At 42.5% G+C, this 144,179-nt stretch overlaps 1 long non-coding RNA gene across 1 annotated transcript; it reads left to right on the top strand.

Moving 5' to 3' along the window:
* The first annotated feature begins 25,893 nt into the window (after positions 1–25,893).
* On the top strand, positions 25,894–142,764 carry LOC139366003 (uncharacterized). The gene is made up of 3 exons (XR_011626712.1): positions 25,894–26,152; positions 92,654–92,725; positions 142,678–142,764. It is a non-coding gene; the product is annotated as an uncharacterized lncRNA (long non-coding RNA).
* The last annotated feature ends 1,415 nt before the right edge of the window (positions 142,765–144,179 follow it).

The following is a 144,179-nucleotide window of genomic DNA, read 5'->3' as shown; positions in this document are numbered from 1 at the left end:
CACAGACATGAACTAGCGTCACAGAAAATCATTTTCTATTGTTCCGAATAAAACCCCCTCCTGAGGAAATCCTCCTCAGGCCACGCGTACCTCGATGGACACCGAGGGGGCACAGGTTTGAGTTATAGACAGAATAATAACAAATCTTAGATACTAATTACTAGTCTGCAGCCAGAAATTATGCCAACCTGGGATGTGAAGACCGACAACCTCCGAAACATCTATCTATGAGAACATTTCTGAACGGTACTCTGAAGTATCCATTCTAACCACGTAAGTCTTTGATCTTCAGATGGGCAGAGAGAGAGACGGTGATGAACTGACTCTCCGCAGACTGACGATTCCAACAGAGATCACCACAACACACTGGGCATGAATATATATTGATTGTAATTATTCCCGAATGAGTGAGTGTTCATGTGCGAAGGATTAGCTTTTCAATTAATATAATTATCAACTGTGTTGTTGTAATACCATTTTGTCTTTCCCGCCTGTTCTCAGTCCACACCCACTTCCCTTTCTCCACCAAGCCGTCATATCGGCTTAGCCCACTAGGGAACCTCCCCTATCATTTCCTTGTAACCATATCTACTGTGTTGTTTGTTTATGCATTTCTGTGATTATTTAGTTAGATAGTAAATAAATTATTAAGACAATTGGTGTATGGATGATTCATAGTAAAGGCTGGGTTTGTGAGGATAACCAACAATTTACAACGTTTGGAATGAGACGTGAGGTAAAGAATAATTCATTAATTAGAAGACTAATTGATCAGATATCAAAATATCTGAAGAGTTATATTAGGAAAATTATAACTTTGCAATCTGACGATTTTCCTTGGTGCCCCGAATTCCTTGTAAATAACATTTACATGATTAGTTTAATCACGTAATAATAATTACAGAAAATTGATTTGATAAAATAATAGTCTTCACTTTTAACAATGCCTAAGACACGATGATGTCTACAGATTCTACCTATATTTATTTGCTTGGAAATGTTGATACTGGAGATGTGTAATCAAGCATTTATAGAGGCTAGAAAATGCATTGCCATTAATTGGAAAGTTGGTTATCCTCACGTAATGTCACAATGGATGGCAGAAATGTTGAGTTATGTATCACTAGGTCTGATTTATTAGACGGTTATGTTTATACTGTGAAAATTTCGTAAGGTCTGGATGCCTTATATGGAATACTGTACGACAAAAGGAGTCTGTATTGAAAACATGCCCACGTCATTTAGGCAATGCCTAGCTGCTGGGCTGCTCATCCTGGCCCTGGGGGTCACTCTGGCCTTGGCCTAACACCCAAAACCAATAATGTTTCACTAAGATCCTAAAGCTAAGTGGGGTTGGGGCGTTGCAGGGTGGTGGACCCCTAGGGGCAGGATGGGGGTGACCCAGCTAAATTGTGCACAAGTAAAAATAACTCTACAGTACTATTAGTCCTATGAGATTAATTACAGTGCATCCTGAAAGTATTCAGACGCCTTGATTTTTTTGTTCACCATACAGACTTCTTCTCAAATGAATTAAATTGTTTTTTCCACTCATCAATCTCTTCAACAGATTCAACAGTTTTCAGTTTTTTTGCAAATGTATTAAAAATAAAAAACAGAAATATAACATTTACCTAAGTATTCAGACCCTTTACTCAGTACTTTGTTGAAGCACCATTTACAGAGATTGCAGTCTTGAGTCTTCTTGGGTATGACTCTACAAGCTTGGCACACCTGTATTTGGGGAGTTTCTCCCATTCTTCTCTGCATATCCTCTCAAGCTCTGTCAGGTTGGATTGGGAGTGTCGCTGCACACCTATTTTCAGGTCTCTCCAGAGATGTTAGATTGGGTTCAAGTCCAGGCTCTAGCGGGGCCACTCAAGGACATTCAGAGACTTGTCCCTGTCTTGGCTGTGTGCTTAGGGTCGTTGTCCTGTTGGAAGGTAAACCTTCGCCCCAGACTGAGATCCTGAGCGCTCTGGAGCAGGTTTTAATCAAGGATCTCTCTGTACTTTGCTCTGTTCATCTTTCTCTAGATTCTGACTAGTATTCCAGTCCCTGCCGCTGGAAAACATTCCAACAGCATGATGCTGCCACCACTATGCTTCCCTGTAGGGATGGTGCTAGGTTTCCTTCAGATGTGACGCTTGTCATTCAGGCCAAAGAGTTAAATCTTGGTTTCATCAGACCAGAGAATCTTGTTTTTCACGGTCTGAGAGTCTACGGACAATTCCTTTTGCCTCATAGCTTGATTTTTGCTCTGACATGCACTGTCAACTGTGGGACCTTATATAGACAGGTGTGTGCCTTTCCAAATCATGTCCAATCAACTGAATTTACCACAGGTGGACTCCAATCAAGTTGTAGAAACATCTCAAGGATGATCAATGGAAACAGGATGCACCTGACCTCAATTTCGAGTCTCATAACAAAGGGTTTGAAAACTTATGTAAATATGTTTTTTCTGTTTTTTTTTTTTAATAAATTGGCAAAAATTCTTAAAAACTTGTGTTCAGTTTATCATCATGGGGTATTGTGTGTAGATTGCTGAGGAAAAATACATATTTAATCCATTTTAAAATAAGGCTGCAATTTGAAAACTTTCCGAAAGCGCTGCAAATGGAGGATGTGCTGTTTCTGTGTGTTACTGTACATGTGTAGTTGTATGTTTTTTTTGTTGTTGTTTTTTTACAAACCTTTCCCTTGGGAATTATCAAAAAGAAGGTGGGAAGGAAATTGTGTCAGGAGAGAGTTGAGTTTTACCACAGGTATGTATGGCGTGCGCCAAGTTTGTAGATCTCATTATTTTTGTAGACTTTTCAGAAATGGCGCATGCAGAAATGTAGTGTGAAATGTACGCAATGTTTATAAATGAGGCCCCCTGGTCCAAAGTAGTGCACTATAAAGGGAAGAGTCTATAATCATACAATATAGGCTCTGTTTCACACGAAAGTGGTCCATCTGACTTGATCATTATAGTCAATACAATACAATACAATACAATACAATACCAATACAGATTAAGGTTAAACTAGTGCTGTGAAGGTGAACCTGATTCAATTGCAATTCCTCTTACTTTACAGCATGGTCAGCCCGTATCAGTATTCAACAAACATTAACAGTATTAATATGAAGTGCTTTCTACAACAGTTTATTTTATTGATCCCTTTCCAACTTGGCTGGCGTGCGGGTTAATAAGTCAGAATAAATAATGCCAAGCTTCGCCTGTAGGCTGTCCTATGCCACCAACTGACGGTAATACAGTGAAAATGAGAATGCAGGAGGGTTTTAATGAAACATTACACCTGACAGAATACAGGTTGTCTCTTTCCGGGTTTTGGCATCCCCCTTTTTTTCAGGATGACTAGCATAACATTGGAACGAAACAAGTGTAGAGACACAGCACACTGTAACAACAGCCCCGCAGGCATCGCAAGTAAATTATACAATATTTCAATCTAACTTCAGTTTGACAGAATAATCGGCCAGTAAAGCTGATCGATCTGTGCATTGCAATTGATCATCATTTTCATCAGAGGGACGTACATACATGAAAATGTTGATTTATTCATTGACGCAGAGAAAGTATTTGACATGGTGTTTAATGTCTTTTAGACCTTAATCTTCATTATTCACTTGTTTAGCAGACAACACTATCCCTGTCGACTCTTTAGCCCTTTTTCACAAACTAAGCAATGACTCACGGCAGTATTAGGTGGTCTCTCATTCATTTTAGTATTTTGACAGAACACTAGAAATGGTATTATATGAAAGCATGGCGCAAACCGGTAAAACTTTCTTCAATAAGTTCTGTCACAAGACTTTATACGTTTCTATATTAATAAACATCTTGTATGAAGAGTATGTTTGTCAGTTAAAGATTGAGGCATTTTTCTGATCCACCATTGAATCAATCACCACAGCTTTTTGTTGTCTGTTTTTTCAAACCCAAAGAGAATCCACTGAGAGGTTAGGGGGTCCTTGATGACTTCTGAAATGCCACCACATCTGTATTGTTGCCTGGATATTGTGGTTATCTGTAATTCTCATTATTTCACAACCTTGGGTGCATGGGTCTTAAGGTTATTATGAGATGTATTGTATTATGGAAGTGTAATACCAATATGTTATTCTGGAGCTGCACTGAGGATTGGAATAATATTCCACTGGGGATTGGAATAATAACTATGTGTGGGGAGATGAGCAATGCAAACCCAACTGCCTTGTTTAAATTCTAGAGCATTACAAAATGTTTAAAATCTACAGCATTACAAAATGAATTGAAATGCTGGGGCTAGATTAGGTTTAACTGGGCATGCTGTAGTCAAGTCAACTTCTATGACAGCTGAGCCAAAGTCTCAGAAGCCTTTGCAGCGTCTGATAATTGTAATATGACTAAGCTGGTTAATGTGACTTAAACTTCACTCACTAAATATGCCTCTTATTTTCATTACTTCATTCATTACAATGCAGTAAAATATAAAACAATGTCAAATGTAAGGAAAACAATTATCCCAAAGAGTTAAACAAATTCTTTGCCACCCTTTGCCTTGATGACAGCTTTGCACACTCTTGGCATTCTCTCAACCAGATTCATGAGGTAGTCACCTGGAATGCATTTCATTTGACAGGTTTGTCTTGTGGAATTTCTTTCCTTAATGCGTTTGAGCCAATCAGTTGTGTTGTGACAAGGTCAGGGTGGTATACAGCAGATAGCCCTATTTGGTAAAAGACCAAGTACATATTATGTCAAGAAAAGCTCAAATAAGCAAAGAGAAATGACGGTCCATCATTGCTTTAAGACATGAAAGTCAATCAATACGGAACATTTTAAGAACTTTGAAAGTCTCTTGAAAGTGCAGTCGCAAAAACCATCAAGCTCAATGATGAAACTGGCTTTCATGAAGACCGCCACAGGAAAGGAAGACCCAGAGTTATCTATGCTGCAGAAGATAAGTTCATTAGAGTTACTAGCCTCAGAAATTGCAGCCCAAATAAATGCTTCACAGAGTTCAAATGTTCAGAGGAGACTACGTGAATCAGGCCTCAAATTGCTACAAAGAAACCACTACTAAAGGACACCAAGAAGAGACTTGCTTGGGCAAAGAAACACGAGCAATGGACTTTAGACCGGTGGAAATCTGGTCTGATGAGTACAAATTTGACCAACCACTGTGTCTTTGTGAGACGCAGAGTACGCGAACGAATGATCTCTGCATGTGTGGTTCCCACCGTGAAGCATTGAGGAGGAGGTGTGAAGGTGTGGGAGTGCCATGCTGGTGACACTGTCTGTGATTTATTTAGAATTCAAAGCATGCTTAACAAACATGGCTACCACAGCATTCTGCAGTGATACGCCATCCCATCTGGTTTGCGCTTAGTGTGACTATTGTTTGTTTTTCAACAGGCTGTTTAAGGGCTATTTGACCAAGAAGGAGAGTGATGGAGTGCTGCATCAGATGACTTGGCCTCCACAATCCCCCGACCTCAAACCAGTTGAGATGGTTTAGGATGAGTTGGACCACAGAGTGAAGGAAAAGCAGCCAACAAGTGCTCCTTTAAGACTGTTGGAAATTCCAGGTGAAGCTGGTTGAGATAATGCCAAGAGTGTGCAAAGCTGTCTTCAAGGCAAAGGTTGGCTACTTTAAAAAATATAAAATATTTGTTAATTTGTTTAACACTTTTTTGGTTACTACATGATTCAAATATGTGTTATTTCATAGTTGTGATGTCTTTACTATTATTCTACAATGTAGAACATAGTAAAAATAAAGAAAAACCCTTGAATGAGAAGGTGTGTCCAAGCTTTTGATTGGTGCTGTATATGTACATAAGGAAAACCAATTTACACAAGATCAGCTAAGAATGATATGTACAGCAGTAGATATTTTAGTAAACTATATCAAGAATCCAGTGTATGTGATGTGTGTATACACATTGTAACTAAAATGCAATGTACAGTAGTAATAAATCCAAGATCAATAGCTCTGCTTATGGTCCATTATGTTAGATGTGAGCGCTTTTTCTCTTTCAACAATAACACTGTTGATTACATACCAAATCCAATGTGCCACTCAGGTATGCAATATGGAAATTTTGCTCAAGAGGTTTCCAGTGTGTTGTGATCTGTCATTGTTGGAGCCAGGTCCGGGTCAGTGTAACACAATGACATTTAGATAACAGTAATTTAACCATCCTTTGCCCTAGTGTGGGAAAATTGCAATGTCATTGATGAGCTTTGAGTTCATTGACTTTGGTCTTATGCTGCTATTAGAACGCTGTAGAAAACATTTACTGTTTCTTTTTCAAAAGGACATTTGAGATTGGATTTTCACTGTCTGAATGAGCATCCAATTAATTTTTCATACAAAATGTCTAGTAATTCAGTATAACATGGACACAGCCAGACTTTAGACATTAATCAAGGTTGAAAATTAACGAAATATCCCTTTAGAAACAAGTATCTTTTCATGCTGTGTAAGTAATAGCCCTGGCATGCTTTGGTCCCCCGTGTGAGGATGATTATGAAAGACAATTTTTGAAAGCAGTTAGCCACTGCTTAGATTAAATATGACATTCTGAGTTCCCTCTATAGGCGAAATACATTATCAAAGGTGAAAGACATTCATTTTTGGCCACTGTATAACACATCAATGTAACACTCGTCGTCGTAAGGAAGAGTGGACCAAAGCGCAGCGTGAAAAGTGTTCATGATCTTTATTGTTAAGTATCACTCAAACAAAAAATAACAAATACAAAAACGAAAGCGAACAGTTCCGTCAGGCACAGATACTAAACGGAAAACAACACCCCACAAAACCCAACTGGAAAATGACAACTGTTATATGATCCCCAATCAGAGACAACGATAGACAGCTGCCTCTGATTGGGAACCACACTAGGCCAAAACAACAAAGAAATAGATAAATTCTAAAATTTCTGAAATTCATAAATTCTCCCACCCGAGTCACACCCTGACCTAACCAAACATAGAGAATAAATAAGGATCTCTAAGGTCAGGGCATGACAGTCAATGTGATAAGTTGCTGCTGCAAATGATCAGAAAATTGTTTGCAAATGATCAATTATAAATTAAATCATGTTAACTTTGATACAAATTAACATTTTGATGAAATTTGTGGGCTGAATTTGTTGTTTGACTGGCTTAAAATAGCCAGTTTAGCACTAGTTGAATTCAAGACATAACATGTGAAAATACCAGTATAATGGACTTAATATGTGATAGGATAACACCAGGGTTTAGTATTCTTGGTCCTCCAATTACTTGGATCTGTAGGATATTCCATGTCAGGCAGGATTGATATTTCATTTCTTAGGAGCATGTATTTATTCCTATTCTGCAATGTTTTACAAATCACTGTTCCGCTGTATGTTCAATTTACCTGATCAAATGATGTGAAAAGTCTGTTGGCAGATTGAGGACTTCAAACTCTGTTAGAATAAACCCTCACAGCTGACATTCAGTCAACCTAATCCAGTGCCAGTAGCTAGTGAGCAAAATAGCTTGTATGTTAGAAACCGAACCCAAAACATAGGGACATATCTTGTGATAAACTACACCAAAAGCATGACCGCATCAATAGTGAGACAAATGTTCATCTGACTACTTAGTCGCCCCCGCCTCCTTATGAATTCATAAGAATCTGAATGTCAAGCCAATTACAGGAGCACCATATTATATTATTTGTCTGTTTTGGTTGCTTCGTTATATTAGTGGAAGGGTAAAATGAGAACGGAGGCCACAAACATACCATAACGCAAATGAGACCTATTTTCTCTGTTGCTCTTCTTAAACCAAATACGATTCGCTTCAGCTAATAGGGTCTCCTGGATGAATAAATGGTATTAGCATAACTGTCGGGCACCCTCCCATCAACGATGGATTTCAGAGCTTTCCTCAAAGCCTGATGCTGCTGCAGTCGTTTTTCTAGGCAACGTGTAGAGGTCCCCAGTTTGTTAGCACCTGATTTCAAAATCTGTTAGAGTTAAATGCTAGTAGGCCATTGTTCTCGATGAATGCCAACCGTCATTGGAGCCACTGGAGAGAAATATATCTCAACCAGTTAATTCACAAACAAAATAGTATCTCAGAGAATAGATGTTGGTGCACTCAACTATTTAATGGAGGTTTTGTCTGCTATGCAACATTATTAATCCAACATTATAGTGATACTACCGGTCAAATGTTTTAGAACACCTACGCATTCAAGGGTTTTTATTTATTTGGACTATTTTCTACATTGTAGAATAATAGTGAAGACATCAAAACTATGAAATAACACATATGGAATAATGTAGAAACCAAAAAAAGTGTTAAACAAATCAAAATATATGTTATATTTGAGATTCTTCAAATAGACACCCTTTGCCTTAATGACAGCTGTAACGGTTCTCCTCTTGTGAAGTAAAGGCGGACCAAAGCGCAGCGTGGTGGTTGTTCATTATATTTATTGACGACACTATACATGAACAAACTAACGAAAACAAAACAAGAAACGTGAGAACTCAAAACAGCCCTGTCTGGTGCAAACACAAAAACAGGAACAATCACCCACAAACAAACAGTGAAACCCAGGCTACCTAAGTATGATTCTCAATCAGAGACAACTAATGACACCTGCCTCTGATTGAGAACCATACTAGGCCGAAAACATAGAACTGACCCAAAACATAGAAAAACAAACATAGACTGCCCACCCAACTCACGCCCTGACCATACTAAATAAATACAAAAACAAAGGAAATAGAGGTCAGAACGTGACAGTACCCCCCCCCAAAGGTGCGGACTCCGGCCGCAAAACCTTGACCTATAGGGGAGGGTCTGGGTGGGCGTCTGTCCGCGGTGGCGGCTCTGGCGCGGGACGCGGACCCCACTTCGCCATTGTCTTAGTCCGCCGTATTGTCCACCTCCGTGGCTTACTCCCCATGCCCACCCCTCTCAATGACCCCACTGGACAGAGGGGCTGCTCGGGACAGAGGTGAAGCAGCAGCTCGGGACAGAGGGGCAGCTGCTTGGGACAGAGGGGCTCTAGCGGCCCCTGGCTGACTGGCGGCACTGGCGGCCCCTGGCTGACTGGCGGCCCCTGGCTGACTTGCGGCACTGGCGGCCCCTGGTTGACTGGCGGCGCTGGCGCTGGGCTGACTGGCGGCACTGGCGGCCCCTGGTTGACTGGCGGCACTGGCGGCCCCTGGCTGACTGGCGGCACTGGCGGCCCCTGGCTGACGGGCGGCACTGGCGGCCCCTGGCTGACGGGCGGCATTGGCGGCTCCTGGCAGACGGGCGGCACTGGCGGCGCTGGGCAGACGGGCGGCGCTGGCGGCGCTGGGCAGACGGGCGGCGCTGGCGGCGCTGGGCAGACGGGCGGCGCTGGCGGCGTTGGGCAGACGGGCGGCGCTGGCGGCGCTGGGCAGACGGGCGGCGCAGGCGGAGGCGCCAGACAGGCGGGAGGCTCCGGCAGAGGCGCCGGACAGGCGGGAGGCTCCGGCAGAGGCGCCGGACAGGCGGGAGGCTCCGGCAGAGGCGCCGGACAGGCGGGAGGCTCCGGCAGAGGCGCCGGACAGGCGGGAGGCTCCGGCAGAGGCGCCGGACAGGCGGGAGGCTCCGGCAGAGGCGCCGGACAGGCGGGAGGCTCCGGCAGAGGCGCCGGACAGGCGGGAGGCTCCGGCAGAGGCGCCGGACAGGCTGGAGGCTCCGGCAGAGGCGCCGGACAGGCGGGAGGCTCCGGCAGCGGCGCCGGACAGACGGGAGACTCCGGCAGAGGCGCCGGACAGACGGGAGACTCCGGCAGCGCTGGAGAGGAGGAAGGCTCTGGTAGCGCCGGAGAGGCGGGAGACTCCGGCAGCGCTGGAGAGGAGGAAGGCTCTGGACGGATGGGCCGGAGAGACAGCCTGGTACGGGGAGCTGCCACCGGAGGGCTGGGGTGTGGAGGTGGTGACGGATAGACCGGGCCGTGCAGGCGCACTGGAGCTCTTGAGCACCGAGCCTGCCCAACCTTACCCGGTTGAATGGTCCCGGTCGCCCTGCCAGTGCGGCGAGGTGGAATAGCCCGCACTGGGCTATGCAGGCGAACCGGGGACACCGTGCGCAAGGCTGGTGCCATGTAAGCCGGCCCAAGGAGACGCACTGGAGACCAGATGCGTAGAGCCGGCTTCATGGCACTTGGCTCGATGCCCACTCTAGCCCGGCCGATACGCGGAGCTGGAATGTACCGCACCGGGCTGTGCACCCGCACTGGGGACACCGTGCGCTCCACAGCATAACACGGTGCCTGCCCGGTCTCTCTAGCCCCCCGGTAACCACAGGAAGTTGGCTCAGGTCTCCTACCTGGCGTAGCCATACTCCCTGTTAGCCCCCCCCCAAGAAATTTTTGGGGCTGACTCCCGGGCTTCCATCCACGACGCCGCGCTGCCTCCTCATACCAGCGCCTCTCCGCTTTCGCCGCCTCCCGTTCTTCCTTGGGGCGGCGATACTCTCCTGGCTGAGCCCAAGGTCCTTTACCATCTAGTTCGTCCTCCCATGTCCATACCTCCTCGCGCTGCTCCTGCTGCTGCTTTTTCCTTTGCCCATTACCACACCGCTTGGTCCTGTTGTGGTGGGTGATTCTGTAAAGGCGTTCGTCTGTAGGAGGAAGAGAAGCGGACCAAAGCGCAGCGTGGTGGTTGTTAATTATATTTATTGACGACACTATACATGAACAAACTAACGAAAACAAAACAAGAAACGTGAGAACTCAAAACAGCCCTGTCTGGTGCAAACACAAAAACAGGAACAATCACCCACAAACAAACAGTGAAACCCAGGCTACCTAAGTATGATTCTCAATCAGAGACAACTAATGACACCTGCCTCTGATTGAGAACCATACTAGGCCGAAAACATAGAACTGACCCAAAACATAGAAAAACAAACATAGACTGCCCACCCAACTCACGCCCTGACCATACTAAATAAATACAAAAACAAAGGAAATAGAGGTCAGAACGTGACAACAGCTTTGCACACTCTTGGAATTATCTCAACCAGCTTCATGAGGTAGTCACCTGGAATGCGTTTCAATTAACAGGTGTGCCTTCTTAAAAGTCAATTTGTGGAATTTCTTTCCTTCTTGATGTATTTGAGCCAATCAGTTGTGTTGTGACAAGGTAGGGAGTATACAGAAGATAGCCCTATTTGGTGCAAGAACAGCTCAAATAAGCAAAGAGAAACAGCAGTCCATCATTACTTTAAGACATGAAGGTCAGTTAATGCGGAATATTTCAAGAACTTTGAACATTTCTTCAAGTGCAGTCGCAAAAACCATCTAGCGCTGTGATGAAATTGCTACCATGAGGACTGCCATAGGAATGGAAGACCCAGAGTTACCTCTGCTGCCGAGGATACGTTCATTACAGTTAACAGCCTCAGAAATTGCTGACCAAATAAATGCTTCACAGAGTTCAAGTAACATGCACATCTCAACTGTCGTATTGCTGCAAAATAACCACTATTAAAGGACACCAATAATAAGAAGTGACTTGCTTGGGCCAAGAAACACAACCAATGGACATTAGACCGGTGGACATTTGTCCTTTGGTCTGGAGTCCAAATTTCAGATTTCTGGTTCCCACCGCCATGTCCTTGTGAGATGCAATGTGGGTGAACGGATGATCTCCGCTTGTGTATTTCCCACCGTAAAGCATGGAGGAGGAGGTGTAGGGGTGCTTTGTTGGTGACACTGTCTGTGATTTATTTAGAATTCTATGCACACATAACCAGCACAGCTACCACAGCATTCTGCAGCAATACACCATCCCATCTGGTTTGTGCTTAGTAGGACAATTATTTGTTTTTCAACAGGACAATAACTAATAGCTTGAAGGAAAAGCAGCCAAAAAGTACTCAGCATATGTGGGAACTCCATCAAGACTGGTGGAAAGGCATTCCAGGTGAAGCTGGTTGAGAGAATGCCAAGAGTGTGCAAAGCTGTCATCAAGGCATATGGTGACTATTTGAAGATTCTCAAATATAAAATATATTTTGATTTATTTAAAACTTTTATAAGGTTACTACATGATTCCATATGTGTTATTTCATAGTTTCGATGTCTTCATTATTATTCCACAATCTAGAAAACAGTACAAAATTTAGAAAAACCCTTGAAAAACTTTTGACCGGTTGTGTTACTAATCCATCGTTATAGTGATGTAACTAATCCATCACCATAGTGGTATACAGTAACTAATCCAAAACTATAGTGATATAACTAATCCATCATTATAATTATATAACTAATCCATAATTATTGTGACATAACTAATCCATCATTATAGTGATATAACTAATCCATCATTATAGTGATATAACCAATCCATCATTATAGTGATGTAACTAATCCATCACCATAGTGGTATACAGTAACTAATCCAAAACTATAGTGATATAACTAATCCATCATTATAATGATATAACTAATCCATCATTATTGTGACATAACTAATCCATCATTATAGTGATATAACTAATCCATCATTATAGTGATGTAACTAATCCATCACCATAGTGGTATACAGTAACTAATCCAAAACTATAGTGATATAACTAATCCATCATTATAATGATATAACTAATCCATCATTATTGTGACATAACTAATCCATCATTATAGTGATATAACTAATCCATCATTATAGTGATATAACCAATCCATCATTATAGTGATGTAACTAATCCATCACCATAGTGGTATACAGTAACTAATCCAAAACTATAGTGATATAACTAATCCATCATTATAATGATATAACTAATCCATCATTATAGTGATATAACTAATCCATCATTATAGTGATATAACCAATCCATCATTATAGTGATATAACTAATCCACCATTATAGTGATATAACTAATCCATCACTATAATGATATACAGTAGCTAATCCATCACTATAGCGATATAACTAATCCATCACTATAATTATATACAGTAGATAATCCATCACTATAGTGATATAACTAATCCACCACTATATTGATATAACTAATCCATCACTATAATGATATACAGTAACTAATCCATAACTATAGTGATCTAACTAATCCATCATTATATTGATATACTGTAACTAATCCATCACTATAGTGATATAACTAATCTGTCATTATAGTGATATAACTAATCCATCATTATAGTGATATAACTAATCCGTCATTATAGTGACATAACTAATCCATCATTATAGTGATATAACTAATCCATCATTATAGTGATTTAACTAATCCATCATTATAGTGATATAACTAATCCATCATTATAGTGATATAACTAATCCATCATTATAGTGATATAACTAATCCGTCATTATAGTGATACAACTAACTCATCATTATGGTGATATAACTAAACCATCATTGGTGTGATTTAACTAATCCATCATTATAGTGATTTAACTAACCCATCATTATTGTGATTTAACTAATCCATCATTATAGATATTTAACTAATCCATTATTATATTGATATAACTATCCCATCATTATAGTTATATAACTAATTCATCATTATAGATATATAACTAATCCATCATAATATATTTATAACTAACCCATCATTATAGTGATATACAGTGCCTTGCGAAAGTATTCGGCCCCCTTGAACTTTGCGACCTTTTGCCACATTTCAGGCTTCAAACATAAAGGTATAAAACTGTATTTTTTTGTGAAGAATCAACAACAAGTGGGACACAATCATGAAGTGGAACGACATTTATTGGATATTTCAAACTTTTTTAACAAATCAAAAACTGAAAAATTGGGCGTGCAAAATTATTCAGCCCCCTTAAGTTAATACTTTGTAGCGCCACCTTTTGCTGCGATTACAGCTGTAAGTCGCTTGGGGTATGTCTCTATCAGTTTTGCACATCGAGAGACTGACATTTTTTCCCATTCCTCCTTGCAAAACAGCTCGAGCTCAGTGAGGTTGGATGGAGAGCATTTGTGAACAGCAGTTTTCAGTTCTTTCCACAGATTCTCGATTAGATTCAGGTCTGGACTTTGACTTGGCCATTCTAACACCTGGATATGTTTATTTTTGAACCATTCCATTGTAGATTTTGCTTTATGTTTTGGATCATTGTCTTGTTGGAAGACAAATCTCTGTCCCAGTCTCAGGTCTTTTGCAGACTCCATCAGGTTTTCTTCCAGAATGGTCCTGTATTTGGCTCCATCCATCTTCCCATCAATTTTAACCATCTTCCCTGTCCCTGCTGAAGAAAAGCAGGCCCAAACCATGATGCTGCCACCACCATGTTTGACAGTGGGGATGGTGTGTTCAGCTGTGTTGCTTTTACGCCAAACATAACGTTTTGCATTGTTGCCAAAAAGTTCAATTTTGGTTTCATCTGACCAGAGCACCTTCTTCCACATGTTTGGTGTGTCTCCCAGGTGGCTTGTGGCAAACTTTAAACAACACTTTTTATGGATATCTTTAAGAAATGGCTTTCTTTTTGCCACTCTTCCATAAAGGCCAGATTTGTGCAATATACGACTGATTGTTGTCCTATGGACATAGTCTCCCACCTCAGCTGTAGATCTCTGCAGTTCATCCAGAGTGATCATGGGCCTCTTGGCTGCATCTCTGATCAGTCTTCTCCTTGTATGAGCTGAAAGTTTAGAGGGACGGCCAGGTCTTGGTAGATTTGCAGTGGTCTGATACTCCTTCCATTTCATTATTATCGCTTGCACAGTGCTCCTTGGGATGTTTAAAGCTTGGGAAATCTTTTTGCATCCAAATCCGGCTTTAAACTTCTTCACAACAGTATCTCGGACCTGCCTGGTGTGTTCCTTGTTCTTCATGATGCTCTCTGCGCTTTTGACAGACCTCTGAGACTATCACAGTGCAGGTGCATTTATACGGAGACTTGATTACACACAGGTGGATTGTATTTATCATCATTAGTCATTTAGGTCAACATTGGATCATTCAGAGATCCTCACTGAACTTCTGGAGAGAGTTTGCTGCACTGAAAGTAAAGGGGTTGAATAATTTTGCACGCCCAATTTTTCAGTTTTTGATTTGTTAAAAAAGTTTGAAATATCCAATAAATGTCGTTCCACTTCATGATATTTCAAATATTTCATCATTTAAGTGATTTAACTAATACATCATCACAGTTTTAACTAATTCATCATCACAGTGATTAAACTAATTCGTCATCACAGAGATTTAACTACTCCGTCATTATAGTGACAAAACTAATTCATCAGCACATGATAACTACATTGTTAAATGTCACTAAATGTCATGTTTTTGATGCACATTTTTCTTCCTTTAGAAACTTCAGAATCAATTCACAAACTTTGTTTTATGTAGCTGAAAAGTTCAAATCTGCAAATGGATTTGTGGATGTGTTCCCAGTCAATGGATGCAAATTGTGTTTGCATGTAGATTTAATTCCAAATTGAATTATTTAAAATACTGAGGAAACTGCAGGACTTGATTCTCCCAGGATATGATTGGGTTTGACCTGAGTGTGTTTAACTTTTCATATAGTAGGTAATCCTATGGAAGATATTTTGGTGAATTTATATAATTAAATAGTTATCTATTTGTTTCCTTGGTTTGTTTGGTACATTGTTTTCTTTTTGTGGTTTTTGCTTAAGATAATATTCATAATAATGAGACACCTGAGTACATTTCATTTAAAAAAATCCCATTTCGCTATTTAAAAATCTTTGACTTGAGTAAATATGTCCTGGTTGTAAAACTGGTAATTTAACCAAATCACTTAATAACAGATGTCCTCGTTGCAATAGAGCTGAATGGAGCAATCTGTTCAGTGACTTCAGACTTTTGCGTGACACACTCACACAGTTATTACAAACGTTTACGCCTATGTCAAGCCACAAGAGAAGATGGAGGATAATAGGTGCCATTATTGATTTCCAATGTACGATATTCGTTTCAAGTGTAATTATACTTATTATAGTTTTTATTTGAGTGTTATTACTCAGATCTCTCACATCGCCTACCTTTAGTATCTAAACATCTTAACATTAACACTGCAACGGAATATGTTACGATCAGTATCCAGTCCTTCACCTTGTAAGGAAGGAGAGGGAAAAAAATGATAAAGGAGTGGTTGTCATTTTATGCAAATATCTGCCACCCATAAAAGCACCATTTAGCCAGAAAAAAATTATATTTAAAATGGTTCTTACAAGCATGTGACTCACATTCCCTACTGAGATTCTGTGTGCAACAAGGCATTACAACTTGGTACCTATGCAATTCCTAACAACAGTATGAAGATAATAACATCTTAATCTTTCCCTAGCTCGCTTCTAACTCATTACCGCATGCAAATGAATGCAAACTGTGCATATTTCTAAATCAGATAATCTGGCAGGTAGGAAAGCTTTATATTTTCATCCATCATATCTGTTAATTACCATTAAATGGGGGTAATTGTCCTTCCTGTCGACAGTAAATTGTGGCTACTTGGTCCCTCCCCTGTAGACAGGGAGACAACGAGCAGACTGACCTTACAAGCATTCTGCTTCAGAATATTAATGGACATCATCATCACTAGACGTCGCAGCCTCATGAAAAAGGTAATAAGTCACCCAGACTGTCAAGACTGTTTCTTGAAATGTTAGTGCAACACAACCAACAACTTTCAATGACTATCACTTATCTAGAGGGACATAGATGGTGACATGTTGTTGATAAGGGTCCTTTACTTTCTTACTTTCCTTTAAAAGTACAAATGAAATGGTCATTACATTTTCCTATAATGTATTTCACAGTCCTTATCACTGTATTAATGGTGGCAACACTTGGCACAATATCTAAATAGCCTACTAATTATATATTACACTTGACTCTACCCTGAACCTCTTGATTTTTCCGTTAGACTACTAAAGGGAAAGTATGGTTATTCTGTGTATACTGTACCCCAAATGGCTCAAAGCCATGAAGAAGTATTGCAGTTCAAATATGTTCCTTTTAAGTAGACAAGTCATTTTGGAATGTGTGTTCTGGGCTGTCTAGGCTATTCAATTACATCTCGTAGATAATAATTCATTTTTAATGACCGGCAATTTATTTATTGTGTATTATTTATAAATCATTACCTACTCAGTTTAGACCTGATTACGTATATTTACATTATATTTACATTAAGAGCTCATAGACTTGTATTGACTACAGGAAAATGTGTGTTCAATGGCTCTGTCAATAGCGTCACACAACAGCCGATATAAGAAATCCCGCTATGCCATCAGACGAACCATCAAACAAGCAAAGCGTCAATAAAGGATTAAGACTGAATTCTACTACACCGGATCTGATGCTCGTCGGATGTGGCAGGGCTTGAAAACTACTACGGACTACAAAGGGAAACCCAGACGCGAGCTGCCCAGTGACGCGAGCCTACCAGATGAGCTAAATGCCTTTTATGCTCGCTTCGAGGCAAGCAACACTGAAGCATGCACGAGAGCACCAGCTGTTCTGGATGACTATGTGATAACGCTCTCGGAAGCCGATGTGAACAAAACCTTTAAACAGGTCAACGTTCACAAAGCCTCTGGGCCAGACATATTGCCAGGACGTGTACTCAAAGCATGCGCGGACCAACTGGCAAGTGTCTTCACGGATATTTTCAACCTCTCCCTGACCGAGTCTGTAATACCTACATGTTTCAAGCAGACCCCCATAGACCCTGTGCCCAAGGAAGCAAAGGTAACCTGCCTAAATGATTACCGTCCAGTGGCACTGAAGTCGGTAGCTATGAAGTGCTTTGAAAAGCTGGTCATGGCTCACATCAACAGCATCCTCCCGGACACCCTAGACCCACTCCAATTCGCATACCGCCCCAACAGATCCACAGATGATGCAATCTCACTCACACTCCACATGACCTTTTACACCCATGTAAGAATGCTGTCCATTGACTACAGCTCAGTGTTCAACACCATAGTGCCCACAAAGCTCATCACTAAGCTAAGGACTCTGGGACTTAACACCTCCCTCTGCAACTGGATCTTGGATTTCCTGACGGGCCGCCCCCAGTTGGTAAGAGTAGGCAACAACACATCTGCCATGCTGATCCTTAACACTGGGGCCCTTCAGGAGTGTCTACTTAGTCCCCTCCTGTATTCCCTGTTCACCCACGACTGGGTGAACAGACACGACTACAACACCATCATTAAGTTTGCTGACAACACAACAGTGGTAGGCCTGATCACCGATAATGATGGGAGGACTATAGGGAGGAGGTCAGAGAACTGACAGTGTGGTGCCAGGACAACAACCTCTCCCTCAATGTGAGCAGGACTAAGATGCCGATCATGGACTACAGGAAAAGGCGGGCCAAACAGGTGGGGCTGTAGTGGAGTGGGTCGAGAGTTTCAAGTTCCTTGGTGTCCACATCATCAATGAACTCTCATACTAAGATAGTCGTGAAGAGGGCACGACACAACCTTTTCCCCCTCAGGAGACTGAAAAGATTTGGCATGGGTCGCCAGATCCTCAAAAGGTTCTACAGCTGCACCATCGAGAGCGTCCTGACCACACCTGGTATGGTAACTGCTCGGCATCTGGCCGTAAGGCGCTAGAGAGGGTAATGCGAATGGCCCAGTACATCACTCGGGCCAAGCTTCCTGCCATCCAGGACCCATGTCAGTGGAAAGCCCATAAAATTGTCAGAGATTCCAGTCAACCACATTATAGATTGTTTTCTCTGCTACCGCATGGCAAGAGTTAACGGAACACCAAATCTAGTATCAAAAGGCTCCTAAACAGCTTCTACCCCCAAACCATAAGACTGATGAAAAATTCATCAAATTACCACCAGACAATTTACATTGACCCCTCCCCCCTTTTGTACACTGCTGCTACTCGCTGGTATGTTTGTTACCTATGCATAGTCAACTTCGCCCCCACCTACATGTGCAGATTACCTCAACTAGCCTGTACCTCCGCACACTGGCTCGGTACCATTGTTATTCTTATTGTGTTACTTTTTATTCTTATTTTTTATTTTAGTCTATTTGGTAAATATATTCTTCTTCTTGAACTGCACCGTTGGTTAAGGGCTTGTAAGTAAGCATTTCACGGTAAAGTCTGCACTTGTATTCGGCGCATGTGACAAATTAAGTTTGATTTGATTTGAAATGAACTCTGACTCAAAGCACTATAAGTACTTCTGTAAATACTTGTATTAAGTACTTCTGTAAATACTTGAAGGTTAGACACCACTGAAATTGAAATGTTGTCAACAGAGTTGGGCAATATCCTAGCTTGAGCCTGTTAGCCATTGTTGGAGTTACAACCGGGCACGTACTAACTGACAGACCAATGTAATGTCAGAAAGATTTACTTGAAAGTACCCCACTTAAGAAATAGTCATAGTTTATTTGTTTTCATCCAACACTTGGAATATACAGTACATTACATACAGTACCAGTTAAACATTTGGACACCTACTCATTCAAGGGTTTTTCTTTAGTTTTTACTATTTTCTATGTTGTAAAATAATAGTGAAGACATCAGAACTATGAAATAACATATGGAATGATTTTTAACAAATCAAAATCTATGTTATATTTGAGATTCTTCAAAGTAGCCACCCTTTGCCTTGATGACAGCTTTGCACACTCTTGGCATTCTCTCAACCATCTTCATGAGGTAGTCACCTGGAACACATTTAAATTAACAGGTGTGCCTTGTTAAAAGTTCATTTAAAGGAGTTTATTTCCTTCTTCATGCGCCAATCAGTTGTGTTGGTAGGGGTGGTGTCCAGAAAAAAGCAATATTTGGTAAAAGACCATGTCCATATTATGGCAAGAACAGCTCAAATAAGCAAAGAGAAATGACAGTCCATCCTTACTTTAAGACATGAAGGTCAGTCCATGTGGAAAATGTCAAGAACTTTGAAAGTTTCTTCAAGTGCAGTCGCAAAAACCATCCAGCGTTACGATGAAACTGGCTCTCATGAGGACCGCCACAGGAAAGGAAGACCCAGAGTTACCTCTGCTGCAGAGGAAAAGTTCATTATACTTATCAGCCTCAGAAATTGCAGCCCAAATAAATGCTTTACCATGCTTTACCACAAATCTCAACATCAACTGTTCAGAGGAGACTGTGTGAATCAGGCCTTCATGGGCAAATTGCTGTAAAGAAACCACTACTAAAGGACACCAATAAGGAGAAGAGACTTGCTTGGGCCAAGGAACGAGCAATGGACATTAGACCGGTGGAAATCTGTCCTTTGGTCTGATGAGTCCAAATGTGCGATTTTTTGGTTCCAACTGGTGTTTCTTTGTGATATGCAACGTAGGTGAATGGATGATCTCTGGATGATGATGTTGTGGTGGTGCTTTGTTGGTGACACTGTCAGTGATATATCTAGAATTCAAGGCACAGTTAACCAGCACGGCTACCACAGCATTCTGCAGCCATACGCCATCCCATCTGGTTTGCGCTTAGTGGTACTATCATTTGTTTTTCAATAGGACAATAACCCAACACACCTCCAGGCTGTTTAAGGGCTTTTTGGCCAAGAAGGAGATTGATGGAGTGCTGCATCAGATGACCTGGCCTCCACAATCACCTGACCCCAACCCAATTGAGATGGTTTGGGATGTGTTGGACCACAGATTGAAGGAAAAGCAGCCAACAAGTGCTCAACATGTGTTGGAACTCCTTCAAGACTGTTGGAAAAGCATTCCAGGTGAAGCTGGTTGAGAGAATGCCAAGAGTGTGCAAAGCTGCAATCAAGGCAAAGGTTGGCTACATTGAAGAATCTAAAATCTCAAGTAGATTGTGATTTGTTTAACACTTTTGGTTAGTACATGATTCCATATGTGTTATTTCATATTTGTAATGTCTTCACTATTATTCTACAATGTAGAAAATTGTACAAATAAAGAAAAACCCTTGAATGAGTAGGTGTGTCCAAACTTTTGACTGGTACTCTACATGTACGCAAATATTGGTGATATACTTATTACTTATTAAAATATGTATTGTGTTTTGGTCAAGCACAAATGCAGCAGATCTTTAACTTGCTTTTCTTTGAAGCTGCCTTGGGGGTACACCATTGGAAGAATTTGCTTAATATCCCATTTACATTGTACAGTAGGCCTACATTCCACTAGTCTTTCAGCAAAACAAGAGTATAAAAGAATAGAGTCTTTGCCCTCGCAAGAGCTGTCAAAGGAAAGAACATGATTATCTCTGAGAAACAACTTCTTTCATAAGCCTGCATTTATCACCTCTCGTTTAGTCCATGTTAATTAATTGGCAGACTTATTTCTTCTCCAGCACAATGGTGAAACTCCACTCATCATGTGAAAAGTCCTTGGCACATCATTCAACAAGGAAGGCACATGACAGGAAAGGATGTGCTTTTTTGAACATTAATGGGCTGGTTTCATGGACACATCTTAAGTGTAGTTCTGGACTAAAAAGCTCTTTCAATTGAGATTCTCCATTGAGCATGCTTTTTATTCCAAGACTAGACTTAATATGTCTCCCGGAAACCAGCCATAAATGTATTACGATTCACCCAGATGGAAATTGGGGTAGTATGCTGTGTATTTTAAATTATTTATTTAACTAGGCAAGTCAGTTAAGAACAACCGGCCAAACCCAGACAGTTGTGTGCAGCCCAATGGGACTCCCAATCATGGCAGGTTGTGATACAGCCCGGATTCGAACCAGAGTGTCTGTAGTGACACCTCTAGCACTGAGATGCTAAGCCACTGTGACACTTGGGGGACCGGCCTCAATTTTGAAACTTAGAAAGACCAGCAGGGTATAATCTGGGGAATCTTTTCTGCCATGTAAAGAGTCTGGTGTTCAAAAGTTCCCTGAGTTCATAAATTAAACTTCATGAAGCTTGGCATACATTTACTAATTCATAGATCTGTTTCTGTCTGCTAATCCCCTCTCTCTTTGTCTGAAACAGAGGTTCATAGCTGTATATTAAAGTAACTGTTCCCAGATTTGACCTATAATTAATTACAATATGAGTGAAATAGTTTTCCTTTCAAAAAAGGAAAAAGGTAATTTACAGTAAGTAGGTTAAGGATTGGACCCTTTTTTTCAATTTTCGCCTAAAATGACATACCTAAATCTCAGAACTTGAAGCAAGGATATGCATATTATTGATACCACTTGAAAGGAAACACTTTGAAGTGTGTGTAAATGTAAAATTAACACAGGAGAATATAACACATTAGATCTGTTAAAAGATAATACAAAGAAAACATTTGTTTTTAAAAATATTTTTATCTGATTTCAAATGCAAGAGAGAAAGGCCAGAATGCATTATTGCAATTTTAGCGCAATTTAGATTTTGGCCACTAGATGACAGCAGTGTATGTGCTAAGGATTCACTGATCCAATGAACCATTGCATTAATGTTCAAAGTGTTGTGTCAAGTCTGTCCCCCCAAATGTGCCTAACTGATTTATTGTTACATTTTCAGGTACATAACTGTGCACTCTCCTCAGACAATAGCATGGTATTATTTCAATGTAATAGCTACTGTAAATTGGACAGTGCAGTTAGATGAACAAGAATTTAAGCTTTCTGCCCATATCAGATATGTCTATGTCTTGGGAAATGTTCTTGTTACTTACAATGTCATGCTAATCACATTAGCGCACGTTAGCTCAACCGTCCCGCGGGGGGTTTAAAAAAGCAAATTTTTTGTGTTGAAATGGTGTGGGCGTATAACGATCATAAAAAATATGCATGCCAGTAGACATCCTCTATGAGGAAATAGCAATCATTTTTTAAACAGTCTGTTTGAGATACAAGTTTGAGATGGGGTGATTTAAGTGTTTGTATTTTTCTTCCAATGTATGCTTTGGTCACATACGTGTATAGGACAAGTCAACAACATTATTTGGGTATGAGTTAACAGAATATGAACTTTTAAAAGTGAGATTTTTTTTATTCTTCATGAGGCTTAATGAGCCATGCTTCCTTAATTAGCTATGCCTTAACATGTGTCAGTATCAATTCCACTGTTGATCAATGGGGTGGAGGCAAGCCATTTCATGTTCCTTGAGGCAAAAGTGTCAGACAAGCACTTAGTGGAAATCCCTAGGTATAATCAGTGAGACCCTTAGGGCTGACAACACAGACAAGACAAACAGACCCATAGCGTGAATGGTTAACAAAGGAGGCAACGCAGCGATTGTGGATAAGGTCCAGAACAGGTGCCTACATGTGACTGACAAAACCTATTCCTTGGTTGCCAACGAGCAAACCCAATACAATGTCCTTCTTGTGGCCAATTGGCCACACTTTTATCCTGCTGTTCCCATTAGTATCTGCCTGTTATTTACCATGTCTGTATGATATGTAAAATACTGGAAGATGTAATTGTGAAGCAGTATTACGAGTACACACCAATGTTCCTGTGAAGAAAGCCTTACAGGGTAAGTGTTGCCCGATTCCAGTAAAGCTATCACTTACAATTCCAGGAAAATTGTACAGGCAAGGTTGGAATTCATCTGCAGTATGTCATCAAGGCTCTATGTAATAATGTGGCTTGCAGTACTTCTTATTTTCTACATACTTAATAGTTTTTGCCAGATACTTGATTTTTTAAAGTGAAACAGACAAATTACTGCATGTATAACGATCATGTAATTGGATGCCCTGGATATAGGTAATTAGCGAAGCAACTTGACTATGCGTGCATGCCGCTGCTGTTTTGAATGTAGGTTTGGACCGTGGAGAGTTGTTTTGGAAATGGCACCACCTGGATAATGAGATGCGGAGAGGCATGTGCTGGTATCTAAGCCCGAAGGCTTATCTGCGAGCTGTACCGCATCAGGAGGACACTGTAGAGCGGCCACTGTAGTCCACACGGAGCACTGTCTTAGGTCTGACTGTTCTCCTTTTTAACTTGGACTCCAATGTCAAAGTATAGCCTACGTCTAGCCATTTCCCTGCTGGGTTGTTATGCATATCAATTAGACAAAAGGGGGTTAGGTTTGCACTTTGATTGCTTTGACATCCCATTCTATAACGCTGTAGAACATTGCTATTTATCATTGGTGCAATGTAACACAGCTCTAACATAGTCATTGCTATCAGAGTAGATGGTTCAACAGGGACGAAAGGAGCCGTCATTGTGAACAACAGAAGTGTAGTGGTGATGATGGAAAGGAAGCAAAGACCTGTGGGCAGGCTAAAGGTCCTTCATCCTTCAGCTTCATAGTTAGATGACCAGACGCAGGTGTGAGGTTTAGCATTTTCTTTGGATATCCCATTAGCTGTTGAAGAAGCAGCAGCTATTTTTCCCGGGGTCTTGTAGAGATCAAGGTCATGCTACTCCCTGTTATCACAATCTACATAAAACATGATCTAATGTCCGTAACGGTAACACTTTACATGAAGATGCTTGTGTACCGGTGTAATTATTTCCGTAACAACATTATCTTAACTGTCAACATGTTGTTACTAGAGTGATTACTCCATTACTACACAGGTATAAGAGCACCAGTCACTGGAGTGTTTTGGGACAAATGTTAGGCAAGCAAGACTGTGTGATAAGGACACTGAAAGTAGTAAAACAAAGTGATATTACTCACATTGGCACAATTACCAGCAATTCATTCCTGAGGTGATAATCATCAGTCATTATTCATGCTTGGTTTGTTAAAAATATCCCTCATACACTGTCACTATGCCTGGCACATGACAAACTGATAATGCCTGAACGTTCCTTTAGTCATTTAAAGTCTAAAGACAGGTTACTTGCAGCTGCTCCATTTCTTTTGTTTCTATATATTGTGCATATTGTCTCTAAATTTGTTTCTAAATGTTGTGCATTATTGTCTCTAAATCAGCTTCCGCGTCCAGGGTAATATTCTGTGTGTATGAGGGAACTGCTGGAAATTTTGTTTTGGCTGTTAATTGTATAATTCCACAGTTTGCTATAGCGCTTGGATTGTCCTTGCCTCGATGCAGAAGACTGGTCTGTTGCTGCTGCTATTTTCATCTCCATCTTCAATCCATCTTGACAGTTGACCAACATCAACTACTGACCCGATCCACTATAAGGAGTATGCAATAAAAGATAGATGGAAATGCCCCATGCTGAAGGGATGCTGGCTATTTATCAGTTAATAAATAAACAAATATGATGTAATCAGAGGTTTACACTTCCTCGTTCCTCATTCCTTCATTCGCTGTCATGTTGTTTCTTTACTCATTCTATTTTCTTATCCATATTTATCTGACCATTATTTGTATCCCTAAGGATTCCTAAGGAGTGCAGGCAGCCAACCTTTGTATCTGACATGACTGTGAATGCCAAAGCTGTAATTGTCAGACAACAGACCTGGGAGTGAGCGAGAGAGGGAGGAAAGAGAGAGGAGATAAAACAAGGGGATGGGAGATGCAGTGTGAGGCAGGAAGGGGAGTGTGTGAGTGAGTGAGAGAGAGACGGAGGGAAAGAGAGCGAGGGAGGGGAGAGAGAAAGAGGGAGAGGAGCTTTTATTCCAGCGCTTCTCAGCATCCAGTCTCTGAGACAGCGTTCTAGAGAGTAGAGCTACAAAATAAGGTACATTGGAGAGGGAAAACATTTAAGGAGGAAATCGAGGGAAATAAATTACAAGAATAGTTTGCTATCCACTACTAACTCCTATCGGGTGGTGAGAGGTGTCGAAGTTTGCACTCTGGGGGACCCCCCCCTCCCCCCCATGCTGGGCTGAACAGAGGACAGCTCACGTTTTCTAGGTGTGGAGAGCACAGACTGCCTGTAGTCACTTTCGGGGGAGCCAGTGCGCACTAGGAGTGTTCTCCATCTGTGGATCTCGCACTTCATCGCTGCCTGCCTGCAACGCGGGAGGAGAAGATCCAATCAATGTTTGGGTTTAATAAGGTGGAATACCAGGGGGGACACAACAGAAAAGATACAGCACAACTTGGGAAATAAAGGAAGTAGGAGCACACAGCAGTGAAGGACATCCTTCAGAGGAGGAAAAATAACATTTTACGGAATTTTTAATTCAGAGGCTCCTGTTCCAGGGGGACTTGGGCAGCATAATTTCCTTTTTGGGAGGAGCAGCTCTCAGCTTCAGTCAGCTAATCTTGTGGACTATAGGATCCTGGATGGCATGTCAAGGTAAGGACCTATCTTCAACTCTCCCGGTGTATCATCCAGCCAGCTACTGCTCAGATTAGGTAACGGCAACACTCAGCAGCAGATGAAAAGAGAGAGAAGAAGCAGACGGAAAGGTATGTGTTTCACTAACCTCCAGACTGTTTAGTGGCACTAACAGGATGTGAAAAGTTGCGATAACGCCTTTCTGCGATTCATTCTCTTCAAGCCGTATCCTGATGCACGGGGGGAAGATGATTGCTTTTTTTCTAGGAGGGATATTTTGATCTATGGATGAGAGGGTAGAGGGCTGTTGAGGGGTGGTATGGGGGGTGTTGAGGGGGTGGTATGGGGGTTATTGAGGGGGTGGTATGGGGGGGAATGTTGGAAAGGAAAAGATGCCGGTGTGGAAAGCAGTTTATCTCTGGGGTCTCTGTCTTTGCATGGTGGCTTCCAGCAGGAATGCTGGATGGAAGGGCATAATTACCACTGGTGTTTGTCTTCGTCTTTGTAGGGGCCATATCTTTGGGACATGGGATTACGTTTGTATGTTCACCACCTGCCTCTGAGTCGCGACTGCACAGATACTCCGCATATTAACGGTTGTGTTTCCCTTTATCGCAGCAGACGGCAAACAAGATGTCTTAGTTGTTTCGAATGCTGCCCAAATGTCTTACATGCCCCACATAACAGTTCTGCATCTTTCCTGTCTTACTGTCATGCTCATCTTTGGTCAAGCTAAGCTGATAAGGTGATGGAACATGTAGATGATAGGGATGTGCTTTCTCTCCTCAAGGTCCTTGTATGTAAATGAGGATAAAAATGATTAATAGGATGATGGAGGGATATAAAATAGGGGTTTATAAATATAACTTCAGCATTGTTGTAGTGAATCTACAGCACCTCCCTGTCAACACCGGACAAGTGCCCCTTTGTAGGAACAGGCTGAAGTATTTATGATTGCATGTGCATCCTGTCTGCCCTGAAATATTTAAAATAATTGAATAATAAATAGCCTGTGCCTGTCAAGCCCTGCACCTGCCGTGGAGGATGAATATGACGCAGCCTCCTCATGTAATATGCAAAGCGGTGTCCAATAAATCCCTTCGCCTCTAGAAATGAAAATATAAAAAGTGTCTCCTCTTGCGAGACATCGACAGGGGGGGGTAGAGGGGGTGGAATGGGCAGAAAGGGTGAAATTAAGTTGATGACCGTTTCCTAGGTACAATCGCTAAATTTCCACCAATAGGACCGGCTAATTCTTATCTGTAATTTATAGCTAGCTGGTGGATGTATATAGGATGGTACCTGTCCTAATGGTTCAGAGATTAAAGTGACAAAACTCTGGTATTGGAATTACTCATGAAAGAGAATGTTGGCTTTTCATCTTATCATTTGTCCGGTCCAGATATAGGTGTAATCTAATGAGCATTATGGCGGACGTGCATTTAATGTATGTGTGTGTGTGTGTGTGTGTGTGTGTGTATGTGTGTGTGTGTGTGTGTGTGTGTGTGTGTGTGTGTGTGTGTGTGTGTGTGTGTGTGTGTGTGTGTGTGTGTGTGTATTCAGTGTGTAGTTGTATGTGTCCAGAGCTGTGAGCTTCATCCTCTTTGATGTTTTATTGAGTGTTAACCGTGTCCGCACTGACGCACAGACTCTGATCCGGGGTTACATGGTGAAGGGAATATCTGATTTGGACATCATTCAGCCTTCTACTGCTTTTCACTGTGGATTAGCAACACCGATGTTGCTTTCACAGCATTTTGAATCTGCTAAACGATTTAGTCCAGATATATGTGCGTCTGAGTGTGTGTGTACACGTCTGTGTGTACATGTCTGTGTGTGTATGTTTGTGTGTATGCTTGTTTGAGTGTGCTTGTTTGAGTGTGTGTGTGTGTGTGTGTGTGTGTGTGTGTGTGTGTGTGTGTGTGTGTGTGTGTGTGTGTGTGTGTGTGTGTGTGTGTGTGTGTGTGTGTGTGTGTGCGTGTGTGTGTGTGCATGCTTATTTGAGTGTGTGTATGCTTGTTTGAGTGTGTGTGTATGCTTGTTTGAGTGTATGTATGCTTGTTTGAGTGTGTGTGTGTCTGTGTGTGTGTGTGTGTGTGTGTGTGTGTGTGTGTGTGTGTGTTTCTGTGTATGCTTGTTTGAGTGTGTTTGCCCAACCCTTGTAAAAGGAATATGTGCTGTCTGATGGTGGCTGAGGGAGGAGTCAGAGACTTGGTCTACCATTTCACTTGGATTATGCATCCACTGAATTACAGTATGATCTACTGAATCACAGTATGGAAGGCAAATAGAAGGCATTTTTATTTTCCCAGTGATTACTCTGAATTGTAGACAGCACATTCACTGGGGGTAGACATTAGAGAAGAAAACAACTTTGATGGCAAAAATGCTGTGCTTTTGATTTATTGCCTACAGCTACGGTTTGAATCAGTATGCATGCACGTAACTAGGCGGCTGAAATATGATTGACATACCTGCTTCTAACTATAATAAATCATTTTCAATCATCTCATGCCTTTTGGACCCACACAGATTACACATTTTCTGCTTAGTTGTGAATTATGCCTAATATTTCTATTAGGAATTTGTTTAGTCTAGTTTATAGCCAATATTACTTCACAATTTATCCAACATGTGTATGCAGACAGAAGCAGAGGGTTATTTTGAAAGGTTTTGTCATTATCCAAACATATTGAATAACAAAATTTGACAATATATTGTATTTTTACCCCTTAAGATTAATATTTTATACCCCAGCTAATACAGGACGTGTGAGATGTGCTTATACGGATCGGAGTATCATGGGTAGAGTAGCTATGGACAACTCATACATCAAGGAGACTTGTCAGACCTTCAGTGATGAATAAGAAGGCCCACTTCCGCTCTAGAGATTGTCATATTCAATGTTGGCTAGCCATTAGAAGCTAACTATGCATTGATGTAGAGGAGAAATTTAAATTTAAATTGAATTAGTCTCAGAAATTCTACCAGAACATGCTCTATGCAGGCCTCTAAGATGCATAGGGTTCTCAGCCTTTAAGTGGACATTACACAATCTTCTTTCAGTCCAGGGTAATTAACAGTAGTATTCTAAAATGCCACTATCTTAAAATGTCAATAGCATCGTCATGTTATTATCCAGACTGTAGAAGCAAAAATTTCGCCATTAAAGGAGGTTAAGCACATAATTTCTCTGTCGGAAGTAGTGCGGTTGAACTGTATGAAAGGGAAGACGTGGCCTGAGCACAGCGGCATATTTTTAGACAGTCCATTAAGGAATAGGAAAATCAATGCTCGCAGTTCTGTCAACATTGGGTTTCAGTTTTTTTTAACACGATGACCTTTGTCGGGTACAGTGAGAAACCTGAATGGCATTGTCATACTGTGGCTGGACGAAAGAATAAAACAGGTCATTATGAAAATAGACAAAGGCTGTGTCTTGTTGGCATGTCTAGCACAAACATGAATGACCATCTTCCATCTGCTTTCAAAAATGAATTTGATTTGGGCTTGAACACGCTTTCTCCTCTACTGTTTCTTGTTAAAAGGACTCCTTGGGTGAATATTCAATATCTGACAGGCTGATAGATGCACCGCTGATAAATCAATTTCAGGCTGATTATAAATACATTTCAGGCTTTACTTAGCCACATGCTTCCACATATCAAAATAAAATAAAATAAAACGTGTAGACTTTATCGTGACGTGTTTAATTAACCAATGTTTAAGCGCTTAACCAACAGTGCAGTTCAAGAAAGCGTTAAGAACATATTCACCAAACAAACAAAATCAAAAAATTATAAAAAGTAACATAATAAAATAACAGTAACGAGGCAATATACAGGGGGTACCTGTCACAGGTGTCGTTGGAAGAGGACCAAAGTGCAGCGTGGCAAGCGTACATTTCTCTTTTTATTTAAAATGACGCCAACAAAACTAGAAACGCAAAACAACCGTGAAGCTTACAGGGCTAAGTGCCACTAACAAAGATAACTACCCACACTGAAGGAGGGAAAAAGGGCTACCTAAGTATGATTCCCAATCAGATACAACGATAGACAGCTGTCCCTGATTGAGAACAATACCCGGCCAAAACATAGAAATAAAGAAACATAGAAAACAAAACATAGAATGTCCACCCAAATCACACCCTGACCAAACCAAAATAGACACATAAAAATAATCTCCTAGGTCTGGGCGTGACAGTACCTCCCCCCCAAAGGTGCGGACTCCGGCCGCAAAACCTGAACCAACAGGGCAGTGTCCGGGGGGGCATCTATTCGCGGTGGCGGCTCTGGTGCGGGACATAGACCCTACTCCAACTCTGCCTCATCCCACTTTGGTAGGACCTCTGGTGTGGGCACCCTCGCCGCGGGCCCCGGACTGGAGACCGTCGCTGGGTTCCCAGACTGGAGACCGTCGCTGGAGGCTCCGGACTGGAGGCCGACGCTGGCCTCCTCGTTGGAGGCTTTGTGCCATGGATCATCACTGGAGGCTTCTTGCCATGGATCATCACTTGAGGCTTCGTGCCATGGATCATCACTGGAGGCTTCGTGCCATGGATCATCACTGGAGGCTTCGTGCCATGGATCATCACTGGAGGCTTTGTGCCATGGATCATCACTGGAGGCTCCGTGCCATGGATCATCACTGGAGGCTCCGTGCCATGGATCATCACTGGAGGCTCCGTGCCATGGACATGGATCATCAATGGAGGCTTCGTGCCATGGACATGGATCATCACTGGAGGCTTCGTGCCATGGATCATCACTGGAGGATTCGTGCCATGGATCATCACTGGAGGCTTCATGCCATGGATCATTACTGCTGGCTTTGTGCCATGGATCATCACTGGAGGCTTCTTGCCATGGATCATGACTGGAGGTTTCTTGCCAAGGATCATCACTGGAGTCTTCGTTCTGGGCGCAGGCACAGGACTCACCAGGCTGGGGAGACACACAGGAGGCCTGGTCCTTAAAGCAGGCACAGGACTCACCGGGCTGGAGAGACATACAGGAAGCTTGGTGCGTGGGGCGGGCATCGGATACACTGGGCCGTGAAGGCGCACTGGCGGTCTCGAGCGCAGAGCTGGCACAACCTGTTCTGGCTGGATGCCCACTTCCACCCGGCAAATGCAGGACGGTGGACGCTCACTCGGGACACTGTGCGCATCACCCCATAACACGGTGCCCGACCAACCACATGCTCCCCACGGTAAGCACGGGGAGTTGGCTCAGGTCTAAACTCCGACAATCTTCCAGTGTGCCCCCACCCAAAACATTTTTTTGGAGCTGCTTCTCGGGCTTCCGTGACCGGGTGTTGTCCCCTGCCATTCTCTCCTCCCTGGTCCAGCTCGTCCTTCAGGTTGGCGCACGCTGCTTGGTCTTTTGGTGGTGGGTAGTTCTGTCACGGTTGTCGTTGGAAGAGGACCAAAGTGCAGCGTGGTGAGCGTACATTTCTCTTTTTTTTATGTAGCCAACAAACAAGAAACGCAAAACAACCGTGAAGCTTACAGGGCTAAGTATCACTAACAAAGATAACTACCCACACTGAACGAGGGAAAAAGGGCTACCTAAGTATGATTCCCAATCAGAGACAACAATAGACAGCTGTCCCTGATTGAGAACCATACCCGGCCAGAACATATACATAAAGAAACAGAAAACAAAACATAGAATGCCCACCCAAATCACACCCTGACCAAAACAAAATAGAGACATAAAAGGCTCTCTCAGGTCAGGGCATGACAGTACCGGTACTGAGTCAATGAACGGGGGTACAGTTTAGTCAAGGTAATTTGTACATGTAGATAGGGGTGAAGTGACTATGAATAGATAACAGGGAGTGAGTAGCAGCAGTGTAAAAAAACAAATGATTGTACATGTAAACAATCTGTTGGCCATTTGATTAATTGTTCAGCAGTCTTATGGCTTTGGGGTAGAAGCTGTTAAGGCCCCCCCCCCCTCCCTATTTTCCTGATAAAACGAAACACCATACACTACAACAGCTGGGCCATTTATGGAATATGTTTACTCATCAGCATTGTAAAACTCCCATCATCATGGACACCGCTCCTCCCAATTACCCTCCGACTCATTGAATCCCATCAAAGTCAGCCAAACATTGGTTTGTGAAATGGAGCATCTCTAGTTCTCTTAAATGTGGCCCGCTTGTAGCACCAGTGCTGCTAAAGGTAGTGGGGGTTTGCAGTTCTTCCACCAAAAATAACAATCAAAAGGAAACTTTTTACTATTCAGTGCATGAACCCAGCACAGTGCCCTTGTCGCACTGCACAATGTCGCCAGTGAGGGCATGGCGTGGCCGCATCCTCTGTTCCCTGCTTCTGTGGTGGGTGGCAGAGTGACCGCTGGTGGCAGCGCAAATCCATCTTGGAAGAGCACACAGGGAGAGGTTGAGGTTTGAGGACAGATCACGGACGACTTCCATTGACACTGACCTTGCCACCTATGTCACTTTCGAGCGTGACCTTTGAGTGAGCTGTGGGGACTAGAGTCTGAGGGCCACCTCCAGCAAAATCCCCTTTGCTTCTCCTGCTTGTGTCGACATGAAGCTTTAGTAAGAGTCAGAGGGGTGAGAGCAGGGTGAGAGGACTTTGTGCCAAATGGCAGTTGTGATGGAAAGGGGGAGAATAGACATCTGTTGGCCTCAATCCATGAAAAACAGAAGATCCAATTACCTCAGGTTGTCTGTCTGACTTAAGTGAAGGCACCCCAGGTTTGACCTTGAACTGAGGTTTGATGCCTTTAATATCTGTCCAGGTCTTCTCAGGCTCCACACAAGCCCAGCATGCCATCACAAGGCGTGGGAGGCCACAGTAAGGTGTTGTGACACTATCAGTCTGCCACAGCTTGGCTTCTCACACATATTGAATTCCAACAATAGCACTGAAATGCCATCCTGACAGCACGTTTACTTAAGCACTATTATGTTTGCAGAAGGAGAACAGAGAGAGGGTAACATTTGGCTTTGAAAACATCAAAGATTATTATAATATGCCATCAGCTGCAGTTATGTTGGAGGGGATTGACTGGTGCAACAAATATGTGAATTTAGAACAAATTTGAGATTCAATGTGCTTTTTTGTTGTAGAATAGAATTTCAAACATAGAGGAATTGAAAGTTATGAGACCTTCCACTTATAGACCTTTTTAACATATTTTTTAGGAGGAGCGAAAGTGAACTCTGGAACTCCAAAGAACTTCCGGTGCATTTATACACAACAACTGTTCCGTCATGGCTGTAAACAGCTAGCTAGCTAAGCTAACTAAGTCTAGTTGTTTTCTCAAGGTCAAAATGAACATTTTTGACCTTAGTATTCATGGATGGGATAGTCTTTACGTCCTGGGAATATTTTAAATGGAGGTGAAAGAGGATGATGTGTAGCAGAAGGGGTACGTTTTTTATCAAGTTAACCATCTACTCTAGGTAATGTCAGGTAGCTGGCTAGCTATATTTAAATAGGATCGACAGCCATCAAATGTTAGTTTTTTGAATTACACAAACGTTAGCTTGGTCAGCTAAAAGCATGTCAGCTACCTAGCAAGTTGCTAAGCTAACTAGCTAATTAACAGATGTCCCGTACCAAAGAGAGAACTATGACAATGACAAAACTCAATTGCAACGAAATATAAAATGTTATATCACTTGAGAATAATGAAGAAAGTCCTGGTCTAATTTCTGTTTACACTCATCTCAGATACAGAGACCTGTGAAGGTCCCAAAGAAAGTCCCTAGTCCTGGAGAGACTGCAGTTCATATTGCCAACGGGTTATATATGGTACTGGTTTACTGTTAGAATTGGTAGTAGGACCACAAAAATTATGTTAAAAGTAACCATGCATATACCCAGAACATGTATGGCCAATCTTGCTCCTAGAGATTGAGCTACTTGGCTTGCAGGTTTCTGTTCCAGCCCAACACTGACATTCTGTTTATTTTTTGTATTAGACACATCATTTAACTATTCAATCATCTCATGTGTGTCTGTTTTATTTGGTTATCACTCACTCTCTGGTGTCTTTGATCATTGGTGTGGGTGTAACAATCCCTGTATGGCCGACCTAGGATCCCCTGTCCACAACAGCACTTCATACCCACAAAGCACCATTCATTATCATTCCAAAACATGATCTTAGTTGGGCTATGATAACAGTTCTTTAGGTCTCAGCTCTCAAGAGAATAGCACTCACCTGTGAACTAGCTCACATGTGCTACCCAGTCATCCCACTGCTACACTCACTGACCTCCTCCTTCTCCACATCAACCACAACACACTCACCCCTCTGCTACACTCACTCACTGATCTCCTCCTTCTCCACATCAACCTCAACACACTCACCCCTCTGCTACACTCACTGACCTCCTCATTAATATCAGCAGCCAGCAAAGCAGATTGTGTCAACTGAATCAATCTTGCACCCACATTATTAATTTTGTGGGTATTTAATTCTGCTACATTGACTCTGATCACAGTCGGTGGCTGAGTTATACTGTCGGGGGCATAGGAAGAGGTGAAAACGGTGTGACTGTAGCAGAGGTGAGCTGCAGTTGAGTTCTACTAGCCCTGTGATGTGATGTCGTTCCCCCTAGTGTCTCCACCTGTCTATCATGAATGTATATATTTTTTTATACTGTAAGCATCTCGGCTCTGGAGGATCTCCTCCTGCGATTTTGCTTAATTCTGCTACACTCACTGTCCTCCTCCAGTTGTTGGCATGCTAGCTACACGTGTAATTTGATTAGGGTTTGTGTCCTGGCCTGGTCAGCCATACAGGGATGGAACTCATACATTACATAGCCACTTTGCAGCCAATGTAAAAATTACCCTTCACTGTGGTCAATCTCCAGGGGATTTTTCTCTTGCCACCACTATACGTGGTCTACTCTTTTGGTTACAGTGGATGTGAGATTATTTTTTGGCATGCATTCCCAATGCAGAAATATCATGGGATTAGTGTTTGCCTCGTGGGCACGTCCAATGCAGACATATGATGGGATTAGTATTGGCCTCATGGGCACGTCAAATGCAGACATATGATGGGATTAGTATTGGCCTCGTGGGCACGTCCAATGCAGACATATGATGGGATTAGTATTGGCCTCATGGGCAAGTCCAATGCAGACATATGATGGGCAAGTCCAATGCAGACATATGATGGGTTAGTGTTTGCCTCGTGGGCACGTCCAATGCAGACAAATTATGGGATTAGTATTGGCTTCTTGGGCACGTCCAATGCAGACAAATGATGGGATTAGTATTGGCCTCATGTGCACGTCCAATGCAGACATATGATGGGATTAGTGTTTGCCTCGTGGGCACGTCCAATGCAGACATATGATGGGATTAGTATTTGCGTCGTGGGCACGTCCAATGCAGACAAATGATGGGATTAGTATTGGCCTCGTGGGCACGCCCAATGCAGACATATGATGGGATTAGTATTGGCCTTATGGGCACGTCCAATGCCGACATATGATGGAATTAGTATTGACCTCGTGGGCACGTCCAATGCAGACATATGATGGGATTAGTATTGGCCTCATGGGCACGTCCAATGCAGACAAATGATGGGATTAGTATTGGCACTTGTACACGTACGTGGCTTGTCATTTGTATGCTGAAACAGGATTCTCAAATCCTCACACATTGTTTACATTTTACAGAGACGTTTTCTGCATTTGAAATGACACTATTAGAAGTAGGAAAAGCACTCACACATCTGAGAAGTTGTCTGTGTTAATAATTTGCTCATAAAAATAAATGTCTGGATTGATATGGGCAAGATCAGTGTGTGTGTGTTTTTTTTCATTAGACAATTAATGAGGGTAACCAAATTAAAGGCTACCAGATTTGACTTCTACAGCTACTGGACATGCCATCATGAAATGGATTAGAGCAAGCCCTACCCTTGTAATGAAAGTAGGTCTTAAAGATGACATGTTCAGGAGAGAGACATTATTAGCAAATATCACTGTGAAGAGGGTGTAGAAAGTAATATTAAGGTTAATTTGATTTCATTTCAAAATACATGTTGCTTGAAATAGTTGCAATTTGTTTGCTTCATGTGATGTATCATCCTGGTGTATTTAATATGCAGTTCAACATTATCACCACATGGTGTCAGCGCTAGTATTTGTTTTACTACATGCAAACAAACCACTGGCTTAGTCTCATAATGTGAGAACGATTATACATGCCTAGCACAAGCAACAAGTTTATTAAAACTACGGTATGTGTCTTAATAGAAAATAAGTGAGCAAAAAAGTGAGGGGGGAGAGAGTGGTTGATAGTGGGGTAATTACTGCTGCTAGCTAACTTTGATGTATGAAATGTGGCCGTCAAACACTGCACTCGTATGCTAGAAAAATGTAGTTTATTTATATTGTTGGCTGTCGTGAGAGAAATGTATCTTGTCTGATGATTTTGTTGAGTGGATCTGGTAGCAAACATGTCAATGTGTGTATATAATTAATGTTACATTTTTGTGTCGGATCAAGAAGTACGAATTTATAATTTTGTGTTAGCTAGCCAACTAACTAGATAGTTAGCAATTATGGCGTGCTGCAGCACCGGATGTTTACTGGGGAACATCCATTGCTGCAGAACATGTTATTGTTTTGACAGTTTAAAAGGTCTATAAAAGGCACAGTTTGTATCCTAAATGTCATTAAGACATTTTAGCACCAAACATCCCAGCATGGATCCCATTTCTACTGCATGGTTTGACTACTGAAATTTCACTTCCATCTAATTAAATTCAGTTCAAGTCGGAAGTTTACATACACCTTAGCCAAATACATTTAAACTCAATTTGTCACAAAACCTGACATTAAATCGCAGTAAAAATTCCCTGTCTTAGGTCAGTTAGGATCACCACTTTATTTTAAGAACGTGAAATGTCAGAAAAATAGTAGAGAATTATTTATTTCAGCTATTATTTAATTCATCACATTCCCAGTGGGTCAGAAGTTTACATACACTCAATTAGTATTTGGTAGCATTGCCTTTAAATTGTATAACTTGGGTCAAACATTTCAGGTAGCCTTCCACAAGCTTCCCACAGTAAGTTGGGTGCATTTTGGTCCATTCCTCCTGACAGAGCTGGTGTAACTGAGTCAGGTTTGTAGGCCTCCTTGCTCGCACAAACACCTTTTCAGTTCTGCCCACAAATTTTCTATGGGATTGAGGTCAGGGCTTTGTAATGGCCACTCCAATACCTTGACTTGTTGTCCTTAAGCCATTTTGCCAGAACTTTGGAAGTATGCTTGGGGTCATTGTCCATTTGGAAGACCCATTTGCAACCAAGTTTTAACTTCCTGATGTCTTGAGATGTTGCTTCAATATATCCACATTATTTTCCTCATGCCTCATGATGCCATCCATTTTGTGAAGTGCACAAGTCCCTCCTGCAGAAAAGCACCCCCACAACATGATGCTGCAACCCCCGTGCTTCACGGTTGGGATGGTGTTCTTCGGCTTGCAAGCATCACCCTTTTTACTCCAACTTAGCGATGGTCATTATGGCCAAACAGTTCTATTTTTGTTTCATCAGACCAGAGGACATTTCTAGAAAAAGTACGATCTTTGTCCCCATGGGCAGTTGCAACCGTAGTCTGGCTTTTTTTTTAGCAGTTTTGTGTAGTGGTTTCTTCTTTGCTGAGTGGCCTTTAAGGTTATGTTGATATAGGACTCGTTTTACTGTGGATATAGATACTTTGTACCAGTTTCCTCCAGCATCTTCACATCCTTTGCTGTTGTTCTGGGATTGATTTGCACTTTTCGCACCAAAGTACGTTAATCTCTAGGAGAAAGAACGTGTCTCCTTCCTGAGAGTTATGACGGCTGCGTGGTCCTGTGGTGTTTATACTTGCGTACTATTGTTTGTAGAGATGAACGTGGTACCTTCAGGTGTTTGGAAATTGCTCCCAATGATGTCCCAGACTTGTGGAGGTCTACAATTTTTTTTCAGAGGTCTTGGCTGATTTCTTTTGATTTTCCCATGATGTCAAGCAAAGAGGCACTGAGTTTGAAGGGAGGCCTTAAAATACATCCACAGGTACACCTCAAATTGACTCAAATAATGTCAATTAGCCTATCAGAAGCTTCCAAAGCCATGACATCATTTTTGGGAATTTTCCAAGCTGTTTAAAGGCACAGTCAACTGTATGTAAACTTCTGACCCACTGGAATTGTGATACACTGAATTATAAGTGAAATAATCTGTCTGTAAACAATTGTTGGAAAAATGACTTGTGTCATGCACAAAGCAGATGTCCTAACCGACTTGCCAAAACTATAGTTTGTTAACAAGACATTTATGGAGTGGTTGAAAAATGAGTTTTAATGACTTCAACCTAATTGTATGTACACTTCCGACTTCAGCTGTATTTCTAAACTGAAATAACCTGCCTATATTGTAAAACCTGATAAGAATGATAAGGGAGCAATGGCAGGGCCATCGATTGTGTGTTTTGCCTTCATCAGCCACTTTGAGGTGTCCTCACGACGACTTTGCCACCTCCCCCTTCTTTCTCTCTGCCCCAGTTATTCAGCAATGAAGCCAGGTCGGTATTTAGAGTATTGACCACTTTGCTCTTTAGACGGTTACAAAAGTGCTGTGTGTGGGGAGCCAGTGTAATATCAGTCCTTGCAGCATTTGTTGTCCTAATAAGCCATGTTGTGCTGGTTAGCAATGTTGTCCTGGTAAGCCTGTTATGGAGTAATTTGTGTCCTGGTAAAGGATGTTGACTTAGTCAGCATAGTGGATTAGAGTTGAGTGGGTGAGTATTAGCAAAGGTCTAATCCTGACTTGTAAACTTGATTCTAGAGTCCAATGTTTCCCTTTTGTTAAACGAAGAAAGGCTTTTCAAATTTGCACAGACATTTTGCATGATCATTTTGACTATTCAGACACAAATCCAATTATTGGACATGGACAAATAAGAAAAGACCAACTCGAAAGAATAACAGAACATTAGGACATTGGGTCTGGTCTTATTAGTTCAAGCCATTGATCCTCAGTCCCTTCAGGCCTGTACTGTCAGAGCAGTAGACCAAGTCGTGCATTTGTGTCTGCTTTAACAATGAGTTGTGGAAACGGAATGTGGGGTTTCTGCATGCCTTGAAGACTCTCTACACGTAGATGCTGACGCTGACGCTTGGGTTGCAAAATGACTGTATCCTTATGTCTTGGCTCATGAAATAAAGTAAAATGCTATTTGTCACGTGCTTCGTAAACAACAGGTGTAGATTAACAGTGAAATACTTACTTACGGGTCCTTTTCCAACAATTCAGAGTTAAGGATAAAAAAGATAAAGTCGAAATTGTGACATGAGTAAAAAATACACAGTGAATAATGAATAATACCATGGCTACTGAGTGGACAGGGGGAGTACCCAGTACTGAGTGGATGTGGTTATACACAGGCAGGTACTATGTGAAGGGTTACAAGGTAATACCATGGTTATATACAGGGAGTACCATTACTGAGTTGATGTGCAGGGGTACGAGGTAATTGAGGTAGCTATGTACATCTAGATAGGGGTAAAGTGACTAGGCAACAGGATAGATAATAGACTCAGCTGTGGCAGCAGCAGTGTGTGTGTGTGTGAGTGTGTGTTGTGCCACTATGCATGTGTGCATGTTATGTGTGTGTGGGCCTAAGTAGTGTGTATACGTGTGTTGGGGTGTCAGTTTGTGTGTGTGTGTGTGTGTGTGCGTGCGTGTGCGTGTGCGTGTGGGTGCATATATAGAGTCAGAGCAAGGGAGTTAGTGAAAAAAAGGGTAAATGCAGGTAGTCCGTGTAGGCATTTGATTAGCTATTTAGCAGTTTTGGTAAGCAGTTTTATGACTTGGGGGTAGAAGCTGTTCAGGGTCCTGTTGGTTCCAGACTTGGTGCTCCGGTACCGCTTGCCATGCGTTAGCAGAGAGAACAGTCTATGACTTGGGTGGCTGGTGGCTGACATTTTTTAGGGCCTTCCTTTGACATCGCCTGGAATAAAGGTCTTGGATGGCAAGGAGCTCTGACCCAGTGATGTACTGGGCCGTACTCACTGCCTTGTGGTTGGGTGCCTTGCAGTGCCTTGCAGTAGGAGGTGCAGCCAATCAAGATGCTCTCAATGGTGCAGCTGTATAACTTGTTGAGTATCTGAGGGCCCATGCCAAATCTTTTCAACCTCCTGAGGGGGAAAGGCGCTGTCATGCTCACTTCACAACTGTGTGCATGTGTGTGGAGCACATTAATTCCTTAGTGATGTGGACACAGAGGAACTTGAAACTCTCCACCAGCTCCACTACAGCTGCTAGGTTATGTCCCATTCAAGGGTTTTATCCACCATGTGGAAATTACTCCTTGAAGAGCCACATGCTTTCTTTCTGTGAGAGAGGGAAGAGTGAGAGAGAGAGAGAGAGCCCGTGAGAAGAGGGACGAGGAGAGAGAGAGAGACCATAGAGAGAGGGGCGAGGAGAGAGAGAGAGACCATAGAGAGGGAAGAGGAGAGAGAGACCCTAGAGAGAGGGAAGAGGAGAGAGAGAGTCCTTAGAGAGAGAGAATAGGAGAGAGAGAACCCTTAGAGAGAGGTGCGAGGAGAGAGAGAGAGCCCCTAGAGAGAGCGAAGAGGAGAGAGAGAGCCCTTAGAGAGAGAAACAAGGAGAGCTAGAGCCCTTAGAGAGAGGGACGAGGAGAGAGAGAGAGAGAGAGAGACCCTAGAGAGAGTGACAAGAGAGAGAGAGAGAGAGAGAGAGAGAGAGAGAGAAAGACCATAGAGAGAGTGACGAGGAGAGAGAGAGAATCCTTAGAGAGAGGTACGAGGAGAGCGAGAGCCCTTAGAGAGAAGGAAGAGGAGAGAGAGAGCCCCTAGAGAGAGGGACGAGGAGAGCGAGAGCCCATAGAGAGAGGGAAGAGGAGAGAGAGAGCACCTAGAGAGAGGGAAGAGAAGAGAGAGAGCCCCCAGGTCTTTGAGGAGTTTATAGATAAGATCCTGCCTCAAAGCTCTAGGGGGCATTAGGTTGTTGTATCGCTGGTTCACCATAGAAATGATGATTGGTAGTCATGTAACTTTCATGCACATTACACACAGACACACAACTTACCCCACCTTCTTTCTACGGTGCATAAACAAAGAGGGGACTTTCTTCAGGTCAGACTTGGATTGTATACAATTTTGCCTGTCTTAATATGTACACCGAAAATGCACTACAAGGCCAAAAGTATGTGGACACCTGCTTGTCGAACATCATGGGCATTAATATGGAATTGGTCCCCTCTTTGCTGCTACAACAGCCTCCACTCTTCTGGGAAGCCTTTCCACTAGATATTGGAATATTGCTGTGGGTACTTGCTTCCATTCAGGTAGAGTTCTCCTGCACTGACTGCCAGATGGTGAAGTGTGATTCATCACTCCAGATAACGCATTTCCACTGCTCCAAAGTCCCATGGCGGCGAGATTTATTCCACTCCATCCGATGCTTGGCATTGTGCATGGTGATCTTAGGCTTGTGTGCTGCTGCTTTGCCATGGAAACCCATTTTATTAAGGTTTTCGGACTAACAGTTGCTGACGTTGCTTCCAAAGGCGGTTTGGAACTCGGTAGTGAGTGTTTCAGACTATTTTTACTCGCTACTCTCTTCAGCACTCGGCAGTCCCGTCCTGCGGTCCCCAAACCATCACACTATCACCATCATGCTTGACTGCTGGTTTGCGGTTCTTACTGTGCAATGCAGTGTTTGGTTTTTGGCAGGCATAATGGGACCCATGTCATCCAAAAAGTTGACTCAAGTTTTCCAAAAAAAAGCATCTGGATGATCATCAACATGCTTGGAATTGTGTTCTATGTACAGATGATTCAAAGTGTAACTTTTTGGATAAAATGGGTCCCGTTATGCCTGGTGAAAACAAAACACTGCATTGCACAGTAAGAACCTCATACCAGCAGTCAAGAATGAGAGAGCACCGAGAGAGCACTTAGAGAGAAGGAAGAGGAGAGAGCCCATAGAGAGAGGGAAGAGGAGAGAGAGAGAGAGACCCCTTTGAGGAGTTTGAGATAAGATCCTGCCTCAAAGTTCTAGGGGGCATTAGGTTGTTGTATCGCTGGTTCACCATAGAAATTATGATTGGTACTCATGTAACTTTCAGGCTCGCATACACACAGACACCCAACTTACACCACCTTCTTTCTACGGTGCATAAATAAAGACAGAGCTTTCTTCAGGTCAGACTTGGATTGTATACATTTTAGCCTGCCCTAACATGCACACCGAAAATACACACCTAATCCCGAATAAACATGTTGTGGCAGGACTTGAAAAGAGCAGTTCATGCTTTAGATCCCACATATTTCGCTGAGTTACAATAGTTCTGCAGGGAACAGTAGGCCAGAATTACTCCACAGTGACATGAGAGACTGATCAACAACTACAGGTCATGTTTGTTTGCAGTCATTGCAGCTAAAGGTGGCACAACCAGTTAGAGTGTAACGGGGCATTTATTTTTTTCACACAGGGTCATTGGGTGTTGCATAACTTTGTTTATGAAATAAGTATGTAATTGTTATTATTTGTTTACTCAGGTTCCATTTAGTTAATATTAGGTTTGGGTTGAAGAACATTCAGTATTCAAAATATGCAAAAGTAGAGAAAATTAGAAAGGGGCAAATACTTTTTGTCGGCACTATGCATTCAATTCATGTAAATGTTTCCATACCTACAGTATGTTATGAAATCAAAACGTTTCACCTCTGGTACTACATAGTTTCCCGTGCAGTTTGTTAATGAGTCAGTAAATAATGAAGACATATAGTATATTTGCACCCCAAATTACCTCGACATTGACATTAAATACTTGTTTTATTTGCATTCATTTTAGTTTCTTGATATGCAGCATGGCACTGTCTTCTCCCACCTCCACTCTAATTTTCAGTCTGTAGCGTGAACTGAGGATGAAAATGGAAAGGGAGTGCTGTGTCACTTGCTCTTTTAAGCTCTTGCAGATTTCCCTTCTTTTTTTTTCATTTAATCTGAGTCTAGCTGTCAGTGGGGTGAGGGAATCATTAGCCCCGTGCCACTGTGATACTGCTGTACCGAGAAACATGCTTAACCAAGAAAGCTCCCCATCTCTCCTATTCAGACAGATGCTGGAGGTTTTATTGTCAAGTGGTAGCTCTCTCAAGAGGTGTTTTCGTCGTTCAAAGAGATGGGTGTTCTGCTGGAAGAAGTAATCCTGTGCTATAGCAGCAGCCGGTTCGCTGGTGGGTTGTTATATGACAAGTCAGCCACATATCAAGAGTCTCACAATGAATGCTTAGTGTGTGTGTGTGTGTGTGTGGTTGGGGGGTTCAGGGATCTTGATGGACAGATCCAATCCCTATTCTTGAACAACTGAAACACCCAACAGGCTTGTGAGAATAAGATAAACAATATAATATATATATATATAATACATATGGTGTACAGGAAATGTGTTGTCAGAGTACATACATATAGTACATACTGTACATATACACACTGCTGTGCTAAATGGGGATAGAACAGTATGCTGAATCAAATTAACAAACAGACACTTCCTTACAGTTGACAAAGATTAAACGAACATGTCTACAACACAATGGATGCACCTTTCCTCTAGTGGAATTGGATGCACACAAGACACTAATGTCCCCCTCTTGTCACGGCATCTAAATGATGACCTTTACTTCCTCTAGTACAATCATGGCGGCTATTGTCAACATGTGTAATTCCTACCCTTGGTTGCCAGCACAGCTGTGAATTATAAATCATTGAGCTTGCAATACTGTAAAATCCCCGGGCCCTGGGCTTTGCTGATGATCGAATAATGGATGACAGGGGACCTTCATGGGGAGACTTTATGCCCAGCTCTGTCCACTGGCCACATGATGGCTCCCATCCATACTGAAAGGAAAAAATAGGGCTTATATATCACACTGGCTCAGACAGTGAGCTCTGTGTGTGGTGGGGCGGGTGGATTGGTGGAGGGAGGAGTTGTGTGTGTGTGATTGCGAGAAACATCTTGCCCTGTCAAAAACCTGTCAGCATGGAAACAAAGCTCTTTTGGTGTGTTTTGGATCAGATCGGTGGTCTTGGTGGACACCATAAGGTGTCGGTCTGTCAGTTCTGTCAGCGCTTGTTTAATACACACCCCTTAATCTCTGCCAGGAGGTCTGGAGTGAAACCATGAAGACAGAGAAAGAGGAAGTGAGTGGGAGACACTGAATGAGAACAGTCGGCGAGTCAAGTAGTTCAATTATTCAACAGGAGCTTGTCTGTGATTGTCTGAGGCTTAGGAGGAACTCTCCTGGAATTTCAATAGGGGGTGTAATACCTCTGCTTAACCATCGTTACTATCCAGCGCATCTGTGCTCTGCAGTGAACATGTATAGCTTACTTGATCTTTAACGTTTACAGTGGCTTGCGAAAGTATTCACCCCCCTTGGCATCTTCCCTATTTCGTTGCCTTACAACCTGGAAATATAATAGATTTGTTTGGGGTGTGTATCATTTGATTTACACAACATGCCTACCACTTTGATGATATATGTTTTATTGTGAAGCAAACAATAAATAAGACAAAAAAACTGAAAACTTGAGTGTGCATAACTATTCACCCCTAACAAAGTCAATACTTTGTAGAGCCACCTTTTGCAGCAATTACAGCTGCAAGTCTCTTAGCGCATGTCTATAAGCTTGGATGAACTTGAAGCTCTAGCCACTGGGATTTTTGCCCATTCTTCAAGGCAAAACTGCTCCAGATCCTTCAAGTTGGATGGGTTCCGCTGGTGTACAGCAATCTTTAAGTCATACCACAGATTCTCAATTGGATTGCGGTCTGGGCTTTGACTAGGCCATTCCAAGACATTTAAATGTTTCCCCTAAACCACTCAAGTGTTGCTTTAGCAGTATGCTTAGGGTCATGGTCCTGCTGGAAGGTTAACCTCCTTTCCAGTCTCAAATCTTTGGACGACTGAAACAGGTTTCCCTCAAGAATTTCCCGGTATTTAGTGCCATATATCATTCCTTCAATTCTGACCAGTTTCAAAGTCCCTGCCGATGAAAAACATCCCCACAGCATGATGCTGCAACCGCCATGGTTCACTGTGGGGATGGTGTTCTTGGGGTGATGGAAGTGTTGGGTTTGCGCCAGACATAGCTTTTTCCTTGATGGCCAAAAAGCTAAATCAGACCAGAGTACCTTCTTCCATATGTTTGGGGAGTCTCCCACATGCCTTTGGCCGAACACAAAACGTGTTTGCTTATTTTTTTCTTTAAGTAATGGATTGTTTCTGGCCACTCTTCCGTAAAGCCCAGCTGTGTAGAGTGTTGCAGCTCCTTCAGGGTTATCTTTGGTCTCTTTGTTGCCTCTCTGATTAATACCCTCCTTGCCTGGTGTGTGAATTTTGGTGGGCGGCCCTCTTTTGGCAGATTTATTGTGGTGGCATAGCTTTCCATTTTTTAATAATCCATTTAATGATGCTCCGTGGGATGTTCAAAGTTTCGGATATTTCTTTTATAACCCAACACTGATCTGTCCTTCTCCACAATTTTGTCCCTGACCTGTTTGGAGAGCTCCTTGGTCTTCATGGTACTGTTTGCTTGGTGGTGCCCCTTTCTTAGTGGTGTTGCAGACTCTGGGTCCTTTCAGAACAGGTGTATATATACGGAGATCATGTGACAGATCATGTGACACTTAAATTGTACACAGGTGGACGTTATTGAACTAATTATTTGACTTCTGAAGGTAATTGGTTGCACCAGATCTTATTTAGGGGCTCCATAGCAAAGGGGGTGAATACACATGCATGCAACCACTTTTTTGATTTTGTAGAATTTTGAAACAAGTGCAAGGCTCTGTATTTGAATTAATGTAAAGGGTTGAATTCATACGCTCTATGATTCTGCACGCAACATGTTTTTGAATAGATGTCCAGTAGCTTTCGTGAAACGGGACATGTAAGGCACCCACAACTACCAGCTCCCACAGCCTCACATCAGAATTAGCCATTTCAAATCAAATCAAATCAAATCAAATTTATTTATATAGCCCTTCATACATCAGCTGATATCTCAAAGTGCTGTACAGAAACCCAGCCTAAAACCCCAAACAGCAAGCAATGCAGGTGTAGAAGCACGGTGGCTAGGAAAAACTCCCCAGAAAGGCCAAAACCTAGGAAGAAACCTAGAGAGGAACCAGGCTATGTGGGGTGGCCAGTCCTCTTCTGGCTGTGCCGGGTGGAGATTATAACAGAACATGGCCAAGATGTTCAAATGTTCATAAATGACCAGCATGGTCGAATAATAGTAAGGCAGAACAGTTGAAACTGGAGCAGCAGCACGGTCAGGTGGACTGAGGACAGCAAGGAGTCATCATGTCAGGTAGTCCTGGGGCATGGTCCTAGGGCTCAGGTCCTCCGAGAGAGAGAAAGAAAGAGAGAAGGAGAGAATTAGAGAACGCACACTTAGATTCACACAGGACATCGAATAGGACAGGAGAAGTACTCCAGATAAAACAAACTGACCCTAGCCCCCCCAACACATAAACTACTGCAGCATAAATACTGGAGGCTGAGACAGGAGGGGTCAGGAGACACTGTGGCCCCATCCGAGGACTCCCCCGGAAAGGGCCAAACAGGAAGGATATAACCCCACCCACTTTGCCAAAGCACAGCCCCCACACCACTAGAGGGATATCTTCAACCACCAACTTACCATCCTGAGACAAGGCTGAGCATAGCCCACAAAGACCTGCCACGGCACAACCCAGACAGGATGACCACATCAGTGAATCAACCCACTCAGGTGACGCACCCCCTCCAGGGACGGCATGAGAGAGCCCCAGTAAGCCAGTGACTCAGCCCCTGTAATAGGGTTAGAGGCAGATAATCCCAGTGGAAAGAGGGGAACCGGCCAGGCAGAGACAGCAAGGGCGGTTCGTTGCTCCAGAGCCTTTCCGTTCACCTTCCCACTCCTGGGCCAGACTACACTCAATCATATGACCCACTGAAGAGATGAGTCTTCAGTAAAGACTTAAAGATTGAGACCGAGTTTGCGTCTCTGACATGGGTAGGCAGACCGTTCCATAAAAATGGAGCTCTATAGGAGAAAGCCCTGCCTCCAGCTGTTTGCTTGGAAATTCTAGGGACAATTAGGAGGCCTGCGTCTTGTGACCGTAGCGTACGTGTAGGTATGTACGGCAGGACCAAATCAGAGAGATAGGTAGGAGCAAGCCCATGTAATGCTTTGTAGGTTAGCAGTAAAACCTTGAAATCAGCCCTTGCTTTGACAGGAAGCCAGTGTAGAGAGGCTAGCACTGGAGTAATATGATAATTTTTTTTGGTTCTAGTCAGGATTCTAGCAGCCGTATTTAGCACTAACTGAAGTTTATTTAGTGCTTTATCCGAATAGCCGGAAAGTAGAGCATTGCAGTAGTCTAACCTAGAAGTGACAAAAGCATGGATTTTGCTGCATCATTTTTGGACAGAAAGTTTCTGATTTTTGCAATGTTACGTAGATGGAAAAAAGCTGTCCTTGAAATGGTCTTGATATGTTCTTCAAAAGAGAGATCAGGGTCCAGAGTAACGCCGAGGTCCTTCACAGTTTTATTTGAGACGACTGTACAACCATTAAGATTAATTGTCAGATTCAACAGAAGATATCTTTTTTTTTTGGGACCTAGAACAAGCATCTCTGTTTTGTCCGAGTTTAAAAGTAGAACGTTTGCAGCCATCCACTTCCTTATGTCTGAAACACATGCTTCTAGCAAGGGCAATTTTGGGGCTTCACCATGTTTCATTGAAATGTACAGCTGTGTGTCATCTGCATAGCAGTGAAAGTTAACATTATGTTTTCGAATAACATCCCCAAGAGGTAAAATATATAGTGAAAACAATAGTGGTCCTAAAACGGAACCTTGAGGAACACCGAAATGTACAGTTGATTTGTCAGAGGACAGACCATTCACAGAGACAAACTGATATCTTTCCGACAGATAAGATCTAAACCAGGCCAGAACTTGTCCGTGTAGACCAATTTGGGTTTCCAATCTCTCCAAAAGAATGTGGTGATCGATGGTATCAAAAGCAGCACTAAGGTCTAGGAGCACGAGGACAGATGCAGAGCCTCGGTCCGATGCCATTAAAATGTAATTTACCACCTTCACAAGTGCCGTCTCAGTGCTATGATAGGGTCTAAAACCAGACTGAAGCATTTCGTATACATTGTTTGTCTTCAGGAAGGCAGCCTTTTCTAAAATTTTTGAGAGGAATGGAAGATTCGATATAGGCCGATAGATTTGTATATTTTCTGGGTCAAGGTTTGGCTTTTTCAAGAGAGGTTTTATTACTGCCACTTTTAGTGAGTTTGATACACATCCGGTGGATAGAGAGCCGTTTATTATGTTCAACATAGGAGGGCCAAGCACAGGAAGCAGCTCTTTCAGTAGTTTAGTTGGAATAGGGTCCAGTATGCAGCTTGAAGGTTTAGAGGCCATGATTATTTTCATCATTGTGTCAAGAGATATAGTACTAAAACACTTGAGCGTCTCTCTTGATCCTAGGTCCTGGCAGAGTTGTGCAGACTCAGGACAACTGAGCTTTGAAGGAATACGCAGATTTAAAGAGGAGTCCGTAATTTGCTTTCTAATAAATATAATCTTTTCCTCAAAGAAGTTCATGAATTTATCACTGCTAAAGTGAAAGTCATCCTCTCTTGGGGAATGCTGCTTTTTAGTTAGCTTTGCTACAGTATCAAAAAGGAATTTCGGATTGGGATGATCGAGCAGCAGTAAGGGCTCTTCGGTACTGCACAGTACTGTATTTCCAAGCTAGTCGGAAGACTTCCAGTTTGGTGTGGCGCCATTTCCGTTCCAATTTTCTGGAAGCTTGCTTCAGAGCTCGGGTATTTTCTGTGTACCAGGGAGCTAGTTTCTTATGAGAAATGTTTTTAATTTTTAGGGGTGCAACTGCATCTAGGGTATTGCGCAAGGTTAAATTGAGTTCCTCAGTTAGGTGGTTAACTGATTTTTGTCCTCTGGCGTCCTTGGGTAGACAGAGGGAATCTGGAAGGACATCAAGGAATCTTTGTGTTGTCTGTGAATTTATAGCACGACTTTTGATGTTCCTTGGTTGGGGTCTGAGCAGATTATTTGTTGCAATTGCAAACGTAATAAAATTGTGGTCCGATAGTCCAGGATTATGAGGAAAAACATTAAGATCCACAACATTTATTCCATGGGACAAAACTAGGTCCAGCGTATGACTGTGACAGTGAGTGGGTCCAGAGACATGTTGGACAAAATCCACTGAGTCGATGATGGCTCCGAAAGCCTTTTGGAGTGGGTCTGTGGACTTTTCCATGTGAATATTAAAGTCACCAAAGATTAGAATATTAACTGCTATGACTACAAGGTCCGATAGGAATTCAGGGAACTCAGTGAGGAACGCTGTATATGGCCCAGGAGGCCTGTAAACAGTAGCTATAAAAAGTGATTGAGTAGGCTGCATAGATTTCATGACTAGAAGCTCAAAAGACGAAAACGTCATTTTTTTTTTTGTAAATTGAAATTTGCTATCGTAAATGTTAGCAACACCATTTCATACATGTTTCTAAAACGTGAAATTGAGGTTGTTCCAAATGTCAAATTTAAGGTTAAGGTTAAGTTCAGGCATTAACTCCAAGTTCTTAAGGTTAGGCATAAACTCCAAAATGTTCAGGTTTAGGTAAATGTTGGGGATATGCTTAAAACTATCTCAAAAACAACTCACTATTATTTGAACTCGCACCTTCAGAATCAGAGGCCGACGCTTATGCCCATCTGCCATCCCCGTCCATAATGTTCATCCCCGTCCACAATGTTCATCCCCGTCCATAATGTTCATCCCCGTCCATAATGTTCATCCCCGTGCACAATGTTCATCCCCGTCCATAATGTTCATCCCCGTCCATAATGTTCATCCCCGTCCATAATGTTCATCCCCGTCCACAATGTTCATCCCCGTCCATAATGTTCATCCCCGTCCACAATGTTCTTGGAAAACCCAAAGGTAACAGCACTCATTGTTACCCCCTAGTGGCCGGTTTCCACGTCATCTCCTGACGTCCGTAGACATGGATGGACGTCGAATACTGACATGTATCACGGGTGACCTGGCACACCTAAAACATGAGTAAGGCTACAAAGAGTGAAAATCTATAGTGAGCTACATTATGTGAAATGAGTTTCAACCACAGGTTGGATAATGGGGAGGAGAAGAGGATATGATTTGAGCATACAAAACATTGGGGGAGCAACTCAATATTAGGAAGGTGTTCCTAATGTTAAGTATACTCAGTGTATATTTTGCTGGGATATTTGCACTACTGGGAGTCATCACATACTTAACAAAATGCCTCTATAGTACAGTCTTGTGTAGTGACTTCCTACGTAGCTCACTGCTCCAAAGGACATAATCACACACTCAAGCACACACACTTTACCTGTGGTAGAAATTGTGCCCATTCACAACACTTGACTAAGTTGAATTATTTAAAAGATGTGAACATGGTAAGATGCATTATTTCTAAAAACCCATCAAGATAAATTAATTTGATAGAATAATAAATATATGCCATTTAGCAGATGCTTTATTCCAAAGCGACTTAGTCGTGTGTGCATACATTTTACATAGGGGTGGTCCCGGTAGTCAAACACACTATCCTGGTGGTGCATTGCATGATGCTCTACCAACTGAGCTAAACAGGACCACTATTTCTGCATGAATGTACTTCAAACCCATTCAAACTCATTTTCTACATGTTTGTGTTGCATACAGTGGGGGAAACATATTCCCTTTTCAGCAGCGGATTCAGGTGACAATGTCAAGACAAACCACAAGAGTGAAGGAGAAGAAGAGATTGAAAAAAAATAGATGGTTCCCTTCATGCACTGCTATAGCAATGCATGGATTTTTATTCTGCTGCATAACATGTGGAATGATTGCCTCTGCCACACCACACATAGAGTACTGTTCACCCCTCCTAAACCCACTCATGGCACATGATAACAGACAGTGACCCAAAATGTTATTCTGTGCACAACCTATTTTCTGTGCCAACCCTGACGCCATCTTCAGTCAGCAGCTACCAGAGATGGGGAAACCAACCACTCTCAGGTTTTGCATTTTTGGATGAGGAGAGGAATGCAGAATTTGGCTGAAATTAGGGACCAGGCTGTTGCGTTGTATTCAAAAGGGAGCCAACATCTTGAAAGTTGTCTATGGAGATGATCTGGTATTATAATGAGCATCAATTGATAAGTACAATTGATAAGTACAGCTATCTCTGAAGTTCTTCCATTGATATGCCCCGTCCGTCCATTCGTGTGCAAACTGACGACAGAGGCTCGGCTAGGTTGAGGTGTACATTATCTCACCAATTACTGCACAGTACACAGTCAGAGATGGAAGCCTCTACTAGACTTAACCCTTATGTAGTCTTAACATTCTGTATACTCCCCTTGTCCTAAGTGTCAAAAATGACCCGCCTTCACTAAACCCCTAAAATGAAGCAGCTGAATTGAATGTTAAACCCCAAATCTATTTTGCATGAAGAAACAACCTGTCATTCATCACAAACTTTGTGAATATCTGGGTTTTCCCTTTTCACAATGCAGAAAGACTGCATTTTGTTACGCCAGTTGTCAGAATGAGACCAAAGTGCAGCGTGGAAAGTATACATCTTTCTTTATTTTTTAGATGACCGCCAACAAACTAATACACAACCGTAACTGTGCAAAAACAAGATCCCACAAACTCAGGTGGAAAACAGGCTGCCTAAGTATGATTCCCAATCAGAGACAACGATAGCTGCCTCTGATTGGGAACCATACCCGGCCAACAAAGAAATAGAAAACTAGAATGCCCACCCAAATCACACCCTGACCTAACCAAATAGAGAAATAAACAGGCTCTCTAAGGTCAGGGCGTGACACATTTAATCAGTGGACACCACTTGTTTTTATTACAACACACCTGTCTTAATTGTTTTCTTTACTAAAGTAGATGTTTATTATTATTATTATTATTGGTGATCTTCCTCTCTTACACATAGGTGTTGTCACGTTCTGACCTTTATTTCTTTTTTTTTGTCTTTATTTAGTATGGTCAGGGCGTGAGTTGGGGTGGGCAGTCTATGTGTGTTTTTCTATGTTGGGGTTTTGTGTTCAGCCTAGTATGGTTCTCAATCAGAGGCAGGTGTCGTTAGTTGTCTCTGATTGAGAATCATACTTAGGTAGCCTGGGTTTCACTGTTGGTTTGTGGGTGTTTGTTTTCCGAGTCAGTGTTTTGCCACCACACGGAACTGTTTCGTTGATGCACGTTATTTTTGTTTTGTCCGAGTGTTCAGGTGTTTTCGTAATAAATCATTATGGACACTTCCCACGCTGCGTTTTGGTCCGATCCCTGCTACACCTCCTCAGAAGAGGAGGAAGAATGTTGTTACAGGTGTAAACATAATTGTTTTAGCAAAAGAGCAAAAGCACTTGTATAGCCTAAGAAAGTAACTGACATGTGCAGAAAGTAGTTTTGAATGCATTTTATTGAAGGGAAACAACAGTCAGTGATATATTCTTATATACTGTACAATGAGGAGTTCAACTACAAAATACTAGTCTTCTCCCATTTTTTAACCATTGCTCCCACCCACAAGGTGTATAAACAATACATAAGAATCAAATAAGATAATAGATGCAAAACAAAACGTGAAGAACATAAATCAACCAACTCTAATTAGCACATGTAGGACAGTATGCAAGTGTGTGTGCAAGGACTTTGTAGATGTATTTCTCACATGTGCAGCACATAGTATTTGTTTTACAGTCTTTCTTTGGGGGACAAAATTGGTATCTCCTCCTCTTGCCTGCCCCAGCTGCAGCCTCAGGTGGATCAAGACAAGATTCAGCCCTCTGAACAGCTTTCACAAGCGCTGCAGAGGCTGCTGTGTGGGGAAGGCGCTCCCTACTTTGAATGTGTGGGGTTACAAGTGCCTTTCCCAGCTGCTCCAGGAACACCCTCTTGTTTCGCTTATCAGGCATCTAGGTAGGGTTGATCTTGTTCAATATCACAAAGGCATTGTATGAGGACACATCAATGATGTTATGGAAGATGACCAGGGGCCAGCGGGCAGTCATCCTCCTGCAGCTGTAAGTTTCAATCACCTTGTCCAGGTTGTCCACACCTCCTTTGTTGTGGTTGTAGTCCAGGATGATGGCTGGCTTCATGTCCTCACGATCACTGATCTCAGCCGTTTTGTGCAGTCAGGAGGACCACATTCTTGTTCCTCTTTGGGAGGTAACAAACTAGAGTGGCGGTGGGGGTGAAGGCAAACTTTGATGAGAAGGCCACTCTCCCCCTTGTTGTGAGGAGTGCAGGGGGGAGCTCAGGCTTGTTCTTTCTAACTCTGTGTGTGTGTGTGTGTGTGTGTGTGTGTGTGTGTGTGTGTGTGTGTGTGTGTGTGTGTGTGTGTGTGTGTGTGTGTTTTGTGGTGTGCAAATTATATTATAACTGCCGGGTCAAAAATGACTCTAAGACAGTCTTTGTACCTTGGTGGTTTTACATGGAAATATGAACAAAGGCGATTTTTCACTTTTTCTGATGTTGGGGTCATTCTAGGAAAAGTCATCAAATTTCACATTGAAAAAATACAATTTAGGGGGTTTTCTATGCTGTTAAACATAGTGGCGGATAATTTTTAACCCTTAAGACAACACAAGGCATAAGCCTGAGGCACTCCATAGACCCCCCCCCCCCCCTCACCCCCTCCTAGGTCTGGCTCCGGCTCCTCCGGTGGTGGTGGTGTGACTCTAGTCCTACCCCATTATTGCCTGTGACTTGCTTCCTTTCAGCAGTTTAAAAACATGCATAAATTATCTATTCCTTCGGGTGTTTCCACCCCGGATCAATGGCAACACAAAAAACATCTACAAAGGCGCTTGGCTCAAGGCCATATTTGATCACTTCCTCCTTTATGTCAGCCCACTGAGACTTCATTATTTCCAAGTGGTTCTAAGCTATTGTTGAAATAACAAGAAGTGAAATATTTAAGGTTGGTTGGGGGGGGGGGATCTTTGACACATGAACAGGAGATGGATGGTTATACCAAACTGTTAAACAGTGATGGTGGGAGAGAGAGAGGAAAAAACATTTGATTCAGCATCCCATTCCTTGATAGATCGTAGGGAAAAAGTTATTGGATGACAATAGGGTGAACTTTGCATGTTCATGTATCATGACTGTAGAAAAAAGCACCAAATTACAGAGTACTTCAAATCAAATTCACTGAATACAACAGTGCACTGCTTACTTACGAGCCCCTAACCAACAATGCAGTTTAAAACAAATAAAAGTAAGAATAAGAAATAAAAGTAACAAGTAATTAAAGAGCAGCACTAAAATAACAATAGCGAGACTACACACAGGGGGGTATCCGTGCAGAGTCAATTTGCGGGGGCACCTGTTGAGGTAATATGTACATGTAGGTAGAGTTATTATGACTATGCATAGATGACTATGCATAGACTATGCATAGATGATAACAACAGAGGGTAGCAGCGATGTAAACGAGGGGGAAGGGGGGACAATGCAAATAGTCTGGGTAGCCATTTGATTCGATACTCAGGAGTCTTATGGCTTGGGGGTAGAAGCTGTTTAGAAGCCTCTTGGACCTAGACTTGGCGCTCCGGTACGGCTTGCAGTGGTGTAGCAGAAAGAACAGTCTATGACTAGGGTGGCTGGAGTCTTTGACAATTTTTAGGGCCTTCATCTGATACCGCCTGGTGTAGAGGCCCTGGATGGCAGGAAGCTTGGCCCCAGTGGTGTACTGGGCCGTACTCACTACCCGCTGTAGTGCCTTGCGGTTGGAGGCCAAGCAGTTACCATACCAAGCAGTGATACCATCAATCAGGATGCTCTCGATGGTGCAGCTGTAGAACCTTTTGAGGATCTGAGGACCCATGCCAAATCTTTTCAGTCTCTTGAGGGGAATAGGTTTTGTCGTGACCTCTTCACGACTGTCTTGGTGTGCTTGGACCATGTTAGTTTGTTGGTGATGTGGACACCAAGGAACTTGAAGCTCTCAATCTGCTCCACTACAGCCCCGTCGTTGAGATTGGGGGCATGCTCGGTCCTCTTTTTCTTGTAGTCCACAGTCATCTCCTTTGTCTTGATCACGTTGAGGGAGAGGTTGTTGTCCTGGCACCACACGGCCAGGTCTCTGACCTCCTCACTATAGGCTGTCTCGTCGTTGTCGGTGATCAGGACTACCACTGTTGTGTCATCGGCAAACTTAATGGTGTTGGAGTCGTGCCTGGTGTGCAGTCATGAGTGAACAGGGAGTATAGGAGGGAACTGAGCATGCATCCCTGAGGGGCCGCTGTTTTGACGATCAGCATGGCGGATGTGTTGTTACCTAGGCGGATGTGTTGTTACCTACTTGATCATTGCTTAGCAGTTGATAGAGCATTGTGCCCCATGTTGCTGTCACAGCTCATTGGAATGCTAAGAAAAGAGATAAACATTGATGCACTTTCCCCTGATGAGATGTATAATTTCAACTTTTTGATTTAGCCTCCAGTAGTAGATGACTATGTTCAAGTACGTGGATCTGGTTTTCATGCCTTTGTATCTTTAAAGCGGCAAACTTTGTTATTGTTAAAACATGCACTATGCCACTCAAGCCAGTCCTATTTTCTGGGTGAAAATCTTTTAATGGTCTTCATTGTGGAGAAATTGGGACTTTAAAAGGTATCAGAGGTCATTAAAGAATACACTTAAGAGGTTGACGATAGCCTCGAGACGTGAGCAGCCCGAGCACCAGACAGCAGACGCTCTTACAACAGAGGAATAGATTTATTTTTCCTCTCACACCCCTCTGTAGTTCTCTTCATTAAACCCAGATGTTTGGGCTTGTGACCTGAGATTTCCTTTTTTGAGAAAATATTTTTTGTGCCTTTTTTCTCACCCTGACTGCAAAGTGAACTCTTCAATCTATCAGCACAGAGTAACGGAGCATCCAATTGGCACCGTACTGCAAGCCAACTGTGCCTAAGATAATTAGAGGAGTGTGAGTGAGGGAATGTGAGTGTGTGAAGGGCAAGACACACTAAATATAGATCAAAAGGTCCTTCAGCACTATAGGCATCAAACAGGGACAGAAGTTATCCTCCATCTCATGGAGCGTCCTCCAAACTCTGTTATTTATGACTCGTACAATTTGTCTCTCCATAAGGACCTGTCACTCCCTGAACTTAGAGAGCCTTTTTATGTCTCTATTTGTTTTGGTCAGGGTGTGATTTGGGTGGGCATTCTATGTTCTGTTTTCTATGTTTTTGTATTTCTATGTTTTGGCCGGGTATGGTTCTCAATCAGGGACAGCTGTCTATCGTTGTCTCTGATTGGGAATCATACTTAGGCAGCCTTTTTCCCTTTTGTGACTGTGGGAAGTTGTCTTGGTTAGGGGCACTATAGCCCTTGTAAGCGTCATGGTCGTTTTTGTTATTTCTTGTTTTGTTGGTGACATTTTACTAAATAAAACAAAATGCATGCTCACCACGCTGCACCTTGGTCTTCCTTGAACGACGGCCGTGACAGGACCATTGACATTGGGAAACCAAATTGCTCAACATTTTGGTTTGTTACTTCCGGTATAATACTAATGACAGTTTCTCGGTCTCTGGTGAATACCTTCTCTGACATGCTTCATCTTTTAGATCAGAAAGTATTGGCAAAGACACTTATAGTACAAACCCAACGGCTAATTATATACTGAGTTCATGTACAGTAGATACATTATACCTTTTGGGCCATAATGACGTGTCTTATTACAGAGGAACAATATTAGTGTATTATTTAACATTGTGCTGGGTGTCTACCCATACTGTATGTACAGCAACAACAAGCTTACTGATAATACACACCTTTTTGTTTGACTTCCTGAGGAGCTGTCTGGATCCTTTAATTATAGCTATAAGACATATTCCAGGCGGATTATTGCATTTAAACTGACCACGTAGATGCACCATAATTGTCTTCAGTCACAGTTATTGCCCCCTTGTTATTGCTCAACTATATTTATGGGTGAATAGTCACATGTTGGTGTTGAGATTGAGACCTTTTAACTGTAATGTAGCCATTCAACACTGTTGAATTAGGTAAATAAACCCATCAGGTAAATGGAAGAATATGTCGTTGTAGATGTATTCACATCATTACCTAACGTAACCAGTCTTCACAATGCATAAGATTTTCTCAGGCAACAGTGGTTCATCCAGAATACCCTGAAGCAGCTGGTTACAAGGAGTGTTCATATGACTGGCTAGTTTGTAAATGAAAACACTATTGCTTCTTGACTATTGAAATAGCATACCTGGAAAAACTGATTGAGTTAGGAGAAGACCATTTGGTTAAGTACAGTAATTACAACTGGACCATGCATTTACACTGCATTAACTTGGTGACAAATGCAATACCTGTGCATAGTAAATATGGCAAAGAATATTCTTGCTCCAGATTGATTGCAATCACTATTATGTAATCTATGGTCAATTTCGTAGTTGTAATGACGTTTGATTAAGCCACATTCTCATGTGTTGTCAATGAATGAACACTAGTAATCTTAATTTTGTTTCACCTGTCAGGATCTATTCAAGGCCTGTTCAGATAGCAGTTTGCGGCAGCCAACCTCCAAATCAATTGCATTCTGTAAATTGGCACTTAACTTGATAGAGAGCATAGCAAGATGTCACAGAGGATGTTGGAGATGACCATCAGACAAGCTCTTTTCATCTGATGGTTAATTATAAAGTGAAGAAACCTTGTTGGGAAAACAGCCATGACTAATTGAGACGTGTGCAGTTGGCAGCAGTCAGTCCTGCTGTCGTTCAAAAGGGGGTGGGGGAAATTGATAACAAATTTGAGTGATCAAGTGAACATTTTGCTTTGTTTAATTGGCACAATGTCGTCTAATTCATGTCCTGTCTGCATGTAGAAGTAACGGTCTATTTGGCTATTAAAATGTACGTTTTAGCAGCAGTGTGAATGGATTCCTTACACAGTTTAAATAAATCAGGGCCAATAATTAATACATCCAAAGATGAAATAAATAAGGAAATAGAGTGGTTCTTAGTAGTTGACTAACTTGACAGCCATCTTGCGTGTTTACTTAACCAGTAAATCATGAGACGATACCCACCATTTTAACTACAGCAGCCTGGTACTTGATGATCTGTCTCGGCGAACCCTTGCAAAGAGGTGTTTATTTCCAGTTCTGTGTATACTTCACTTAGACACTGTCCAAATGTTTTCTTGGTGGTGTTGAGGTCAGGTAACCTTGCATGTGCTACTTTGATGAAAGAGGGTAGTGCTGCTTTCATTAGATGGGGAACTAGGTCACTTTGTGTGCAGGGACAAGATGGAGGAGATAATATGGCCGGTGGTGGGAAGTATACGCTCTCAGAGGGGGAGTGCTACAGTCGGCATTGGCAGCAATAGAGAACAAAATCCACACTGAGAGCCACCTTTTCTTTTTCTATAATAACATAGGCTACCATTATTTTCCCGCTGTATTTATTTGAAGTACTGCTAAGTTGAATCAAAAGCTTGACTGTTTGATGAAGCATTTTATGTTGAAGATAAAAAGTTGTGGTTGTTCATGGGCTGTATAGACCCATTGTTGTAGATTGTTATAGAGGGCCGATCACTAGCATCCCCACATTGCGGTTCAATTCCCATTTGTCTGTCTCATTAGCTGCAAACAGAACTTAACCTTGTCTGGATCGTACCATTTAACTTTAGTTACAGGTGGTCTTGTCTGCAGGGAATGTGTTCCCAAAGAAGTACAAAACTTACAATCAAATGTGTTAGCTTGAATGATGGCCAAATGTAAAACATGTTCTTGAAACAATGTTTACATACTGGAACAATGCCTAAGTGTTAATTATTATACATTATTTGTTTTGCTCTTAAATAGTCATCAGCATACAACAAACAAAGAAACATCACAGTTTACATGCATAAAGATTCAAGTCCTTTATATTGCTCACTTACAGGTGGTTTACCAGTTATGAATGATTTGCCTCATTTATTTAGTTGTAACAATCCAATACCACTCAATATGCCTTCTTAAACTTCTCAGGGCTAGGCCCCTTTTTTCTCAATTTCTGCCTGAATGACATGCCCAAAGTAAACTGCCTGTTGCTCAGGCCCTGAAGCCAGAATATGCATATGATTGGTACCATTGGGAAAAAATAACTTTGAAGTTTGTAGAAATGTTAAAATAATGTAGGAGAATATAACACAATAGATATGGTAGGAGAAACCCCCCCCCAAAAAACAGATTTTTTTTTGAGAGAGACCATGCTCTTGCAATGGCATGTATAAGGGAATACTGAAAATTAGCTCCCGGGATGCAATCCTTATGGCTTCCACAGGGTGTCAGCAGTCTATGTTCAATGTTTCAGGCTTGTAACTTCCAAAACAAATAAGAAATATCAGTTTTAGTACAAGGACACAGTCTTGGAAATGTGTGTTTGCTCCTCAGATACCCTAAAATGTAATCAAACTATAATATTAAAGAAGTAAAACCTATGTAAAAATGCTGTTCATATACTATAGCTCAGCTTTCAACACCATTGTAGCCTCCAAGCTCATCATTAAGCTCGGGAACCTGGGTCGGAATCCCGCCCTGTGCAACTGGGTCCTGGAATTCCTGACAAGCTGCCCCCCCCCCCCCCCCCCCCCCCCCAGGTGGTGAAGGTAGGAAACAACACCTGCACTTCGCTGATCCTCAACACAGGGTCCCCACAAGGGTGTGTGCTTAGCCCCCTCCTGTACTCCATGTTCACCCATGACTGCGTGACCATGCACGCCTCCAACTCAATCATCAAGTTTGCAGATGGTGGTGAGGGCCCTGGCAGAGTGGTGCCGGGAAAATAACCTCTCCCTCAAAGTCAACAAAACGAAGGAGCTTATCATGGACTTCAGGAAACAGCAGAGGGAGCGTCCCCTATCCACATCAACGGGACAGCAGTGGAGAAGGCGAAAAGCTTCAAGTTCCTCGGCGTACACATCCCTGACAATCTGAAATGGTCCACCCACACAGACAGGGTAGTGAAGAAGGTGCAACAGTGCCGCTTCAATTTCAGGAGGCTGAGGAAATGCGGCTTGGCCCCTAAGACCCTCACAATCCTTTACAGATGCACAATTGAGAGCATACTGTCTGGCTGTATCACCGCCTGGTATGGAAACTGCGCCGCCTGCAAAAGCAGGGCTCTCCAGAGGGTGGTGCAGTCTGCCCAATGCACCACCAGGGGTACACCACGTGTCCTCCAGGACCGCTACAGCACCCGATGGCACAGGAAGGCCAAATAGATAATCAGGAACATCAACCACCCGAGCCACTGCCTGTTCACCCTGCTACCATCTATAAGGCGAGGTCAGTACAGGTGCATCAAAGCTGGGACTGAGAGACTGAAAAACAGCTTCTATCTTAAGGCTATCACAATATATCAGTGGTGACAGTTGGTTTCTCATCAGAAGCGAACGGAAAAATACTGCAGCTGGAGATTACGCAATAATTGCAACGGAGGACACCAAGCGACCACCTGGTAGATGTAGTCTCTTAAGGTTCAATCTTCCAATGATATGCCTACAAATACGTCACAATGCTGTCGACAGAAAGCCTAAGCTCATTCGTGGCCCATTCACAGCCATATAAGGAGTCATTGGCATGAGGCGGTTTCAAAAAATGCGGCACTTCCTGATTGGATTTTTATCTGGGTTTCGCCTGTAACATCAGTTACAATATCTTTGCAGTTTTGGAAACGTCAGAGTGTTTTCTTTCCAAAGCTGTCAATTATATGCATAGTCGAGCATCTTTTCGTGACAAAATATCTTGTTTAAAACGGGAACGTTTTTCATCCAAAAATTTAAATTGCGCCCCCTATATCCAAGAAGTTCAATAGCATCACAAACCGGCTAGCAACCGGTTACTCAACCCTGCACCTTAGAGGCTTCTGCCCTGTAGACATAGACATGGAATCACTGGTCACTTTAACCTCTTTGATCTCTAGGGGCGCTATTTCATTTTTGGATAAAAAACGTTCCCGTTTTAAGCGCGATATTTTGTCACGAAAAGATGCTCGACTATGCATATTCTTGACAGTTTTTGAAAGAAAACACTCTGAAGTTTCAGAATCTGCAAAGATATTGTCTGTAAGTGCCCCAGAACTCATTCTACAGGCGAAACCAAGATGATGCATCAACCAGGAAATGAGCAGAATTTCTGAAGCTCTGTTTTCCATTGTCTCCTTATATGGCTGTGATTGCGCAAGGAATGAGCCTACACTTTCTGTCGTTCCCCCAAAGTGTTAGCAGCATTGTGACGTATTTGTAGGCATATCATTGGAAGATTGACCATAAGAGACTACATTTTCCAAGTGTCCGCCTGGTGTCCCTGCGTCGAAATTGGAGCGTAAAGCCAGGTGCAATTATTTTTCCATTTGAGAGCAAGGAGAAACCAGGCTTCCACGAAGGATATATCATTGAAGAGATATGTGGAAAAACACCTTGAGGATTGATTCTAAACCACGTTTGCCATGTTTCAGTCGATATTATGGAGTTAATTTGGAAAAAAGTTCGCGTTTTGAGGGCTGAATTTTCGTTTTTTTTTTTTTTTTTTTTTTTTTTTTGGTAGCCAAATGTGATGTACAAAACGGAGCTATTTCTAATACACAAAGAATCTTTTTGGAAAAACGGAGCATCTGCTATCTAACTGAGAGTCTCCTCATTGAAAACATCAGAAGTTCTTCAAAGGTAAGTTATTTTATTTGAAGGCTTTACTTGTTTTTGTGATAGTTGCCTGCTAAATGCTAACGCTAATGCTAATGCTAACGCTAATGCTAACGCTAAATGCTACGCTAGCTAGCTACTGTTACACAAATTATTGTTTTCCTATGGTTGAAAAGCATATTTTGAAAATCTGAGATGACAGTGTTGTTAACAAAAGGCTAAGCTTGAGAGCTAGCATATTTATTTCATTTCATTTGCGATTTTCATGAATAGTTAACGTTGCGTTATGGTAATGAGCTTAGGTCTATAAATAGAATCCCGGATCCGGGTTTGGTCGTCGCAACAGGTTAATAAAGTTTAAATACTGCTTTACTCATTTCATATGTATATACTGCATTCTATTCTACTGTATTTTAGTCAATGCCAGTCCGACAATGCTCATCCTAATATTGATATATTTCTTAATTCCATTATTTTACTTTTAGATTTGTTTGTACTGTTGTGAATTGTTACATACTACTGCACTGTTGGAGCTAGGAACACAAGCATTTCGCTACACCCGCAATAACGTCTGCTAAATATGTGTTTGTGGCCAATAGTATTTGATTTGATTTGAATGAACAGGTTCAGAAAACGGTGGCGGGCACAGAACACTCCCCATGGGGGACTCCACCTGTGTGAGGGGAGCTGGATGTTAAGTGGCCATGCTACCGTTGCAGAGCCCTGCTGAGACCAAAGGAAGACCAGTATCTTTGTGGTTACTATCGGTCTGTCTGTCTGACCATCCTAAACAAAACCCTTGATCTATAGACCCCACAGAGATGTTGACATTTGGCTAGCATTGACCTTTTTGACCTTCAGTTCCAGCAATCCATTTCCGCATTTGAATCTGAATCAGGAATGTGGTTGGACAGGACTGCTACCTCCAGAAAATGTCAGCAGAGAATCATTATCCCAGCACAGAGACAACAGTGAAACCCCGTTTTTTGACAGGGCTAGGTCACTCAGCAAACTTGGAAAATGTGAAGTGGAGCAGCTGCTGGATGTGGCATGCTCTGGCCAAATGCCTGGAACAGGTTTTGAGCCCAGACCAATGGCGAATCAGCAAATCAGGGAACCACATGGTCTCATTACTGGGGGAAATCACCAGGTCTGCCAGGCTGAAGATTAATCTCATCTAATGCACAATAAAGATTAAAGTACACTTCTCATCTGCCATTACTTTCCCTGCTATGCTTATGGATATAGCTGTTGTCATGTTTGTAGTGATTTGAGCAGTGAGTCTCTAGAGGTGCTTACAGGAGATGGGGGAGAACACTTTGCAACAACAGACTCCAATAGTCTGTCAATGTCTGTCTGTGGCCAAAATTCAATTTCACCGTCATGACTGGCATATTTAATCAATAAGCTCAATGTACAGTGGAATACATGAGGCGTGTGTTTAACATCATAGGGATTGTTATTGTCAATATTGTAGAAAGTGAAATCATCATCATCTCAAGAAGTGCAAGCATCGTATGTGACATCACTGATGTACACTTATTCCTTGTAACAACATTGTATTGTAACTGACATGCAAGTTATTTAGCTTGTTCACCAACCTGGGATTTAACTGAAGGGATACAGCTTAGATGTGATGCTGTTGATTTGTCACCAAGGACTGCAGTGGGGCTGTTAGATACTATCCTCATTTCATCATTGGTTAATCCTCTCTGTTTTCAAACTAGAACAGTCCTTGGGTAGGCATTGTACTGTATACTAGAATATGTTAGCAGTATTGCTTATTTCATCAAAATTTGGCTAAAGAGGATTTCACCTGTTCTACCTACAATAAGCCATGGAAGATTAGGTTGCGTTACCCTGCTCAGACTTTGCATGCATCAACCAATGATTGCGTGCCACATCATCGACTGTGTCATCGACTGACAGATTGCTATAACAAATGATGTGGTTTGTTGATACGTAAAATACCTTTTCAGGCGTTGTAAGATCGAGCATGCTTCAGCAACGCCTAGGCAGAGGTACTCAGATTTAGAGTTCTCATCAAGGGGCTAAGTGTTAGTTGGTTAATCTCTGCACAATGGACTCGTAATTAAAGTTAATACAAATGTATATAATATTGTTAATCTCACTATATGTTATGAAGAGAAGTACACTTGGAGTACTTAACAAGAAAACAAACAGGTTCATGATTATTGGAATGACTGAGAAAAAGTTGCAACCATTTGTTCACATTCTAAACATCTATAATCAAGAGGAAACACATTTAGCAAATTAACCATTGTAATGGACATAGGGAATTGTATTGTAGAGGAAGACAAAAGCTTTATTTAATTAAGACCAGTCATCTTAGTCTTTGAGCTTTCCAATGATGGGAACTCTCAGTCGTTTGCAAGAATTGTGTCAGTTAATGTGATTGTCCTCAGCATTTCAAAGCTTTTGAGTGCCAATACAGTCCATAAACAGGCGAATCAGGAAAGATGTTATCATTTTACAGAGACCTCTTTTTAGCAGCCTAAAGGCAAGGATTACATGGATGTCTGGATAACATCGTTTTTTTCCTTCAATATTGCTAGCTAGCTGTGTTGCAATTGATTTTAAATTCATTTTCACATAGTCAGGGCCAAAAATATGACTTATGGAATAATTAAACAGCAGGGAAGCATTAAAATAATGAGCCTTAACCAGTTAACTCATAAATGTCAATCGCGTTTTCCCACTCGACATGTGAAGCAGTACTAAATAAGTTCAAAAAACAAGATGACTGGTGTTTAAATAGCCACGCTCCAGACGTGTAGCATGCTAGCTAGTAAATTAAGAAAGATGGAAGTGAAAGATAGATAATATTTGCCTTGTACTTTGCCCTTTCATGGGAGGTACTGTAACGTGTCACTTTAAAAGTCAAATCATTTCTGGGTAACAATGAAGTACCTTACTGTAATTGTTTTCAATTAAAAGGGTCAAAAAGAAACAAAAATTGCTTCTCAGTAAAGAGAAATTTCTCAGGCAAGAATTTTGCTAGAACTGTCTGGGAGTGGTCTGAGTTGGGAGGGGAAAACAGAACATTTGCTCTTATTGGCAGTGAGGTTTGGAGCTCTCTTTCTAATTGGCCTATTAACTAATTTACAGCATAGTGATGTCACCATGGAAGACCGAAACAGGCTGAAATTTTAGGTGGCCTTTTCAAACAGCTCTTACACCAAAAGGACATTAACATCATTTTCACATCATTATTCCAACCCAATAGTGTGGACATTTAAAACATTTAAAACACAGGGAAATCTTGTTTTTGACAGCACTGGCCTTTAAACATTCTGTGAGCCTCCTTCCACAAAGATACCACAGGCACTTTAAGTAGTTTTTAATCACTGGACATGCTAACAGAGGAGGAACTATATCTGACTCAAGGCTAAGGCCTTCTGAGCGCTGCCTGTGGCTCATACATTGTGCTGAAGGAGAATGGGATTATTTGCTAACTCATGGATTTCCACCATATTGTCTCCACCCTCAAATTCCCATTATCCTACCCCCACACACACAATCCCCTTCTTTGAGGAATCCTACGTCCTCTGAACCCCTGGAAAGTCAAACAGTGCAATCCATTTGTCTGTTGAATGGATTTGCAGAGACTTGGATTCTATAGTTAGTTCCTTCAAGAGACTACCCCAATTGAGCTGAATATGGAAGCTCTCATTGTAATTTCCTATTGGTTGTTTTGAAATGTGAATTGGGGTTCACACTGATTTATACAAGGAGGCATTAGATTGATAAATCCTCCTAAATGACTCTCAGCCTACTATCTACTGTATGCCTAGTAGCAGACATTTCCTAAAATATTGGGAAATAATGTGCCAACTGTTTTCAGTCCAGGCTAGACCTTGAAAATACCTTTCATTTGGGGGAAAGAAATATTAACCTATCATACTTGGGATTCCCAGTTTCAGAGGCAGGTAACATGTAAATTATGAATTTGTCTTGCTTTGTACTGCCATTGAAAGCATTGCAGTGAGTACTCATAATGACTCATGGAGAGGGGACATTTACTCTCTTTGAGAACAATTTAGATCCTGCTTTCTAGTTCCAGCAGAATAGATTACATGACCATTTAAAGGAATTAGGTAAAAACAATCTATTGTGTGACCCTCAAACTCATTTTTATATTGGTGATGATATGTGTTTTTTGTAAAACATGCTCCAGGTACAATGAGCGCTTCTTTGATTTCCCAGTTTGTCAATGTAATTTTCAACAGTCTCTACACCTAACATGAAATCTTAAGACCAAAATCAGTCTTCTGACAAAACATATTATAACATAAAACATATTTTGGGTAATCCAACATTGTATCCTCAGAACACCTACATAGATACAGCATTTGTCTATCACGTACAACACTGGAACTCACATCACAGGTATAGTTTGATTAAATAGATTCATTATTCAACACTGGAACTCACATCACAGGTGTAGTTTGATTAAATTGATTCATTATTCAACACTGGAACTCACATCACATGTATAGTTTGATTAAATAGATCCATTATTCAACACTGGAACTCACATCACATGTATAGTTTGATTGAATAGATTCATTATTCAACACTGGAACTCACATCACACAGGTATAGTTTGATTAAATTCATTATTCTAATCACCCCCATGCATACCACCACAAGAAATGACATATATAATATCATACAAATTAAACTAATACAGTATTTTACTACTAATAATAATAATCATCTATTGTCATTTAGAAAAATGCAATGATATAGTTAATTCATGCAGCAGATGGTGTGTTTTTGTGTTATTTTTGTCCTCATGCACAATAGCAGGGAGAAAATTACTGCTAAAGGTCACGATAATATACCATATGGCCGGGCCCCCACACACATACACACACCTAGGCCTGCTGCCTTGAGGTTTGTGACGACGGCAATCAACGAGCGAGCGTGGGCGTGAGCCAAGTGGCATCATGCATTGCACACTCATAATTACATGTGGGCTTTTTCCCTGCCTCCCCTCTTATTTTTCATGAGTTATAGCTTCACCATGGCTGTCAGAAGTTGGGCTTCTCCGAATGGGTTCGAACTTTAAGTATTATTAAAAACGTTAGTGTGGCGCATGGCAGCCTAAGCCCTAATGACTGAACCGAGAAGCCAATGCAAAGTGCTGTAACGGTGACAAGTCAGTCAGCGGCTCCCGCATGGTGCCACCAGAGCAGGGGAATGAGCAGATGAACCAGCTTTATCCCTAGATCATCCTTGTCTGGAATTAATTGCCTCATGACAAATGCATGCATTGGTACTGGGATATACATGCATGATATGTTATGTACTGACGCATCTTTTCAGATCCACATTTTCATGCAAGTGTACAGCTGTGACATACCTAGCCACAACAGATTGTGTTCAGTTGACTTGAGTGAATCTGGAGGTAAGGGATGTATCTTTATTTGCACGTATCTTTGACTTAGATTATGCAAATAGAAAATTCAGAAGGATTTTTTGCCACAGGCTTATGTCTCTGCAAATAGTTATGTGATCATTCAGGATGATTCCCATGAATACCTGTCTACACTGCAAACAGCTGTTCTCCGTAAGGCCCCGCTCCCCCATTTTTCTGGGCCTCCAAAGACACAAGGAAGGCATAGCTGTTCAATCAAACTGTCTCACCCGTCCACTAAACTGGACATCCCATTTTGTGTCATGTTCTGTCCAGTTGCCCAGATGTTTTAATCTACTTTCTACACTGGCTACAGAAACCCCTAAATGCCTGTGGAATGGCCACATCATTGCTTCTAGCAGGAATGAAAAAGAAGCCAGTCCTTTTTACCAAACATTGAGGCCTTCCAGGCAACTGACTAGCCACCTTTGGGGGTCCTAGACTCCTTGTTCCAGTCTTGGACTGGGAGAGTGGGGTGTGAAAAGCCAGCAACCTTGTGATAGGAGAGTGGGTATACACACTCAATCATATAAACAGCTAGTACATGTCTGGAAGTACAGAGACAACAGAGCCTATCCAATTAGCCAAGCATCAGGGCTGTGGCTCAATAAATGCCTGCTGTTGGATTGGAAGGCAGTTACACAGAGTAGCCTAATGGGTTGTTGAGAATGAGTGATCATGGGGCTGGTCGTCTTTGGCAGGTGGGATCCAATGAACCTTACCGTGGATTGGAAACAGAGTACCTCCTTCTCTCTGATCCATGGAAACGGCATTACGCCCGAGTCCTTGAGGTTAGGAGACAACACTACCACCTCCACGCTCCAGGGAGCCTCAGCAGCTTGGACTGCAATGCTTTATTGCCTTGTCGCAGACATGGTTGGCCAATATCTCTCTTGACCGCATGCATAGGCCCTATAAACTCAAATATTACATTGAGCACGTTTACATGGATACTAATAATTTGATTTTATACTGATTATGGCAGTAGGCCGAGTATGGCGACAGTCATGTAAACACCTTACTCTGCTTATCTTAATCAGCGTAAGGTCAAAACTGAAGTAAGCATACGTCGGATTTCTGAGCAATCTTTCAAAGTATTTGGACATGTTAACACTTTTTAATCAGAGCTCCAGCGGTGTATTTGATCTGTGTGTGTTAGCACCAGAAGCGCCAGCCTCCCTCTTTTGCGCAAATGAGGCGAGATCAGAAAAACTGAAAGTATGCATTGTAGAAATTGTTTTCACATACAAAATGTATATGTCAACTCAGAATCAAATACGCTTCCCAAAAAGAACATTGCTGCTGTGATATAACGTTTATTTTGATTGCCAATTTTCTGCATTGATCAGGTAGCCTGATTTCAGACGTTTCCATGTAAACAGGATTGTTAAGAAAATCATTTTTCTTGCAAAGCATGTAAATGTTTTAATTGAGTGTTCACAATAATCGTATTATTGTGTGCATGTAAACATACCTATTGAAAGATTAGTGGATGGACTTATGTTGCTAGTTGCTGCATCCCCCAATGCAGGGAGCGAGGAGGAAGCAGAACAGGAGGGGAAATGGGTAGGTGGATGCCCTCTGAACACAACATCTGTCTCCCCCCTTTCCACGTGATTCAGGATTTGGGCGCTGCGTCGAAAGTACATTGCCAGAGTGTTGACGGATGGCAGCCCAATCTCTCTCCCCCAATATGGTTATTTGTGGACCAGTAGTAAATAATTTGCTGTGCGGTTGGACAATGGGGATGGTAATTGTATTATGTTAGTTACAATTCCTATGAAAATATAGTTTCCCTACTCTCTCTCTCTCACATCAACACTGTTTAGCAGTATACTGGAAAACAAACCATTAACAGCCCTAATTCAATACTGGTCATCATCAAGCCTCTGTCTGCTCGGTCTGACGTGTTGCCTACCTTTTGTCGTCTGAGAAGTCACAAGGGGATATTTATGTAAACTGGTTTCATGGGTAACCAAGCATTGCGGTAAAGTTTGGTGCACTCTGTGTCCCTGGTCTCTACCCAGCTTGAGAGAGTTATATACTGCTCTCTATCCAGCTGGGTAGGGTTATATCCTGGTCTCTATCCAGCTGGGGAGGGTTGTATCCTGGTCTCTACCAAGTTGGGGAGGGTTATATCCTGGTCTCCACCCAGTTGGGGAGAGTTAAATCTTGGAGGGTTATATCCTGGTCTCTACCCAGTTGGGGAGAGTTAAATCTTGGAGGGTTATATCCTGGTCTCTACCCAGTTGGGGAGGGTTAAATCTTGGAGGGTTATATCCTGGTCTCTACCCAGTTGGGGAGAGTTAAATCTTGGAGAGTTATACCCTGGTCTCTACCCAGCTGGGGAGAGTTAAATCTTGGAGAGTTATATCCTGGTCTCTACCCAGCTGTGGAGGGTTATATCCTGGTCTCTACCCAGCTGGGGAGGGTTATATCCTGGTCTCTACCCAGCTGGGGAGGGTTATATCCAGGTCTCCACCCAATTGGGGAGAGTTAAATCTTGGAGAGTTATACCCTGGTCTCTACCCAGCTGGGGAGGGTTATATCCTGGTCTCTACAAAGCTGGGGAGGGTTATATCCTGTTCTCTACCCAGCTGGGGAGGGTTATATCCTGGTCTCTACCCAGCTGGGAAGGGTTATATCCTGTTCTCTACCCAGCTGGGGAGGGTTATATCCTGTTCTCTACCCAGTTGAGTAGAGTTATATCTTAGTTTCTACCCAGCTGGAGAGAGATATATCCTGACCTCTACCCAGCTAGGGAGGGTTATATCCTGGACTCTACCCAGCTGGGGAGGGTTATATCCTGTTCTCTACCCAGCTGGGGAGGGTTATATCCTGGACTCTACCCAGCTGGGGAGGGTTATATCCTGGTCTCTACCCAGCTGGCGAGGGTTATATCCTGGTCTCTACCCAGCTGGGGAGGGTTATATCCTGGTCTCTACCCAGCTGGGGAGGGTTATATCCTGGACTCTACCCAGCTGGGGAGGGTTATATCCTGGTCTCTACCCAGCTGGGGAGGGTTATATCCTGGTATCTTCCCAGCTGGGGAGGGTTATATCCTGGTCTCTACCCAGCTGGGGAGGGTTATATCCTTTTCTCTACCCAGCTTGGGAGGGTTATATCCTGGCCTCTTCCCAGCTGGGGAGGGTTATATCCTCGTCTCTACCCAGCTGGGGAGGGTTATATCCTGGTCTCTTCCCAGCTGGGGGGGAGGGGTTATATCCTGGTCTGTACCCATTTGGGGAGGGTTATGTCCTGGTCTCTACCCAATTGGGGAGGGTTATATCCTGGTCTCTACCCAATTGGGGAGGGGTTATATCCTGGTCTCTACCCAGCTGGGGAGGGTTATATCCTACCCAGCTGGGGAGGGTTATATCTCTCTACCCAGCTGGAAAGGGTTATATCCTGTTCTCTACCCAGCTGGGGAGGGTTATATCCTGTTCTCTACCCAGTTGAGTAGAGTTATATCTTAGTTTCTACCCAACTGGAGAGGGATATGTCCTGACCTCTACCCAGCTAGGGAGGGTTATATCCTGGACTCTACCCAGCTGGGGAGGGTTATATCCTGTTCTCTACCCAGCTGGGGAGGGTTATATCCTGGACTCTACCCAGCTGGGGAGGGTTATATCCTGGTCTCTACCCAGCTGGGGAGGGTTATATCCTGGACTCTACCCAGCTGGGGAGGGTTATATCCTGGTCTCTACCCAGCTGGGGAGGGTTATATCCTGGTATCTTCCCAGCTGGGGAGGGTTATATCCTGGTCTCTACCCAGCTGGGGAGGGTTATATCCTTTTCTCTACCCAGCTTGGGAGGGTTATATCCTGGTCTCTTCCCAGCTGGGGAGGGTTATATCCTCGTCTCTACCCAGCTGGGGAGGGTTATATCCTGGTCTCTTCCCAGCTGGGGGGGAGGGGTTATATCCTGGTCTGTACCCAATTGGGGAGGGTTATATCCTGGTCTCTACCCAACTGGGGAGGGTTATATCCTGGTCTCTACCCAATTGGGGAGGGGTTATATCCTGGTCTCTAACCAGCTGGGGAGGGTTATATCCTGGTCTCTTCCCAGCTGGGGGGGAGGGGTTATATCCTGGTCTCTACCCAGCTGGGGAGGGGTTATATCCTGGTCTCTACCCAGCTGGGGAGCGGTTATATTCTGGTCTCTACCCAGCTGGGGAGGGTTATATCCTGGACTCTACCCAGCTGGGGAGGGTTATATCCTGGTCTCTACCCAGCTGGGGAGGGTTATATCCTGGTATCTTCCCAGCTGGGGAGGGTTATATCCTGGTCTCTACCCAGCTGGGGAGGGTTGTATCCTTTTCTCTACCCAGCTTGGGAGGGTTATATCCTGGTCTCTTCCCAGCTGGGGAGGGTTATATCCTCGTCTCTACACAGCTGGGGAGGGTTATATCCTGGTCTCTTCCCAGCTGGGGGGGAGGGGTTATATCCTGGTCTGTACCCAATTGGGGAGGGTTATATCCTGGTCTCTACCCAATTGGGGAGGGTTATATCCTGGTCTCTACCCAATTGGGGAGGGGTTATATCCTGGTCTCTACCCAGCTGGGAAGCGGTTATATTCTGGTCTCTACCCAGCTGGGGAGGGTTATATCCTGGACTCTACCCAGCTGGGGAGGGTTATATCCTGGTCTCTACCCAGCTGGGGAGGGTTATATCCTGGTCTCCACCCAATTGGGGAGAGTTAAATCTTGGAGAGTTATACCCTGGTCTCTACCCAGCTGGGGAGGGTTATATCCTGGTCTCTACCCAGCTGGGCAGGGTTATATCCTGGTCTCTACCCAGCTGGGGAGGGTTAAATCTTGGAGAGCTATACCCTGGTCTCTACCCAGCTGGCGAGGGTTATATCCTGGTCTCTACCCAGCTGGGGAGGGTTATATCCTGGTCTCTATCCAGCTGGGGAGGGTTATATCCTGGACTCTTCCCAGCTGGGGAGGGTTATATCCTGGTCTCTACCCAGCTGGGGAGGGTTATATCCTGGTCTCTTCCCAGCTGGGGAGGGTTATATCCTGGTCTCTACCCAGCTGGGGAGGGTTATATCCTTTTCTCTACCCAGCTGGGGAGGGTTATATCCTGGTCTCTTCCCAGCTGGGGAGGGTTATATCCTCGTCTCTATCCAGCTGGGGAGGGTTATATCCTGGACTCTTCCCAGCTGGGGGGGAGGGGTTATATCCTGGTCTCTACCCAGCTGGGGAGGGGTTATATCCTGGTCTCTACCCAGCTGGGGAGCGGTTATATTCTGGTCTCTACCCAGCTGGGGAGGGTTATATCCTGGACTCTACCCAGCTGGGGAGGGTTATATCCTGGTCTCTACCCAGCTGGGGAGGGTTATATCCTGGTATCTTCCCAGCTGGGGAGGGTTATATCCTGGTCTCTACCCAGCTGGGGAGGGTTGTATCCTTTTCTCTACCCAGCTTGGGAGGGTTATATCCTGGTCTCTTCCCAGCTGGGGAGGGTTATATCCTCGTCTCTACACAGCTGGGGAGGGTTATATCCTGGTCTCTTCCCAGCTGGGGAGGGGTTATATCCTGGTCTGTACCCAATTGGGGAGGGTTATATCCTGGTCTCTACCCAATTGGGGAGGGTTATATCCTGGTCTCTACCCAAATGGGGAGGGGTTATATCCTGGTCTCTACCCAGCTGGGAAGCGGTTATATCCTGGTCTCTACCCAGCTGGGGAGGGTTATATCCTGGACTCTACCCAGCTGGGGAGGGTTATATCCTGGTCTCTACCCAGCTGGGGAGGGTTTTATCCTGGTCTCCACCCAATTGGGGAGAGTTATCTTGGAGAGTTATACCCTGGTCTCTACCCAGCTGGGGAGGGTTATATCCTGGTCTCTACCCAGCTGGGCAGGGTTATATCCTGGTCTCTACCCAGCTGGGGAGGGTTAAATCTTGGAGAGCTATACCCTGGTCTCTACCCAGCTGGGGAGGGTTATATCCTGGTCTCTACCCAGCTGGGGAGGGTTATATCCTGGTCTCTATCCAGCTGGGGAGGGTTATATCCTGGACTCTTCCCAGCTGGGGAGGGTTATATCCTGGTCTCTACCCAGCTGGGGAGGGTTATATCCTGGTCTCTTCCCAGCTGGGGAGGGTTATATCCTGGTCTCTACCCAGCTGGGGAGGGTTATATCCTTTTCTCTACCCAGCTGGGGAGGGTTATATCCTGGTCTCTTCCCAGCTGGGGAGGGTTATATCCTCGTCTCTATCCAGCTGGGGAGGGTTATATCCTGGACTCTACCCAGCTGGGGAGGGTTATATCCTGGTCTCTACCCAGCTGGGGAGGGTTATATCCTGGTCTCTTCCCAGCTGGGGAGGGTTATATCCTGGTCTCTACCCAGCTGGGGAGGGTTATATCCTTTTCTCTACCCAGCTGGGGAGGGTTATATCCTGGTCTCTTCCCAGCTGGGGAGGGTTATATCCCCGTCTCTACCCAGCTGGGGAGGGTTATATCCTGGACTCTACCCAGCTGGGGAGGGTTATATCCTGCTCTCTACCCAGCTGGGGAGGGTTATATCCTGGACTCTACCCAGCTGGGGAGGGTTATATCCTGGACTCTACCCAATTGGGGAGGGTTATATCCTGGTCTCTAACCAGCTGGGGAGGGTTATATCGTGGACTCTTCCCAGCTGGGGAGGGTTATATCCTGTTCTCTACCCAGCTGGGGAGGGTTATACCCTGGTCTCTACCCAGCTGGGGAGGGTTATATCCTGGTCTCTACCCATCTGGGGAGGGTTATATCCTGGACTCTACCCAGCTGGGAAGGGTTATATCCTGCTCTCTACCCAGCTGGGGAGGGTTATATCCTGTTCTCTACCCAGTTGAGTAGAGTTATATCTTAGTTTCTACTCAACTGGAGAGGGATATATCCTGACCTCTACCCAGCTAGGGAGGGTTATATCCTGGACTCTACCCAGCTGGGGAGGGTTATATCCTGTTCTCTACCCAGCTGGGGAGGGTTATATCCTGGACTCTACCCAGCTGAGGAGGGTTATATCCTGGTCTCTACCCAGCTGGGGAGGGTTATATCCTGGTCTCTACCCAGCTGGGGAGGGTTATATCCTGGTCTCTACCCAGCTGGGGAGGGTTATATCCTGGACTCTACCCAGCTGGGAAGGGTTATATCCTGGTCTCTACCCAGCTGGGGAGGGTTATATCCTGGTCTCTACCCAGCTGGGGAGGGTTATATCCTGGTCTCTACCCAGCTGGAGGAGGGATATATACCCAGCTGGGGAGGGTTATACGTCTCTACCCAGCTAGGGAGGGTTATATCCTGGACTCTACCCAGCTGGGGAGGGTTATATCCTGTTCTCTACCCAGCTGGGGAGGGTTATATCCTGGTCTCTACCCAGCTGGGGAGGGTTATATCCTGGTCTCTACCCAGCTGGGGAGGGTTATATCCTGGTCTCTACCCAGCTGGGGAGGGTTATATCCTGGTCTCTATCCAGCTGGGGAGGGTTATATCCTGGACTCTACCCAGCTGGGGAGGGTTATATCCTGGTCTCTACCCAGCTGGGGAGGGTTATATCCTGGACTCTACCCAGCTGGGGAGGGTTATATCCTGGTCTCTACCCAGCTGGGGAGGGTTATATCCTGGTCTCTACCCAGCTGGGGAGGGTTATATCCTGGTCTCTTCCCAGCTGGGGAGGGTTATATCCTCGTCTCTACCCAGCTGGGGAGGGTTATATCCTGGTCTCTTCCCAGGGGGAGGGGTTATATCCTGGTCTCTACCCAGCTGGGGAGGGTTATATCCTGGTCTTTACCCAATATGGGAGGGTTATATCCTGGTCTCTACCCAATTGGGGAGGGGTTATATCCTGGACTCTACCCAGCTGGGGAGGGTTATATCCTGGTCTCTACCCAGCTGGGGAGGGTTATATCCTGGTCTCTACCCAGCTGGGAGAGGGTTATATCCTGGTCTCTCCCAGCTGGGGAGGGTTATATCCTGGTCTCTACCCAGCTGGGGAGGGTTATATCCTTGTCTCTACCCAGCTGGGGAGGGTTATATCCTGGACTCTACCCAGCTGGGGAGGGTTATATCCTGCTCTCTACCCAGCTGGGGAGGGTTATATCCTGGACTCTACCCAGCTGGGGAGGGTTATATCCTGCTCTCTACCCAGCTGGGGAGGGTTATATCCTGGACTCTACCCAGCTGGGGAGGGTTATATCCTGGACTCTACCCAATTGGGGAGGGTTATATCCTGGTCTCTACCCAGCTGGAGAGGGTTATATCCTGTTCTCTACCCAGCTGGGGAGGGTTATATCCTGGTCTCTACCCAGCTGGGAAGGGTTATATCCTGGTCTCTACCCAGCTGGGGAGGGTTATATCCTGGTCTCTACCCAGCTGGGAAGGGTTATATCCTGTTCTCTACCCAGCTGGGGAGGGTTATATCCTGTTCTCTAACCAGTTGAGTAGAGTTATATCTTAGTTTCTACCCAACTGGAGAGGGATATATCCTGACTTCTAACCAGCTAGGGAGGGTTATATCCTGGACTCTACCCAGCTGGGGAGGGTTATATCCTGGTCTCTAACCAGCTGGGGAGGGTTATATCCTGGACTCTACCCAGCTGGGGAGGGTTATATCCTGTTCTCTACCCAGCTGGGGAGGGTTATATCCTGGTCTCTACCCAGCTGGGAAGGGTTATATCCTGGTCTCTACCCAGCTGGGGAGGGTTATATCCTGGTCTCTACCCAGCTGGGAAGGGTTATATCCTGTTCTCTACCCAGCTGGGGAGGGTTATATCCTGTTCTCTACCCAGTTGAGTAGAGTTATATCTTAGTGTCTACCCAACTGGAGAGGGTTATATCCTGACTTCTACCCAGCTAGGGAGGGTTATATCCTGGACTCTACCCAGCTGGGGAGGGTTATATCCTGTTCTCTACCCAGCTGGGGAGGGTTATATCCTGGACTCTACCCAGCTGGGGAGGGTTATATCCTGGTCTCTACCCAGCTGGGGAGGGTTATATCCTGGTCTCTACCCAGCTGGGGAGGGTTATATCCTGGTCTCTACCCAGCTGGGGAGGGTTATATCCTGGACTCTACCCAGCTGGGGAGGGTTATATCCTGGTCTCTACCCAGCTGGGGAGGGTTATATCCTGGTCTCTTCCCAGCTGGGGAGGGTTATATCCTGGTCTCTACCCAGCTGGGGAGGGTTATATCCTTTTCTCTACCCAGCTGGGGAGGGTTATATCCTGGTCTCTTCCCAGCTGGGGAGGGTTATATCCTCGTCTCTACCCAGCTGGGGAGGGTTATATCCTGGTCTCTTCCCAGATGTTATATCCTGTTCTCTACCCAGGGAGGGGTTATATCCTGGTCTCTACCCAATTGGGGAGGGTTATATCCTGGTCTTTACCCAATTGGGGAGGGTTATATCCTGGTCTCTACCCAATTGGGGAGGGGTTATATCCTGGACTCTACCCAGCTGGGGAGGGTTATATCCTGGTCTCTACCCAGCTGGGGAGGGTTATATCCTGGTCTCCACCCAATTGGGGAGAGTTAAATCTTGGAGAGTTATACCCTGGTCTCTACCCAGCTGGGGAGGGTTATATCCTTGTCTCTACCCAGCTGGGGAGGGTTATATCCTGGACTCTACCCAGCTGGGGAGGGTTATATCCTGCTCTCTACCCAGCTGGGGAGGGTTATATCCTGGACTCTACCCAGCTGGGGAGGGTTATATCCTGCTCTCTACCCAGCTGGGGAGGGTTATATCCTGGACTCTACCCAGCTGGGGAGGGTTATATCCTGGGGAGGGACTCTACCCAATTGTGGAGGGCTATATACCCAGCTGGTGAGGGTCTCTACCCAGCTGGAGAGGGTTATATCCTGGTCTCTACCCAGCTGGGGAGGGTTATATCCTGGTCTCTACCCAGCTGGGAAGGGTTATATCCTGTTCTCTACCCAGCTGGGGAGGGTTATATCCTGTTCTCTACCCAGTTGAGTAGAGTTATATCTTAGTTTCTACCCAACTGGAGAGGGATATATCCTGACTTCTACCCAGCTAGGGAGGGTTATATCCTGGACACTACCCAGCTGGGGAGGGTTATATCCTGGTCTCTAACCAGCTGGGGAGGGTTATATCCTGGACTCTTCCCAGCTGGGGAGGGTTATATCCTGTTCTCTACCCAGCTGGGGAGGGTTATATCCTGGTCTCTACCCAGCTGGGAAGGGTTATATCCTGGTCTCTACCCAGCTGGGGAGGGTTATATCCTGGTCTCTACCCAGCTGGGAAGGGTTATATCCTGTTCTCTACCCAGCTGGGGAGGGTTATATCCTGTTCTCTACCCAGTTGAGTAGAGTTATATCTTAGTGTCTACCCAACTGGAGAGGGATATATCCTGACTTCTACCCAGCTAGGGAGGGTTATATCCTGGACTCTACCCAGCTGGGGAGGGTTATATCCTGTTCTCTACCCAGCTTGGGAGGGTTATATCCTGGACTCTACCCAGCTGGGGAGGGTTATATCCTGGTCTCTACCCAGCTGGGGAAGGTTTTATCCTGGTCTCTACCCAGCTGGGGAGGGTTATATCCTGGTCTCTATCCAGCTGGGGAGGGTTATATCCTGGACTCTACCCAGCTGGGGAGGGTTATATCCTGGTCTCTACCCAGCTGGGGAGGGTTATATCCTGGTCTCTTCCCAGCTGGGGAGGGTTATATCCTGGTCTCTACCCAGCTGGGGAGGGTTATATCCTTTTCTCTACCCAGCTGGGGAGGGTTATATCCTGGTCTCTTCCCAGCTGGGGAGGGTTATATCCTCGTCTCTACCCAGCTGGGGAGGGTTATATCCTGGTCTCTTCCCAGCTGGGGGGGAGGGGTTATATCCTGGTCTCTACCCAATTGGGGAGGGTTATATCCTGGTCTTTACCCAATTGGGGAGGGTTATATCCTGGTCTCTACCCAATTGGGGAGGGGTTATATCCTGGACTCTACCCAGCTGGGGAGGGTTATATCCTGGTCTCTACCCAGCTGGGGAGGGTTATATCCTGGTCTCCACCCAATTGGGGAGAGTTAAATCTTGGATAGTTATACCCTGGTCTCTACCCAGCTGGGGAGGGTTCTATCCTGGTCTCTACCCAGCTGGGGAGGGTTATATCCTGGACTCTACCCAGCTGGGGAGGGTTATATCCTGCTCTCTACCCAGCTGGGGAGGGTTATATCCTGGACTCTACCCAGCTGGGGAGGGTTATATCCTGGACTCTACCCAATTGGGGAGGGCTATATCCTGGTCTCTAACCAGCTGGGGAGGGTTATATCCTGGACTCTACCCAGCTGGGGAGGGTTATATCCTGCTCTCTACCCAGCTGGGGAGGGTTATATCCTGGACTCTACCCAGCTGGGGAGGGTTATATCCTGGACTCTACCCAATTGTGGAGGGCTATATCCTGGTCTCTACCCAGCTGGAGAGGGTTATATCCTGTTCTCTACCCAGCTGGGGAGGGTTATATCCTGGTCTCTACCCAGCTGGAAAGGGTTATATCCTGTTCTCTACCCAGCTTTGGAGGGTTATATCCTGTTCTCTACCCAGTTGAGTAGAGTTATATCTTAGTTTCTACCCAACTGGAGAGGGATATATCCTGACCTCTACCCAGCTAGGGAGGGTTATATCTTGGACTACCCAGCTGGGGAGGGTTATATCCTGTTCTCTACCCAGCTGGGGAGGGTTACATCCTGGACTCTACCCAGCTGGGGATGGTTATATCCTGGTCTCTACCCAGCTGCGGAGGGTTATATCCTGGTCTCTACCCAGCTGGGGAGGGTTATATCCTGGACTCTACCCAGCTGGGGAGGGTTATATCCTGGTCTCTACCCAGCTGGGGAGGGTTATATCCTGGTCTCTACCCAGCTGGGGAGGGTTATATCCTTTTCTCTACCCAGCTGGGGAGGGTTATATCCTGGTCTCTTCCCAGCTGGGGAGGGTTATATCCTGGTCTCTACCCAGCTGGGGAGGGTTATATCCTGGTCTCTTCCCAGCTGGGGGGGAGGGGTTATATCCTGGTCTCTACCCAATTGGGGAGGGTTATATCCTGGTCTCTACCCAATTGGGGAGGGTTATATCCTGGTCTCTACCCAATTGGGGAGGGTTATATCCTGGTCTCTACCCAATTGGGGAGGGTTATATCCTGGTCTCTACCCAATTGGGGAGGGGTTATATTCTGGTCTCTACCCAGCTGGGGAGGGTTATATCCTGGACTCTACCCAGCTGGGGAGGGTTATATCCTGGACTCTACCCAGCTGTGGAGGGTTATATCCTGATTTCAGCTCTCCTGACCTTGGAAGACAGGCAACTCTCTCCTTGGTTTCACAACGCAGTCACCCTACACCTGCAGCAAATCAATGGTAGGATGCCAGGACAGGCTTCCATAGAGCATTAGCTTGCCCCCGTTATAATGGATTGCAGCTGGTTACATGGGAGCAGCATAGTAACAAGGCTAACAGTTTGACAGCTACCTCAGGATAGCGAAGGGATAGGAAATGGAGTCAACTCTGCTTGGATTTCTCAGCCTAGACTGCGGTAAGCTGCTCTTTGGGGGACGGGTGCGAAGCATGCAACAAAAACTCTTTGTGGATGCTTAAAAAATACTAGATCATGAAAGATGCACATTTCAACCTGACAAAATGAATTATAAATCAAAACACAGTGAAGGGGGTTCTACATGGAAGACAGGCAGAATATTATTTCAGTATTGGATCTTGTGGAAGGGATTTGAAAAATAATGAGAAATCATTCCCCCGCAGAATCCTTTTATTTAATTTTTCAATTGTCGTTTAATCAATGAGAGGGAAGACGACACATACCCCTTTTGACGATCTTTTGACGATCACACCGCCCCACTGCAATGTGTCTTGACAAATGACTCCAGTTACGTTTACCTGTATTTTATTTTGCCCCACACCTTGCTCAAATGTGTCCGTACATGAACGAGCGCTGGGAGATTACTTACAAGATCTAAGGTGATGGTGAATTGATCAACATGCCAATATGGGAGCCATCTTTGCCTCCTTCACTCTTTCCTCCTATAACCTTTTGTCCCCACATATAAACATTGTTAGTAATGCTGGAGGGTTAAGGGCAAGTTGGTAGGGGTGGTAAAGGGTGGCAGAAGGCTCCTGTTGGTGACATGGGCTGTACACAATCTTCCCTTGGCAGTGTCCGCCTGGGCGGTTTGGCTACGTGCGTAGCACCAGGTTCATTCTCCCTGCCTCTGTAGTTTTGCATTCCATAAATAACAGGGGGCAGACGGAGGGGAGAGAATGGCTGAGAGAGGACAATGTGGTGAAGGGCTTCAGAGCCTGAATAAGAAACAGACAGTTTGTGGTCACAAAGACAAAAAGAGGGGAATGGTGATTTGTTGTGCACAACAGAGGCAGATTGTGGATGAATTGTAGCATGACATTGGAAGAATAGAAATGGCAAACACTGCAGAAAGGAGATAAGGCGCATGGTGGAAAGGTATGAAGGGAAAAAGGCAAAATATAGTTTTCCCCTGAATAACAACTTAAGTAAATTTGCTCGCATTACTCTTTGCTATTTATGTGGTTTCATGCAAGGCATTGCTAAACGAGGAAAGCAATGGGAACTTTGCTATGCTGTCATTAATTACTATGCAAACATTAACCAGGGATGGCAACACCAGAACTTTCTGGTTTCAACATACTTACATGCTGAATCTGAAACGGCACCGTAACTTTTAATATTAATGTTTCACATCACACCACTCCAAATTCCTTTATGGAGTCAACGTAATTCCCAAGTAGTACTTTGTTTCTGATTAGTTGCAACTCTTTTGGGATGAGTTTTTTATGCTGTCTGAGCAGTCTGCATACTGTATACTGTAGTGTTTGTACAGAACAGTTCCTTCACAGTACTTAACCTGCGCTTGCACAAAAAAACTAATGTCCCACTGAGCACAGACGTCATTTCAACGTGAGTTGTCAACGTGAAATCAACAAAATATTTTACGTTTGGTTTAAAGTTGGGTAAAATTTACGTTGACTTTCAGTTCATTCAATGTCATAATTTTTTTTTTTATTGAAATTTTTACCCCAATTTCATAGTATCCAATTATTAGTAGTTACTATCTTGTCTCGTCGCTACAACTCACGTACGGGCTCGGGAGAGACGAAGGTCGAAAGTCCTCCAAAACACAACCCAACCAAGCCGCACTGCTTCTTAACACAGTGCGCATCCAACCTGGAAGCCAGACGCACTAATGTGTCGGATCAAACACCGCGCACCTGGTGACCTTGGTTAGCGCGCACTGCTGGTGCGCAATGAGACAAAGGATATCCCTACCGGCCAAACCCTCCCTAACCCGCCAAACCCTCCCTAACCCGGACGACGCTAGGCCAATTCTGCATCGCCCCACGGACCTCCCAGTTGCGTCCGGCTGCAAACCCAAGGCCTCTGGTGGCACAGCTAGCGCTACGATGCACGGCCCTAGACCACTGCGCCACCTGGGAGGATCAACGTCATTTTGTGTTGAAATTATGTGGAAGCAACATTGATTGAACCAGTTTTTGCAGAGTTGGACATTTACATTGTGGTTCCAGTGTTTTTGCTCTACATATGGCCTACATCAAGGTTAAACTCATGAAGCTTTTACAGGATCCTACATGGACTGTAACCATATCAAACATAACATATCATACTCACTTAAGTCTCCCGGATATACATTTAGTATTTTATGTCCAGTCTATGAGACCAGGCTGCCGTATAAAGTTAATGTTTCATTCATGAACATGTATTGCGCAGGGGTCTTTCAGAGCACGCATGTTTTTCATTGCTACCTGTTTGCAGCTAACACAGGGACTGCACTTTGTTTGGGTCAGTGAATACAGCAGGGCTGAGTGTGAATACAGCAGGGCTGAGTATGATAGCAGTATATACTGGTATATACTGTATATACTGTAGCTGGTTGAAAAGGGATTGTTCATGGATCATGGATTATTCCTTTATCAGATATGACCTCATGACACTGACTTTTTCAAGTTGGAAGTGGTGATGTGACTCTTAATCTGTTACAGTGTGACATTTCAGAATGTGTTTCTTTGAGATTCAAAACACACATTGCAACACATCTGGTGTGATAAAATTACAGCACAGACATCCTCCTATGATTCTGTGATAAAATAACAGCACAAACATCCTCCTATGATGCAGTGATAAAATGACAGCATAAACATTCTCCTCCCATGCTGTGGTAAAACAACAGCACAAACATCCTCCTATGATACTGTGGTAAAATGACAGCTCAAACATCCTCTTATGATACTGTGGTAAAATTACAGCACAAACATCCTCTTATGATACTGTGGTAAAATGACAGCACAAACATCCTCTTATGATACTGTGGTAAAATGACAGCACAAACATCCTCTTATGATACTGTGGTAAAATGACAGCACAAACATCCTCTTATGATACTGTGGTAAAATGACAGCTCAAACATCCTTCTATGATGCTGTAGTAAAATAACAGCACAATCCTCCTATGATGCTGTGGCAAACTTACAGCACAAACATACTCCTTTGATGGTAAAATGTGTTAAAGGTGTTATGGTGGAAACAGGTTCCGAGATTAAGTGTTACTGCCAGTCTGCCGAACTTCAACATCAATATCGTGTTGAAGTCTTATCAGGCATGCTATACAGCGTGCAATGTATTACTTATCACATGTAACATGAATCCCTAATGCTTCCCTTACAACTGTGACTGACAATGTATTCTCGACTTGATCATATCCTGTCAACACCATTATGGATTTGCCCTTAGGATTGTAAGCTTAATGCATGTCAAATTATGGGAAAAAACGTATCAGGATATTCATAAGATGTCAATGCAGTCTTATGGTGTTCATCTCTTCATCGTAGTTTCAGTGTTGACATTGCCCTAAAGAAACTTTTGTTTGGCATTCGAATCTCATTGACTTAAAGATCCCTGGCTATAGGCCTATCCTATAGAGAATGATAGAGGGCTCTAGGGCCCAAAAAATCCATTTAAGTTTTGGCAGCACCCTTGAGGACTTTCACCATTTTGAAGAAGTCAACTGGGTGGGACTTCCTGTGGGTTAATAAAGGATCACATAATTCCATCCAGGTCGTCAGGAGGGATCAGCCAATTAATTATACTATAAATATCCAACCTTTGCTTTATACCTGTTCAAACAACACACTCCAGGTGGCAGTGTGCAACCTTTCAGTTTGTTTGCCAACTCATACAAGTAGTGGAAGAAGAAAACATACTTCCTCAAAATGGAGATGGCCTTAGTGGCACTGCCTGGGCGCTCACAGATTCCATAATCCGACAGATCCAATGAAAAGTCCTCTAACCATCTCTATGGCCTATCCTAAAGCAAAAAGAAGAGAAGTTAATCCAATTAATGGCATTGACCAGTCAAATTATACTTATTAATAGTTCATTAGCTCCTAAACCGTATGCTAATGATCAAATAATTGGTAGATGTTTGATCCATGTTGATGGTATTCGCGAAGAAGAGAACTGTTATAAATTATATTATTATAAAACCTTTAGGTGAATACTACACGTTAAAATCCTAGCCTCACACTTCATATCTTATAATTAAATACATTTACTTCCAATTGAAATCGAGTCCTCTTAAAATGAATGACTTCCGACAGGATTATAATGAATAATGGCCTTAAAAAAGCTTTTGATTCAAGCACTTTACTTTTGTTCTGATCGAGGAAAACAAAAGCCAGTTTTTATCAAAGGAAAAGGAGGCCAACAGCCATGCCACTAACTATTGAATGTGCTTATGCTGGCAGATAGATCGGTATGCGGTATACTCAGCGCAATCTGTTCCAGGATATGGCCCCATTGACTCCTCCCCACTGTACCCCTGAAAATACCCTGCTCACATGCATCGGAAATGGCCTGGTCCTTCAATTATTCACAAACACACTTCTCCTGTATGATAAGATACAACAAAACACAACGTTAAGGATAAGATATAGATCCTAGTTATAGGTACCTATGAGGTACTGTACTAGGTAGGTACCTATGAGGTACTGAATAGTGGCCTGAGTTGAAGATAGAAGAAACATAAACATCCAGAATACAATGGTTTGTAGTGAGGTTTTGATGATTTATGGGTACCTACTGTATGAGGTACTGAACAGTGGACTGAATTAAATATATTAATACTACACTCTTTAGTCTCATACTCAAGATTTTCACAGTTGAAAAAATGCAACTGTGGTGGTCCTTAACTTGTGATATGAGGTACAGTAAAACTTATTCAACTGATAGGTAGGCTTAGATTGAAATATGCTGATGTTTGAGATGGGAACGAACAGTGGGTATGTTATGTATATAGATGTTGAATGGAGGAGACAGGAGTTGTAAAATGTATTGATGCTGGTTCGCCAAAATGATTTACGAGTTTATTTCCTTTGTTTTCCCCTTTCAGAGCATTGATTTATGGCTGGTATAAAACCCCATATCCAGTGATGTCACATCAAAATGTGACTATGTCCTCTGGTTGACAAATTACAGTTGTGGTAAAGTTTGGGACACAAACACATGAGTAAAGTGGGCATTTTTGCCAAACATTTAAGGTAACATACAAAAAGCATCTTTAAAATGCCTTAGTTTTATAATTTATTTAATTCTAGATTATATATGCTCACCTTCTGAGTGTCTCAATGTGTCATTTGAAAAAAAAAACAGTTATTGTTGTTGCATTTATCAATTTAAGTGGGCTAAGCTTATTCATGTTGGTATGCCCCATGTTGGTATGCATTAAATGATTTAATAGGCATACATAGGCAAAGTTATGAGAGTTTACTTCATAAATAGTGCCTGTCATTGTAAACAACAAGATTTACTCAGTGCCTTATCTATTTGTCTCCTTGTCTACATGAAACACCATCCAGCATTTGTGTTTTACATTGTAACCCACACGTGTCATCAATGAGTCAAATGCAAACTTCATTATGAAATGAACTGACTCCACATCATATTTGAGAAATATTCTGCTGTACTCATCATGGATAAAAGGCATTGCTGGTGAGAATGATGGATTGCCTGGGCTTAATAATACTTCATAAGGGAAAAACAAAGTCTGCAAGTCCAACAAAACTAATTAAAATGACAGAACCTCACAGCAGCAAATAAGGAATGGAGTCATTTAGGGCACCGGCGTGGTGGTATACGATGCCTCTGATTGGACTTAATGCTTGAACAGCTCCACAGATCTGTTGTGTATTAATATGTTGATGGCAATATTGCCTCTCGTCTTCAGTTCTTCGCAAACATCATAGCTCAGCGAATCTATGGATGCCTCAGTCATTTCAATACATACTACCTTTCACGGCGAGTAAAGAAAATACTAAATTTTAATTGCAAACATTGCAAATGGCTCCACTTCTCGGTCCAGTGGCTTCGTACATTAGCATGTAAAGAGAATCATGGATGAGCCCATCGAAGTAGACGGAGAAAGTCTTCCTCTCATTGATACTCACTTAAGGGGGTTGTGTCAATGCCATCATTATAATAGTTATTTTTGCCGTTGATCTCCTTCCACACTTGAGAGAGGGTGCAAGGGTGAAATCATTTAGCATGAATCACTCAATATTTTATGGTTGCCTCATTGAAAATGAGTGGGAAGAAATCATAATGTCTTTTTTTACACAAACAAAGCTAAAACATCAGGTTTTTGTTATACATTATTGTTCTAAACTTTTGATCGGTAATGTACATCTACTTATTCAAGGGTTTTTCTTTATATTTACTATTTTCTACATTGTATAATAATTGTAAACACATCCAAACTATGAAATAACACATATGGAATAAAGTAATAACAAAAAAAGTGTAAAATCAAAATATATTTGAGATTTGAGATTCTTCAAATATCCACCACTTGCCTTGATGACAGCTTTGCACACACTTGGCATTCTCTCAACCAGCTTCATGAGGTCGTCACCTGGAATGCATTTCAATTAACATATGTGCTTTCTTTCTTTCTTAATGCATTCGAGCCAATCAGTTGTGTTGTGACAAGGTAGGAGCGGTAAAATACAAAGTCCATATTATGGCAAGAACAGCTCAGATAAGCAAAGAGAAATGACAGTCAATCATTACTTTGAGACATGATGGTCAGTCAATCCAGAAACTTTCAAGAACTTTTAAAGTTTCTTCAAGTGCATTCGCAAAAACCATCAAGCGGTATGATGAAACTGGCTCTCATGGCTCTGGCTCTGCTGTAGAGGAAAAGTTCATTAGAGTTACCAGCCTCAGAAATTGCAGCCCAAATAAATTCTTTAAAGAGTTCAAGTAACAGACATCTCAACATCAACTGTTCAGAGGAGACTGTGTGAATCAGGCCTTCATGGTCGAATTGCTGCAAAGAAACCACTACTAAAGGACCTCAATAAGCAGAAGAGACTTGCTATGGCCAAGAAACACGAGCAATGGACATTAGACCGGTGGAAATGTGTCCAAATTTGTGATTTTTGGTTCCAACAGTCATCTCTTTGTGAGACGTGGTGTAGGTGAACCGATGATCTCTGCATGTGTATTCCCATCATAAAGCATGGAAGAGGAGGTGTTATGGTGTGGGGATGTTTTGCTGGTGACACTGTCTGTGATTTATTTAGAATTCAATGCACACTTAACCAGCACGGCTACCACAGCATTCTGCAGTGATACGCCATCCCATCTGGTTTGAGCTTAGTGGGACATTGATTTGGTTTTCAACAGGATAATGACCCAACACACTACCAACAAGGAGAGTGATGGAGTGGTGCATCAGATGGCCAACAATTGCTCAGCATATGAATGAGTAGATGTTAATGAATGAATGAGTAGGTGTTCTAAAACTTTTGACCTGTATTGTACTGTACATCCTGTGACTTAACTGTATAAAAAATATCCTACAAATGGAATTGTAAAGACGCACATGGATGGTTGCATAACTGTCAGTGTAAAAGGTATAGGAATGGCCCGTGAGAACAGTTTGTTAAAAGCAAAACACATTAGTAACAGTACAGTACATGTGTCAATTAGGCCTAATTGTCTTGCTTTATTGATGAAATATTGCTTGCTGATTTTAGCTGACAAACTGTAGCACTAATGTATACTTCAGTGTGTCCATGTGGAAATCCATAAACTGCACATGAATATGAATTATAAAACATAGAATACATAACACACATCTCAAGTTGTTTTGCAGTGTGTTGTCATTGTGGTTTACTGTTACTCTCCTATAAAAGTTAATAAACTATGTAACACAAATAGGAGTGCTAAAACCTACTTTGTTCAAGTGAGAGGACCAGTTATGTCAGAATAAACGCTCCTACCCTCCATGCTACCTGGCGCCCGTGAGTGTTTGAGGATATGGGAGATGATGGTCCCAGGATTCTGCATGCTTTAGCCGTGCTAACAGCTGAGCCGTCAATCTCCAGGGGGAGAGATGGTGAAGGACGATTTCTGAAGTCCACCACCATCTCCACAGTTTTGTATGTGTTGAGTTCTAGGTTATTTGCGACTGCACAAGACCACCAGGCAGGCAACCTCTCAACGGTACATTGACTTATCACCGTCGGTGATGAGACCAACCAGAGGGGTGTCACATGGAATCTTGAGTACTTTGACAGAAGCATTGTTGGAGGTGCGGTCATTGATATAGAGTGAGTAGAGTAGAGGTGAGAGCACGCATCCTTGCGGCGCTCCTGTGCTGAGGGATAGAGAGTCCAAAAAGTGTTTTCCCAGCTTCACGTGTCGCGTTCTGTTGGTCAGGAAGTCAGTGATCCAATGACTGATGGAGCTGGACATGTTCAATTGGGAGAGTTTGTCTTGTAGCAGTTTGGGGGGAATGGTATTGACGCAGAGCTAGTCCACAAACAATACAGTGGCTTGTGTGAAAGTATTCACCCCTTGGCATTTTTCCTATTTTGTAGCCTCACAATCAATTAAAATAGATTTTTTTTTGGGGGGGGGGGGTTGTATAATTTGATTTACACAACATGCCTACCACTTTGAAGATGCAAAAACATTTTTTTGTGTAAGACAAACAAGAAATAAGACAAAAAACTGAACTTGAGAGCACATACTGAGATCATGTGACAGATCATGTGACACTTAGATTGCACACAGGTGGACTTTGTTTAACTAATTATGTGACAGCTGAAGGTAATTGGTTGCACCAGATCTTATTTAGGGGCTTCATAGCAAAGGGGGTGAATACATATGCATGCACAACTTTTCCGGGTTTTTTTTGTTCAAATTTCTTTCATTTCACTTCACCAATTTTGATTATTTTGTGTATGTTCATCTCATGAAATCCAAATAAAAATCCATTAAAATTACACGTTGTAATGCAACAAAAGGGAAAAATGGCAAGGGGATGAATTCTTTTGCAAGCCACTGTATGTAAGCGAAATGGAAAGCTGCAACATGGAAAGCTGTGAGTCATTGTTGATGTGCTCCGTCCTGCATTTCTACCAATGTCTCTTGAGACATTTTCCTGTGTCAGTGTAGCAAAGCTCAGCATCTTTACCTTTCCTTGATGCCACATTTATAGCAGGGAATCTGATGTTCTTTTGGACTCCAAATGTCTATTTCTGTGGCCTACATACTGTCTTCTGAGACGCCAAGCATGAAAGAAAAAAATTGGAAATGTGGCACTGTTTACAAATCCACTCCTGATAAATTTTTTTAAAACAGCAGAGATATCAATTAGTTGTATTTTTCCTGCTAAATCAATTGAGGCTGACTCCTGTTTCAGAACAACTCATTATAAGTTTGATGACGACTGTGATTACTTAACTCCCGAAGCAATATGTATGACATCTTGTAGCTCACAGCAAAGTACACGGTAGCAAAGCTCAATTTCCTTGCATGCTTAACGTTGCATATTACACAACTAAATATTCAACTGCACCTCAATCTCTCAACATCTTCACAAACAGAAGGGGCCTGCAAGAAGAACAGGCCAACAAATTCTGTGATGTCTGTGTCTGCAAGGCTTCCAGAAACTGCATTGTAATGTCTGACAGAATGCACAGACTGCTCCAAACAGTGAGCTATGTAATGCTAATGCTAACTGAGGCCCTCTTGTTTACATTCTGGTTGTGACTGCGTCCCCCAAGAGTGACATTACCTCTTCTCAGACACACTGGCTTTCAGCTCCATAAATAATATTCATTTTTACTGGCCTTGAACTCCTGAGATGGCATTAGGGGCAAGACTATCAGACAGCGACAAAAAGCTGTGAGATGGAGTTCAATAATTTAGTATAGACTTTTTATTTATCGGGATTTTGTTTTTAAACACGACAGCTTGATGCAACTAATATGAGAAAAAGCCAAATGTAGTGTCAGGCTAGCTCTTAGCCCCGTGGTTACATCAAGGGTACATCAAAAACATCACAAGCCAGTCTGATGATTGAGAGATGGCCTCTCCAAAGGCACACTGTCTGAAGCGTGTAAATATCCTTGTGATGTGAAGCTCTTATGCATATTCTCTCCTCCACCACAGCAAACTCCATTATGAATAAGGATTATGAATGATAAATGACCGATAACTCGTAGAACCGATAACTCGTTGCAGCCAAACAAACACAGTTGTTTTCTCAAGGACTACAAAGGGAAACACAGACATGAGATGCCCAGTGACGCAAGCCTACCAGACGAGCTAAATGCCTTTTATTTATTTTAATTTATTTTAATTCGTAAATATTTTCTTAACTCTTCTTGAACTACACTGTTGGTTAAGGGCTTGTAAGTAAGCATTTCACTGTCTGCAGGTCTACACTTGTTGTATTCAGCGCATGTGACAAACAAAGTTTGATTTGATTATGGGTGACCTGCAGGAGCCGTCTTTAATGGATTATGGAGCGTTGTGTTTTCTGCTGTAGCAACAAATCTTTCAACCCAACATCCAATCTCCAACATAGAGAACTACTATGTTATTCATCTGAACCTATCTAGTATAATAACCTATCCTCTGGCATAGCTCATAGGGTCTTTGAGCCATGCAAGCCTCTTCAGTTATGAGAAGTTCACATAGAGAGAAAATCTGAAATACAATCAAAACTACAGTACGGAAAACTGCACTACAATGCAATCCTATATCGAGCAGAGTCTGGCTGAATCTGTGGAACGAGAATGCACAATTACATTCACACCGAAACGAGGAAGAGAGAGAATGAGTGAAACAATGAGATTTGATGAGCGAAAGAGAACACAAAGAGAACAATGTAGTGAAACATAGATAGAGAAAGAAGGGAAACAGGAGGGAGGGAGGTAAGGTATGCAGGACCAGACACGGCAAAACGCTGCAAAGCTCCAGGACAGAGGAGACTATGCAGTGGGCCATAGCAGAGAGAGAGAGAGTGGCGAGTCATCTTGCGAGTCTCTCCTCACCCAAAGGCCTGCATGGGGTCCATCTTTTAACTCAACGCCATGGAGATTTTCCATTCGCCCATTCGGCCACTAGCACACTTGGGGAAAGCCTGTTTGGGGCTGAAATGTAGATGGAGCTAGCTAGAAAATAACAGTATTTTCCTCCCAACCCTCTCTAACATACTTCAGCCCTAACAGAGGCAAGCCTGTGTATTTTCAATGAGTAATCCTTTTCAATTGACCAGCACTTGTGTTGGGCTATGCTCTTTATTGGCTGTTGGCTCTAGTGGGTGGACTGAACATATATTTAGATAGTATCCTCATCGACAGAGTCCAGCTAGAATGGAAACGGCTAACAGTGGAAACACTTAACATTATGGTCAATTGACAGACACTTTAATTCATAGCGACTTGCAGAACAGATTCAGTATTTCGCCCAGGTGGGAATCAATCCCACAACCCTGGTGTTGCAAGCACCACAGTCCAGCCGACTGGGCCCCCTAAACCACCACCTTCTCCCCACCCATATGAATGCCTCACAATCTGGGCAACCTCTCTCCTCTGAGCCTTCTCCACTGGGGAACAGAGTCAGTCAAGGGTGAAGATCTCAAGCCCAATTCTAGGGCACCGCTATGACAGTCTTAGTCTGGCTGCTCACCCTTTCCAACCCAACCTTCCCCTCATCCATCCATCCCTTCCTCCCCCTGTCTATCCCTCTCTCTGGGGGATGAGAGTGGGGCCAGACGGAGCCAGACGGAGCCAGCAGCTGTGTGTCCATCCACCTGTGCAAAACCCCACCGGTCTGCAGGCTGAAATCTCTGCAGGCTACCTTTTAAAGGCGTAAGGAGACGCTATCAAAAACTAGACCCCGTCATTAAAAGGCTTGTGTCAGAAAGCCTCTGCTCTATCACTCTACCTGGCATACACATTTATGCTGGCTCATAACTTGCCGGGCAACAGTGCAAGTGAGCTCATTTTTACCGTGAGACTGTCAAAAAGTTTCCCCTTTTTATATTTTTAGTGAGAGACTTTTGCTATTCTGTCTTTTCCCTTAATTTCAAATGCAACATGGTGAAACATAAGAGATGTGGTTATGTTGGGGTGGAAAATATAAAAGAGCACGAAGCTGCCAAGTGCAATACGAAAAGAGGGGATCAATGGCCATATCACTGTCAGATATTCAAAACAGTTTAGTAGTAATGAGGGCATGGCGTTCCACGACTATGCTGTCATATAATAACATTTGCTGGGGAGGAAATAACAAGGTAGCACATAGCTGGTTGTTAGATGCAGGATAATTTCTAGAGGAGAATATACTGTACTTTAGTTCTAAAGGCTGGTTTCCATGACAGGTGAAACACATGGGTCTGGAATAAAACACATTTTTCAACGGAGCAATTCCATAGGCGTGGTTTTTAGTCCAGGCTTAGGCTTATTATGGGTCTGGGAAACTTCAAGTCACATTTTAAAGATCTCCTTTCGGCACATCGACAGTGTATGGAACCAACACTATCTAATTTGTGGTTGGAAATCAATCAAAAAAAATCTAAGAAAAATGTATAAATGTCATTCTCATTCCGTTTTTTTTAGTTCACTCTAGTGTTATTTAGTTCTCTATTGTTTTTTAGTTCACTCTATTGTAAACTCTACAGTCAGCGTATTTTATCCCATTCTCCATCTTTTAAGAAATAATGGAGAGAAGTCGCTAGACACTGTTGGAAAGCTCTTGGATGACTTAGTGTCCAGTGAACTGACAGGCTAAATCTCTGAGCTCTCCTACCATTAACATATCATCTCAACCATTAAGGATATCCTGACACTAATTCTGCCCTTCTCTTTCTGTGCCTTTCAGACTGACTCTTCAATGGTCCCTCATCTTCTCTAGCCAGAAAGGAACCATGTCGTCCGCCCATGTTTGGATATGGTAAGTTGCCTGGTTACGTCAGTGTTATGCAAGGGTAGATTCGTCCAGAGGGCTAAAACGGCACAATATTCACGCTATGATTACTTATTACAAATTTTGATAGTCACGTTTGCCCTGATTATTCATCCTTGGCATCATAGCCCCACAAAAAAATAAAAGTTAATCATAGACTGTACACAATTGGCCACAGCCACTAAATACATTATTACAGAAAAATATATATATTTTCCACTTGGCACCACCGATTAAGGGGGAAGATGTGCGATATAGTCAGAGTTGATTAAAAGCAACTTCAATCTGCTATTTTTTGCCTCTTCACCCTTGTTGTCACTGCTTGTTATAAGAAAAGGAAAAAGCAGTGGGTGGCTTTTCAAAAGTGTGTGTGTGTGTGTCTCTGTGTGTATGTCTTCACACAGGTTTCAAATACTAATATATGCATGCTAACAGTGGAAGCAAATAAAAAAATGACACAGCCTTGACATCCATATGTCAAATCAAACCAAAGTGTACTTGTCACGTGCGCCAAATACAACAGATGTAGTAGACCTTACAGTAAAATGCTTACTTACAGGCACTAACCAATAGTGCAAAAAAGGTATTAGCTGAACAATAGGTAAGTAAAGAAATAAAACAACAGTAAAAAGACAGGCTATATACAGTAGCGTGGCTATAAAAGTAAGGAGGCCACATACAGACACCGGTTAGTCAGGCTGATTGAGGTAGTATGTACATGTAGATATGGTTAAAGTGACTCTGCATTTATGATGAACAGAGAGTAGCAGGACATAATGCTGGACGTAATGCAGATAGCCCGGTTAGCCAATGTGCGGGAGCATTGGTTGGTCGGCCCAATTGAGATAGTATGTACATGAATGTATAGTTAAAGTGGCTATGCATATATGATAAACAGAGAGTAGCAGCAGCGTAAAAAAAAGGGGGCAGGGGGGGCACACAATGCAAATAGTCCGGGTAGCATTAAGAAGAGATCAGATGAAAATAAATTAAACTTGGGCTTTAAGAGACTAAAATGCAACGCAGAGCCTGAAATGCAATGAATTTGAGGTACTGAAATGCAATGCATCTCTTTCAACCCATCAAACCCTATCTATCCAGTGACGCAGATGCATAGACCCAAAGGCATGCATGCTACTGTATGTTTGTTACCATATACAGCCATTGGCAATTTCCATTTTCATGTTTCTAAAAAAGAGGTCATCAAAATAAAGGTTTAATATGTTAATCACATGATTATCATTGACATTTTCCATCATTACTAAGCTTTCCATGTCAATTGTTCTTTTATGTAAGTATAAATGATTTGATTACAGCAATACCGGGTTACGTCAATAACACATATAACAAATAATGTCAGATATGATCAGTGTTTCCAGGGAAAATAGCACATATGATGTAACTCAGTGGATTTGTCTTTCTACTGCAGTAGTCTTAAGACTGAGGCAGTATAATTAATTGATTGAGGGCTTAAGCATCAGGACAGGGGTGACTCTAGGTGAATAGGGCCCTAGGGCACTGATCCAGGATCATTCAACTCAAACCCAATACAAATCCTCCCTTTGTGTGCTACAGCTGACTAGAGGCCTGTGCCAATCATGGCACCGGATCCCACCCATTCTATGTTCCCACATTGTACTGGGAATGGTAGGACATCGTACATTGGGACAGAGACACTGGCACAGCACACAGCCAATTGCTCCAGTACTGAGAGTTTATACCTGTTTTTCTCTGTTTATATTGGTGTCAGAGAGTAAGAAAGTCACTGATTCTACAACAACAATAATGTGTTTTCTTTCCATTGATGACTGCAGTGTGCAGGGGTGTTTTTACAAATGGCAAAAGCAATGTCAGCACAATAACTGTTCGACGGCAGCTTCATGAAAAGGGTTTCGATGGCCGAGCAGCCGCACACAAGCCTAAGATCACCCTGTTCAATGTCAAGCGTCGACTGGAGTGGTGTAAAGCTTGCTGCCATTGGATTCTGGAGCAGTGGAAACACGTTCCCTGGAGTGATGAATCACGCTTCACCATCTGGCAGTCCAAAGGACGAATCTAGATTAGGAGGATGCCAGGAGAACACTACCTGTCCCAATGCATAGTGCCGACTGTAAAGTTTGGTGGAGGAGGAATAGTTGTCTGGGGCTGTTTTTCATGGTTCAGGCTTGGCACCTTAGCGCCAGTGAAGGGAAATATTAACGCTACAGCATACAATGACATTCTAGATGATTCTGTGTTTCCAACTTCGTGGCAAGGCCCTTTCCTGTTTCAGCCTGACAATGCCCATGTGCACAAAGCGAGGCCCGTAAAGAAATGGTTTGTCAAGATCGATGTCGAGATCGATGTGGAAGAACTTGACTGGCCTTCACAGAGCACTGACCTCAACCCCATCGAACACCTGCGAGCCAGGCCTAATCGCCCAACATCAGTGCCCGACCTCACTATTGCTCTTGTGGGTGAATAGAAGTACATCCCTGTAGCAATGTTCCAACATCTAGTGGAAAGCCTTCCCAGAAGAGTAGAGGCTGTTATAGCAGCAAAGGGGGGACCAACCTCATATTAATGTCCATGATTTTGGAATGAGATGTTTGACGAATAGGTGTCCACATACTTTTGGTAATGTAGTGTACATTGGGTTTATCTGGGTTCCTACATTGGGATTATCTCTGTTTTCTGGCCTAACCAGCTAGTTCAGTGGAGACAAATTGCATTGGGACTGAATTCCACATGGGAAGATCATTTGAAAGGTGATGTTAAATTCAAAGGGCAGCATTTTGTCCCCCTTTGGTTCCTTTCATTAGGAAATGGTATTTACATTAGGTGTAGACTCCAAACGAATGAACAAATGATAGAGAGCAATTTGCTTCTTTAACCCAAGCACTATGGCCTCAATGCTAAATACAGGGTGCAGTAAGAGGAATAGGTTGTAAATTGAGCTGTCTGGGGTCAACGAGTATGTGACAAATTCTTAGTGACAGTCTGAACATTTGAACATTGTAGAAACAAAACTATAACATAAGCATGCACAAGCATAAAAAAGCCCCCTTTTGTTACAAAAACATCTCATTATGAATTCAGTATACATCAGGCTGTAATTTAAATCGAAAGCTGAGAATAAAAAGGGAAAACCGATAGTTAAAGGCAATTAATTCAACCTGGAATACCCGGAGCACTGTTTAATTGTATTGCTATACTTCTTCTAAAAAATAAAAAGAACTCTGCAAAGAGAGTTTGTCCTGAAACTGAAGGCTCCGCATCACTGTTACAGGCTCAATGCCATAAAAAGGTCGATAGCAGTGAAAATGACACACATGCACCTACAGTAATCCTTGTATTTTACATCCATACTAATGCTGGGTTTATGAATTTCCTGTTTTGTAGCCAGATAAAGTTTGCTTCCTGAAATTCAAATAGATGTGCCCTGTAAAAGATTAATAAGGCTGTCACTGACTAAAATTGGAGCATGGGTGCCCTTAGATGAAGGCAATGGCAGAATTCAAATGTGAGAGGAAAACCCAATGTTCTCTCTGATAACATCCTACAACAACAATCAACTTTGATGTTGGAATTATAACAGTGTCTGGTTTGTTTTGGGGGAACATCTATACCAAGACAACCACAATGCTCCATGATGGATTCAAATGTCCTTAATTTGATCACTGTTGTTATTGCGAAATGTCCTGCACAGCAAGAAACTTGAAGACTATTCAATGTTAAAAAAGGCTTATAAAGTTTATAATTTCCACTAACACTTCAGACTTGATTTTTCCGTAATTAAAAATGACTCAACTCCTACAAAAAATGTCCATTAATTAAAATCCACAGAATAATTCACATTTCCTGCTGCTGTGGATTTATTTTCCTGCTGTAGCAAACTGGCTCAAATTAAGATCCTACATCTTAATATGTCATTGAATGTATACTATACCTTAGGAGTATGCATAGCCTAAACCCTAATACAGATATTTACCTGTCATGGTAAGCTGCTAATCACGTCTTTGCACATCCCCCTTCATCAGCTGTTGTTATTTTTAGAGCGCTCCCTTATATTTGTTTCTCCTGTGAGGGAATGTAGTGACGCGTCAGCAGCACTATTGGTAATCAGCAGCCGTACTACTGTTCTATGCCCAGGTAAAGCCTTTGAGGAGACCATTGAACATGGGCAACGATCTCTAGAGGACAGGCGGCTCACCCGCGGCTCAGCCGCAACATTACAGCAAATGCTGCAGTGAAATCTCCCCCATAATGTCCCTCATGAGCATCCTCCTCCTGTGGAGATGGAAGCCTTAAAGCCATGGTAGAAAAAAAGCTTCTTACTACCTTAGAAGATGCTGAAACATATTCAGATGTTGTATCTGGGCTCCCTATATCAAATTAGCACCTCATGTTCATCTTCCGTCACATAAAAGCAGAATATAACCAGGGGTACTCCATTGTCATACTTGAGTAAAAGTAAAGATACCTTATAAGACAATGACTCAAGTAAAATTGAAAGTCAGCCAGTAAAATACTACTTGAGTAAAAGTGTAAAAGTATTTGGTTTTAAATATACTTAAGTATCAAAAGTAAATGAAATTGCTAAAATGTATTTAAGTATCAAAAGTACAAGTAAAAGTATAAATCATTTAAAATGACTTATATTAAGCAAACCAGAGGGCACAATTATCTTATTTTTTTATTGACCGATAGCCAGGGGCACACTCCAACACTCAGACATAATTTAAAGACAAATCATTTTTATTTAGTGAGTCAGCCAGATCAGGCAGTAGGGATGACCATGGATGTTCTCCTGATAAGTGTGTGAATTGGACCATTTTCCTGTCAAAATGTTACTGGTTCTTTTGGGTGTCAGGGAAAATGTATGGGAGTAAAAAGTACATAGTTTTTTTAGGAATGTAGTGAAGTAAAAGTAAAAGTTGACAAAGATATAAATAGTAAAGTACAGTCCAGATACCCCCAAAAATGAATAAAGTAGTATTCAAGTTTTTTAAACTTTATTTAACTAGGCAAGTCAGTTAAGAACAAATTCTTATTTTCAATGACAGCCTAGGAACAGTGGGTTAACTGCCTTGTTCAGGGGCAGAATGACAGATTTTTACCTTGTCAGCTCGGGAATTCAATCTTGAAACCTTTCGGTTACTAGTCCAACGCTCTAACCACTAGGCTACCTGCCGCCTTAAGCACTACACCACTGCATATAACAGATTATGCACAACACAGTAGTATTTTGAATAACAATAATAAATGGGGTAATATTATGTTACAGTCAGCCAGCTTTGCCTATTATTAGAACATGGCAATCAAATTTGCGGCTCTGTAATGCATATAGTATTTTCTATTACATTTTACCTGAGAATATTTACAGTTGAAGTCGGAAGTTTACATACGCCTTAGCCAAATACATGTAAAATCAGTTTTTCACAATTCCTGACATTTAATCCTAGTAAAAAGGATCACCACTTTATTTTAAGAATGTGAAATCTCAGAATAATAGTAGAGAGAACAATTTATCTCAGCTTTAATTTCTTTCATCACATTCCCAGTGGGTAAGACGTTTACATACACTCAATTAGTATTTGGTAGCATTGCCTTTAAATTGTTTATCTTTGGTCAAACGTTTCGGGTAGCCTTCCACAAGATTCCCACTTGTTGTCCTTAAAACATTTTGCCACAACTTTGGAAGTATGCTTGGGGTCATTGTCCATTTGGAAGACCCATTTGCGACCAAGTTTTAACTTTCTGACTGATGTCTTGAGATGTTGCTTCAATATATCCACATAATTTTCCTCTCTCATGCTGTCATCTATTTTGTGAAGTGCACCAGTCCCTCCTGCAGCAAAGCTGCCCCACAACATGATGCTGCCACCCCCGTGCTTCACAGTTGGGATGGTGTTCTTCGGCTTGCAAGCCTTCCCCCTTTTCCTCCAAACATAACGATGGTCATTATGGACAAACAGTTCTCAGACCAGAGGACATTTCTCCAAAAAGTATGATGTTTGTCCCCATGTGCAGTTGTAAACAGTAGTCTGGATTAGTTTATGAGTTTTTGAGCAGTGGCTTCTTCCTTGCTGAGCGGCCTTTCAGGTTATGTCGATATAGGACTTGTTTTATTGTGGATGTAGATACTTTTGTACCTGTTTCCTCCAGCATCTTCACAAGGTCCTTCGCTGTTGTTCTGGGATTGATTTGCACTTTTCGCACTGAACGTTCAGCTCTAGGAGACAGAGCCTCCTTCCTGAGCGGTATGATGGCTGTGTGGTCCCATGGTGTTTATTCTTGCTTGGTATTGTTTGTACAGATGAACGTGGTACCTTCAGGCGTTTGGAAATTGCTCCCAAGTATGAACCAGACTTGCAGAGGTCTACAATTAGTTTCCTTAGGTCTTGCCTGATTTCTTTTGATTTTCCCATGATGTCAAGCAAAGACGCACTGAGTTTGAAGGCCTTGAAATACATCCACAGGTCCACCTCCAATTGACTCAAATGATGTCAAATAGCCTATCAGAAGCTTCTAAAGCCATGACATCATTTTGGGGAATTTTCCAAGCCGTTGAAAGGCACAGTCATCCCAGTGTATGTAAACTTCTTACCCACTGGAATTGTGATACAGTGAATTATATGTGAAATAATCTGTCTGTAAACAATTGTTGGAAAAAATACTTGTGCCATGCACAAAGTAGATATCCTAACCGACTTGCCAAAACTACAGTTTGTTAACAAGAAATTTGTGGAGTGGTTGAAAAACAAGTTTTAATGACTCCAACCTAAGTGTATGTAAACTTCCGACTTCAACTGTACATGCAATATGACAGTCGAGGAACTGAAAATCTCCTGCCATCACAAGAAAGAGAAAAAATAATTCCACTTTTTTTTACGAGACACTCATACTAAATCCACCGCTTGTGGATTGTTTGCTTTGGGCTTATCGGGATTACTACATTGGGTTTATCGGGCTAACTAAATTGGGCTTATATGGCTAACTACATTGGCCTTATCATACTCGCTACGTTGGGCTTATCGGGCTACCTACATTGGGTTTATCGGGCTACCTACATTGGGTTTATTGGGCTACCTACATTGGGCTTATCGGGCTACCTACATTGGGTTTATCGGGCTACCTCCATTGGGTTTATCGGGCTACCAACATTGGGTTTATCGGGCTACCTACATTGGGTTTATCGGGCTACCTACATTGGGTTTATTGGGCTACCAACATTGGGTTTATTGGGCTACCTACATTGGGTTTATCGTGCTACCTACATTGGGTTTATTGGGCTACCTACATTGGGTTTATCGGGCTACCTACATTGGGTTTATCGTGCTACCTACATTGGGTTTATTGGGCTACCTACATTGGGTTTATCGGGCTACCTACATTGGGTTTATCGGGCTACCTGCATTGGGTTAATTGGGCTACCTACATGGGGTTTATCGGGCTACCTACATTGGGTTTATTGGGCTACCTACATTGGGTTTATCGGGCTGCCTACATTGGGTTTATTGGGCTACCTACACTATATATACAAAAGTATGTGGACCCCTTCAAATTAATGGTTTCGGCTATTTCACCATCAATCGTTACTGACAGGTGTATATAATCAAGCACACAACCATGCGATCTCCACAGAAAAACATTGGCAGTAGAATGGCCTTACTGAAGATTTCAGTGACTTTCAATGTGACCCCGTCTTAGGATGCCACCTTTCCAACAAATCAGTTTGTCAAAATTATTTCCTGCTAGAGCTGCTCCGGTCAACTGTAAGTGCTGTTATTGTGAAGTGGAAACGTCTAGGAGAAACGACGATTCAGCCGCGAAGTGGTAGGCCACACAAGCTCACAGAATGGGAACGCCGAGTGTTGAAGCGTGGTTAAATCATCTGTCCTCTGCTGTATCATTCACTACAGAGTTCAAAACGTTCTCTGGAAGCAACTTCAGCACAATAACTGTTCGTAGGGAGCTTCATGAAATGGGTTTCGATGGCCGAGCAGCTGCACACAAGCCTAAGATCACAATGCTGGAGCGTCGCCTGGAGTGTTGTATAGCTTGCTGCCATTGGACTCTGGAGCAGTGGAAACACGTTTTCTGGAGTGATGAATCACACTATCTGGCAGTCCGACAAACAAATCTATATTTGGAGGATGCCAGGAGAACACTACCTGTCCCAATGCATAGTGCCATTTATAAAGTTTGGTGGAGGGTGAATAGTGGTCTGGGGCTGTTTTACATGGTTCAGGCTAGGCCCCTTAGCTCCAGTGAAGGGAAATCTTAACGCTACAGTATGCAATGACATTCTAGACAATTCTGTGTTTCCAGCATCGTGGCAAGGCCCTTTCCTGTTTCAGCATGACAATGCCCATGTTCACAAAACAAGGCCCATACTGAAATGGTTTGTCGAGATCGGTGTGGAAGAACTTGACTGGCCTTCACAGAGCACTGACCTCAACCCCATCGAACACCTGCGAGCCAGGCTTAATAGCCCAACATCAGTGCCCTCTTGTTGGTGAGTAGAAGTACGTCCCTGTAGCAATGTTCCAACATCTTGTGGAAAGCCTTCCCAGAAGAGTGAAGGCTGTTATAGCAGCAACCTCATATTGATGCCCATGATTTTGGAAGGAGATGTTTGATGAATAGGTGTCCATGTACTTTTGGTCATGTAGTGTACATTGGGCTTATCTGGGTTCCTGCATTGGGATTATCTATTTTTCCTGGACTAACCAGCTAGTTCCAAGATGGCGTAGCAGTCAGACGTGTTGTCGTGTCCCTTGTATATATATTGTTTTTTTTTACATATTTTTCTTTGCTTATCTTTTAAAATATTTTGCTAAACCTCAACTTCTAAATACTCTCCTGCAACCCGCCTCACCCAATGTAGCTATTTTTTCCTAAAGTATTTATATTTACTTCGGATCCGGAACCCCTCAACTGAAGCTAGCCAGCTAACTACCAGCTATCAGTCAGCAAACCATTGCTAGCGGTCTTCAGCTAACCGGTCATCAGCTAACCTTTAGCTCGGAAAGCTCTCGCCAGTTCGAACAACGCGACTCTAACCAGAGCATAACGGACCTATTATTATTTATTTTTTTATCCCCGGATTCCCAGCGCTAACGGAACATTTTGAGCTGGATCTTCATAACTAGCTAACTAGCTAACCGCAACCCCGGATTATTACTCCTGGCTAGCGTTTCCACCCACTTAGCTTGAAGCTAGCCCGGCCAGAGCTCCTGTGCTACCACCGAAGCATACTCCTGGGCTACAATATCCGGACCCACGACCGGTCTATCGATGTCACCGCATGAAGAGGCATAAACAGACTCACCCCATCGCGACGCCCCCCAAAGGCTAACCTTCTAGCCCTTGCTATCTCCTTGCTTGCTAATTCGGCCTGCAAACTGCTAGCTTGTTTAGCCCCGGTCCGCTAACTGCTACCTTGTTTAGCCCCGGCCTACTAACTGTTAGCTTGTTTACACAGGCCTGCTAACTGCCTGAATCGCTGCGTCCCAAACACTCACTGGACCCATATTTACTTTCAATCTCTTTTCGATTTTTAATTCGACTACACCTTCCGGTAACCTGCCTCACCCAATGTGATACGGAATCGCTATTATTTTAAATTTTTAGAACACATTCAAGATCCTCCAGAAGCTAACCAGCTAACTAGCTACAAGCTATTCAGTCATTGTCAGCCACTGCTAGCGGCCTTTACCTTTTACCTTCTGCACAGCCAGCCAGTTTATTAACCTGGATAATACTCGCCAGTCCAGCTTCCCTGCCCCATCCACCGCTGCCCCCTGGACACTGATCACTTGGCTACATAGCTGATGCATGCTGGACTGTCCATTAATCACGGTACTCCATTCTGCTTGTTTATGTTTTATCTGTCGGCCCCAGCCGCACTCAGGCTCTGTGTGTAGTTAATCCGACCCTCCCTGCCTAGTCAACGCCATTTTACCTGCTGTTGTTGTGCTAGCTGATTAGCTGTTGTTGTCTCACCTACTGTTTTAGCTACTGTTTTAGCTAGCTCTCCCAATTCAACACCTGTGATTACTGTATGCCTCGCTGTATGTCTCTCTCAAATGTCAATATGCCTTGTATACTGTTGTTCAGGTTAGTTATCATTGTTTTAGTTTACAATGGAGCCCCTAGTTCCACTCTTCATACCCCTGATACCTCCTTTGTCCCACCTCCCACACATGGGGTGACCTCACCCATTACAACCAGCATGTCCAGTGATACAACCTCTCTCATCATCACCCAGTGCCTGGGCTTACCTCCGCTGTACCTGCACCCCACCATACCCCTGTCTGCGCATTATGCCCTGAATATATTCTACCATGCCCAGAAATCTGCTCCTTTTATTCTCTGTCCCCAACGCTCTAGGCGACCAGTTTTGATAGCCTTTAGCCGCACCCTCATTCTACTCCTCCTCTGTTCCGCGGGTGATGTGGAGGTAAACCCAGGCCCTGCATGTCCCCAGGCACCCTCATTTGTTGACTTCTGTGATCGAAAAAGCCTTGGTTTCATGCATGTCAACATCAGAAGCCTCCTCACTAAGTTTGTTTTACTCACTGCTTTAGCACACTCTGCTGTCCTTGCCGTGTCTGAATCCTGGCTCAGGAAGGCTACCAAAAATTCTGAGATTTCCATACCCAACTATAACATTTTCCATCAAGATAGAACTGCCAAAAAGGGAGGAGTTGGCAGTCTACTGCAGAGATAGCCTGCAAAGTAATGTCATACTTTCCAGGTCCACACCCAAACAGTTCAAACTACTAATTTGGAAAATTATTCTCTCCAGAAATAAGTCTCTCACTGTTGCCGCCTGCTACCGACCCCCCTCAGCTCCCAGCTGTGCCCTGGACACCATTTGTGAATTGATCGCCCCCCATCTAGCTTCAGAGTTTGTTCTGTTAGGTGACCTAAACTGGGATATGCTCACCCCGGCAGGCAGTCCTACAATCATCAAGGAACCCACCAGGTACAACCCTAAATAAACAAGGGATGCCCTGACCAACTGGCCCTCAAATACACAAATTATCAGCCTCAAAACGCAGTCAAACGACCACCCCTCATCACTGTCAAACGCTCCCTAAAACACTTCTGTGAGCAGGCCTTTCTAATCGACCTGGCCCGGGTATCCTGGAAGGACATTGACCTCATCCCGTCAGTTGAGGATGCCTGGTCATTCTTTAAAAGTAACTTCCTCACAATTTTAGATAAGCATGCTCCGTTCAAAAAATGCAGAACTAAGAACAGATATAGCCCTTGGTTCACTCCAGACCTGACTGCCCTCGACCAGCACAAAAACATCCTGTGGCGGACTGCAATAGCATCGAATAGTCCCCGCGATATGCAAATGTTCAGGGAAGTCAGGAACCAATACACGCAGTCAGTCAGAAAAGCTAAGGCCAGCTTCTTCAGGCAGAAGTTTGCATCCTGTAGCTCCAACTCCAAAAGGTTATGGGACACTGTGAAGTCCATGGAGAACAAGAGCACTTCCCCCCAGCTGCCCACTGCACTGAGGATAGGTAACACGGTCACCACTGATAAATCCATGATTATCGAAAACTTCAACAAGCATTTCTCAACGGCTGGCCATGCCTTCCGCCTGGCTACTCCAACCTCGGCCAACAGCTCCGCCCCCCCCCCCCCACCCCCCCGCAGCTACTCGCTCTCCTTTACCCAAATCCAGATAGCAGATGTTCTGAAAGAGCTGCAAAACCTGGACCCGTACAAATCAGCTGGGCTTGACAATCTGGACCCTCTATTTCTGAAACTATCCGCCGCCATTGTCGCAACTCCTATTACCAGCCTGTTCAACCTCTCTTTCATATCGTCTGAGATCCCCAAGGATTGGAAAGCTGCCGCAGTCATCCCCCTCTTCAAAGGGGGAGACACCCTGGACCCAAACTGTTACAGACCTATATCCATCCTGCCCTGCCTATCTAAGGTCTTCGAAAGCCAAGTCAACAAACAGGTCACTGACCATCTCGAATCCCACCGTACCTTCTCAGCTGTGCAAGCTGGTTTCCGAGCCGGTCACGGGTGCACCTCAGCCACGCTCAAGGTACTAAACGATATCATAACCGCCATCGATAAAAGACAGTACTGTGCAGCCGTCTTCATCGACCTTGCCAAGGCTTTCGACTCTGTCAATCACCATATTCTTATCGGCAGACTCAGTAGCCTCGGTTTTTCGGATGACTGCCATGCCTGGTTTACCAATTACTTTGCAGACAGAGTTCAGTGTGTCAAATCGGAGGGCATGCTGTCCGGTCCTCTGGCAGTCTCTATGGGGGTGCCACAGGGTTCAATACTCGGGCCGACTCTTTTCTCTGTATATATCAATGATGTTGCTCTTGCTGCGGGCGATTCCCTGATCCACCTCTACGCAGACGACACCATTCTATATACTTCCGGCCCGTCCTTGGACACAGTGCTATCTAACCTCCAAACGAGCTTCAATGCCATACAACACTCCTTCCGTGGCCTCCAACTGCTCTTAAACGCTAGTAAAACCAAATGCATGCTTTTCAAGCGTTCGCTGCCTGCACCCGCACGCCTGACCAGCATCACCACCCTGGATGGTTCCGAGCTTGAATATGTGGACATCTATAAGTACCTAGGTGTCTGGCTAGACTGCAAACTCTCCTTACAGACTCATATCAAACATCTCCAATCGAAAATCAACAACAACAAAGCCTCCTTCACTCACGCCGTCAAACTTACCCTAGTAAAACTGACTATCCTACCAATCCTCGACTTTGGCGATGTCATCTACAAAATTGCTTCCAACACTCTACTCAGCAAACTGGATGCAGTTTATCACAGTGTCATTCGTTTTGTCACTAAAGCACCTTATACCACCCACCACTGCGACTTGTATGCTCTAGTCGGCTGGCCCTCGCTACATATTCGTCGCCAGACCCACTGGCTCCAGGTCATCTACAAGTCCATGCTAGGTAAAGCTCCGCCTTATCTCAGTTCACTGGTCACGATGGCAACACCCATCCGTAGCACGCGCTCCAGCAGGTGTATCTCACTGATCATCCCTAAAGCCAACACCTAATTTGGCCGCCTTTCGTTCCAGTTCTCTGCTGCCTGTGACTGGAACGAATTGCAAAAATCGCTGAAGTTGGAGACTTTTATCTCGCTCACCAACTTCAAACATCTGCTATCTGAGCAGCTAACCGAGCGCTGCAGCTGTACATAGTCTATCGGTAAACAGCCCACCCATTTTTACCTACCTCATCCCCATACTGTTTTTATTTATTTACTTTTCTGCTCTTTTGCACACCAATATCTCTACCTGTACATGACCATCTGATCATGTATCACTCCAGTGTTGTTAATCTGCAAAATTGTAATTATTCACCTACCTCCTCATGCCTTTTGCACACAATGTATATAGACTCCCCTTTTTTTCTACTGTGTTACTGACTTGTTAATTGTTTACTCCATGTGTAACTCTGTGTTGTCTGTTCACACTGCTATGCTTTATCTTGGCCAGGTCGCAGTTGCAAATGAGAACTTGTTCTCAAATAGCCTACATGGTTAAATAAAGGTGAAATAAAATAAAAAAATAAAAATGGAGACAAATTGCATCGGGACTGAACTTCACATGGGAAGATAATTTGAAAGGTGATTGTTAAATTCAAAGGGCAGCACTTTTGTCCCCCTTTGGTTCCTTTCATTAGGAAATGGTATTTGCATTAGGTGTAGACTCCAAAGAAATGAACAAATGATAGGGAGTCATTTTTGCAAGCATAAAAAAGACCCCTTTTGTTACAAAAACATCTCATTATGAATTCAGTATACATCAGGCTGTAATTTAAATCGAAAGCTGAGAATAAAAAGGGAAAAAAGCCCACCAGATTGTATGGCGGACAGATTTACTTAAAGGGGAAAATATATTTTTTTGCATGTTGCGTGCAAGAGAGAGGGTTTGAGAGTTACTCGTTGAATTAACCAAAACACGAGGAACGATACTGAACATACTCACTGGCAAATTGACCAGGGATTTTCAGTGTGACTCCTTTCCTTTGCTCTATCCCTTTGCCATCTCTTTCTCTGTCTCTCCATCTCCACTATCTCTGTGTACCCTTCTTCTTCTTCTTCTTCTTCCCTTCCCCTTCCTTCCCTCCCACCATTTCCCTTTCTCACCACTTCCTTCCTTTTCCTCCATCCCTTCCTCCTCCCTCCGTCCCTCCATCCATCCCCTGTCTTTTCCATCTTCCTCCCTCTTCCTCCCCCTGCCTTTCACCATACATTTTTCAGGCCGCAGTTTTCTCCACACAATTAGTGAACATTACCTGGACCAGTTCCTACATGCATGTTTGAAGAGCAGGGGCCTTCGACTGCCACTGTATGGCGGAGGGCCTGGTGAGATAATGGAGGCTGAGAGAGTGCACACGACCCAGTCATCCACCGCTGCACTACAGCACTACATTACACAACTCTCTCTCTTGCTCTTTCTCTCTCTCTCTCTCTCTCTCTACAACACACATGCACTAACACCACACCACCCAGCATTCAGGAGACGGAGGAGGGAAGAACATACTGTGTTGATCTACGGCATTCAAAAAAGGCTTATATTGTAAATTCCTGAAAGTATTGCTCGCTGGTAAATACCGTTTAGTGGAGGAGTTTAATCGTAGGGTGTTTTTTGCCTTAGAGAAGTGCTTATAGATTGGCCGTTGCTTGGTGAAGGATTAGGATTTAATGATGTGACTGGGGCGGCAGGGTAGCCTAGTGGTTAGAGCGTTGGACTAGTAACTGGAAGGTTGCAAGTTCAAACCCCTGAGCTGACAAGGTACAAATTTGTCGTTCTGCTTCTGAACAGGCAGTTAACCCACTGTTCCTAGGCCGTCATTGAAAATAAGAATTTGTTCTTAACTGACTTGCCTAGTTAAATAAAGCTAAAATTAAAAAAAATATATATACAGTGCATTCGGAAAGTATTCATACCCCTTCCGTGTTTCCATGTTTTGTTACATTACAGCCGTATTCTGAACTGGATTAAATACCCAATAATGACAAAGCGAAAACAGGTTTTTAGGAACGTTTGCAAATCTATTAAAAATATAAAACAGAAATACCTTACTTACATAACTACTCAGACCCTTTGCTATGAGAATTAAATTGAGCTCAGGTGCATCCAGTTTCAATTTATCATCCTTGAGATGTTTCTACAACTTGATTGGAGTCCACCTATGGTAAATTCTATTGATTGGACATGATTTGGAAAAGCACACATCTGTCTGTATAAGGTCCCACAGTTGACAGTGCAAAAACCAAGCCATGAGGTCGAAGGAATTGTCTGGAGAGCTCCGTAACAGGATTGTGTCGAGGCATTGATCTGGGGAAGGGTACCCATTGAAGGTCCACAAGAACACAGTGGCATCCATCATTCTGAAATGGAAGAAGTTTGGAACCATCAAGACTCTGCCTAGAGCTGGCTGCCTGGCCAAACTGAGGAATCAGGGGAGAAGGGCCTTGGTCAGGTAGGTGACCAGTAATCCGATGGTCACTCTGACAGAGCTCCAGAGGTCCTTGCAGGAAGACAACCATCTCTGCAGCACTCCACCAACCAGATGGAAGCCAGTAAAAGGTACATGACAGCCCGCTTGGAGTTTGCCAAAAGGCACCTAAAGGACTCTCAGACCATGAGAAACAAGATTCTCTGGTCTGATGAAACCAAGATTGAACTATTTGGCCTGAATGCCAATCGTCATGTCTGGAGGAAACCTAGCACCATCCCTACGGTGAAGCATGGTGGTGGCAGCATCATGCCGTGGGGATGTATTTCATCGGCAGTGACTGGGAGACTAGTCAGGAATGAGGAAAAGATGAACGGAGCAAAGTACAGAGAGATCCTTAATGAAAACCTGCCCCAGAGCTCCCAGGACCTCAGATTGGGGCGAAGTTTCACCTTCCAACAGGACAACGACCTTGATCACTCATCCAAGACAACTCAGGAATGGCTTCGGGTCTCTTAAAGTCCTTGAGTGGTGAGGCCAGATTCCGGACTTGAACCTGATCAAACATCTCTGGAGAGACCTGAAAATAGCTGTGCAGTGACGCACCCCATCCAACCTGACAGAGCTTGAGAGGATCTGCAGAGAAGGATGAGAGAAACTCATTTTTGGTCCTTTTTTGGCTTAGTCATTATGGGGTATTGCGTGTAGATTAATGAGAAAAACAACAGCAATTTAATCAATTTTAGAATAAGTCTGTAACATTACAAAAATGTGGAAAAAGTCAAGGGGTCTGAATACTTTCCGAATGCACTGTATGTAAGATTTAAGGCACAACAAGGCAACACTGCATAATTACAATAGTAGAGTGGCAATGTCTATGCAAGTGTCACCCCCAAAAATAATAATTCAGTCTAGTGTTCTAATTGGCCACTAATTACTGACTAATTACTAATTACTGACTAATCAGTCAGTTTCATAGCCTATTCTCTCAAATCAGTTCACCAGAGGGCATATTTTAGGGCAGTCATCATTCATGGGCTAACAGTATATTGTTATCTATCATTAAAACATTGTTTTGGTAATCTGACACTACTGCTCATCAATCATGTATTCTCCCAAGAAAAAAAGGGGAAGGGCATTGATTGGTCTCGAGGCCTATGGCCAACAGTCTATCCTCAACCCTAACATCATCAGGCAACATATCAATCATTCAATCATTTTGCCTCTCTCTGCTCTCTATCCTCTCTGATTTTCAAGAGAATGCTCATCAAAAGCTTTTCTTCTCCAGTTCTGAACTCTTTAGAAAAACATTTAAAACTACAGTATAAACATTGTAGCTGTAGAGCTTCCCTGTAACTACGGTGAGTGATTAGAAGCAAGTCCAGACAGGTGTTTTTCTCACAACACGAACTTTGACCTTTCAACATATGCTGATCACAGCATAAATGCTAACAGTCCTTGTAAATTATTGAAATTCAGCAGTTAACCCCACACATATCCCAGCTAGCCCGGCTCTGAGATAAAAACTGATTGTGCCTACACTGTCTTTGTCATTCTGAGAGTAGACCTTTTATTTTCCTTTTGTGGAGGACTGGCAATTTTAATAGGATGACTGTTCTCTTCCTCTTTTACTGTCAAAGGCTACGAGGATATCTCTGTCCCTGAGGTAAAATTTGGACTCTTCCTGTACTTGACTCCGACAGTCCGGCAATGACTCTTCTACGCGTTTGTAATTGAACAGTAAATCTTTCCAGAGTTTTCTTTTTCTCCTCTCCACTCCTTCTCTCTTAGGCACTACAAGGAACAAAGTGACACTGTCCACAATTTAATTGTCTTCGCTTATTGGCCAGTAAATACAAGAAAATGTCAGCCCCACCATTTTCTCACTCTCTACATTCCAAAAACATCAGTTGTTGAATGACTGTAAATGGAGCCTTATGTAGGATCATTAAAGTAATATCCCTTTGATCCAATGGGCCATCTTTAACTGATTAAGCCTTGGGGTGTTTTTCCATATCCCTGATATTTTAATGAAAGTGATTATTTTCCTCACCTAATCTCCCATTAGTGACTCACTTGCTGATTGAACTGTAATGTTTAATTAACTAGTTGTGTGCCTTAATAATTGCATGGCTTCTACTGACCCAAGGACAAGATCCCCCACCTCCCCCACCTCACCAGATTTAGAGGTAGTCTGATTTAGTCTCATGTCTTGGTCTCAATCCTTCAGCTTCCCTATGCTGCAGACTGTCTTTGAAGGGGGTTCATTGTTCTACATTGGTGTGTTATTGGTCCTGGCTGGGCCAAATAAACAGATGGGATACCTCCGTCGTCTGCTGACAATCATTACATTCCCTGATACGAAAGCATAAAGATATTCGATGAGATTGGTTGTCATGGCAGCACGGCATCTCCAGTCGAAAAAAGTAAGAAGTGAAAGAGAGGAGCGGGGCGCCGCAGATTGAGAGAGTTGTGTGCGACATAAGAAAAGGACTCCTAGCAGCTCGGTCCTTTGGCAAATGCTGATTAAGCCCAGGTCTATGGCATAAGGAGGGACTTAACGAGGCTGTTTCAAGAGGGCTGGGCTAATCAAAATGGACAAGTCTTCCTCAAAGAGAGTAGGAGTGATTCATGTTTCGAAGTGACCAAATTGCCCATGCTAAACAGTTAGGAAAGTTCCTGTTTGACTAGCATGCCTCACTGAAGTCGCTCCTTCAACAGATGCACGTGTGTTGTTGTCCAAGCTGAATTTGTTCTCTTCTCTCCACCGTTGTCATGTGTCAAGATGAATAGCCCAGTGTGGAAGGTAGCAGTCATGCTAATAAAACGTTTATTTTATAGATTTTGTGCGAACAGTGCGACTTGTACTCAGGCTTTCAATGAAGAGTGAGAACTTCAATTTGACTTAGAGACCGGTTTACTACTGCCTCGGGCAAAGTGGTAGAAAGAAGATTTAGACAGCTGGGTCCTGAGTTGTAATCTGCAGGAAGAAAACAAGCTTTTCATCAAAGTGGATTTACTGTTTTCCCAGTGTGAAGCGTCTGTATATCCTGGTAAAAGCTCCTCTACAATAGGAGGCAAATGAAAGGAGACTCAAAGCCCCACTGTGCTATCAGGGTGGATAATAACAGCTGAGGGCTCGGATACAGGTGGGAGGGCAGTAACAGAAAATGACACAGTTTCAGCCCTGAATGAGGTACCTAGATAATCTGTTTACATATTTAAGTTCTGGTAGCCCTCTTTTATTTACCAGGAGAAGTCATCTAGCCCTATAATCTCTTCCAAAGCATACACCCACCAGACTGATCACAGCTAACACCAGCCAGACTAATCACAGCTAACACCCACCAGACTGATCACAGCTAACATCAGCCAGACTGATCACAGCTAACACCAGCCAGACTGATCACAGCTAACTTCAGCCAGACTGATCACAGCTAACACCAGCCAGACTGATCACAGCTAACACCCGCCAGACTGATCACAGCTAACACCAACTAGTCTGATCACAGCTAACCATCATGTAACCTAGATATATGAAAATTATGTGGTTTCATGGACAGGCAGACAACACAAGAAAATGATATTTTTACCATTTATGAGGCTATACACCTCCAGGAGGAAACTGGATCACTGTATGTGGATACTTGTTTCATACCAGTTTCATTTGACAATATGATCTCAATGGATGTATTTGGTGTGCTCTGTCTCTACATGGAAGATCATCACTTCCATAACTGCATTCCACCTTCCATCCAACCGATTAGCGTGTAGTTAGTGCAGATGTCCTAAAATGGACACTGTACGTACAGCTGTTCCATTTCATACCTGTTCCATTTACTTATATGAACTACATTTCATTTCTGTTCCATTTACTTATATGAACTACATTTCATTTCTGTTCCATTTACTTATATGAACTACATTTCATTTCTGTTCCATTTACTCATATGAACTACATTTCATTTCTGTTCCATTTACTTATATGAACTACATTTCATTTCTGTTCCATTTACTTATATGAACTACATTTCATTTCTGTTCCATTTACTTATATGAACTACATTTCATTTCTGTTCCATTTACTCATATGAACTACATTTCATACCTGTTCCATTTACTTATATTAACTACATTTCATTCCTGTTCCATTTACTTATATGAACTACATTTCATTCCTGTTCCATTTACTTATATGAACTACATTTCATTCCTGTTCCATTTACTTATATGAACTACATTTCATTCCTGTTCCATTTACTTATATGAACTACATTTCATTTATGTTCCATTTACTCATATGAACTACATTTCATACCTGTTCCATTTACTTATATGAACTACATTTCATTCCTGTTCCATTTACTTATATGAACTACATTTCATTTCTGTTCCATTTACTTATATGAACTACATTTCATTTCTGTTCCATTTACTCATATGAACTACATTTCATACCTGTTCCATTTACTTATATGAACTACATTTCATTCCTGTTCCATTTACTTATATGAACTACATTTCATTTATGTTCCATTTACTCATATGAACTACATTTCATACCTGTTCCATTTACTTATATGAACTACATTTCATTCCTGTTCCATTTACTTATATGAACTACATTTCATTTCTATTCCATTTACTTATATGAACTACATTTCATTTCTGTTCCATTTACTCATATGAACTACATTTCATACCTGTTCCATTTACTTATATGAACTACATTTCATTCCTGTTCCATTTACTTATATGAACTACATTTCATTCCTGTTCCATTTACTTATATGAACTACATTTCATTCCTGTTCCATTTACTCATATGAACTACATTTCATTTCTGTTCCATTTACTCATATGAACTACATTTCATACCTGTTCCATTTACTTATATGAACTACATTTCATTCCTGTTCCATTTACTTATATGAACTACATTTCATTCCTGTTCCATTTACTCATATGAACTCAATGCCTTTGTTTTTTGTGCTACATCTCAACACACAAGATCATCCCTTCTCTGGCAGCATCCCACCTCTCGTTTGGTTTTAGAGTAGCATACCAGCTGCAGTGCTGAGGTGCTGCATGGGTGGATCTCCCAGAAAACAGACAGTCAGCAGCATGGTGCCATGGGGTGAGCGAGGTGGCAGAGCATGAAGAGATGCATTAGGTGTCACGCAGCTGCACACTGAACGCAAATACCTTATTCAGCCACTTAGCGAGCTGTTAGAGAAGGAGGAAGATAACATTGGAGAGATGGAATGGGGGGCAGAGAGAGAGAATGACTGAGAGGCCAACAGCATGCGTGTCAAGGGAAATCAGCCAAATCAGCCAACAGCATGCATGTCAAGGGGAATCAGGCTCAAGAATGTCCTTGTGACCACTTCTATCCAAAAGTGTACTTTTAAGACTTTTTGGTTGCGTGAGTGGGGTTTAAGAGGTGTATTTCCCCTCTTGTTGTGGTTATTTCTGTAAGAATTTAGGTGTGGATGCTCTGTGACAGTATCTTCAATAAAAGTCATTTTAGTAGTATATACTTTAGAGTCAAATAACTTGAAATGACAAAAGCAAATAGATGTTTGATGGCAAAACGCTGTGAATGTACAATAATAGCAATCCATAAATTGAACGCTGTGGTCTTTAGATCCATCAGGATTTAAATGCTCAAAGTTCCAGTTCTTTCAAACCTAGTCAAGCATAATGACAGTTAGGGGAGTGATTATTGATTGCATTGATCCAACACTTCCCCAAAAATGTATCTCAAGGCATGCCAGGCTTCATCTTCTGGCTAGAACCTCAAAGTTCTGTGCCAAGAAGCTTAACGTCACTTAGAAAGCTTGGCAGAAATCTGTTGCCTGTCGGGTCAAATGTGAGCGCGGAGATAGCAAAAGTCATGCATACATTTCCCCCACCTTCTGACAACATAATCAATCACCTGAGATATGGTTGCATCAGACGCAGAGTGAGTGGGGGATTGTGGGAAAACTAATAACACCCACCACCACTGTGGCTTATTCCAGAGACATGATTGAAAAGGTCTTGGTGACAGTGTATTGTTCAATTGACCAAATATCACGCCTCGTATCAATTTATTTATCTGATTTAGTCGAGACTGAGTATTTTACCCTTTGGATCTTAGCATTTCATACTGCATCAATTCCAGTTACCTAGGCACTAACACTCAATGGGAAATTGATAGATTGTGGCCCATCTGTCATGAGTAATCTATAAGACTTTCATCTCCGACTCATTCAGCTAGCTCTCTCTCCTCCCTCTCTCCTCCCTCTCTCTGCATCTCTCTGTATCTCTATGTATCTCTCTCTCTCCCTCTCTCTCTCTGTCTCTCTCTCTCTCTCTCTCTCTCTCTCTCTCTCTCTCTCTCTCTCTCTCTCTCTCTCTCTCTCTCTCTCTCTCTCCAGTCAATTTGTATTCTCTGTACACGTGTTTTTTTGTTGCCGAGCCAATAAAGGGGTTGTGACGGTTTGATTGACAAGGCAAGTCAAGTGTCTTTTTTGTGAGGTCACTGGGAGCTGAGTTGACTTGGAATTTTATCAAGTCCACCCATTCATTAGTTTGTTTCAGCAACACCCTAAATTAGCTGGCTTCACAATGACCTTGAAGAAACATGGGGTGAAATTACACATTTATGGAGTGCATCTAAACCTACATTAATGTATTATCTGCATTATTCATGAGTTAATAATATACATATATGTATATTCAATTAATCATGGATGATTAATAGTATGCATATATGCATATTCCATTATTCATGGGCATAGCTCTGTGTAATAGCTTAATATAAGCTGTGTAAATGTGTAGGTGTTGTTAAATATTTTGGTAAAGTTCGTCAGATGTTTGATGGGTAAACCAGGCAAATTCTAACGAGGAGATTAGACTTTGGTCTTCACTTTTTGTTAGTGGGCTTTGATGACTTTGTTGAAAGGATGACTCTTGACAGGTCCATGCTTGTCCTTGAAACACTAACTTCAGTGCTGATGAGCCATGCCATGCCATGTTTCTTTGGGAGTAGCTGACCCCATGTACTGACTGAGCCACTGGGGGTTCAACAATGGAGAGAGTAGGTCATTCCATTAACTCTGGTGCATTGAGTACAACACCTTAAATAAGACATGGCCATCTCAGTCAGCTGTCTAACTCCTCAGTCCTTTGAAGCCATTTCTCTGTCTCATTACCCACCGTATTGACGTCTTTAAGTGAGCTGCCCAACAGCTTGAGGGGTCTGGATGTTTTCTAGATTGCTAGCAGGGTGTCCGGAGTCAGAACACCCTCCACTAGTGGAACTCAAGTATTGGCCATGCTCCTAGCTACTCAATAAATAGCTCCCTCATAAGATACATTGTCATTTCTTTTTTGGGGTGAGGAAGGACACTTTTGACACTTTCTTTACTCATCTTTAACTGTAAACCAGTTAGACGTGTTTTCTTCAAACTACCAACGTCTTCTGTCTCACTGAATGTGAGTAATTGTTTCAAATGGAAAATTAAACACATACTATGTGAAACTGTCTCTACTTTGAATTTATAAAGAGTAGGAAACATAATTCACTAAGCAATGATAAGAAGTTGGACTGCCCCTGGCAAAAATCAACGATAAGCCTCAGATAAATTATGTAAAGAATTGGATTCCAACTCCTGTGAAATTAATCCCAAACTGTGCCATTAGTCATATTTGCTTCATGGGTCTACATTATGTTCACATTTTTCCCTAATTCTTTTTCATCTTTTCCTCATTCTGCACATTGAGGTACAAAACTATATGTTCTTTTTGAAGTTTCAATTCTGGTGAAAGTACACATAGGCCTACTTTTGAAGCGTGCCAAATCTCAATGATATAGATCTTTTTTGTAATTCCAAAATCATGATAAAGATGGTGTAATGTATCTTACAACTGTGAAATACACTCAGTTTATTAGGTACACACTGTTCACAAAAATGGTTCTCTCCTGGTTCGTGCCAACTGAAAGATGTTCCGCAGTAAAATAAAATCAATTCAGTTTATCAGCAACGTAGCCAAGGAAGAAGGTGGGAAGGCAAGCTCCGGTAGTCTAGGAGCAAGGTTGCATATGAGAAAAGTGGCCATCAAGTCAGCCATTTTTGATAGCATATAAGAGGTCTAGAAGTGTGTGCTTTGTTCAACAATCAAAGGCAAAGTGTACTCTGGAGAAAAATAGTACATTTAAAGTTTTGTGGATGGAAGCCGGAAAACCTCAGAAAACCAGTTTGCCAATCCACCAACATGCATAGACTAGATAGACTAGACTAGATACTGGGGAGATACTTTCTTTAGTTGTCCCACTAGCAAACAGCAAATGCATGCTAACATACCAAAACCCAGATACTGTACATGAGTATACTGTGTAAACCATACAGGGTGTTCACCCATAGAAGTATTATTTAATTCAGTGCTAATACAAATATACTGAACGAAAATATAAACTCAACATATAAAGTGTTGAGTGAGCATTTCTCCTTTGCCAAGATAATCCATCCACCTGACAGGTGTGGCATATCAAGAAACTGATTAAACAGCATGATCATTACATAGGTGCACCTTGTGCTGGGGACAATAAAAGGCCACTCTAAAATGTGCAGTTTCGTCACTCAATGCAATGCCACAAGATTTGAGGGAGCCTGAAATTGGCATGCTGACTTCAGGAATGTGCACCAGAGCTGTTGCCAGATAATTTAATGTTAATTTCTCTACCATAAGCTGCCTCCAATGTTGTTTTAGAGAATTTGGCAGTACATCCAACCGGCCTCACAACTGCAGCCCAGGAACTCCACATCCGGCTTTTTCACCTGCGGAATCGTCTGAGACCAGCCACCAGGACAGCTGATAAAACTGAGGAGCATTTATGTTTGTAATAAAGCCCTTATGTGGGAAAAAGTTATTCAGATTTGCTGGGTCTGGCTCCCCAGTGGGAGGGCCTATGCCTTCCCAGGCCAACCCATAGCTGTGCCCTTGCCCAGTCATGTGAAATCCACAGCCTCATGAATTATTTTCAATTGACTAAGTTCCTTGTGTGAACAGAAACTAGGTAAAATTACTGAGCCTGTTGCATGTTGCATTTATATTTTTGTTCAGTACATATTCATTCAGTAGAGAATTGCATTGGAAAAACAATAGTCCAAACCCTATATCTCTACTATATATGGTTCACAAGATATGTACTATTTTCTCTGAGAATTTAGAATGATTATAGTGAATAGAATATCATTATGGCCATGGTGAAATAATGGTCGCTGCTCAGTAGAACTGTCCCTGCTGACAAGCTAGCTGGTCACTGCAGGTTCGTGTGTGATAACATGGGTCTGTGTATTTATTAATTATCAAAGCTTAACAGACTGAATTTTAATATCTACCCTCTCTGAAGGCAATCTGTTCCAATTTTCATGGTATATTTCTGAGTATTTCCCTTTCAATATCCATAGAAACGGCCACTCTCAACATTAATTGACCAGGGTTAGTGGAATAGAACACCACATATCTGGTGATGAAAATGACTAGGGTATTAAGTTAACTTTGACTGGTCCAAACTGCGGAACACCTCCAAATGTTACAACCTCCCAATGCCGATTTTAGGCGCAGCATAAACTAGCAACGGTCACAACACTGTTAAGCACTAGAATATTAAGGTTATAATATTGTAGAGAACAATCTAATGAACCTCTTTGGGCTAGACGTCCCGCTTCCGGTGAAACTGGAGGGCGTGCAATTCAAATAAATAATTATACAAATTATGGATATTAAACATTTATGTACATACAAGTGTCTTTTATTGGTTGAAAGATTAAATTCTTGTTAATCTAGCTGCACTGTCCGATTTACAGTAAGCTTCACAGCGAAAGCATGCCATGGGATTGTTTGAGGATGGCGCCTCACATCACACATATTTTTCCACTGGCACGGGTTTCATAAATTCTCAAATAGCAATTACATTTTTTATTTGTCATCCAAAGTATCAAAATGCATCTTCTACCTAGTATTATTATATTTTAGAGATGTCTTCCATGCATCAAACTCGTCCATGCAGAGATGTGCCATGCATCAAACTTGTCCATGCAGAGATATGTGCCATGCATCAAACTCGTCCATGCAGAGATATGTGCCATGCATCAAACTCGTCCATGCAGAGATATGTGCCATGCATCAAACTCGTCCATGCAGAGATGTGCCATGCATCAAACTCGTCCATGCAGAGATATGTGCCATGCATCAAACTCGTCCATGCAGAGATATGTGCCATGCATTCAACTCGTCCATGCAGAGATATGTGCCATGCATCAAACTCGTCCATGCAGAGATATGTGCCGTGCATCAAACTCGTCCATGCAAAGATGTGACTCACTGAATGTGGCCTAAATACAGTACACATTTCAATACCAGAAGTCTCTCAGTGGCACGATGACAGGAAAATAGCATTGTTGTGTTTATCAATAAAACATACTTGTGCTTTTTTAGGCAGTACATTGTTGTCTGATAAGAATGGAAGAAGAGCGTGTGCGTGTAGCCAGACTACAGTAATTAGTCAATTTAGCTCCGCACGGTCAAGGGCTAGCTGACTGTTGGCTTCCTCTGACGCTATGAAAATGCCAGAGGTTTTTCCCTCACTCAAATATGGCTATAATTACCATCAGCAATTACCTTCAGAAATGATATAATTTTTTCCCCGATCTCTCATTGTCCTCTGTGTGGAGAAAAGAAACCTGGCTACGGGTCACAGAGAGGGGTCAGCGCTTATGTGTTTTCCCAGTTTTTACCGTCTGCTACTCGGGACCTTGTCTCAAAGTCCAGTCATCATTGCAGAGTAATTGCAGTAGAGCAGTCACCTTCCAATGTGGAACTTATGTGTTCTACACACCTGACACATGTGGTGTCAAAGCTAACATGCTAATTGCTAGTCAAACACAGGCTGTAAATACGCCATAATCCACTGTATGCTAAAGCATTTTCACCTTTCCATCATTTGCTAGGCTACTAACAGTGTGTAACTAAATCCTACAGAAAGACAGACAGTTGGGGAGTCAATACTGTGTTTTACATTGAAAATTCTGGTGAAATCCAAAGTGGGTCAATAATCGAAAGATACTTCATGAGATACTCCAAGTTGATTTGTTAAGACCTTAAATGATCTTCTCAGACCTGTGTAGCATTGGACTATGGCCACACTGAGAGATGTTCACAGTGGATAAGCTACACTGTATATACACTTAGCCTTCTCTTTGGCCCTATCTGGCTTTAAAAAATATCCCATACTTGTGTTGTGAGTCATGTCCAGCTCTGGCCTACGGAAATCTCTTGGGATTCTGTGAACTGGGCACATGAAACATTCAGGAAGCCTGCCAGGGAGATCTCTACTGGCATCATATCTTGGTCACATTTTCCCCCCTGGTCAAATCAATGTTCGACCTGTATACTAGGACCCATTAACTTCAGTAAAGCTACTGTGAAGCTCAAAGTAGCAACACATCACAGCTGGCTGCAGAAAGGTCATGGAAACCAACACATGTCTTCTGAACCACAGAATTCCATGGCAGCCCAACAGAAAAACACAATGTTCTTCCTTTGTAGTCTTGAAAGAAGGCTTGAAAGAACCAAGACTCTGTCGCCATTCGGGTAACAGTTCATTTGGATAGTCCATCTGTAGATGCTCTACAGACTAAGTTTCAAATAACTAGCTACTACCCCCAAACCCGTATTCTAACCCTAACTGTAGCATTAGCAAGCAGTTTCTTATCAACAGATAGTTTGTTGATAGTATGACCACCTGTAGAGCATCTACGTGAGACTATTCCTAGAAGTGTATGCTTTGTTCAACAATAAAAATAGAAACGATTGTTAAGGAGAGGTAATATCTGCCAGACCAGACCACCTTGGGTCTGGCTGTCTCGCTAAAGTTTGTTATTTGTTACATGTCCTTTTATTTGGGGACATTTATTACAGGCATTGACAGATTTATAGTTAATGCAATACTATTAGAATGGGTGGGTCCTAAGGGGTCTTCTACAGTGGCCCTAAAGGTGAGGCAAAGGAGTCTTCGGAAGAGCCCTTTTTCTTTCTGCATTGTAGGAGGTCATTCAAATGTTTTAATAGCATAGTGAGGATTATTTTTTTTAAATGTATTGAATTGCCAAAGCCAAGTCGTTTCCCAGTCCCACCACCGCAATAAACAGTAAGCAGCAGCGCAGCCCTTGATCAAGGACAAATATTTTCCCCAAACAAATGGAATTGCATTGCATTAGCAATGCATAATTGCAGTGTAAAATACATCAGTGAAAAAGCAATAGAAATTGTCTGGGGACTAGACATACAGTACATTTCTCCTGAAACATTATGTATGAAGACAATGTGTTAAGGTGGCAATAATACACTCTGAAAGTACAGCTTGAGCCATTGCTTTTAACTGGTGCTAACAATTGGAGCTGTCATCCTCGCTCTCACTTCAACAGTCTTTTAAATAATTTTACCAATTTTGTTGGCAAAAATGTTATCCCCTCTGTATCAGACTCTTTCTTTAGCTACATACTGTATTAGGCTTTTACACATACTTTCATGGAGTGGTTAGTATTTTCCTCTCCTAACTTTAATTCAGAATACATTAATACATGTTTGTCTACAGTACAACTGTGCCTATGTGCATTGTGTTGATGGCATGTTGGATCTAACTTCATGCATAATCATGTGACATTGTTTTTGAAATGAACACAGCATGAACAGCATGTATTTTGGAAACAGCACCATGGGTGTTCACAGTTAAACTGTCACCTGTAGTCAGAAGGTTGTAGGTACCATGTTTTAACTCAGATTAGTAGCATTCATACCCAAAGAAAAAAAGGAAGCACATAGGATGTTCCAAATGGCACCCTATTCCCTACAGAGCCCTATGTAAATAGCACACTAGGTAGGGAATAGAGTACCATTTGGGACACAGGGACTTCATCCAGATCACAAAAGGATGAGATGCCCCCTCCAACCAGTGTTTTAACCCCTCAAGAGCCCACTTAACTGCCATGAGCTCCCGGATGCCTACATCGTAGTTGCGTTCTGTGGCGAGAACCGCTTGGAGAGAAATGTGCATGGGCGCAGGACCACAGAAAACACATCTCTTTTAACAGGGACACAATCATGGAATAATAAGACACACCTGAGTCCAATAAAAGTCTCTAAGGTGGTCTCTGCTGCCCGCTGGTGCCAGGAGGAACCATGACAGTGTTATGTTATGTTAAGAAGGTTGTGTGTTAAAGCTTTGCGTTGTTTGCTCTTAATTCAAGGTTCACAGCATTACAGTAGTGTCCAGTCTGAGACCATCTCCTTGTGAGGATGAGGCTGTCCTAATATGGACACCATACCAATAGTTAACAACACACAATGCAAGTGATCCTTGATTAGACAATGTGTTAAATTGGGGAGACAATTCCCTTCTCTTTGGTGGGAGGTATGTGGTCAGCTGTGCTTCTGATCCAGTGTTGTTTTTATTTCTCCTACTAGGGCATGACCATGCTTTTGTTTTCTCCATCGGACCCAGGTACTATTAACATGCCTCAGCTAGCCCCTATCAGTTGTCAGTACATACCGAGTTAATTGAAATCAATAGATAGAGTGAAACCCTCCTAAAAAGTAGGAAAATCAATGTGTTGCTTCCCTCCTTGTTATCAGAACTGAAGCATAGCCCATTGGGTTTCACTCACTCTCCGTATTGATTGTGAAAGGCCATAATTTGCTTTTGTCCAAAAGTCAGCTTTTCACCTCATTAAGCTCTGCTCATGGTTTCTCTAGCCGGAGAGGACCTTCAGCTTCATCATCATTAACACATGCCTTGGTCATAACACTCGCTAGTCGCTAGCTAGACGGAAAGGAAAGAGCATATAGATTCCACCAATCCATCTTCTCATAGCTTGGCTAATGATTTGCATAAATGTCTGATGGTTAGCATTAGGCCTCATGGTTGAAAGTCACTAGGAGGTGAGAGAAGTTGGCAGATATCTTCTTCTGCTCCATATTACTGAGATGGCTGACGGCCATTTTGAGATAGGCTGCATCCACCTACAAGGAGTCCTAACCGTAAAGCAAAAACTGCTTTTTTTACACATTTGAGGAGTATGATGATGATGTGTCTAAAGAGACTATATTAGTAGACATCTAAACTGTCTGAAACTCAGACAGTTTAGCAACATCATTTTTGGTCTGACCTGTTCCAGTGATATTTAAACCAAAATCGAAACACAGGAAACTAATATGTAGACTAGCCACATAAGAGGTCATTTAAGGTAGTCGTCCAGACGCTGTAAGCTCCATTCTGCTGTTGCATAAAGCTCAGAATAGTTTAAGAGGATCTGTGAGGAAAAAGTCAAGTTTAAGAGATTATAATTTTGCAGAGAAATCCCTACATAAGTGCAGTATTTTGTGAAAGCACACTGAGAAATGTGCAATTGTAAAGGCACAGCAGTTGGGAGAGGAGTAGAGTGAACTTGAGACGGAGATATGTCTAAACAAGTCACTTATTTCTTTGATATTACAGTATGTATGTTGTAATTATTTAATTATGCTTTGTGACTTACGTAGATATTTCAATGAAACACACACACACACACACACACACACACGCACGAACACGCACACGCATGCCTATACACACGCACACACACGCAAGTTTGAATACAGGCTAGGAGAGTACCTAATTCTGACAGCTCCAGCAGTCTTTGGTTTGGTTAGAAAATAAAAGAGTAATAGGATCTGTCTATAGTCCCCAGTCATTGATCTAAAAAGAGGCTTGGCATTTGATGCAGAGTAAAGATTCAATCCCCTATTGATCCACAACCAATGTGTCTGCTGACTGTCAGTTCACCAAAAACAGATGAAGATGATGAAGATGGCAAGTGAACCTTTCATCCTTTGTTATCAACAAAAGAAGGTGTGTGTGTGTGTGTGTGTATGTGTGTGTGTGTGTGTGTGTGTGTGTGTGTGTGAGAGAGAGAGTATCACAGTATTTCCAGTCCTTATTGTTATGAATGTAGCGTAGTTTCAATACTGTGGTTCATTAGGCTGGAGTTGCCCTTATGTATTTACTTTGACACTGTGCTAGAGATGGGTAGGTGGGTAGGAACTGACACTGTGTTGGAGATGGGTATGAACTGACACTGTGCTGGAGATGGGTATGAACTGACACTGTGCTGGAGATGGATACATGGGTATGAACTGACATTGTGCTGGAGATGGATAGATGGGTATGAACTGACATTGTGCTGGAGATGGATAGATGGGTATGAACTGACACTGTGCTGGAGATGGGTAGATGGGTATGAACTGACACTGTGCTGGAGATGGATAGATGGGTATGAACTGACACTGTGCTGGAGATGAGTATGAACTGACACTGTGCTGGAGATGGGAAGATGGGTATGAACTGACACTGTGCTGGAGATGAGTATGGACTGACACTGTGCTGGAGATTGGTATGAACTGACACTGTGCTGGAGATTGGTATGAAATGACACTGTGTTGGAGATGGGTATGAACTGACACTGTGCTGGAGATGAGTATGGACTGACACTGTGCTGGAGATGGGTAGATGGGTATGGACTGACACTGTGCTGGAGATGGGTAGCTGGGTATGAACTAACACTGTACTGGAGATGGGTATGAACTGACACTGTGCTGGAAATGGGTATGAACTGAAAGTGTGCTGGAGATGTGTAGATGGGTATGAACTGACATTGTGCTGGAGATGGGTATTAACTGACACTGTGCTGGAGATTGGTATGAACTGACACTGTGCTGGAGATGTGTAGATGGGTATGAACTGACATTGTGCTGGAGATGGGTATGAACTGCTCTGAGGACAGAGGATAATGGTCCTTGTTACGATTGCAGGCAATGATCAACCATAGTGTTGATACAACATGTATAGGTCATCATTTACATATTACTAGAATGTCAACCCCAGGATGGTCATATTAATGACAAGAATGTCAACCCAAGGAAGGTCATATTTATTACTAGAATGTCAGCCAAAGGAAGGTCATATTTATTACTAGAATGTCAGCCCCAGGAAGGTCATATTTATTACTAGAATGTCAGCCAAAGGAAGGTCATATTTATTACTAGAATGTCAGCCCCAGGAAGGGCATATTTATTACTAGAATGTCAGCCAAAGGAAGGACATGTTTATTACTAGAATGTCAGCCCCAGGAAGGTCTTAGTTATTACTAGAATGTCAGCCCCAGGAAGGTCATATATATTACTAGAATGTCAGCCCCAGGAAGGTCATATATGATACTAGAATGTCAGCCCCAGGAAGGACATATTTATTACTAGAATGTCAGCCCCAGGAAGGACATATTTATTACTAGAATGTCAGCCCCAGGAAGGTCATATATATTACTAGAATGTCAGCCCAAGGAAGGTCATATTTATTACTAGAATGTCAGCCCCAGGAAGGTCATATATATTACTAGAATGTCAGCCCCAGGAAGGTCATATATATTACTAGAATGTCAGCCACAGGAAGGACATATTTATTACTAGAATGTCAGCCCCAGGAAGGTCATATATATTACTAGAATGTCAGCCCCAGGAAGGTCATATTTATTACTAGAATGTCAGCCCCAGGAAGGACATATTTATTACTAGAATGTCAGCCCCAGGAAGGTCATATATATTACTAGAATGTCAGCCCCAGGAAGGTCATATATATTACTAGAATGTCAGCCCCAGTAAGGTCATATATATTACTAGAATGTCAGCCCCAGGAAGGTCATATTTATTACTAGAATGTCAGCCCCAGGAAGGACATATTTATTACTAGAATGTCAGCCCCAGGAAGGTCATATTTATTACTAGAATGTCAGCCCCAGGAAGGTCATATATATTGCTAGAATGTCAGCCCCAGGAAGGACATATTTATTACTAGAATGTCAGCCCCAGGAAGGTCATATATATTACTAGAATGTCAGCCCCAGGAAGGACATATTTATTACTAGAATGTCAGCCCCAGGAAGGTCATATATATTACTAGAATGTCAGCCCCAGGAAGGACATATATATTACTAGAATGTCAGCCCCAGGAAGGACATATTTATTACTAGAATGTCAGCCCCAGGAAGGTCATATATATTACTAGAATGTCAGCCCCAGGAAGGACATATATATTACTAGAATGTCAGCCCCAGGAAGGTCATATTTATTACTAGAATGTCAGCCCCAGGAAGGTCATATTTATTACTAGAATGTCAGCCCCAGGAATGTCTTAGTTATTACTAGAATGTCAGCACCAGGAAGGTCATATTTATTACTAGAATGTCAGCCCCAGGAAGGTCATATATATTACTAGAATGTCAGCCCCAGGAAGGTCATATATATTACTAGAATGTCAGCCCCAGGAAGGTCATATTTATTACTAGAATGTCAGCCCCAGGAAGGACATATTTATTACTAGAATGTCAGCCCCAGGAAGGACATATTTATTACTAGAATGTCAGCCCCAGGAAGGTCATATTTATTACTAGAATGTCAGCCCCAGGAAGGACATATTTATTACTAGAATGTCAGCCCCAGGAAGGTCATATTTATTACTAGAATGTCAGCCCCAGGAAGGTCATATTTATTACTAGAATGTCAGCCCCAGGAAGGACATATTTATTACTAGAATGTCAGCCCCAGGAAGGTCATATATATTACTAGAATGTCAGCCCCAGGAAGGTCATATATATTACTAGAATGTCAGCCCCAGGAAGGTCATATTTATTACTAGAATGTCAGCCCCAGGAGGGACATATTTATTACTAGAATGTCAGCCCCAGGAAGGACATATTTATTACTAGAATGTCTGCCCCAGGAAGGTCATATTTATTACTAGAATGTCAGCCCCAGGAAGGACATATTTATTACTAGAATGTCAGCCCCAGGAAGGTCATATTTATTACTAGAATGTCAGCCCCAGGAAGGTCATATTTATTACTAGAATGTCAGCCCCAGGAAGGTCATATTTATTACTAGAATGTCAGCCCCAGGAAGGACATATTTATTACTAGAATGTCAGCCCCAGGAAGGTCATATATATTACTAGAATGTCAGCCCCAGGAAGGTCATATATATTACTAGAATGTCAGCCCCAGGAAGGTCATATATATTACTAGAATGTCAGCCCCAGGAAGGTCATATTTATTACTAGAATGTCAGCCCCAGGAAGGACATATTTATTACTAGAATGTCAGCCCCAGGAAGGTCATATTTATTACTAGAATGTCAGCCCCAGGAAGGTCATATATATTACTAGAATGTCAGCCCCAGGAAGGACATATTTATTACTAGAATGTCAGCCCCAGGAAGGTCATATATATTACTAGAATGTCAGCCCCAGGAAGGACATATTTATTACTAGAATGTCAGCCCCAGGAAGGTCATATATATTACTAGAATGTCAGCCCCAGGAATGACATATATATTACTAGAATGTCAGCCCCAGGAAGGACGTATTTATTACTAGAATGTCAGCCCCAGGAAGGTCATATATATTACTAGAATGTCAGCCCCAGGAAGGACATATATATTACTAGAATGTCAGCCCCAGGAAGGTCATATTTATTACTAGAATGTCAGCCCCAGGAAGGTCATATTTATTACTAGAATGTCAGCCCCAGGAATGTCTTAGTTATTACTAGAATGTCAGCACCAGGAAGGTCATATTTATTACTAGAATGTCAGCCCCAGGAAGGTCATATATATTACTAGAATGTCAGCCCCAGGAAGGTCATATATATTACTAGAATGTCAGCCCCAGGAAGGTCATATTTATTACTAGAATGTCAGCCCCAGGAAGGACATATTTATTACTAGAATGTCAGCCCCAGGAAGGACATATTTATTACTAGAATGTCAGCCCCAGGAAGGTCATATTTATTACTAGAATGTCTGCCCCAGGAAGGACATATTTATTACTAGAATGTCAGCCCCAGGAAGGTCATATTTATTACTAGAATGTCAGCCACAGGAAGGTCATATTTATTACTAGAATGTCAGCCCCAGGAAGGACATATTTATTACTAGAATGTCAGCCCCAGGAAGGTCATATATATTACTAGAATGTCAGCCCCAGGAAGGTCATATTTATTACTAGAATGTCAGCCCCAGGAAGGACATATTTATTACTAGAATGTCAGCCCCAGGAAGGACATATTTATTACTAGAATGTCTGCCCCAGGAAGGTCATATTTATTACTAGAATGTCAGCCCCAGGAAGGACATATTTATTACTAGAATGTCAGCCCCAGGAAGGTCATATTTATTACTAGAATGTCAGCCCCAGGAAGGTCATATTTATTACTAGAATGTCAGCCCCAGGAATGTCTTAGTTATTACTAGAATGTCAGCCCCAGGAAGGTCATATTTATTACTAGAATGTCAGCCCCAGGAAGGTCATATTTATTACTAGAATGTCAGCCCCAGGAATGTCTTAGTTATTACTAGAATGTCAGCCCCAGGAAGGTCATATATATTACTAGAATGTCAGCCCCAGGAAGGTCATATGTATTACTAGAATGTCAGCCCCAGGAAGGACATATTTATTACTAGAATGTCAGCCCCAGGAAGGACATATTTATTACTAGAATGTCAGCCCCAGGAAGGTCATATTTATTACTAGAATGTCAGCCCCAGGAAGAACATATTTATTACTAGAATGTCAGCCCCAGGAAGGTCATATTTATTACTAGAATGTCAGCCCCAGGAAGGTCATATTTATTACTAGAATGTCAGCCCCAGGAAGGACATATTTATTACTAGAATGTCAGCCCCAGGAAGGTCATATATATTACTAGAATGTCAGCCCCAGGAAGGTCATATTTATTACTAGAATGTCAGCCCCAGGAAGGAGATATTTATTACTAGAATGTCAGCCCCAGGAAGGACATATTTATTACTAGAATGTCAGCCCCAGGAAGGTCATATTTATTACTAGAATGTCAGCCCCAGGAAGGACATATTTATTACTAGAATGTCAGCCCCAGGAAGGTCATATTTATTACTAGAATGTCAGCCCCAGGAAGGTCATATTTATTACTAGAATGTCAGCCCCAGGAAGGTCATATTTATTACTAGAATGTCAGCCCCAGCAAGGTCATATTTATTACTAGAATGTAAGCCCCAGGAAGGTCATATTTATTACTAGAATGTCTGCCCCAGGAAGGACATATTTATTACTAGAATGTCAGCCCAAGGAAGGACATATTTATTACTAGAATGTCAGCCCCAGGAAGGTCATATTTATTACTAGAATGTCAGCCCCAGGAAGGTCATATTTATTACTAGAATGTCAGCCCCAGGAAGGACATATTTATTACTAGAATGTCAGCCCCAGGAAGGACATATATATTACTAGAATGTCAGCCCCAGGAAGGTCATATTTATTACTAGAATGTCAGCCCCAGGAAGGACATATTTATTACTAGAATGTCAGCCCCAGGAAGGACATATTTATTACTAGAATGTCAGCCCCAGGAAGGTCATATTTATTACTAGAATGTCAGCCCCAGGAAGGACATATTTATTACTAGAATGTCAGCCCCAGGAAGGTCATATTTATTACTAGAATGTCAGCCCCAGGAAGGTCATATATATTACTAGAATGTCAGCCCCAGGAAGGTAATATATATTACTAGAATGTCAGCCCCAGGAAGGTCATATTTATTACTAGAATGTCAGCCCCAGGAAGGACATATTTATTACTAGAATGTCAGCCCCAGGAAGGACATGTTTATTACTAGAATGTCAGCCCCAGGAAGGTCATATTTATTACTAGAATGTCAGCCCCAGGAAGGACATATTTATTACTAGAATGTCAGCCCCAGGAAGGTCATATTTATTACTAGAATGTCAGCCCCAGGAAGGACATATTTATTACTAGAATGTCAGCCCCAGGAAGGTCATATTTATTACTAGAATGTCAGCCCCAGGAAGGTCATATTTATTACTAGAATGTCAGCCCCAGGAAGGACATGTTTATTACTAGAATGTCAGCCCCAGGAAGGTCATATATATTACTAGAATGTCAGCCCCAGGAAGGTCATATTTATTACTAGAATGTCAGCCCCAGGAAGGACATATTTATTACTAGAATGTCAGCCCCAGGAAGGTCATATATATTACTAGAATGTCAGCCCCAGGAAGGACATATTTATTACTAGAATGTCAGCCCCAGGAAGGTCATATTTATTACTAGAATGTCAGCCCCAGGAAGGACATATTTATTACTAGAATGTCAGCCCCAGGAAGGTCATATTTATTACTAGAATGTCAGCCCCAGGAAGGACATATTTATTACTAGAATGTCAGCCCCAGGAAGGTCATATTTATTACTAGAATGTCAGCCCCAGGAAGGTCATATTTATTACTAGAATGTCAGCCCCAGGAAGGTCATATTTATTACTAGAATGTCAGCCCCAGGAAGGTCATATTTATTACTAGAATGTCAGCCCCAGGAAGGTCATATTTATTACTAGAATGTCAGCCCCAGGAAGGACATATTTATTACTAGAATGTCAGCCCCAGGAAGGTCATATTTATTACTAGAATGTCAGCCCCAGGAAGGTCATATTTATTACTAGAATGTCAGCCCCAGGAAGGACATATTTATTACTAGAATGTCAGCCCCAGGAAGGACATGTTTATTACTAGAATGTCAGCCCCAGGAAGGTCATATATATTACTAGAATGTCAGCCCCAGGAAGGTCATATTTATTACTAGAATGTCAGCCCCAGGAAGGACATATTTATTACTAGAATGTCAGCCCCAGGAAGGTCATATTTATTACTAGAATGTCAGCCCCAGGAAGGACATATTTATTAACTAGAATGTCAGCCCCAGGAAGGACATATTTATTACTAGAATGTCAGCCCCAGGAAGGTCATATTTATTACTAGAATGTCAGCCCCAGGAAGGTCATATTTATTACTAGAATTTCAGCCCCAGGAAGGTCATATTTATTACTAGAATGTCAGCCCCAGGAAGGACATATTTATTACTAGAATGTCAGCCCCAGGAAGGTCATATTTATTACTAGAATGTCAGCCCCAGGAAGGACATATTTATTACTAGAATGTCAGCCCCAGGAAGGTCATATTTATTACTAGAATGTCAGCCCCAGGAAGGTCATATATATTACTAGAATGTCAGCCCCAGGAAGGTCATATTTATTACTAGAATGTCAGCCCCAGGAAGGACATATTTATTACTAGAATGTCAGCCCCAGGAAGGACATATTTATTACTAGAATGTCAGCCCCAGGAAGGTCATATTTCTAAGATGAAATTAATCTCTCTGGTTGAGGGTGTCTGCTGATGGTTTGTCCAATACGATACTGGACTGGAATCACTGTGGGTTGAAAAAGGCTAACAAGATGCACAGTGCAAATAAATGTTTTTATTTAACTAGGCAAGTCAGTTAAAAACAAACTACTATTTACAATGACAGCCTTCCCCTAGCCAAACCCAGATGACGCTGGGCCAATTGTGCACCTGGGCCAATTGTGCATCATTACATGTAATGAGATGTGCTATACACATTACATGTAATGAGATGTGCTATACACATTACATGTAATGAGACGTGCTATACACATTACATGTAATGAGACGTGCTATACACATTACATGTAATGAGATGTGCTTTTCATCTGATCATTTATCACTCCAGTGTTAATCTGCTAAATTGTAATTATTCACTCCTATGGCCTATTTATTGCCTACCTCCTCATGCCTTTTGCACACAATGTATATAGACTCTTTTTTTTCTACTATGTTATTGACTTGTTTATTGTTTATTGTTTACTCCATGTGTAACTCTGTGTTGCTGTCTGTTCACACTGCTATGCTTTATCTTGGCCAGGTCGCAGTTGTAAATGAGAACTTGTTCTCAACTAGCCTACCTGGTTAAATAAAGATGAAATAAAAAAATAAAAAATAAACAGGCAAGATATATAAACCCCTGATTGATGTGTTATACAGCCAAGAGATATCAACCCCGATTGATGTGTTATACAGCCAAGTGATATCAACCCCTGATTGATGTGTTATACAGCCAGGAGATATAAACCCCTGATTGATGTGTTCCACAGCCAAGAGATATCAACCCATGATTGATGTGTTATGCAGTCAAGAGATATCAACCCATGATTGATGTGTTATGCAGTCAAGAGATATCAACCCCGATTGATGTGTTATACAGCCAAGTGATATCAACTCCTGTTTGATGTGTTATACAGCCAAGAGATATCAACCCCTGATTGATGTGTATCCTAATTGTAAAATGAGTGGTCACCTGAGTGGTTCAATAGGCATAGACCTCCAAGATAGACCTTCCAGATAAAATGTGGGATCGGACGTCATAATGACCTCATTCTAGTTTAAAAATGCATTAGACGTGACAAAAGACGTCAGCCCGACTTCACTGCAACCAGTTTTGCTCACTGGGGACACAGATCCCAACTCAACATTGAGGCATGAAGAGATGGGGAAGATGAGGAAACGCCCGGGACAAAATATAAGGCCAAATGATACGTTTCAACTTTAGAGGCTCACGGTAACACCTATAAATCCGGATATCCTCTGACAAATGAGAAAAGAAGTAAGGGAAATCAACATCCACCCACGGTTTCCCAAGATGGGAAATGGTCCTGTGCTGTGCACCATTAGTGAGGGCCCGGGCTTCACGGAACGCAGGCGGCTCTCTCTATTCTCCAACCTGCCTCCTCCCACGGCCTTCCACACAAATCAGTGTGACACAGGGGCTCGCTGATAAACAGTTGATGGAGAGTCAAGGGGACCGAGCCACTCACTCACCGGATGCCTCATTTCGACTGAGCTGGCTCGGTTGGCCTATGCGAGATACACAGACAGACAGGTTTACAACGGCTCCATTTACTGACGGTTATGCAAAGAGAGAGAGACGTAGAGAGGAACAAAAACATTGACCTTGCGTAGATGTTCTGTAAGTGCTCCATTTGCATGTCAGATGTCACGTCAACACTTGTCACTGTAGAGGGTGCAATGTTGGAGTGGAGACCTAGCAGACACTAGGGCTTTGTGTTTTGGTCACAGGGTGTAAAGGTTGAGCGTACAAAACAAGCGGTTAAAGTATTGAATCAAAACAACATTACTATAGTAGCAATTAATCATCTTCTGCATAATGAAAGTCATTGGTATTTGTCGGTTACACATTTTGGAAAGGGTTAGGCATGTTACATTTATTATTGAAAGTAATATAAATTGTATTTGTATACAATTACAGCAGTTATAATTTCAGCTGTGCCCAATGTTGACTAGGCCTGCATGCCATCTGAGTACAAAGTTGCGTGCTAGGGATCTGGCCACAGGGCAACTCTGATTGTTAGCATTAATTTATGGAGCTACTGCTCGTGGGTAAACCATATGCGTCTGTGACCAGTCAGACAGCACAAAGTACTATCTGACCCCCAGAATATTTCCCTAACTTTTTAATTCACTGAAATGTAGGCATGTTTTAGTTACCACTGGCCAGATGTGGTTTGAGTACAACACTAGTGTTTAGCAGGAGCAGGAAGTATTTCAGGTGTATGCGGATGTAAATGTGGATAATATTTGGTTCTTGAGCTCCTAAATGAAGCTTTTCCTTTTATCCTATCAGCCAAACGTTATACACTTTGCTTTCAGGTTGATAGGTATAGTTGTTTGATAGAGGTTTATATGAAGATATGAGTCTTTTAAGGCAAACATATGACTTTATGACACCCCAAAGTTCTGTCAGTTACTGTCAACAGCAACAAAGTGAGCAGAGTGAGAGAATGGCTAAATGGAAGCCTGTCAAGATTCCAACGGAAACAGAGAGAGAAGTCAAATGAAAAGAATGCAGATAACAGCTGACATTTTCCAGTAACGTGCAGGAGATTGTGAAGATGAATGTTAAAGCTGAGATGTTTTGATTGGGCCATTTTCCTCAACAGCTGAGGCCACCAATTCAGGATTGCTAACACATTATTAGAAATCCACATCTCTTGAGATTGTTGAATTTAGGGGTGTGAGTGTTTGTGAGTCATTTCAGTTATTTGAAGTTAAGGTGGTTCATCTTTCTCTCCATCCTCCATCTCATCCTTTCTTATCAGGCAGCAACAGAAAAAGTCTGTGTTTTGGTTTATTTTCCTCTGTAATTCAGTAATTGAAACACAGAAATGAATGAATCATTTGGGTTTAATGACCTCGTTGTGAGTTTTTCTAGCCAGCCATCATCAAAATCTCATGTTGCGAAAGAAAGAAAAGTACAGTCATTGTTTTCAGAAAAAGAAAAATGTCAAGAAAGAAGAGAATTAAACTGGAACTCGACTGCGTGACCAAGTTGTGCCTCTTACTGTTGTTTGGACAGAAATAAAACTTAATTCAATGGGCATGAATCATTTTCATTCAGGCTCTGTAAAATAGCTATTCAACATCTTGAATAAAATAATAGAACAAGGGAGGCCTTAGGGCAGAACACTGTGCAAACGAGAAGAGTTCTGTACGGAGAGATGCAATGTGAAAAAATACATGCATGTGGTGTTTGTTTTATGGGTCACAGATGGGCAGAGCAGACAGACACTTGGACAGTTTTGGCCTTTATCATGAAGAAAATTATAATGAATAACTCATCAGTACCATAAAGCACACACAAAGGCAGCCCTTTACTGCAAGTTGGGGCCTGGCACTCCAAAGCCTTCTGAGGCTGAGAAGCATACAACCGGCCAATCAGAATTATCCATTAACAAGTCAATCAATACAGGTGTCAAAATGGCACCATTCATCTGCTCTGACATGGCATTGGTGCATTGGTCTTTGGGTGGCACTTTGCAGTTCAATAGAGGACCTCCATTTGAAATGGACCCTCAACCCTCTCAAAGGCTATTGTCATGTGTCCATGACCATTGGTCACAGCTATAGCCTAGTACACTGGTTCAATCTTACATTTTTTGACTAAAATTTTATTAGACAGAAATGTACAGTGTACATTTTATATTATGTGACAACCATAGGCTAAATGTCCATTTCTGGTTAATTAGGCGTAGTCACTTTGATGTCACTTTAAAAGGGCACACACCATCATAGGGCAGGGTATTTGCATAGAGCTTATATCGCCGAGACAAATCAAGAAATATTAATTTTGGGAAAATTACATCATTCAAATGCATGGGCCAGTGTCCAATTAGCTTTTTCGTCACCCATGAAATTACATTTTTCCAACACTTGTTCGAGTTGATGGAAAATGCTGCAGGACACACAAGCATACCAACAAGCGGATTAATGTAATTTTTCAGAAATAAAGGTCGATTATAAGAGTACAGGTGAATAAGTCAATATATTAATATCACCGAGGCAGAATTGATTATTGTGTTGCACTTGTCTTGGAGTGGTTATAGATGCAGGAAATGTATTCGACATACTCTTGAAATGCTTTTATTTTAGAATAATTTACTCAGTCTCCAAAGGACCCTTGATTTGAATATCAGTCGTAAACACCCAGTATATGGTACAAAATAAACATAGCCTTGCCTCGGGTAAGCTATGCAAATAGAATGAGCTAATCTTCTCTTATACCATGTAAATAACAGTGCCAACAAGAATTGAGCCCAGCAGATGCTGACTGTCAGGTAAATATGATTTTTCCTCCCACTGGGTTTTGTTTGATGTCCACTTTCAAATTGCCTCCACTGAAGCATGTTCTCAACTCGGTCACTTTGACCCTGATATGTACTTTTTGAAGTGACTATACTTTCTCAGCCTGCACATATGGTAGAGCTTGTATCATTCTTTCTTTCTCTCTCATCTCTATACCTAACCTAAAATGAGAGGATAAGCATTCTCAACACAAACCATTTACATGCAGTGTATCTCTCCACAACTAATGAGCTTGAAGGTAAAAGAGACCAGGCAATTGAAATATAAAGTGCCTTGCTAAAGTATTCATCCCCCTTGCCATTTTTCCTATTTTGTTGCATTTCCACCTGTAATTTAAATTGATTTTTATTGGGATATCATGTAATGGACACACAGAATAGTTCAAATTGGTGAAGTTAAATGAAAAAAATAACTTGTTTAAAAATTAAAAATAATAACTAAAGGAAAAGTTGTGCGTACATATGTATTGCTATGAACCCCCTAAATAAGATCTGGTGCAACCAATTACCTTCAGAAGTTATATAATTACTTAACTAAAGTCCACCTGTGTGCAATCTAAGTGTCATGTGATATCAGAATATACTGTATACACCTGTTCTGAAAGGCCCCAGAGTCTGCAACACCACTAAGCAAGGGGCACCACCAAGCAAGCGGCACCATGAAGACCAAGAAGCTCTCCAAACACGTCAGGGACAAAGTTGTGGAGAAGTACAGATCGGGGTTGGGTTATAAAAAAATATCCGGAACTTTGAACATCCGACAGAGCACCATTAAATCCTTTATTAAAAAATGGAAAGAGTATGGCACCACAACAAACCTTCCAAGAGAGGGCCGCCCACCAAAACTCACGGACCAGGCAAGGAGGGCATTAATCAGAGGCAACAAAGAGACCAAAGATAACCCAGAAGGAACTGCAAAGCTCCACAGCGGAGATTGGAGTATCTGTCCATAGGACCACTTTAAGCTGTACACTCCACAGAGCTGGGCTTTACAGAAGAGTGGCCAGAAAAAATTAAAGAAAAAAATAGGCAAACACATTTGGTGCTCGCCAAAAGGCATGTGGGAGACTCCCCAAACATACCGAAGAAGGTACTCTGGTCAGATGAGACTAAAATGTATTTTTTGTCCACCAAGGAAAATGCTATGTCTGGCGCAAACCCAACACCTCTCATCCCCCCGAGAATACCATCCCCACAGTGAATGGTGGTGGCAGCATCATTCTGTTGGGAAGTTTTTCATCTGAATGTAAATAACAGTGCCAACAAGAATTGTTCATCTGCTAAAGCAACACTCAAGTGGCTTGGAACATATAAAATGTCTTGGAATGGCAAGACCTAAGCCCAGACCTCAATCCAATTGAGAATCTATGGTATGACTTAAAGATTGCTGTACACCAGCGAACGCATCCAACTAGAAAGAGCTGGATCAGTTTTGCCATGAAGAATGGCTAAAAATCCCAGTGGCTAGATGTGCCAAACTTATAGAGACATACCCCAGGAGACTGCAGTTTTCCCGTGCTCCTTTTTAATCGTGAAGCAATCCCTCACAATACCTGGCGGCCGACCATTTTTACTGTTGTTTGGCTTGAAGTATGTGTCGGACATGATTCTGCTTAACATTTGGAGCCAACAAATTAGAGGAATGTGCCAGGTACTGTGCACAGGAAGCTGATTAGTTGAACAGGATGTGGAGGATTACATGTTTAGTATTCTTGTGTCTGTTATCTTGTTGGTTTATTTTTGTTTCCCCTACTTTTTCTTGGATCTCATTTAAGCTTTATTATTTGCTCACTGTTGTCTTTTCCGTCAGGCTCTTGTGGGGAGAAATCCTCCCAATTAAATACAGATTTGGTGGCGTGTTATCACATCAGAGAAGGCCACACGCTTTCTTGTCATCTGGGTGTGAGCTGTTTAGGCCACTGAGTGTAAATCACCTTCCTTAGCTAATTGTGCGCGCGCGTGTGTGTGTGTGTGTGTGTGTGTGTGTGTGTGTGTGTGTGTGTGTGTGTGTGTGTGTGTGTGTGTGTGTGTGTGTGTGTGTGTGTGTGTGCATACACTGGCTTACGAGTCTATTTTAAGAAGTGTCTGCTTGTCTGTGTGTGCAAAGCTTTCTGGTAACACTTTAATTTAAACCTGATAATGATAATGCATTATGATGCGGTTATAATGTATTTTAGCACTTGTCATGTATGTATGTATGTGCCCCTCCCTCTAGTAATTCAAGCTGCTGATCTTCTCTGGTTAAAGGTTAGTAGAGGTGTCTTTATAACAGTCTTTATAACAGACACTACACAACCCTTGACATTTGGGATTCAGGCAGAACATGACCTACAGGTCTCTTCCAGAATACCATTCTGTGACTCTTCTCATGTTCTGGAATACTGTCCCATAGGGAGGCAGTTACTTTTGACCTGAGCTATCTTTGAGACGGCAAGGTAGCATGTGTGGTGGCACTGTATGGAGGATGGTGTGTGAATGGTGGAAATGATGCCATTGACTATATATTCTGCATGTCTCTGAGGGACCTATTAATTTAGAAATGACTAGCAGTGATTCCCTAAGGCCCACCATCTTCAAAACAATAACTGAAAACTGTTCGGATAATTTCTGACTTAACACTCCTTCTCCTTAACATCTGCTGCAGTAGCACTTCAATTGGGACAGATGTCACAGTTTAAGTTTGACAATGCTGCATATGGAAAAGAGCACTTTGTCTCCTGAGGGAGCCTGTCTTGGCCTTTTCCCTGCCCATTGTGTAAGATTTGTCTAATGAAGCCAGTCCCACTGTCGGAGTCTGACTCACACACAGTGCCGCTCTGAGCACTAATGCAATAAACCTTTGTGTAGGAAGAGCGTTCACGTGGCATTACTGGGTCTTATTCACCAAGCTCTCATCAACAACTCTCAACGCAGGCCAAAGGCACAAGCAGTTTTCTCCCTTTTCATCCGTCTTTTATATCTTCTAAAAAAGGTTCTCTTTAAAAAAGTGTACTGCTGTGTACCCCCACAACCATATTTTTTTCATGCGTTCTTTTTATCTGGAAATGTATGTATTTGTCTAGGGCCCCAGCAGGTACATTTGCATTCAACTTTTATCCCACTTCTTTCCGTCTGTCTGCGTCCGTTTTTTGACTTGCTGTTCTTTACTGACTGTGCCTCCAGGCTTAAGTTCCCCTTGTTTGTTTCATCCTCGTCGTTTACATATCAATTTGTTCTCTTGAACATCACTTTAATCCTGAAGTTTTCACAATATGAATACTGACCTCTGTTTGCCTTTTTGGAAGAGAAGGAAACATTCCTAGGCTATGTACTGATGCCTACTGACAATGTTTTCTCTGCACTCAGTGCTTCACTCACTCTCAAAGACAATTAATGATGTCTTTGTATCCAGCAAATTCTACCTAGGGTACCTCCCTGTTTATCTACACTCTTGATGACTGAAATGTATTGCATCACCGTGAAAATTCTGCTTGGATAAAATCACCGACTCATTGTTATAGATGACAGTTTTTCTGTAGAACTATATAAATATTTTGTCCTTGACATTAGTGGCCCCATTCACCCCATTGAAATCAACGATGAGAGAGATATTTAGATTGATAAAAATGTGATGTAGAATATATCTGCTGATACATATCTGCTGACGTCAAAAGCCACTATTGTTGCTCTAGTTCGGAGGCAGCAATTAATTGCATGTGGTACAATGGCAGTTTGCCCCAGCTGGTTGTACACAAAAGTAATTGTATGTCCTGGTTAACTCTAGTCTAAGTATCGTAACTATCAAATGTTGATGGTCAGTGCTAATCTAGATGGCTAACTTCTGGCTAATGCAATGTAATTGGACATCACATTGAAACAGAAGAAGAAATTATTGCTGTTAATGGTCCTCAGTGTGCGTGTAATCGAATTCAGCTGTGGATCAATGCAGCTGAGCCTAAAACCTCCTTCGGCATATATGTGTCATCAAGTTGAATTGAATGCACAAGCTCAGACTTGCTTCAGTCTGTCGCCACGTAATGGAATCACAATGGTGACAAAGCCAGAGGGGCTTGAGTGAGGATTGCAGTGGACTGCAAAGATTAAGAGGCATACGTTTCTCTTAGAGTTCAGACATACCTATAACGTTTGCTGGCCGAGAGTACAATAGCACCTCAACCTAAGTGCGCACCGATTTTACATGTAGAATTGCGTGACAAATGTTGTGTACAGCAGGTGGTCCCTAAAACAAAATGTGTGCTGAACGATCGTCAGATGAACGCTAGATCCACATTCGGTGCAATTTGTGCAAGCCTTGTCTGGGACAAACTGAGATACGACACCAGGCCTTGAAAGCAACACAATTCAATTGTGAAATTATTATTGAAGCAGAATGCAAAGTAACACAGTAAATCCTACCAGGTTAAGTGTTGATGTAAAGATATGGGGACAGACACAAGTGGAGTTTTATGGTTATTGTGCAGAGATGTGAGTTGAGACTGCACAAAGGTGAAACTGCTCAATAAAATGCTACTAACTCAACCAGGACACATACTAAAACCAAATATTTGGTAAACAAATAAGAATCCAGATGGGAAATTACAATTTCTCAATGGCATGCAGAAAGACTAATATAGGATTTTCAGGCATTCATCTGACAGAAAATGCTGGTTGGTCAACGGATGATTCCTCAACGTAGGCATTGAAATCTGACTATGAAAGAGAGTAAACATCGAGTGATGACTGTGTAGACTAGGTGATATTTTTTCGACAAAACAACACCTAAAGCGTGCTTGTGTGTGCGTGTGTGTGCGTGTGCGTGTGCGTGTGTGTGTGTGTGTGTGTGTGTGTGTGTGCGTGTGTGTGTGGTACACACATGATGATCACGTTTAACCACCTGGTGTTGATCTAAATGACATAGTCAGCAAAGTGTTCACACTAAAGTATTGCCAGGAAGAGAAACAGCTGAAGCCAAACCAAAAGTAACTTAAAGTCTATCACTGACATGATCTAACGCTTGAAGAAAACGTAATCCAATAGCAGACATCTACAAAGGAAGCTAATGTTGTTTAATTTGTAGAGCATTTTCAGAGGGTCAGCATTTCTACCTACCTGGAACAGATTCTTATGTATTCTAGCTATCCTTTATTAATCTGGTCCCCATTGACAAAATAGACATACATCTGTTTTACATGAATCGGTATTATGTTGTTGCCACTTATGCTCCGTTCAACTGAAGCACCTCTCCTGAAATGACCTTTCTTAGCCTCAAAATAAAGCAAGTGATGAGGGACACCAGAGACACCCTTCTTCAGTTCTTAACAACCTCACCGTCAGGCTCAGGCATGGAATCGAAAAACCCTGCTATTATCATTTGGAAAGCCTGATCTCTTTGACCGTGCTCTCTCCCTACCTGGGCCATTCCTCTGCCACTGATTACAGTCCTCAAGGGACTCTCATTAAGTCTTTGCTCCAATTAAGCTGCACTCATTTTCCGCTTCGTAATCCCTCCACGACTCCAGTCTTCCAAATCCTTCAACGGCGGATTATTCCAATCTGTGGGTGGGCTGCCGTCAGAAAACGGCAACGTTTGTTGGTTCGTCAACGCCCACTGACTGTGCTTGTTGGATGGGCCGTCTCAGTTTTCATGTGAAAGAAAATAACATTTGTTTGTTTGTTTTTCGAGAACGTTGTCAGTGCTCAGGTGAACTAAGCTATATAAAGGCTCATATTTTGACATGCTGAAAACAACAGGGGGAAAACACTTCACACTCATGCTCTGAAATACCGGGAACTGTATAATTGTGTTGTGCAGACAGGCCTTTGCCTCTTTTGTCTAATCATTTGGACAGGATATTGTAGGCTTATGTCCCAGTCAAATGCCTTTCTGATTCGTCAAGCTCAGTTTAAAAAGTTCTACCAGAACTTTAACGTGTCCATTTTGGAGATTTGTTCTGCTGACCAATTCGGAGATTATAAGGAAAAGCTTTCCGCTCGAAAGCCTCCACGAAGTTGAGTTCCTACACTGCTATCATAGATTGCCACATTGGGCACTTACTGTGTGTTTCCTGGATGACCAACAGCCATCCACTTTCAGCCTGCACAAGGAGAGACTTCATTTCTCTATCTTTAATACCAATATACAGATCGATGTGTGCAAATCAGTACCAGAACTAAATATGACAAAGACACTGTTGAGAGAAGACCGAGCAAGTCATTTAGGTGGTGTTGAGCAGCACTAGTTAAGATAGTAGATCAGGTGGCTTTCAGCACAGGTGAAGGAGAAGATTGGATCCAGAGTTATATTTACGAATAATAAACGGTGTGGTTTAGCCTTGAATGCTGATTGTCTGACAGCCGTGTAAAATCAGACCATACACCACGGGTATGACAAAACATTTATTTTTGCAGCTTTACTTACATTGGTAACCAGTTTATAATAGCAATAATGCACCTCTGAGGTTTGTGGTATACGGCCAATATACCACAGGTAAGGGCTGTATCCAGGCACTCCGTGTTGCGTCATATATATGAACAGCCCTTACCCGTGGTATATTGGCCATATACCATAACCCCTCATGTCTTATAGCTTAAATACAGATGCAGAACAATTATGAAAAATAGTTGGCAAAATACTTAACTTGGTTGAAAAACAATACGTTTACTTGGCCAATACAAAATGTTATCTAGACTATGCATAAACATTAGAAAACATGTTTTATGGGACTAGCGATAGCATAGTTAGGTTAGCAAACATTAGTAGCAAACTTTGCTCTCCATTACTCAAAAGTAAATGTTGCCGATTTATTAGCACATTGGACCATGTTGCGTGCCGTAGTGTTAAAGCTTTGTGGGTTGTGCTGAAACAATGACATCATATCTGAATTCCTCCACCTTTATGCAGTTTCTCCATTGTTGAGAGTGTTATTAAGTGGATAGCTAGATGACGATAGTAGGAAGTGTGATTTTCCTCAATCATATTAACATACAGTATCAGTTCTTGTCCTCTGGGAGCAAACCCATCTCAGTCACAAGGTGTTCAATTAATTTTATTACTTATCACATTTCTTATCTGTTCAGGTTTATCTACACCTAGGACTGATAAAAGCAACATCATTGATTTTCATTACTCTAAAATTACAGTGAATTTCATATGAATGTAATGCATGGTAGTTGTGCTCACAATGTAAGTTGATGTCATCATACTGTAACTGTCTTATTAAGTATTTCTCACTGAATGATGGAATTCATGGCCCGGTGCCCTGGGTGGGCGGAGTTTAGCCATGTTAAAGGAACTCCACCATTGATTCAAGTAAACTGAGTCTCCTCCCCTTCATTAGGAAGAGCTATAGCATCCTGGGTCGACTAAAAGAAAATGGATTGATATGAATAATCATATATGTTAATGAATGCATCCTTTCCCCTCCAATGACACTTACATTAGTAGCCAAAACATACAGTTAAGAGTTAAATCAGGATCTTCTTTCATTAAACCCTTTCCTTGGCCAGTTGGTCGGTCAAGATATTAGGATTTAATGAAGTGTCCCTCGGCTGCCGTTTTTGGCAGAAAAATAATCAAGCTGCTCAAGCGTTTAAGGAAGATACTTCTGCATATGTCAGAGGTCTTTTCCTTCTTCGACTTAGCGGCCTTCCTCTGTCTTCCTTAGGCTGACAGTCTTCAAGGATGTTTATCTTGGTTGGTTGGGCTTGTTACTGCTCAGACCTGTGCTATCACCAGAAAACTCCCACTGTATCTCTGATTAAATTTGTTCTCTTTTTTTCATTGCAGACATTGGAATCTTGGAATAAGTGACCTGTGAATTCCGTTGGCACTGGGGATATTTTTAAGGACTGCTCAACTACTCTTCAGTCACACTGTATGGACATCTACTATCAGAGGCCTTGCCAGGTAAGGAAATAATGTTTTTCTTAAAAAATAAAAAAAATAAATGTACTCATATTTACTGTAAATTTTCCAACACATGTTATTTTTTGATGGGTCAGGGAATTTCCTTGTCAACAAACTGATTATATGTGGGGCATTACATGGGTAATATGGTTATGGGCAGCAGGTAACCTAAGAGAGGTGAGGCAGCAACCAGAGGGTTGCCAGTTAGAATCCCGGGAAGTGAGCTGGCAACCGGAGGGTTGCTGGTATCAAATCCCTATTGGGCAGTGAATGGGATATCAACCAGATTACTTTTTCTCCGTATTCCCCAAGGTGTCTACAGCATTGTGACGTAGTTTTACGCATTTATGTTGAAGAATACCCGTATGCGGCTACATTGCACAAGTGGTCACCTGATGCTCCCAGAGTGATTCTCACGTAAAATACAGAGGTAGCCATTATTCCATCCGGATATATTATCGAATAGATATTTGAAAAACACCTTGAGGATTGATTATAAACAACGTTTGCCATGTTTCTGTCGATATTATGGAGCTAATTTGGAATATTTTTCGCCGTTTTCGTGACTGCAATTTCCGGGCGATTTCTCAGCCAAACGTGAAGAACAAACAGAGCTATTTCGCCTACAAAAAATTTCTTTTTGGAAAAAAGGAACATTGGCTATCTAACTGGGAGTCTCGTGAGTGAAAACATCCGAAGCTCATCAAAGGTAAACGATTTAATTGGATTGCTTTTCTGATTTCCGTGACCAAGTTACCTGCTGCTAGCTGGACAAAATGCTATGCTAGGCTATCAATAAACTTACACAAATGCTTGTCTAGCTTTGGCTGTAAAGCATATTTTGAAAATCTGAGATGACAGGGTGATTAACAAAAGGCTAAGCTGTGTCTCAATATATTTCACTTGTGATTTTCATGAATAGGAATATTTTCTAGGAATATTTATGTCCGTTGCGTTATGCTAATTAGTGTCAGTCGATGATTACGCTCCCTCATGCGGGATGGGGAGTCACTAGAGGTTAAAGTAATGTTAATGGTTCCGGTTAACTTGGGCTGACTGACTAGTTAGAACTGGAATAGATACAGTACACGGTTCACCCCCACCTTCTTTAGAAAATTGAGTTTACTTCACTTGATCTTTGATCTTATCCTCTTTACCACTCCTTTGAGGCAATTTTCCTCCCAAAGGGCATAGAGTACATGACATATGATTACACGGAGGTGTCAAACGCGTCAAGCCAACATGCTTAAATGCTCAGTTTCAAATGCTAACCCTGTGTTGCATGTGCCTGGCACAACAGAATTCCAAACAGGGTTCTGAGTTCTCTGGAGTTTTCCCACCCAAGAAAATGTTGTTCTCTGAAACCCTTCATCGCCCTGAGG

This window comes from Oncorhynchus clarkii, chromosome 14 (assembly GCF_045791955.1).
Source record: "Oncorhynchus clarkii lewisi isolate Uvic-CL-2024 chromosome 14, UVic_Ocla_1.0, whole genome shotgun sequence".
NCBI lineage: Eukaryota > Metazoa > Chordata > Actinopteri > Salmoniformes > Salmonidae > Oncorhynchus > Oncorhynchus clarkii.
This window is presented reverse-complemented; position numbering and strand designations above follow the sequence as displayed.